This window comes from Mustela erminea, chromosome 19, assembly GCF_009829155.1.
Source record: "Mustela erminea isolate mMusErm1 chromosome 19, mMusErm1.Pri, whole genome shotgun sequence".
NCBI classification, from domain to species: domain Eukaryota; kingdom Metazoa; phylum Chordata; class Mammalia; order Carnivora; family Mustelidae; genus Mustela; species Mustela erminea.
This window is the reverse complement of record NC_045632.1, coordinates 34,579,799-34,714,475: the sequence shown is the minus strand read 5'-3', so window position 1 is coordinate 34,714,475 and position 134,677 is coordinate 34,579,799. Positions and strand designations below refer to the sequence as shown.

Here is a 134,677-nt window from a genome sequence, read left to right as displayed (position 1 = left end):
GGGGGATGAGGTCCCTGGGTGGAGGGGCCTTGGCAGACCCCCTTTGGTCCTTGGTAAGGCAGGTCCAGGGCCTCTTCTGTAGGCTCAAGGGTGTGTGGGCACTGGGGACTGTGGGCCCCTTGACTTAGTAGGGCCAGGGTAGGCATCTTAGGTATGAGAAGCCTGGGTAACAGGTTGAGAGGGGTGAGCAGGGAAGGACTCAAAACTCCACATGACTCATGGCCAGTAGACCACCTTACCCTTCTGTCCCCTGGGCCGGGGGGCTGCCCAATCTCTCCCAAGGCAGAGATTTGGGTGGGTGGAGACCACTCAGGCCCCACCAGTCCCCAAAGCCAGCTCAGGCTGAGGAGGGCCCAGGATGGGAAAGAGCCTCAGAAACATTTTAGCCACTTTCCAGCTAGGCCTTCTGACCCTCTGCTTCCCTGGCTGTGGCCAAGGCAGAGGTGTTGTTGGGTGGGGCGGGGCAGGGCAGGGCCGAGGAGGGTGTGGGGGTGGTGCCGGCGGGCGGAAAGGCTCACTCCCTGTCCAGAGCAGAACTATTTGTGGAAAGCTCTAACCCCTGCCCTGAGGGACCACTGCTCCGGGTCAGCAAAGTAGAAACAAATACTCAATTAGTGTGCAAAACAAAAACAAAAACAAAAAACCCAGCAAAAGCTGGGCATAAATAAACATCGGGGTAGGACTGGGGCAGGGCTGGGGCAGGGCTGGCAGGGAGTTTGGAGGGCCTGGCGAGGCCCCCACCCAGGGGCTGAGGGAGCCCTGGAAGGTTCTGGCTTGGTGCACCCCCACCCAGCCGTAGGAGAAGCCTGGGCCCCGCCAGCCACGGCCCCCTTAGCACCGTGCGCAGCAGGAGGGCGGCGCTGCGGCTCAGACCCACTCCTGCAGGGAGCGCTTGCAATAGAGGAGAACGCGCGGCGCGCCCTTGCGCTGCATCTGCACCAGCGCGTACGTGAGCCCCAGGACGCACAGCAGCAGCAGCATGGGCGGCACCAGCACCAGCACCATGTTCACCGTCCGCGTGACCTCCTCCATCTGTACCACCACGCGGCTGCCCCCGTCCGCGTCGGACCCATCCCCGAAGTCCCCCGCGCCGCCGGCCTCGCCCCCCTCCTCCTCCTCCTCGCCCTCCTCGCCGTCCCCGCCCGCCCCGGGCTCTGCACCCCCGTCGGGGTTGAAGGGCGGACGAGCCACGTCGGGCCATCGGGGTCCCGGCTCCACGTGCTCTTGGCAGCCCATGAAGTCCCGCAGGATGGATTTGGGGTAGCCTGGCTCCATCCGCAGGCGCTCGTTGTCGAACTTCCAGTACTTGGTGCCCTTGTAGAAGTATGTGTAGGCTGCGGGGCGGGGAAGCAGGGATGAGCCATGTCAGGCTGCACCCCCCCTCACCAGCCCCAGGCCCTCAAAGAAGACCAGGACATGCTGGAGGCACCCTGGTTTTAAAGTACCCTCCTTCTCACCTGCCAGCCTGAGCATTTTCAAATCTGCCCCCTCCCAACATAGAGGAGCCAGGCCGGGGTGGGGGGGCTCAGAGAGGGGCAGGTTTGGGTCAAGGGCCCCACTGTGCTTCCCCTGCTTCCTGACTGGGCTGACGCTGACCCAGGTGGTACCTGGAAGGGTCTTGCAGCCCGCTGGGTCACCTGGGCTACAGTCAGCGGGCCCTGCCATACTGTCCCAGGACTAGCTTCATCCCATACCAGAGAGGCCAGTGTCTTGCTCAAGGCCACATAGCCAGCCTGCAGCCTTGGGCTGGAACAGAGCCCAGCGCTGCCTTGGACAAGCTCTGCAGCCTTGGGCACTTTGCCCACATCCCATCAGCCCCAGGAAGGGTCAGTTCTGAATGAGGGGTGAGTCCATACTCTGCTGGACACAATGAGCTTGGAGTGGCTGCACAGTGATGCCATCATACACAAATGCCACGTGCCTGGCCTAAGCACTGGCTTTCCGGCAGAGCCAGCAGGGTCTCCCCTGAGCCCAAGAACCCGGAACCAGGAAACCAAGACTAATGGTTTTTCTCAAGATCGCCAGAGACCCCACTGGAGAAATAAAAGCCGCAGTTCCCTCCCTGTTGCTCAGTTACAGTGACAGAGGTCAGGCTTCCTTTCCAGGCGGGAAAGTGCGCACCCTGGGAGGACCCTAGCCTTCCATCGCCCTGAGCCAAGCTCACTCCCCCACACACCCTTCAAGCTCCCTGTGGGCTGCCCAGGCCTAGCTGGACTCTGCAAGGAGCAAGGCCATTCCGAGTGCCAGTTCTGGACACAGGCAGACCTGCGTGGGACTCGATTCTCCAACTCCCTTGCGGAGGGACTTGGGGCCCTTAAACTCTATGGTTTAGTTTGACTGTAAAAAGGGGTTGGGGACAATGCAGGAAGGGTCAGGAGAGTTACGCTCTGGAAGCCCCTGGCCTGGGGCCTGCCACAGCAGTGTCCCCCATACCAGCCATCGTGATGCTGGTGAGTCCTGGGTGTGGTGAGTGTTAGGCAGGCTGCAGGGGGTGGGCCCCGGTACCTGCATCGTTGCTCAGGAAGGCCCCTTTGGGGGAAGTAGGGATCCCTTGCCAGACACTGATGGGCTTGGGGTAGCCGGGGTCTCCACGCTGCGTCTCCTCATTGAAGCGCCAGTACCTGGGACCAAAAGCACCAGGCTGTGGGTTCTCTCTGGGTGGGGGGGTTGGACTGGAGCCTTCTCCCTTTAGGGAAGGGGGTGCTCACCTGTCCTCCTGGAAGAAGAAGGTGTGACCTGTGGGTTCCCACCAGATGGCCGTGTCGATGCGGTCATAGGGGATGCCCAGGCCATAGCTGGTCAGTGGCTGAGGGTAGCCGGGCTCCAGGTTTGCTTCTCGGAAGAGCCAGTAGCGGTCACCTGAGGGAGGGGGAGGTGGATGAGGACAGGCGGGGGCTGGGGGCCATGCGTGGGGAGGGGACATGGGGCGTGCTATTCTGGGCCCACAAATCCATTCACATCCACAGCCACACTCACCGCACACACACGACACATGCATGTACACACATACACCACACAATCATACACACCACCCTTTTACACAGGATAGGCACTGACCCCTATACACACCCAAGATAACACACAATGCAACTCACTTGCGTGTACATGCACTTGGAACTCATGGGCACATGCGACATACTTACACAGGTACAGATCACTCACATTTGTGCACATACCTGTCACACTATAAATGGCCTGCATTCCCGTGTGAACATCCATCCCACCCCCATAAACAGTTCTTGTACAGAGAGAGGAAAGAGGGGGAGCCCTGTCTGGCCTCTCAGGGGCTTTTAGCGGGGGCTCAGGCTGGCAGGGGGGCTGGGGACATGGCTCATTCATCGGGGGTACTGCCCTGGAGGCCCTCCCCAGGGCAGCAGGCCCCAAAGGAAGGGTTGGCAGTAGGGAGCTCCATTGACCCTGCCGGCAGACCCCAGAAATCCTGCCCTGGGCTCGGGGGATCTGTTCTTATGAGGAGGGGCTGCTGGAGGCACAAGAGGCAAGGGAGGAGGCAACCGATGCGGAGCCCCCATGCTGCAGAGGATGGGCAGCTCGCCTCCAGTTGGAGCAGCTTCTGGCCCCCAGGGCCTCGGGTGTCTCCTGGTTTCCATCTACCTTCCCCCACCCCTCCCTTGGCCTTGATGCGTCTCCCGCACAGTGGACAAAAGGATGACATGTGCAACGTAGCCCTTTGCTCGCCTCCTCCCTCGGGCCCCTTGGGTTGGAGGCCAGGCCAGGGCAGGAAGGGTGCCCAGGGCTCCCACTACCAATACCTACCTTTAAAGAAGACAAAACGTCCATCTTGGCGCTCGTAGGCAGCACTGATGTCACTGGGCAGGCCACGCCAGAAGTGCCCGATGGGCATGGGATAGTTGTCCAAGACACGGTTGTGCCGAACCCGCCAGAACCAGCGGCCCTGGGGAGGGCGTGTGTGTGAGTGGGTAGAGCAAGCCTCATCCTGGGAGAGGCCTCCCCTTGATCCACCCCTTCCCAGTCAGGGAGATCTGGAAGGGTAGCTCAGAAGACCAGGGCAGCCCTGGCAAGGGAGCCCTGGGTGGGGCACAGGCCCCTGCACGTCTGTGTCACCCTGGCCAAGCCCCTTGTCCCTCAGGCTGGTGTCTTCTTGGTCTAGGGTCTGATGGCTCCCCATAGGCTACTCAGTGAAGGAGGGGTGGGGGTGTCTGGGCAGCCAGGTGAGGAAAGGCTCCTGGAATGGGATGTAGGGCTTGCCCTCCTGCTCTGAGATGGGGCCAAGGGGCTAGGGAGGCATGGGCAGGGGCCAGACCTTGAATACGAACATCTCCCCACGCAGCATGGCTACTGTGTCAAAGTCCCCGTCGCAGATGTTGGGGCCATACTGGTCAGGCCGTTCCGTGGCTCGGGGCTGGGCTGGGGGGCCTGGCTTTGGGGGCCGCTCCGGCTTCCCACCTGGGGGTGGTGGCTGGGGGGGTCTGGGGGGCCGATGATCTGGCCGGCCTGGTCGCCGGGGAGTCACAGTGGGCAGAGGCCGGGTGGGCTGTGGCTGGCCATCCGGGGTGCCTGCAGAGCAGGGTGGGGGGAGTGGGAAGTCAGCAGGTAGCCCCAGAACCCAGCCTGAATGCCAGGTTCTCCTACTTAGAACCAGGGGACCTGGGGCCCCCAGCCCAGAGGGACATTTGCCTTGGTGGTAGACTTAGTCAGGTGCAAGTCCCCGTCTCTTCACAGCAGACTCCTCCCCCACACCAGCCATCCCATTCAGGACCTCCATCCTCCTCCATACAGCCCCCTCCTCGGCCTCCCCACACTGGACATGGGTCACTGTGTCCCTGAGGCTGCCTGAGTCCACGTTCGCCTGTGGACATTCCCCTCAGGGTACTAGCCTGCTTCAGTGGACCAGGAAGTAGGGGACACATGCAGAGGCAAGAACATGGCTCTGTGACCTCTGCCAAGGGCCCATCTCATTGCCAGTTTGCCAGGATGTCTGTAAAGGAGTGTCTGTCACCTGCCCAGCAGGGCCAACACTGCCAGCCCTAAAAAGGGGCTCAGTGGGGCACTGAGCATAGGCTCTGACCCACAGAACTGGTCCTCAGGAGACCTTACCACTGGAGACCTTCTCGGGCGAGGCCTGGGTGGAGGGGGTGTCACCTGCCTCAAAGCCAAAGCCACTGGGCAGTGAAAAGCCAACAACACTGCCTGGAGAACCTGGGACAGGCTGGGACTGGGAGCGAATGGGGAAGAATGGGGTCTGGGACCGCAGTGGCATGCCCAGTCTAATAAGAATACCACTGACCCTGAAGAGGAAAGAGGGGTCAATGAGGGGCTTTGGGGATCCCAGCCTGGAGTCACCATGAGGGCCCTGTGTGAGGGCCAGGCCCTGGAGCTGCCCAGCCCTGGGTGTGATTTCTAGCCCCATTGGTTACTCCCTGAGTGATGTGGACAAGTCACTAATGCTCTCTGGGCCTGTTTCCTCCTCTACAAAACAGGGTTACTGGTGGTACCTATGCCTTGTTGGGCGGGGAGTTGAAAACTGGTGTGCAAAGCCTCCGGGCCATACCCATGCTGTCCACTCACCGTAGAGCTGCTGGATGCCCCGGAGGTCGTCCTCGGGCAGCTGGAAGCTGTCGGTGTCCATCCACTGGTAGAAGGGCGCCATGATGGCACTGGGGTTGCTAGAGTGCTCCAACCCCAGGGCATGGCCCAGCTCATGCACTGCCACCAGGAAGAGGCTGTTCCCTGCAGTGGGGATAGGCAGCACAGTCAGCTCTGTGGCTATCAGAGAGCTGGCCCTTCTGCCAATCTTAGGAGAGGCTGAGCTGCTCTGACTGCTGGGGCTCAAGCTTCCCCACCTGGGAAATGGGTATGAGGATCCCTTCACTTCCCTACCATCCCTTAGAGATCGCGGGACAACTGACTGAGATGGAGGGTCAGTGCTCCAGAGAAATGCCCGGGGAAGGGAAGCTCTCCCCTCCCAACCCTGTAGCTGCTAAACGGGCTTAGAGGGCAATGCTCAGCGCCGCCTCTGCCTCCCCTGCCCTGCCCTGGCCAGGTGTCCTTACCATGCAGGTCAGTGCTAGAGAAGGTCCAAGGCTCATCTGCATCGAAATGGGTATCTCCGCCCAGACCAGGGCCAGGGAAATAGGCGTGGGCCAGAAAGCCCCCTGTGCCGTCAAATGGTGAGCTGTCGCCGTGGAAACCGGAGGCAAAGAGTACCATGATGTCAGCCTCCTTCTGCCGCCGCAGCCGGATGTCCTCGTAGGGCACCTCCTGGAAGACCAGGGGCGTGGCCTGCTCCCACACGCGGAAGGCCCTTCGCACTGCCTCCAGTGAGTGGTACCATCCCAGCTTCTCTGTGTAGTTCTGGATGCTGCAGGTGGGCCGGGAAACAAGGGAGTGAACTCAGGGCCTACTGGATTCCACTGTCCACTGCTAGCACCCACTGGGTGCATGGTCCCAAGAGACACACCTAAGAGCTCAGCTGGTTTACCAACAGTGCCTGTCAATACCAACCATTAGTCTATCTGATGTGAATCTGAAAAAGAGAACTTATACATCAAACCTGGGAGTTCATGAAGATATCACTAAGTAAGGTTGTACAGTGCCCAATTAGCTTAAATAAAACCATGAAGCAAATAAGAGAATGAGTGCTCTGTAGCTAAGAGAAAGAACTAGACAGTTTGGAGACAAATGGCTGAGGTTTAAAAAACATTAGCCAAGCGGTTCTGATTATTGGACTGCAGGCTCAGGCTGTCCTGAGTTCCAGACTGGGCTCTGACATGACCTACATGACCTTGGGCAGGCCACTCCGTCTTTCTGTATTTCAGTTCTGCATCTGTAAAATGGGAAAGGGAGAGTCGTGCTCTTATCCTGGGGAGCTGGGAGGATGATAAGAATGAGCTGATGGAGAAGGCGGCCCCTGAGTCTGCACGTGATAAAGGCAGGAGGAGGCCTGGTATCACCCACATAAATCAGATTAAGCTTCTGTGTGCTGGACAGATCTCCATTAAAAGCTGGTCGCTCTGGGGGCCTGGGGGAGATAGAGCTGCGGATGGGTTGTGGCTGGACTGAAACACGAAGAGGAGTCCTTGGGGACTGCCTCGTGGCTCAGGGCTCAGAGGGGGCTTCTCGCCAAAGAAGGGTGTGCAGACCAGGGTTTTTGTAGGGGACTTGCTGCTGCCCACTTGGCAGATGCCTAGATTCCAAGCCCCATGTGCCAGGCACCGCAGAGGCCCCCAGCTCTGCAGCCAGCTCCCCGCTGCTGGGGGGTGGGGTGCAGAGCCGGGAGGGAAGGAGGACGGAGCGGAAGCAGCTCCAAGGGTCCTGACCTTCGCAGGGGGAAGACTGTCTAGGAAATGCGGCTGATCTTGTCAGCGTGGGAGCAGATCCGACCGTCTATGCTGGGCACCCTGGGGTGGGCTTCTGGGAAAGGAAGCCTTCCAGACAAGCCCACTATGAAGCCTGAGGCCTCAGCCAGCGTGGGGAGAGGAGCGAGCAGTCTCCGGCCGGTGCTGTGGGAGGGCTGAGCCGCGGTGCCTACCTGAAGGTCAGGTGGTGGTTGTTCCACTTCCTCCCCGTGAGGGCATAGCGTTTCCGCCGCCGTCGCAGGTTGGCTTTCACGCGCACCCCGAACTGGTCTGGCACCCCACAGCGGGGTCTCTTCATCCACCTGCATCACGGGTACAGAGGGGTAAGCCCGGAGCCTTCCTCCCTGTGCCTGCCTGTTTGGGCTCTGCCTCTTCCAGGCAGTCCACCTTCTTCTACCACCCTTTGCCTTTGGCCTCCAGCTGCCTCTGTATGGGTGCGGTGGGGTATTTCTCTGCACTTCAATTTCCTCATCAGAAAACCAGGCAGGTTGACCTCAGACTGGAAGACCGAGTGCCCAGTGGGGACTCCACAAAGGTGATCCCCTTCACACCGGTATCACCCAGAAATGGGAGAGTTACCCGAGGCCCCGCGTCCGTGATACATTATGCTCCGTGCATGTTCAAGAATGTGACTTTGGGTCCTGTCACCTTTGTCAGGTTCAGCGCAGTGCCTAGCAAGGATGTCCCAGCCAGGGCCCCCGGGCCGCCCCTCCCCATCCCCGTGCCTGTGGCAGGCATCACTAATCCCATGCTCCTTGTTGCCCAGCCCGAGTCGCCTCAGCTTTCTGGACACAGAGCTTCAGGCAGGCATGCCCAGGCAATCAGAATGAGCAGGGAAGACCAGACCAATCGCCATTTCTTATCTAGGCCACTGGGTTCTGGAAACTCCACCTGCCAAACCCCTGCCAGAGCAGGCCAGGAGGAGGGCCTGGCGGAGGCACTCACGCCTTGGTTTCTTCGTCGAGCACGCCCGTGACGGGAATCCCATAGAAGCGCTGCATCTCAGCCAGGGCGGAGGCCAGCATCTGGGCGGAGCGCATGGTGGACATGTGACGGCTCGGCTGGGGCAGGTAGCCATAGAGTCTCAGCCAGTTCTGCAAAGAAGAGGCCACCCCTGGGTCAGCATGTCTAGCATTGCTACCTCTAAACACAGCCTGCATCCCACGACCGCCCACCGTGGCCGCCACCCCCTCCTGCTGCAGTGACCGTGTGAGCCTCTGGACTGCTCTCTCCATTCCCACCTCCTACAGTCTGTTCTCTCGCAAGAGCAGAACAAAAGGCCTTTACAGTCAGGTCTGGTCAATCTTCCGCTTCTGCTTAGAATCCTTCAAAGACTTTCCAGCTTAGAGGAAAAGCCAGTTCTAACAGGAGCTGCCAGGCCCTTCTTACCTGCCCTGCCTCAGCCCTCAGCCCTCACTCCTCCCACCCGCCCCCAAGATGGTCACATTCCTGCCTCAGGGCCTTCGCACGTGCTGTTCTTGCTGCCCAAACGCTCTCTCTCAGACATCTGTATGGCTCCCACCCTATTTTCCTCAGTCTCTGCTTTCACCTCACTTTGTTCCAGGGGTATTCTCTGACAACACAATGTTAAAAAAAAGACCCCCCCCATCTGCATCCCCTGGATCCCCTCTTCTCCTCCCCTGTACTTGTCTAACACATTATATATTCCACTTCCGGTGTTTATTGTTGGTCTTTCCCTGTTAGGATGGAAACCGCGTCTATGACGACAGTTCACAGTAGCTGTCCTTATCATTGTACTGGCCGCTCCAGGGCAGCACCCCCTACCACTCCTGGCAGACCACCGGGGACCCTGAGGAGTTCAGAACCTCTTGAAGTCGCACCAAGTAGGAAAACTGGCCCCTTGGTGCTGCTCCCCTGGAGATCGTAAGCCTCCCAGAAGAGCAGATGGATTTGGGCAGCCCACCAGGGCCCAGCAGGGTGAGACAGGAGACCCAAAGTTCAGTCCCTGCTTTGCCACAAACACTTTGTTTTCACCGGGACTGAGTTTTCTCAAGTAACAATGGGGCAGCCCTGGGAAAAGCAGCTGGCACACAACAGGGGTGCCCATCCCCTTCCACAGCCTTCTAGCATGTCTTCTCCTCCATCTATCCATCTGTCCATCCATCCACGCACCACCCCCACCTCCTGCCAAGTGTTTCTGTGATGCCCGCTCTGTGCCAGACACCGCCAGCTGGAGGCTGTGGAGGACCGAGAGAGAGTGTACTGACCTCCAGGGGCTTCCAGGCTCCCGAGGAGACCAGGTGTTCCCACAGAGGGAGGGAATCACGCCTGCAAGTCTGTGAGCAGACATGCCCGTCACAGTCACAACTGGAGGATGGAATCCCCGAGGAGCCAAGCTGAACTGTGCTAAGAATTCATCCTGGCTGTGAGAACATGGTGACCACCACACGAGGCTGCTGGTGAACACAGAGGCCAGGGACTGCTGTGGGCTTTGGCCCCGTGGAAGTGTCCTTCATACCTTTGCTGGCCCGCCCTGGGTCTCTGGGGGCTGCCAGGGTGAGGGCACCTGCGGCCTGCTCTCTGTGAGGCTCTGGAAGGTTAAGGCTGCACATCGAAGTCTCAGAAGGCAGGCTTGATGGCCAGATATGGTGGTTGCTGTGGACCGACAGCCCTGTGTCAGCTGGCCAGGGCCACACCCATGTCTGTCTGCCACCAGCATCGAATCTAACTCCTGTAGGACTTGCTCCCTCAGTGCCACCTGCCATCCCCCCCGACATGACTGGGTGGTTCCCACAGCCGGCTCCGTGGTGCGCAGGTGGCCGCACTGGATGGAGTGGCTGCTGAACCAAAGAGGGTGGCATGGACTGATGCCCAGCCCCAGCTTCCAGGCCTCCCAGGCCCTAGGAAATGGCTACTGAACAAGGAGGCAGGGACACGGAGCTGGGAAATAACCATCAGCTCCAGTGACAGAGTGGGGGACAGATTCTGGCCAAGACACCTCTGAGGTGTGGCTGCATGCCTCCCGTACTTTAGGCTGTCATCAGACTAATTTTTTTTTTTTAAAGACCGCCACATTTTTATTTATTTCCAGGTGCATAAAGAGGCTACAAGTTAGTGCTGTTAAAAAAAAAAAAAATCAAACTCATCAAGTAAGTGCTGCATTTAATGAAAACCGCATCAGATAGAAGAGGAGGCAGAAGCCGACCGCAGAGCCCCAGGCATTCGGGGGGAGTGTCTGTCCCAGAGCAGCTCCCCTGCCCTGGGGCAGTGAGGAGCTGGAGGCGCCTGTAGGGCTCAGCTGGCTGGCTGGCTGACCCCAGGAGCTGGCCTCCAAGAAGCACTGGGGAGAAGGAACTTGCAGAGGTAAGAATCCCACTTCCAGGGTGGGCCTGACCAGGACCTGCCTCATCACCCAGATTTCTGGAAGGGTTCGCTGGGGGTCTACACTCCTGCATGGCAAAGTGCCGGGTAGGAAAAGGGGCTCAGTAAGTGCATTATTAATGATGGAGGCCTGTCGGGGTGTCCTTGGAACAGCAGCCTTTTGCCTCTCCCAAGAGGCACTCAGGCCCTCAGAAGGGCCTAAGTGCCAGGCAGCCTCAGGTAAGGGCAGAGCAGCAGTGGGAAGCAGGCGTGCCCGAGGCACCCCCCCCGCCCCCAGTGACCCACCTCCCCCTTCTGGCCAAGGTCTCCTTCCCTGTTCTTCCCAAGCACAGGAAACCTCTCCTGAGGCTCTAAGTGTATGGAAGGGGCAGGGTGGGAAGCCCACAGCCCGTAATGGGCAGTTTCCCCAAGACGCTGGGGCAGACCCGGAAGGCCGGGCGGTGATGCCAGGCCAGCTCTGGCAATGAGAGGAGAGGGAGAGGCGGAGCTGCCTGCTGATGGAGGAGGGCGCCTGTACATTGCCCATTTGCATAAGGTAAAAATATCTCAGGGAGCGCAATCACGGGCCACCAAGGGGCTGATTAGTGGTGTCTGCAGTGACAGGGGGAGGGCAGGCAGGGGAGGCTCAGACTGGGGCCCTGGGGAGAGGAAGGGAGGGGAGCTGGGCCCGTCTGCAGGGAAGAGCTCCAGAGCCCAGCCCTGCCGGTGGGGCCCTTCACTCCTGGAGGCAGCTCAGGGGCCGACAGGAAGGTCCCGTGGGTGCCTGTGGACCCTCGTCCCCACAGACAACTACCCTTAGGGTCTCAGGGAGGCCAAGAACCTCTATCTCATAATCAGCCCACAGTCTCCTGGTGACCAATGCCCTTGGCCATGACCAGGATGAGAAGCCAGGTCGGGGAGCAATGGCACGTGAGGGCAGGGGGCAGATATGCAGCCTGGGCCCCGAGCAGCCGAGCCCCAGAGAACAGGGCGCAAAAGCTGCTGGAGCCTGCCTGACTCTGGCAGACTTGTGCGCGGGGCTGACTGCCAAGTGCCCATCAGTCTGCACCACTGGTAGGGCTGTGCGGGCTCTTCCCATCCCAGGGAGGGTTTTTCTCTCTACCCTCCTGCCGGAACCAAGGGTGACAAACCTAGGAGGTGAGGACGTGGGGGGAAAAGAGCACGGGATTGGGGCGCACAGGCTTGTGACAGGGGCTGTGCCTGCACCCCTGAAGCCCCAGCTTGCTGACGTGCTCTGCTGCCATGGACCAAAAGGGAGTTGTGATTCCCAAAGTCAGGACCAACCACCCAGTCTCGAACTTGGGGAGGAACTGTGTTCAAGCCCCTGCTGTTCTTACTGGTGACTGTAAACTCTGTCCTTTACAAAAGTAGCCTCCTTTTCGGGGTGCCTGGGTGGCTCAGTGGGTTAAAGCCTCTGCCTTCGGCTCAGGTCACGATCCCAGGATCCTGGGATCGAGCCCTGCATCGGGCTCTCTGCTCAGCGGGGAGCCTGCTTCCCTTCCTCTCTCTCTGCCTGCCTCTCTGCCTACTTGTGTCTACTACTACTGTCTGTCCAATGAATAAATAAAATCTTAAAAAAAAAAAAAAAAGTAGCCTCCTTTTCCTCCTCGTTACCTAGAGTCTCACAGGTGGGGAAACTGCGGCACAGCCCAGTCAGGAAGCAGCAAAGTAGGGGGAGCTGCTCTATGAGAGCCACTGTCCGTGGGAGGCAGGGAAGGTTCTGAAGAGATCTCCAGGGACCATGCAGAGAGACCCCACCTACCCGAGTTCTTCTAGCCATTTCTTTCCTGGGCTGCCATCCCATAAATATGTGTAGATATGGGGCCCCTGGTGGCTCAGTAGGTCAAGTGGCTGCCTTCAGCTCAGGTCATGATCTCAGGGGCTCCTTGCTCACTGGGGAGTCTGTTTCCTCCCTCTCCCCACCCCATGCTTTCTCTCTTAAATAATAAAATCTTAAAAAAAAAAAAAAAAGTATGTAGGGGCACCTGGGTGGCTCAGTGGGTTAAAGCCTCTGTCTTCAGCTCAAGTCATGATCCCAGGGTCCTGGGATGGAGTCCTGCATTGGGCTCCCTACTCAGCAGGGAGCCTGCTTCCCTCCCTCCCCACCCCGCCTACTTGTGATCTCTGTCTGTCAAATAAACAAATAAAATCTTTAAAAAAAAAAAAAAAGTATGCAGAGCTGCTTCAGGTGAGTGGCTAGCCCCGGTAAGGAAACATGGGGCCATCAGGAGTCTGAGGGCAGATTCCTGGCCCCCTTGCCCCTAGGAGAGGCCATAAGCATAGTGGCAGGCTGAGAACCTGCCATGGGCTGGGGAGTTGACTCTAGTCATCCCATTCAATGTTCACAAGGACCCCATTCCCACTGTACAGCTAATGAGGTTCAGAGAGGGCGATGGCCCACCCAGGGTCACACAGCTGTCTGGCTAGAACTGGAACCCACAAGCAGTATTACTGGCCCGGGGCCGCTTGTGAAGCCGCAGGAGCCTCTGGCCCAGCAGCTAACCCTCCCCACACCCCACCTCTCCAGCTGGGTCTGGGCGCGGGGCCATGTCGGCAGGGCTGCCCCCCAGAACTGCTGAGACAATGCCAAGGCAGGTCTACGGGGAGGGTATGTCTGAGAAGGAGCCATGGATCAATATTGTGCATTAAGTGGGGGTGGTGGGAGGGGGAGCGGCACAGCGCCGCCGCCACAGGCAGCTCCCCCTCTCCCTGGGCCTCAGATTGCCTGGCCCCGCCCACGGCCTTATCGGACCCTGAGCGATAAGCTGGATCTCAGGGAGGCTCTGCTGCTGTCATCCCAGCTCTCTCTGCAATCCAAGCAGACCCTGCCAGCCTGGCATAAACGGCATCTTGTCAGGGCTGCCGGTGACGAACCGAACCTTCGGTGGTGTGAGCTCCTCATCGTGCTTGTTCCCCTTATTCCGTATCCGGGTCTGTGGGCTCCTGGGAGCAGGCCAAGACCTCGCCTGGCTCTGCACTCCCTGTCTGGGCAGGCACAGAGCCAGCTCAGAGAGAGATTTGTGGTCCTGGGCCGCCACGGTCCCAGCAGACGCCGGTCATGCACCCTGGGTGCCCCCCCTCTCCGGGGAAGCTGAGCCCAGAGCCCATGCACCAGCTAGATGACCCAACCCAGCCCTAGACTCGTCCAGCCTCAGTCTGGAGAAGACATCAGGGCCTTCGAATCCAGCTCCCTCGCTGAAGCTTCTATGGACCATGGTGGGGCCCAAGACCCTTCCAACCTGCACCCCTGCAGAGATGGGGTGCCCACTGCCCCCAGTGTAGCCCATTCTGACTTTGGGCATCAGTGACTATTGGAAAGCTGCTCCTCAGGCTGAGCGGAAATCTGCCTCCCGGGGACACCCACCCCTGGGTCCTGACTGCTTGTCCATGTAACAGGCCTTTGAGCGCTGGAGGGGGCTGATTTCACTTGAGTTCCTTCCTTGCAAAGAGGAGTCAATATTATCACTCCCTTCCCGCCACGCACGGATGATAGCACAGACGACACAGACGCAAGGCCAGTGAGGAGAGGGGGCACCAAGCCAGGCCCCCTGTCCTTGGTGGATCCTTTACCTTTTGGAGGCAGGATGGTCCATATTTCAGCAGTTCCAGAGGAACACACTTGCTTATTTGGGGCTCAAGCTGCCCTCCCCCACTACTTGAAAGATGCAGCTAGGGAAGGGACTATGGGTGCGCAGGAGAGTAGGAGGGTGAGGGATACCCAGCTAGGGAGCAGAAAGAAGGTGGTTGCCTGCATTCCTGTAGTCCTTAACCTGGAGGGAAGAACCGATGGGTCCTTTGGTCCTTCGGTCCTTCGGCCAGTGGGTGGGGTGAAAGTGTCTTGTTTGCTAGTGGTTTCCGGGGCTGGCTGAGAGCCAGGCCTTGGGGCCTCTAAGAGCCAAGTCAATCTGACAGCCGGATAGACAGATGAAGAGCTGGTGGCCAGAAACTCTCCTGTAGGTGTTACTGGTGTCCATAGGGCTGCTTGTGGGGCAAAGCCTGGGTGGCTGGATAGGCGGGGGGATGGCCAAGGGCAGCTCTGGCCCCACCTCTACGACCTCCTTCCCACTTGGCTCCAGCCCCGCGGGGTCCCCCCAGGATGGCCCCTTGCAGCCTTTGCCCAGCACACAACAGCAGACGCCACCTGTGATCACTGTCACTGTTTGGCCACCATTTTGCAAGTGCTTCCTGTGTACCCAGTGCCATGCTCCTAAATGCTCCACATGAAGCTGAGCTCTCACCCCAGCCCCCAGGGTGGCCACCAGTCCTGGGAGGACAAGGTAGCTCTCAGGGCTAAGGGTCAGCCCTGGAAAGCTGCTCCACACCTGGCCTCCTGGTGTGGGCAGCTTGGCCATCAGGGCAGTAGGATGGGAAGCATCTCCACAGGCTGGGTGACGGCTGGCCCCTAGGTCTTCATCTGTCTGTCCAGCTGTCAGATTGACTTGTCTCTCTGAGTTTGCTCATTTCCTGCTGTTCCCATGAGGGGCATGGGATCTGGTAAGAGGCACCGTACTTTGTCTCTCTGATCCAAGCCCAGCTTGTATGCCTGTGCTCTTCTTGCTGGGGACACGGCAATCTGGGCTACCTCCCCAAAGGGCCCAGTCCACAGCCCCTGGTCTCCAGGAACCCCCTGGAACCGGTGTCCTTCTGGGGAGCAGCCTCACGGGAGCCCTGACTCGGGGGGATCCTCCTGCTAGAAGGCACCTATGGGTGCCATAGGCTCAGAGAGTTCTACCGCCTGCATGGCCCCAGGTCCTCACACTCATCTGTGGGGTCCTCCCAGGACCCTGTGTGGTGGAGGGCACTGGAGCAGACAGCCCCCAATCCCTCCCTGCTTCTGCGGCCGCAGAGACAACATCCCCAGGTCTGAAAGCAGAGCTGGTCATGGGGCTGGGCCCCATCCTGGTCAGCCAGCTATGCGAGCCACATCAGCCTTGGGATGATGCAGAAGATGCCAAATGTCCTAATCTGTCTGGGCTGCAGTGACAAAAATACCATGAACTGGGCAGCTGGTAACATGCACTGCTCACAGTTCTGGAGGCCCGCTGTCCAAGAGGAGGGCATCAGCACAACTGGGTTCTGGGGAGGGCTCTCTCCTGGGGTGTGGACTGGCCTACTTCTTGCTGTGCCCTCACATGGTAGAAGGGGCAAGGGAGCTTTCTCGGGCAGCTTTTTATAAGGGCACTAATCTCCTTCAAGAGGGCTCCATCCTCATGACCCGATTGCCTCTCAAAGGCCTCCCTCCTAAACCATCGCTTCGGGAGTCAGGTTTCAACCTATACACTTGGGGGAGGATGCCAACATTCCTTCTAGAGCACCAACTATAAACCGAGCTGGGGGGCCGTGGTGACCACAGCAACCCCCACAGCTGGCCTCAGGCAGAAGCCAAAATCCCAGCTGGGCAGAGGGGACGATGGCAGGGAGCATCTGGTCAAGGCACAAAGGGGCCAGAACTAAGTGCTGGCCAGGGCGCATCTCTCCCAGGGTTGCAGTGTTGCCATTCTGAGTTGGCCTCAGAGAGGACTGGCTGTGAGTGCTGGGGTTCTGGAGAAGGTCTCCTGTGGGGGATCTGGCTATGTTTCTAGTCTGTTTCTTCTGCTCCTTGGGCTGGGACAAAGGAAGGCATTTTTGTCCAGGGGTCAGAATAAGCAGGTCAGGCAGATACGCTGTTCAGACAAGCACGGGCTGGGCTGTTTTCTGCAGAGGCAGCAGACCAAATGGACCCTGGGGCGGCCCAAGCACTGGGACCCAGTAGAGGACTGAGGGTGAAGGAAGGGCCAAGTGGGACACCAGGTCCCCGGCCATGCCAATCAGCCCAGTTTTCTCAGGGTTTTGAAAGAGACTGTGGAAAGGAGTGGTCTGTGAGTAGTTAAGAGAAGAGACTGAAAAGTGGAGACAGAAGACGAAACTTCTGCAGGTTCCCGATGACAGGGCCTTCACATGAACCCCTTTATTTGAGGGAGGGACACAGGGAACCTCTGCACCTTCTCCACATCTAAGAAAGGGTACTAAAAGGAAAGCACCCATGGGGACCCCCAGGGGCCGGCATGGAAGTGTGAGCAGAGATTGGAACACAGGAAGCCTGGGGCTTCAGCTTGCCAGTCAGATCTGAAGGTCAAAATCAGAATTCGGGTTGGCCTGCACCCCTCTTTTTGCTCATTCTGCTCAGCCACCACCTAGGGGCAAGGAAGATGTACGGGAGTCTCAACCTCGGCACACCTGGGTGTGCCCACATTTAGCGGCGGTGGTACCACACCTGTGAACTCTGGCAGCTGAGTCACCTCCACGGGGCAGGGCTCAGAGCCTCGAGTTGTGCCTAAAAGGGGCGGGGAGGAGACCAGAGACTCTCCGGTGAACACAGAAGGCACATAAGCAGGCTAGACACTGCAGCCAGAAACAGAAACTCCTGGACCGGGAGCCGAGGGTGGGGGCTGGAGTCTGAGGGCAGGGAGACCAGGAGCTGTCGCTGGTACCTCAGTCTGGCAGGGCGTGGGTCTGATATCCCAGGGAGCCAGTGGGGCAGGGCAGAGTAGCTCAGTGGCAGCTCCCTCAAGGAAGATAGCCATCTCCAGGCTAGGGCCTGGCAGGTGGCAGCCAGCTCCTAGAGCACGCCGGGTTTCCTGATTCCTTAGTCTGGTGAAACTGCTGCAGTTTCTGTCTTGGGAGTCGGAGAGGGAAGGGAGAGGGGCTTCAGTTGGGTCTGGGTTCAGTTGTCAGGCTGCTCAGAGATGGTGCCAGCCATGGCCTGACCTAAAGTCTGGAGCTATGGGGGTTCTGGGGTAATGGCTAGCCCCAGAAGTCTCTGATGCTGGTCCTCAGCTAGCATGGGCCTGGGGACAGTTCTCCCATGGCCTCCTGGCAAATGGGCTGGTTGCTGAAGCGGTTTGACTTTTTAGGCCCAAATCTGGACAGACTCGACAGACTTCAAAGGACAGCCTGTACTCCAAAGCCAAGTGTAGTTGCTGGTACAGACCATCTATCTCTACCTTGGCTTCCAACATCAAACATCAAGGGTCCTTCTACCATCCAGAGTCTCTTCCAGCAGTGCCCCAACCCAGGTTTGCCCCCAGGAGACAGCCTACAGGCCAGTCATAGATGCCTAGCCAGAGCCACCACAGGCTTAGGGCTCTGGTCTGTGGGTACTCCGGGCTAACAGTGCAGGCCCAGGGCTATGGGTACTCCCACAGCTGGGAGAGAAGGGGTGTGATGGAGGAGCAGAAACAAAGGAAAGAGAGTAAAGCCCTTCCAGCCACAGCTCCTAGCCATCCAGGATGCCAATTCACAGGCACGGCCACCCAGTTCCTGTGAAGAGATGCCATTCTTTCTTTTTTTGATGATTTTATTTATTTGCGAGAGAATGAGAGAGACAGAGAACATGAGAGGAAGAAACAGACTCCCTGCTCAGCTAGGAGCCTGATGAGGACTCCATCCTGGGACTCCAGATCATCACCTGAGCCGAAGGCTGTTGCTGAACCAACTGAGTCACCTAGATGCCCCCAGAGATGCCATTCTGAAACAGACTGTAAACTCCTCAAGGGTGGTCTCTGACTTGGAATCCTTGGGTCCCCCACTCCAGAGTAGCTGGTGAGCCTAATAAGCACTCTCTACCCCGTACCTGGATGGGAGCCCCACCAGCAGGAACTCCCTATAAGCCCCTTCCTGACCGCCTGTGTGAAATGGGGGTGGGGGGTGGGCGCGCGGAGCTGGACAGGGCATGGGCTGGGCTCCCTCTACACCTCCAGCCAAGGCTGGGCTCCCCGCAGCTTTCCCTGGTCAGGCCAGGGAGGGAGGGCAAAGCAGGTGGGGAACTGGCTGGGAGGTGTAACTTGAGCCGGGAGGAATTCCCTGCCCTTCCTCCATGCTTTTATTAAAGTAGGGCGGGGAAGGGCAGGCTTCCATCGGAAAAATCTCCCAGGCTGCCGGGGGAGGTGGGGAAGCCGCCAGGGGGCTGGGAGGGAGCACCGGCCCGCTGCAAATAGAAGGCGCTCAGGCCCACAGCCCCGGCTGTGGGAGGCTCCAGGCCGGTCCAAGGGCACCGAGGCCAGAGCCTACCCGGGTCGGCACAGAGGTGTTTCTCCTCCCACCTCCGCACTCCTGCCTAGAGCACCCCTCTCCTATTTCCGGGCAGGGAGTCGGGTCTTAGAACTCTGGACAGCAGGGACCCAGCTTTTGCTGGGGCGACGGAGCTAGTGTCCTCACTGTCCGTGCTCCGGAGGACGGCACTGGGCGACCCTGTGGAGCCGACGTGTGGTGGTGGGGATTCTGGCTGGACCCCACTCTATGCCCAGGAGGCCGCGCCTGGTCACTCGCGGGACCGATCCGGAGACGGGGCTCGGGAGGGACGTCAGGCAGGCTCCAGAGAAAAGCACGTTCGGAGTCTGCCCTCTCCAACCCAGGCCTCGGCGTAGGGGCTCTAGTGGAAGGAAGCGCCAGGGGGAGACAGGGTCTCTCTTGGACCCACCTGGCCATGGGGCGGCTTCCACGCAAGAGCCCAAGGAAGTCTCCCAAGCGCCCCCGTAAGCCGGGACTACTGTCTCGGAGGTTCGCACCCCTTCCCCCATCCCGGCCCGCCGCACTCGTGGCTCGCTGTCACCCAGACCAGAGGCTACCGAGGCGGGAGCGCTGCCCGCTCCGCCCGTGGGCCCCCAGAGCCGCCCCCTCCCCACTCGCAGGGAACGTCACGGCGCGCCCGCAGGACTCTCGAGGAATCAGCCGCGCGGGGAGATTGAAGGAGGGGAGCGAGGGCTGGGGGCAGCAGAAGCGACTCCCGGGACCCGGGTTGGGGCGGATCAGTGCCCGGGCAGGGCCGAAGGGGTAGAGGGGGTGCGAGTCCTACACTCTCCAGGATTTGGGATGAGGTGCGCAGCAGCGGGCGAGCTGGGGAGGGGCAGCTAGCTTGGCCCCATTCTTCCCCGCCCCCCTGCTCTCGGACCCCGGCTCCTCTCCGCGCCCTCCACCCCTCGCCCCAGGCCGCGGGCGTGGTTCCCTCCCGCAAGCCCCCAGGCTCCCAGCCCGCTGCGGAGGGGCCGGGCGGGGGTCCTTACCTCGGCGTTGACTTCTGCGTCCTCCGCCGCCGCGCCGCGGCCCAGGAAGCCCAGAAGCACCAGGAGCAGTGGCAGCAGTCGCGGCCGCGCCGCCGCCTCCCGGCCGCCGAGGACACTGACCGCCCAGCCCGGCCGTCCGGGCGCGCTCCGGTCGCTGCCCATGCTCTCGGCGCCTCGCTTGGCCGGGGGCGCTGCACGCAGGGCTCGCCCGCTGGCCGGCGCCGGGGCCCCGCACGCGGATCAGAAACTTGCGACGCTCCCTGGCTCCCCGCCCGGCGGGCGCGCAGCAGACCTCTCGGTCCTTGTCCCCTCCGGAGACGCTTAGGTCCCCTCAGCAAATTCCCACGCCCGAGGAGAAGCCGGCAGGGCAGGTCCGGGCGCGAGGGGCCGGCCCGCGGGGGAGGTGGCCGGCCGGAGCCGCCAGCCGCGGGGTCCCGCAGCCTCGGCGCCCCGGGCCCGGCTCCCGAAAGCTAGCGCAACTCCTGAGCCTTTGTCTGGCTCAGCGCTCCGGCCGCCCGGTCCCGCGGCGCCCCCTGCGCGCCCAGCTCCCCTCTGTCCATGCCCGGGGCCGGGTGCTGCCCAGAGCGCGCGCCTCCCGCCCGGGGACTCTGCTCGCCCCGCGCCCACCCGGGCCCGGGTCCCCGCGCAGTCCCGGGAGGAGGCGCAGGGAGCCGGTCGGAGCAAGTGAGCGAGCCAGGGAGCCGGCGCCCGACGTCCCCGGCGAGTTCCGCGCAGCTCTGGGCGCTCCCAGCCCTCCTCCTCGCGCGCTGCTCTTAAAGGGCCAGTGCTCACTCCGTGCGCGGGCCCGGGCGGGGGCCGGGGGCGGTACCTCGGCGGGGGGGCTACTCGGTAGCAGGTGCCGGCGGTGGAGTCCGACCAGGCGGCCCTTTACTCTTTCCAGAAGGAGGGAATCCTTCCCAGCCCGCCTCTGTCACTCCCACGGTGCTTGTGGAGAACGGGTTTGGCGCACACACACACCCCCCGTCGCGCTTCCTAGCAACCCCCTAGAGAGAGGGAGGGAGGGAGGAGGAAGAAAGACTCTTCATTCTCCCACCTGGCGGGTGTGTAGGGATACTAAGGCAACGGAGGGCAGTAGGGGGTGGGGCGCAAGGGCAGAGGGACCCAAGTGTCCTGTGGGGGGGGCATAAAAATCTAGCGGCTTGTTGGCCCTTGGGGTCTTTTCAAAAGCCTCAGGATGCCACTGGTCCTTGAGTGACCCTCCTCGGTTGCGTTTGCAAGAGCACAGGTTTCAGAAGGAGGCAGTTGCACTTTTTGTCTCTTACCTGCCGCCTTTATGTCTTTATGTGGAATGTGGGGCAAAGGGCTGCTGAGGGTTGGGTATGCTTCTGCTGTCTCCACACTTTAGCTGTCCAAGCAGAGCATACTGCTTCATGCAAGTAAAACATGGCAGTTCCACAAGGTGATGGGCCAGTGGGCAAAACTTCTACAGAGCTGAGCTGAAAGTGCTAGGTTTAATCCAGGAGCAGGACATCTGTGTGGATGCAGAGGGCCTGGGGTGGCGAGAGGCCTCCATCCAAAGTCCACAGAGACTGTGAATTCAGACCAAGGGCAGTTCTGGCCGCACAGACTGGCCCCAGGGTCAGGAGGTGAAGACCCCAGGGTAGGGCAGGAGGGTGGAGACCTTCCCTCTCTTCTGCTACTTCCCAGTACTGGGAATGGAAATTTTCCCTACCTGAGGGTGAGTTTCTCTAGAGTAAGCCCTGGGGTGGCCCAGCCCACCTCACCTCCTGGAAATGGGCAAAGAGTCCGCTGAGCTTGGAAATGGCCTGTTGAGAGACCTGGCAGGTAAGGAAAAAGAGCACTGTGAAAGAAAACAGAAGTTAAACTGCCTATGATAGATTTTATTAAAAAAAAAAAAAAAACTATTGCAACAACAACAACAACAACGAAAAAGCTATTGCAGTAGGGGAAGACAGATTCCAGTATAGAACTGGACCCAATTCCAAATATGACCTGAACAGGGGGGGTTTATAGCCAATAAGCAAGTGGAGTGGGAGTTTGGAGGGGTGTTGGGGAAGTTTCTGGCTAAAGATCACCTGGTGTGTGGGGGGAGGTGTTGTAGGGATGCCTTGCGTGATAAGATCTCAGGCTGGGAAATTCTGAATAAACTGATTTAGCAGGATTCTTGCTAAACTGGATTCTAGAAGGAAGTAGACAGAAGGACCTCCTTGGGGAGAAGGTTTGGGGGATCCTGACTAAAGTTTGGTCAAGCAAAGAATCTTTGTCAGTCTCCCCCCTTGCTCAAGTGAAGAAAAGAAATTCTTCTTTCCTCTTATCAACGTAAGTCCATTTCTTAGGTGGTTGCCTTTTAATCATTTAGAACCTTGGTGACAGTAGATAATGGCTGTTCAATACGAGACACAAGACCTTTAATGAGAGGAATACCTTGAAGATAGGTAGATGAACACTGGAGACGGAATCAATATGTGTACCCAACTTCACAGACTTTCAGAGATCTACCAAGGAAGGACCTATTGTCCTTCCTTGGCGGTGTGAGTTAGAATGGCGGTGAAACATTTCTTCCTTCACCTCTTGAACCTTCCCGGTTATGGCAAAGATGTCCGGTAGACCACTGGGGTTGAAGATGCACTCCTTACTTCTTCTTTTTTTTTTTTTAAGATTTTATTTATTTATGTATTTGACAGGCAGAGATCAGAAGTAGGCAGAGAAGCAGGCAGAGAGAGAGAGAGAGGAGGAAGCAGGCTCCCCGCTGAACAGAGAGCCCGATGCAGGGCTCCATCCCAGGACCCTGGGATCATGACCTGAGCTGAAGGCAGAGGCTTTAACCCACTGAACCACCCAAGCGCCCCGCAGTCGTTACTTCTGACCGCTAGGCAAGTGCCTTTCTTCTGTAACCAGGGTCATATGGAGAATGGCTAGCTGGGTTTCTTGTAATTAACCAGTCACTGATTCAAGACCCACAGTGGTATTACCCAGGGACAAGGTGAATGGCTTCAGCAATGAATAGATGATTGATTGATTCTGTTGTGGAATCTAACTTTTTGAGCCAGGTGATAAATTCCTAGGGTTGGTACCTAAAAAGGTGGCAAACTTCCCCACCACCCCCGCAAAGTCAAGAGGTCCTGGATGGAACACAGGACCAGTTTTGTGGCTGTTTTTTCTACCTCACCTTCCCAGGAACAGAGGTCACCTATAGGAGGATCTGGGATGTCGTTCTTTTCTTTCTTTTTAATTTTTAATTTTTTTAAAGTTAAATTTTTTTTTTTAATTTTTAATTTTTTAATTAACATATAATGTATTATTAGCCCCAGCGGTACAGGTCTGAATCGCCAGGTTTACACACTTCACAGCACTCACCCTCCCCAATGTCCATAACCCCACCACCCTCTTCCTCCCCCTCTCTCCCCCCAACCCTGTTTGTTTTGTGAGATTAAGAGTCTCTTATGGTTTGTCTCCCTCCCATTCTCATCTTGTTTCATTTATTCTTTTCCTACCCCCCAAACCCACCACATTGCCTCTTAACTTCCTCATATCAGGGAGATCGTATGATAATTGTCTTTCTCTGATTGACTTATTTTGCTAAGCATAATACCCTTTAGTTCCATCCACATCTTCGCAAGTGGCAAGATTTAATTTCTTTTGGTGGCTGCATAGTATTCCATTGTGTGTGTATATATATATATATATGTATATATATATATATTCACCATATAGCACATCTTCTTTTTCCGTTTATCTGTTGATGGACATCTAGGTTCTTTCCATAGTTTGGCTGTTGTGGACATTGCTGCTATAAACATTCGGGTGCACATGCCCCTTCGGATCACTACATTTGTATCTTTAGGGTAAATACCCAGTAGTACAATTTCTGGGTCATAGGGTAGCTCTATTTTCAACTTTTTGAAGAACCTCCATGCTGTTTTCCAGAGTGGTTGCACCAGCTTGCATTCCCACCAACAGTGTAGGAGGGTTCCCCTTTCTCTGCATCCTCGCCAGCATCTGTCATTTCCTGACTTGTTAATTTTAGCCATTCTGACTGGTGTGAGGTGGTATCTCATTGTGGTTTTTATTTGATACCTCTTGTTCTTATAGTGAGGGCAAGGTGACCCTGAGGGAGGGCATGGTTGTTTTAGAGAGAATTTATGAATGCAAGAAGATTACAGGAAATAGAGTAAGATAAAGAGATTTGGGGGGGGGCCTGGGTGACTCAGTGGGTTACGCCTCTGCCTTCGGCTCAGGTCATGATCTCAGGGTCCTGGGATCGATCGAACCCCACATCGGGCTTTCTGCTCAGCAGGAACCCTGCTTCCCCCTCTCTCTCTGCCTGCCTCTCTGCCTACTTGTGATCTATCTCTGTCAAATAAATAAATAAAACCTTAAAAAAAGGGGGGGGAATTCTTTAAAAAAAAGAGAGAGATTTGGTAAGTTTGATAGGTAGCAGGGTCCAGTTGACAAGGAACAGCCAAGAAGCATGGGTTCCCCAAAGTCAGAACCATCGGGAATTAGCCAGGGGTCATAGAAATAACCATCTGGTGGCTGAGGATAACCAGAGAATGCTAATCTTGAGGCGAGGGGGAAAGCTGTGTCTGGAGGTGATTTCTGTGTGGTTGGGCTGGGTCTGAGAAAGGAGCTAGGAGGTGCCGTGGGGACATTTCCATTCCCATGAGGGATCTCCAGGGAACCCTGTAGTGGCCTGGGGCTTTTATGCCGGATTTAGTGCTGGTTAGGGAAGTGTAATGATAAATGTTCATTCTCAGAAGAGGGCCTGTGGTAAAATCACAAAGGAAAAGACAAGCCCCTTGTGAGGGTGGACTGGAATGGGTGCGGGGTTTTCTCGCGGTGCTAATTAATCACCTGGGTTAAAACAGTGGAGGGCACGCTGCTTCCCTTTCTTGCTGTACCTTTAGGGTTTTTCCAGGCTTAAGTTTCTGGCCGTGGAGGCCAGGGGCAACCGCTTGGTGCAAGTAAAAGCGGAAGAGTCTGAAAGACTGTTCGTGTACTATACCCTGCATTTTGTCCTTTCCCGTGTGAGCCGTGTCAAATAAACCACACAAGGTGACTCAAGAGATGAACTTGGGGACTGTGGAGCAGCCATCTTGGTGTTTCCAAAGTCCATTGGAGTGGCTTAAATACACAGCTTTCCCCATCCAGTTCTTTCTAAGTCTGAAGCTACCATTTGGGCCGTGTGGATTTCTTTCACAATTGCCTGAGGAGCCGTCCTAAAATAGTGCTCTCTCAAGGAAAGTGAATAATCCCACCGGGGGTCTAGGCCTTGAAAGCAGGATGCAAGGGCACAGTCCCAAGGCTTGCAACCTGCTTGGATTTTTGGGGTGGGCAGGGAGCAGCCTGCTGATGCAGCGTACTTATCAGTCCATCTGTTTCTTTAGGTCGCGTCTGAATTTTTCGTGCCGTGTCCCTTGGTTTTTTACCATAGTCATCTACTGGGATAATACAGGTGCCTCTAGAAGTTCTGCTATTTGGAGTCTATTTTTAACTGGAGGACTGGCCGCTGTAGAGAATCCTCTCTGTTTTACGTACCCAAGTCACGTTCTACCCCAAAGGCATAGCAGCTATCAGTATATATGTTAACCTTTATTCCTTCTGCTCTTAATGCAAGCCCAAGTAAAAGCAATTAACTCAGCAATGGGGGCTGATTTGACATTTGACAGGGCTCAGTATTCTAGAGGTTTACATTGATCAGTGATGGCATTTCCAGCCTGGAAATCTCCATTCTCCTTAAGGAGGTAGGAGCCATTGAAATGAAGAGTAAGGTCAGCGTGTGTGGGGGAGGGGACTTCTGAGGAATCTAGCCTAGGACATGATCATGGTCTAGTGTTAAGGACACAGTCGTGGGGCATCCCATTAGTGGCTGAGGGAAGTAAGGTGGCAGGGTTTGGACAGTGATGTAAGGCGATGTGAGAAGGAGAGAGTAAGATTTCATGAGCGATAAGTCAGGAGGCAGAAAAGTACTATGTGCTTCCATCAAGCAGCAGGGTCTGTGCCGCAGAAGGAACATGTATGTTGAGCAGATGACCTAATGCTAAATCAAAGGCCGCTGGGACAAGTTTGGTGGTTCTAGCCCTTAAGGTTCTCAAAAACATCTTTGGATAGGCGCCCCCAGACTCCCGGGTGTGGGGCTGCCTCCTCAGTTTCGGCACTAAGGGGGTGAGGTGATGGGAGAGAATGTAGGTTTAGCTACATCCTGCAGATCCTCCAAGATCCCAAATGCCTATCGGTGGTTATCTTCTTTCGGGGAGAGGAAAATGTCAAATATGGGAGCCTTGGTCTGTGAAGACAGTTTTACGTACAGCCAGAGTACCATGACCCAGATATCAGACTCACGGGGGCTTAGCTGAATTTTGTCCCTGGGCCCTTGGTGGCCCTTTCTTGCTAAAGCCTTAGGAAGGTAGTTGGTGTCCACGAGAGGCTGTCATGACTGTCAGAACACAGAAGGAGGTCATCTACATATTGGATTAAAGCAGAGTCTCCTGGGAATTTTAAGTCCCTCAAGCTGGCATTTATAGGGTGTGCGGGGAGTGCATTGTAGGAGCCTGCTGATGGCTCTCCCAGGGGAGGAGAACACGTACCGGGACTCCTTAGGAAGGGGAATTCTACACAAGATGGAACACACATCGGGGGCTGGGAAGTCCTTGGGGGGTTGGAAGAAGTGGCAGAGGGAATAGCATTAGGATTAGGCGCCAAGGCCAATCTGGATTTAACAATTTGATTGACAGCTTCTCAGATCTGGGGCTGATGCTTTTGCCCACTTGGTATTTTTGATGGCCAAAATGGGAGTATTGCATGGATTAGAAGTGAGGATTAGAAATTTTTTTGTCTAATAAGCCTTGAATTATCGGGTGGGGCCCCTGCAGAGCTTCTGGCTTTAAATGATCCTGAGGAATCCTGGGGAGGGACATGGAGATCTAGGTCTATCTTGAGGGGTTCTGTATCTATTTATATCCATAAAGAAGAGGGAATCCTGTCCCATAGTTGATTTAAATATTCGGTGAGGAAGGTGTTAGGTAAAGGGGGCAGAGGACCCCAAGGAAGTCAGACAGAGCCCTAGGGTTGGTAGACATGGAGGGGAGGAGTCAGGGGACCTATGAAGGAGACTTTCTAGGGCATAATGAACTTTTCCATCTTACTCATAAGAAGATGCCTTCCAAACAGGCTTCCGGGTTGGCAGAACTGGCAAGGAAGTGGTACTGAGCTTCAGGAGGTTCCATGGAAATATTAAGGGGTGGAGACAGAGGCAGGCAGATAAGAGGTAAATTATGAAAACTCCCCGTGGGTAAAGTTCGGTGACTCGAGGAAGCAGGGCAGGAAACAAGCTGTGGCTAAGGGTAGAACACATTGCCCCAGAGTCAGTGAGAACCGTGATGGGGTGCCTTTGAATGCGTAGGGTTATTTCCCCTTGTGAGTTTTGTGGCCGTTGAGGGCACTGGACATTTACTTCTTAGGGGAAGAGTTAAGAATTTGCTGGTGAGGACAGGACTCGGGTTTTTTCCGCCTTCTTGAGGCCTGGCATTCCCAGGCCCAACATCCTTCTTTCTTACAATTTCAGCAAGTGTCTCGATCGATGGAAGATGGTGATTTTGGAATTTGCCATAGACGAAAATCTCAGGTCCTCCTAGCTGTTTTAATTGCAGTGTCGTCAGCCAGCATTCTGTATTCCCAGTGGTTCTGAAATACCATCTTCCCAACGCTGGGCTAATGGCTGGTGCTTACACATGTCTGCATTTTGCCAGAAATATTATTTCTCTGGAATGTGTCAGGGACCTCTGGTCTGAGACCATTTCCAAATGGAAATGTGGCCAGAGCTGCGGCTCTTTGCCAATTCCAGCCCAGAGAGTTTCTGTCTATTGTCTTTAATTGATGGTGATTGTTAGGCACATTTCATCTTTGTTTATAATTTTGAATACATGATCAATCTATTTTGGTGAGAGAGACCTAAAGAATGGCTTCTGTCTTTCTTTTTCTTCCCTCATTTTCTTCTTCTTCTTCTTTTTTTTTAAGATTTTATTTATTTATTTGACAGAGAGAGGTCACAAGGAGGCAGAGAGGCAGGCAGAGAGAGAGGAGGAAGCAGGCTCCCTGCTGAGCAGAGAGCCCGATGCAGGGCTCGATCCCAGGACCCTGAGATCATGACCTGAGCCGAAGGCAGCGGCTTAACCCACTGAGTCACCCAGGTGCCCCTCTTCCCTCATTTTCTAATGGGAGTTAGAGGTAGTCTGATACCCTTGATGACCTTCAGGTATGGTGCTCCTTTGACCTTTCCAAACCAAAAGGAGGCACCCCAAGGCCAAACCATAGGTGGAGAAGTTGATCTAAATCAGGGAGTCTGGAGAGCATGCCCCAGAACAAACCTAAAGTAGCCAATAAACCTTTTCCATTTCTTTCAGGAGTCAGGAAAGTCCTCGACGGTGCCATGTTAATTCTGACCGAGACCAAGGTTTGAATGGCGTCTCTTCTGTCAACCACGGCATAAGAATGGGTAGGGGTCACACCCTGGGCTTCATCTGCAAGAGATGGGGGTCTGGTGCACCTTCAGGGTGCAGGAAGTGGAGGCGCCGGGCGTGTGTTGGTGAAGGACATTTTGGGAGAGAGGGATGGGTATGAGGAAAACTGCGAGGCCGCGAAGGGTTCGGGAGGGTTTACTGAATCAGAACAGATTCTCTGAAGACATTGTTTAAGTACTTCTATAGTTTGAATGAGGTTTGAATCATTTAGTTACTTTTTGGCTTCTTCAGACCAAGTGAACAAAGCAGAGCATTGTGCATCAGAGAATTTTGTTTCTCTTGCCTTAAGGCTCCCCTTAGGTGGACTCCAAAGAGGCCCCCATAGGGCCCACTGTGAAGAGAGTTTCTGGTGAAGTTTTGCTAATGAGAAAGAAAGTGGACAGCATTTGGCTCTAGAAGGATGGAGTCAGCAGGAGTTTTGAGGAGAGCTTTCAGTCGGTTGAAAAGCTCCCTGACCTTTACTCTTAGGAACAGAAGTACCTGGGACTCTAACCCAGCCTCTGTTCCTTACAGAGATGGGCCTCCTTGAATCAAAAAAACCTAGGACTCATCTGGCCTCTGTTGACCCAGGATCTAACGCAGCTTCTTACAAACAGCTGCTTGCTTGGGACTCTGACCCAGCTTCTAGAGAATATTCAGAATCCTAAGAATCCAAATCCTCTCCGTGTTTCAGGGGACATTTATTCAAAGCAATGGGCTCCGGAGTCAGATTCATCATAGGATACCCAAGCCAGCAAACAGAGTGGAGACAAAGGGTCTAGGTGCACACCATGAAGCCTGGTTGTCACGTCTCTGAGTCTGATGCTGGTTCTGGTTCACATCTGGGTCACGGCATCAAAAACCGTTAAGGAGAAGAAACAGAGTCAGAGAGAAGTTAAAGCAGTGAGGAATAGATTTTACGGGAAAAAACTCTCAAAATAGGGAAAGAGACTCCAGGGAAGACCTGGGCTCAATTCCCAACACAACCAGAACAAGGGGAGTTTATAGGCAAGGGGCTGGGTTGGGGGTGGGGGGTGGGAGGCATTGGTGGATGGGAAATCACTACAAGGAGCCAGTGAGTCTGGGGTGGGCTCTGGCTGAGGCAGGCGGGATCACCTGGGGATAGTGGGGATGGGGGGCATGATTGGATTATCAGGGATGGGGATTTCTCCCTAAACTGATTTAGCTGGTTTCTTGCCAAACTGAATTCTATAGCAGCAAGTACACAGAGGGGCCTTATTTCTTCAGGGAAAAGGTTGGGACAATTTTATCCATTTCCACTACCTTTTCTGTGGGACCCCTCATTTGAGAAATGGATTTCTAAATGTTTTTAAAGATGAAAGTATAGTTGACAACGAGGTGTTCTATTACCTTCTGGTGTACCACACGACGATCGAACAATTCTATAACTGCACTGTGCTCACCGTCATCAGTGGGGTGGCCTTCTAAATTTTTTACTCTGAAATGTATGGTAGGTGTCAGAAATGGACAGCAGACTTGTCTTGGTTTAATGGAATGCATTGCAATCTTTCACGATATTTATTGCCAATTGGTCAATTTACAAAGAAGGATTTGAGGGGCGCCTGGCTGGCTTAGTCGGTAGAGCTTGGGACTCAGGGTTGATAGTTCAAGCTCCACACTATAGGGATTACTTAAAAAAAAAAAAAATCTTGAAAAAATAAAATAAATAAATAAATAAATAAATAAATAAATAAGTTTGAGTTTAGGAGGTTTTCAGTTAAGAGAGGGACCCAGGAACAATGAGTAATGCTCTTACAGGCCTGTGGTCAGCTTGGTAATTATTTTCTCTCCGTTGGAGGTTCCTCTCCTGGGGTAAATCCTACTTAAAGAGGAGGCATCCCTTGTGACCCGACCTTGAAGCCCCCAGTGTTTGGGTTCTGGCCCCTGCAGGCTCCAAGGTGGGTTTGAACACCTGTCTGTCATGGGGGCCTGTGGCTCTGCAGGGTCTGACCAGTACCCAAGACCTGAGGGGACTGGCCTTCTGTTACCCAGCGTTAAACCTTCCCCACATTTCGATAATACCATTTCATCTAGAGCCTCCCGCCACCCCGCCCCTCTTGTTTTCTTGGAGCCTTTTGGGATCAAAGCGCCCAGCTTCACTGTGAGCCCCTGAGGGGTAGTGAGGGGTTGAGCAAACAGGTGGGGATTAGAAGCCAGGCCTGGGGTGGGGGCGGGGGTCTGCCTCAGCACTCATTTACTGGGCGATCTGGAGCAAGTTGTTTCCCCTCTTTGGGTTTGTCTCTTCACTGGTAGAAGGAGGGTTCTGGTTCAGGTGGTGGCCGAGGTCCCTGTAAAAGCCACATGCTGTGGGTCAGAACCAGGCCCTGGACCCCCCACCCCCATCCTTGGCTGCCACCCCCGCCCCCCACTTGGCCTCTCAGGCTCCCGGTACCAAGACAAGGCATAAACAAACAAGCCGAGGTAATTTCTCTCTTCCTTGGAAACAAAGCTGGGGTGGTCTGGAGAGGCCTGCGGGAGAGAGCCAAGAGTGCCAGGTGGAAAGGGGCCAAGGAGGCCTCGAAGATCACTTCCCTGCCCTGCAGGGAACATCTGAGGACACCCAGGCCAGATGTGTTGATTTTGCGCTCTCTTTGGTGTGAGAGAATCCCCATCAGGAGCATCTCCCTCTTCCGAGTCAAGCCTGCCAAGGGGTGGACCCCAGGCTGCGCTGGTCTCATCGTCTGCCTTCGGATCACATCTCCTCTTATGGAAGAGCCCCAGCTGCTTCTGCACTGTCAGCCGAGCGCTGGGGAGCCGGCGGCTGGGCTCCGCGGCACACTCAGTGTTTGGGCTCCTGCCAAGCCCTGCCGCCCAGCCTCCTGCGGCCAGCCTGGCCCCCTCCCCCCTCAGGGACTCTCTGGCTTCCTTCCTCCATCGCCACCTGCCAATCCCTACTGAAGAGCCCCTTCTCGATCTTGGCCCATTTCTTCAAGTTGCTGCACTGTAATTCCATCCGGGCCACATCCTCCCCTGGGACTGGCGCAGCCAGCCCTCCTGGGTTTGTTCATGGTGGGGCTGCCCTCCTGGGGAGAGCCAGTGGTCCTGATGAGGAAAATCGGGTGGTCTGGGCCTACAGAGCCGCCTAGGTGGAGGCTGGCTTCGACGCTGAGGTTAGAACCTGCCGGAAATCAGAAATCAGGATGTTGCTTGTACTTCCCCAGTGTTAGAAGTGCAGAGCTGGGGATGGGGATTCTTCTCCAGGTGCTCTGGCTGCCCCCTGGCTGTAAGCACCTGACACAGAGCTGGTGGCCCTGTAAGTGTCCACTGCACAGGATACTTGCTGTGTTCCTTGCAGGCCGGGAAGGAGGCTGGGCTTCCTCTCCCTTTCCAGCGTGACCTCAAAATCCATACGAACCGACTGCCCAGTTGGAGTTGAATCAGCAGATCAGTGCAGTGGAGTTGGGGAATCAGGCACAGAAAGTGAGTTCCCACATCTTTGGGCTGGGATTGGAAGCTTGCCTCAGAGAGCCCAGAGATGCTGGAGGCAGTGAGAGCTGGCGTGGCAGGTCCCCTTTCCCCAGGCCTGGGGTGAGGAGGGGAGAGCAGGCCTGATGGGGAGCCCCGGGGCAGGATTGAGGTCAGAGCAGAACAGAGATAAGGGATTTCAGCTGTTCTTCTGCACAAGTGGAATACCCATTCCTCCCCAGTTTACTTTTTGGGGCGGGTTACCAGGAGGACAGAGGAGATGGTTCTAGAAAGGGCTCTGAACGTGTTGTAGCAGCGTCAGGTCTGAATGCCTGTGCTTACACTGATGAGGAGTTGGAGTTCCCCCTCACCCGGCACAGGCCCTGCCCTGGGCCACATGTGGTCTGTGCCACTTGTCTGGGGTGCAGGCCTGGCAGGCCGGGTGACCCCCACTATCAATTTACTGAGACATCATCAGTGCCTCCTCTCACGGCCACTCCAGAGCCATAATGGGGACTCCCAAGAGTACCCCTGACACTGAGTGGCATGCTGGAGAAGGTGCAGGCAGAGGACAGTCATCTTGTCACCTAGCTGAACAATAAACAGAAGCAGTCCCAAACAAAACCCAAAATTGAAACTGGAATTTTTACTGGAACATAATTGAAAACAATAACATAAAAATATCTCTCATCACCAGAGATACAGACGACAATTGGAGAGGACTGGTCTTTTGCTCTGGTGAAAGCCTGATGGAAAATAAAAGGCCCGGACAACCCATGGCCTTTCCTTGGAGCCCCCCTCAGAGTGCCCATGGCAGGCGGCTGGAGGCAGTGGAGAGAGAACTGGGGGAAGGCCTTGCCCCTCCACCTCTTTGGGAAAGCTGAGGAGAAGCCAGAGGCCACAGAGCGTTGGAGGGCTGGCTTAGAGCCGCCATAGCCAGGCCAAAATGAAACATCTGCTTTTGGTTCCCCAGGCACCTGGCTGGGGGCGAGTGGGAGGTAGCAGGTGGGGGGGAGGGTGGGGGAGAAAACTGAGGCAGAAGCACAAATCAGCGCTCTGCACCTTGGCCCTGAGATGGTCTCCGCTGGCTCCAGAGGGGGAGACCAAAAATAAATAAAAACGACGGACTTCAGGGAAGGAGGGTGATGGACCCATGAAGACACGGTGTGTCCAGCGCGAGTAGAGAAGAGCCAGGGGAACCCTGATGGAGGCCAATGGCCTCCAGATGCAAACAGCCGATGGGGGGAGGGTGTGGGGGGGAGGGTGTGGGGTAGGGGCTGTTTGTAGGAGGCGCTACAGTGGGGTTGCGGGCTGAGTCTGGATGGGCTCACCATGACCCTGACTTTCTTTTGTGCCCGGCAAGTCTACAGGCCACAGATCTAGAACTAGGAAGCCCAGGCTGCCCTCTACTGGTGATTCCTGATAATGACCACACATAGCAGGGCTGAACAGCACCCAAACCAGCTGGGAGTAAACAAGCCCCCAGGAACCACCAGCAGTGCCTGCGCTCCAGTCCAGGCCTCCCTCTGGGAGGCTGGGAGCCTCCCCAAGTCTTGGAGCAGGCTTCTCCATCTCTGCCTGGCCTGCAGAGGGGCCTGGGATGAGGGTCTCTCGTGCTCACTTCAAAGGCATGGAGAAGAACTTGTTCCCAGACTTGCAGCGGACCTGCTCGGCATGCGCACGCAGCACCATCTCGGGGTCTTCAAACTCATCCACAATGTTCTTCCACCGGAAGATGAGAAAGGACAGTCGCATTAGGGGAATCAGGGACCCAGAGGGCACTGTGAACAAGATCAGCCTACTAAAATCCTTCAGGGGTTAGGCACTGCGGAGGGAGGCTGAGGGACGGACGCACAGACTCCGTGCTTAGGAGTCTTGTCTCATCAGCTCTCAGTCTGGGGAGGTGGGTCCTATCATCCCAATTTTGCAGAGGAGGAAGTGGACGCTCAGAACCTGATAAAGCTGGAAGGGGGATGGGGTCTGCTGGAGCCTGAAACCAGGGCTCTTTACCCCATGGCCTGACTAGGCTAAGAGCAGAAGTGGCTCTATCCTCCAGCACACACTTTGTCTGGCTTGCAGTATGTTAAAAAAAAAAAAAATTCACATTAGTGCCAACATTTGAAAATGAGAGATTGCATATAAAAGTCTGGATTTCTGGTCTCCCCTGAAAAACAGAAGAGCCAGCGACATGGTCCACATTCCTGCATGGCAGGATCCCCCACTCTCCTCTCCCTACGGTGGAGGAGTCCCAGCTCCTCCGAGGGCCCTGATGGGAAGAACTGTCTCATCTACTTAGCAGAACAGGAGGGTTACCAGGGTGGGTGCGCCTCACGCCTGGCACCATTCACTCATTTCCAACACCTACCGGTCCCTGCTGGACACCTGAGCCTTAGACCTCTGGGCAAGGGGCTAGGACTTCAGGAGAGGCCTACAACATTCTCTCAGATCAGTGGTGGAGGGCAGTGCTTCTCAAATTTTAACGTGCATGCAAGTCCCTAGAGATCTTGTTAAAATGCAATTCCGATGTCTTAGGTCTGCGTTTAGGTCTGCACTGGGGCCAGAGTCTGGATGGCTAATAGGCTCCAGGGGGCTGCATCCAAGGGACTGCCGTCTGCGTAGCAAGGTGAGGTGATAGGGGTCTCCTTGCCCAGATTCTGGTTTGCACACATAATCCTCAGGGCCTGTCGCCAACCCTCCCACTCCCCAACACATGGCCTGTCACTCCTGGCACTGGGCGCCCTCTGTGCTCCCGCACTGCGAACACACCTGTAGTTCCCGCAGGCACCGTCCTTCCAGGGGGAGACGCGTGTCCCCCACACACCAGGCCAGACTGACGTGGAATGAAGGGTCCTGTGGAGGAACAGCAGGGAGGCAGGAGGTCGTCTGGATGCCTTGGCAGGTGCAGACGTGACAGGAGGTCTGTGACCGTTGTCACGGTATCCTTGCCGGAGCCCTGGCCTGCTCCATGAGGGTCTAGACCCTTAGTGCTGACCAGTGTTGTTCCCAAGCACCCTCCGCAACTGAAAGAGCTCTGGGTTGGCCCCAGCTGTGGACTGAATTGTGTCCATGACCTCTCCCCTCCCTACCCACCAGATGCCTATGTTGAAGCCTCAACTTCCAATATAATGGTATTTGGAGATGGGGCCACTGGGAGACAATTAGGTTCAGAGGAGCTTTTCAAAGGGGGGCCGTCGTGATGGGATTTGTGCCTGTATGAGAGAGGGCAGGACGCTGGCTTCCTCTTTTTCTACCATGTGAGGACACAGCGAGAAGACTGCTATCTGCAAGTCAGAAAGGGAGTTCGCACCAGAAGTGGACCATGATGGCACCTTGATTTTTGACTTCTAGGCCCCAGAACTGTGAGAAAAGAAATTTCTGCTGTTTAAAGCACTCCATGTAGGGTATGTTGTTACGATGGGCTCAGCTGACTAAGACAGTCCTGCTTCCAGAGGCTTTCCCTTAACGGTCATTAAATCTGGGACGTGGACGAGAATACAGGCTCCAACTCTATTTTCTGATCTAGAACATTTCAATAGATGACATACTTTCTAAGATGAAGTGAACAAAAACCAAAATGTCTAAAATTATGAGTAATAATCTCCACTGAAATTCATACTCCTATGCCTCAGCAAGGTTTTAAAAAGAATACATCAAGCAAAACCAAGGGCCCTTTAAGGACCTGATACTCAGTTTGGAGTCAAATACCCCTGGAGGGCATGGGGCGGGTGAGGTGCTGAAAGGCGGGAGAAGCCACCACTCTTCTTGGTGTGTCAATTTCACTAAAAAAAAAAATCTGGGAAAACTACTATTTCTGAAAAAAGAAACATGAACATGGATCCATATGGAGCAGAATGGGTAAATCTTGTGCACACTGAAGATGAAACAAAAGATTTCTATGAAGCGTCGGACTTCTGACGGGCTGCACCTGAGTGCGCCCCTGGCTCCTCTACTCGCCTGTGTCCTCTGAAGTCTGGCATTTGGGACGCTTCAGGGGGGCAAGTTCTGGAGGGCTCTTCAGTTTGCTTCTAACAAGGGCTCCTTTGAGGATGGTTTGTTTCCACTTTTAGGCGGGCCAGTGGAGAGGAAGAGCCTGTTTATTACCTGGTAGAAAGTGGTGAGGTCAAATTCCTCCATGACTCTATCTACCTCCGAGACCAGGTCCAAGAACTGGGGGTGCCCGGAGGTGACCTCAAGTCCGACAAAGGTCCTAGGGGAGGGCAGAAGTGGAGATAACGTGGGCATGAGATGCAACCCCTGAGAACACAAACCATCCCCACTGAGGGCAGGGGAGGCGACAGGAAGTAGTCAGGTCAGAGCTGGGGGTTCTCCCTTCTCCCCTTTTGGGTGCCTCGCTTGCCCGCGCTCTGAGCTGGTTCTTTCCTCTGTCCCTAAACCTTCCTTCCCCAGTTCTAACCACAAATCTCTCCTCATTCCTGGGGGCTCATGACCCTCGAGGAACTCCTTCATCTGCCCCTGCCACGTGTCTACAACCCCTCACATCACTCCTGAGTCTGGACCGTTTCTCAGGGATGAGGCTCCTGGGCACGGGCTCCCCTCCCCTCAGCTCTCAGACATGCTCCCTCATCTTTAAAAACCCTGCCATGAGCCCACATCTTTAGCCAGACACCCTCCTGGTCTCAGTGAAACTTATTAGATGACTTGCCTACTGTCACTCTCTCTAATCCCTCACCTCCTAGTTTCAACCCACTCCACCACTTCTGAAACATGCTGGGCTCATTGGTGCCTCACGACTGCCCAGTGATGGACGTATCAAGGGCAGGCGTGTGACGGCACGGAAATGAGAGGTTATGGAGATGATGGTATGAGCTAAACATTCAACTGGGGACGGAGCTGGGCAGAAGCCCATGTTTTTTTCCAGTGGCAGGCTTTTGTTCACTTTACCAAGATGTTTTTCTCTACCTCTGCCCCCCTCCCCTCCACATTCCTCTGGTTATTTTTCTTAATGAAAGGTTCAGATTTGGGAACAGCTGCTTTTGTAGTCATAGAGTTGGTTAAAACACAAACAAAGAGGGTGCCTGGGTGGCTCAGTCGTTAAGCATCTGCCTTCAGCTTAGGTCATGATCCCAGGGTCCTGGGATCGAGGCTCACATTGGGCTCCCTGTTTGACAGGAAGCCTGCTTCTCCCTCTCCCACTCCTTCAGCTTCTGTTCCCTCTCTTGCTTTATCTCTCTCTCTCTTTCAAATAAATAAATAAAATCTTTAAAAGAAAAAAACACAAACAAAGAAAAAACTGGGACAGAAAAGGCCAGAAGCAAAGCGCCCTTTGAATCTTTACTTCGAAGAATTTGTAGAAGGAACTGGGGGCAGACGGGGAGACCCACCTGGTTTTCTCTTGATTGGTATAAATCTTTACCCGGTTGGCAGTAAAGAAGAATCTGGAATTTAGAAGAGGAAAGACCATGTTTCAGGAAGAATAATAAGAAAAAAAAATCTGAAAAGATTATATTAAAAAAAAGGACTTTGAAAATACCATTAACTCACTGCACCCTTCATTTTGTTATCCTATTATACAGGTGGTATAACTGAACCCTAAAATACTAGAGCTGGACAAGGCCTTATGTCATCACCCAGCTGAAGTGACACATAACTTCATTCAGATGCTGGCGAAAGTTTTATTAATAGCAGTTCATCCCAATGAACAATGAGACTATTTCAGTTTTACTGCTGGGAACTGAGAAAGTCTTATTCATCAAAGAGGAGATAAGAGACGAACATTTCCCATGTGCCAGGGGCATGAGCTGAGGGAATCCTCATGCAACTCCGTGACGCGGGCGCTGTAACTCTGCCCATTCCACAGACACGGAAACTGCGGTCAGGTAAAGTTGAATTTGGTAAGCCATAATCTTAACCTCAGTCTGTCTGATTCCAAAGCCCTTGCTGTCACCTATGATGCTTTAATGAGGGGAAGTGGGTCTCAGTTGGTGTGCAAATGGGGCAGAAACACCTGCCCGCCCACATACCCACCCACCCCTCAGCTCTGTTACACAGGGCCCATTGGGTTCAGTCAGTAAGTCCTTTCATTCTGGCTGGTTCCTGCTGTATTCTCTGAGACACTAGATCTTAGGGGGGCCCCCTGTGGACCAACCTGGCAAATCCCACTATAGGAAATGATCACTGATGGCCTCCAGGCCAAGGTTCCATGTGACAGAACACAACCACCCGCATGCCAGGCAGAATCTCACAACCTGTCCGGGGCTCAGACTCAGTGAACTTTTGGCCTCCCCATCAGCCTTCAGCTTCCTAATGCATCTCTTCTGGGGAAAATGGAAGGGGCGACAGAAACAGCAGGAGCTTGGTCAAGCATCAGGTTTACCCAGAGCTCAGCAAGGGACTTGACAAACATCCTGAAGTGGACGCTGGAGGTTTGTGCCCAACTGTGAGGGTTAATGTTATGTGTCAACTTGACTGCCCGGAAGGATGCCCAAAGGGCTGGTAAAACATGGAATCTGGGTGTGTCTGTGAGGATGTTTCTGGAAAAGATTACCATGTGAATTTGTGAAAGGAATAAAGCAAATGGCCCTCCCCAGTGTGGGAGGGCATCGCTCAATCCATTGAGGGCCTGGACAGAACAAAAAGGCAGAGGAAAACTGGCGCTCCGACGCTCTCTGAGTGGCGACATTCATCTCCTGCCCTTGGACACTGGACATTGACTTTCCCGGTTGTTAGGCTTTTAGGCTCTATTAGGACTTATACCATCAGTCATCTCCTACCCCCAGTGCTTCCCCCACCCCCACGCCTGATTCTCAGGCATTTGGACTCAAGGCTGAATGATACCACTGGCTTTCCTGGTTCCCCAGCTTGCAGATGGCAGACTATAGGATTTCTCGACTTTCCTAACTGCGTGAGCCAATTCCTATAATAAATCTCTCTGTATCTCTATCTCTGTCTCTATCTCTATCCTATTGGTTCTGTTTCTCTAGAGAGCCCCAACACAGGTTTCGGTACCAAGATTGGTTCTAAACCAGGATTTTAAGGTTGAGTTTTCTGAATTGGTTCTGAGGCTTCTGGAATTGGGTCTCTAATCTGATTTGATTCAAAGACACTACTGACTATTTCTAGTAGTAAATCGAGCGCTGGTAGTCCACGTGGGAACCGATTATAGAGACGTGTACGATATCTGCACTGCATCATCCCAGGCAACCATCTATTAGAAGGAGCTAAATGACTGTATGATACTTTCTAACAGTTTGGGGGAAACTACGGAATATAATGACATGACATTGGTTGTTTGCTCCTAATGTGGCCAAAGTGCTAAAAGAAAAAGGTGAGCTTGGGGATTTCTGCACTCAGGCAGCATCAAGGACCTAGGAACCTCTAGGTGTGCCCTGCTAGGGAGACCCTCCTGTCCCATAGCCTCAGGGCTGTAACTGCAGAAAAAAAAAAAATCAAAGGTGGAACCGAGTGCTGTGATTGGCTGAATTACACCAGTGGAACTCCCAGCTGTGCTTACTGCTACCGTTTAAGTGAGGGCACTGCCTGGGAAAGAAGGGGGATTCTTGGAAGGGGCACGCGTGGGAAGCACTGAGCCCCTAAATTCTTACGAGCTTTCCTTCCCAGTGGAAGTGGCCCCCGACAACAGTGGTTTGGGCTTTGCCACCTCCATCTGTGGGGACTCAGCCGGCACTGAGGGTTACCCTGCAGGAGGACGGTGAGGCTCCTCCGGACCCACTCCCGCTACCCCTTTGTTTCTATTTTTTTTTTTTTAAAGCTTTTTTATTTTATTTTAATTTTTTCTTTTTTTAATATTTTATTTATTTATTCGACACAGAGAGAGAGAAAGAACACCGGAGCAGAGGGAAGAGTCAGGGAGGAGGGAAGGAGAGAGAGGGAGAGGGAGAAGTAGACTCCCAGCTGAGCAGTAAGTGCGACTTGGGGCTCAATCCCAGGACCCTGGGATCATGACCCGGACTTAAGGCAGACCCTTAATCGAGCCACCCAGGTGCCCCTTCCACCCCCTACTTTGCTTCTAGACCTATAACTAAAGTCCTGGCAGTCCCCTAAAGGTGAGGTACAAAGTGGGACTTGTGAGATGTACCATACTTCCAAAGTACTACCCGAGTATTCTGATCTACATGAGCAGAAATCCAGGAACGTGTGTGGTTATTAAAGGTGTGGGATAATGGTACAAGCCTCACAGAGTTGGCTTAGGCCGATTTCCTGATGCGGGCTCATGAAGCAGAAATCTGGCCTGAATGCCACAGCTCGGGGGATGGGAAAGGATCTCACAGTTTGCTGGGTTAGTTGCCTGAAACGTGGACAAGGGGTGGCTCCAGTGAGGGAGCTGGAGACACCCAAGCTGAGAGGTGGGTGTAGTTACCATGGAAGGCAGCAGAGCCTCGGGCAGGCCTAGGGTACTGGCTAATTGTCAGGGCGCTCCGAGAAGTGAGCTAGACAGGAAGCCTGCGAAATTCTTACTTCATCTGTATAAGCAGAAACAGTGCAGGCCGAGTGAACAAAGTCTAATCCGATCATAAAAGGGAAGTCACGGATCCTCAATTTCCAAACTTGAGCCAGTTTATGGACCCAAGACCCCTTGAATGAAGGGAAGGGCCGGTCCCTTTGAGGAAGGACCCTGGTATACTACTAAAATTTTATAGTTCATTTTTTCCCTAGCCTTCTCAAAAGGGACCTATGGCCTTTTGCCAGGGTAATTGTGCATTAGAGAAAAGGAAATAATCAGGCTTTCTGGGAACTACCAGATAAGGCCGTGAACTAATTCCAGGAGACCAAAACATCACTGTGGCTCTCTAGTCAGAGTGGGGGCTCATGGAGGCCAAGTGACCTATGGAATTTCAGCTCAGGCCTGTCTTGGTGGGCCCCCAAACCCAGCCTATGGTTATTTCTCCAGTTCTGAAAGCATAATTGGAATATACACTCAGCGGCTGGCAGAATCCCCACATCTGTTCCCTGACCTGTGGAGTGAAGGTGATTATGGTAGGGGAGCCACCTGAAGCTACCAGAACTGCCTCGACCTAGGAAAGTAGTGAATCAGAAGCAATACTCCATCCCTGGAGGGTTCGCAGAGATCAGTGTCACCACCAAGGACTTGAAAGACACGGGGGAGGGGATTCCCACATCTCCACTCCACTCTCCTCTCTGGCCCGTGCAGAAGCCAGACGATCTCAAAGAATGACAGTGGGTTAGAATAAGCTTAACCAAGTCCATGACATTGATGATGACACTGTTGATTGGGCCTAATGAGTGGCAAGTAGCCACTTTTCCAGATTTCACAGAATCCTGGCTAAGACGCCAACCAACCCCTCTTGTCCCAGGAAACTTGCATCGGAAGGCAGTTCTCCCATTTTTTGCTGGTGGAGGAGTCTCTACCCCACTACCCCGGAGGTACACACCTGCCCCAGGCCTGGCCACTCAGAACACAGCATTCCCTCAGTTGCATTAACAGAATCAAAGGTGCACTGCCCACTCTTGGCCAGAGGCTCAGTCAGACAAACTTGAAGAGGCCACCTAGCTTGGCTTTCTCCAGGACACAGGGGTGGAAACACCCTGTGCTGGCAAGGAGAGCCAGCCCGGTGACCTAGGTGCTGTTCTCTGGTCCCACAGGCAGCAAGAGGATAAGCGACATCTGGGCTCCCCAGGGACCAGTAATTCTAGCAATGGCCTGTGGGCAAAGTTTCCAGAGGCCCCAGTAAGGGACTTGTCCAGGTGAAGGACCACTGCGTGCAGAGGAGCCCAGCATCATGGCTTCCTGCCACAGGTTTTGTTCTCACATGGTCCTCACGGCCCAGATGCATGCAGTGTGGTGATAAAGTCCTTTTTGCCAAAGTCATGTGGCCCCAGACCCAGCTGACATTCGACCTCTACCCAGGGAACAGAGCGGAAAGCAGGTAACTGAAACAGCCTCACGTAGAAGGGGACAGCGTTCTGCTAGCTGAACTCACGTATGGAGAGCCTGTTAGCCAAGTCAGACCCATCAAAGTTGTTCCTGACTTTTGCTGAAGCTCTTAAGAAAGAGGGCTGGCTTTCCAGACCGGTAGACTGGCAGCCCCAAGCTGCCAGAGGCCTCTTTGCCTTTGTGAGGAGGAAGCCCACACAGAGAGGGGCAGAGCTAAGAGATGGTGACAGTCAGGTGCCGTCTTCTGGTCACCCCAGTGCACTCACACATGAAGCCAGCGTGACTTCTGAACTTTTTAGTTATACCAGCCTATGAACTCCCCCTCAGTTTAAGCCACTTTGGGCTGGATTTCTGGTATCTGTGACCAGTACGTCCTGACTAACAGACATATTGCTCCATCAGTTTCGTAGTGATGATCAAAAAACGGGGCTGGGAGAAGGGGGTACTGAATGAGGTGGAGAGAGAAGTTTTAGTCCCAGTTCTCTGGCTGACTGAACTGGAACGAATCCCTTCCTCCGCCGGCCCTCAGAAAGGGCTGAAGCAAACGGGCAGTTCCCTACCTGGGTGAAGTTCGTCTACGGAATTCCTGGGTCTGAGGCCTCCACACTGGGAGTGTGGGGCTTACGCTAGAAGACTTCAGTTTTTCTCCTACACAACTCCACATCCAAGCTTTTGAGTAACACCTTTTCTGAAGCAGGGGCTCTGCAAAGAAAACCACCAACTGGATGGCTTCTTGGGCTCCTTCTGGAACCAACACTCAGAGGATCCCTCTCTCCTCCTGCTCATTCAACAAACATCCATTTGATGCCTACAGTCAGCAAAGCATCTGGAGCAGAAAGGTGGGGAATTCAGAAAGAAGGGGTGCTCCTGGGCCTGCGGGAGCTTGGCTCCCCAGGGGACAAGGACCAGATAGGCATGAAATGAGCACAAGGGTATAAGCTGCCCCAGTATGAGATGATCCCAGGGACTGGGGAACTCTGGGGGAGATGCCAAATTGGAGAGCCTCTGGGAAGGAGCAGGGCTTTGATATGGCTAAGTACAGGAGGAAAGGCACTCCTGTAGGAAGAAGAAATATGCATAGCTGAGGAAAGAAAAGTTTGAGGCTAGCCAACCAAGCCAGAGGCGGGGTCCAGGTCCCATCCTTCCCCAAGCACTACGCCAAGGCCCGCATGACCTCATTTTACTCTCATAGGTCCCCTTGGAGGCGGCCACCACCGCTCCCATGACCTGCCCACAGGTAAGGATTCGAGGCTTCCAGAGCTTCTGTGGCCTGTCCAAAGTCACCCAAGGTGGGGTATATGGTAGGCTGCTCCAGATGTTCAGTGTTCAACCTTCAGGTCTGGTCTGCTGGCTAGGGTAGTACGCCCCACACCTACAACCACACAGTAGCTTAGGACAGGAAGAGGAGCTGAGGGGAGGAGAAGCAGAGGAGGAAGCACCAGGCACTCACCGCTGGAAGGAGGCCAGGCGGTCCTTCAGAGCCTGCACAAAGGGGATGATCCAATGATGCCGCAGCACCACGCTCTGGGACAAGCTGACGTGGAATGCCTCCATCCGGACCAGCCGGGGGACACATGTCTGGGCGTGGGCCAGCAACATGTCCAGCAGATCCAGGAAGTCCTCCCTCGTTTCATCTGGAGGCAAGAGTGGATAGGGCGGGCCATTCTCTTAGCCAGGGCCGTGTGGCTGAAGGAAGAATCCCAGAAGGCAGAGAAAGGCCTTCGTTACTCTGGACTTTTGGGGACAATTACTTTGAGAGCAGCCTAGCTCTATGTAGTTTAATAGGATTTTTGTGGTTATAGAAGTAACATACATATGCTCACTGTAAAGAGTTCAAGTACGAGAAGGAAATATGCAAAGGAGAAAGCAGGGCCTCCTGAAATCCTATCACCTAAAGCAGCGGTCTCCAAATTGTTTTGATCACCTGGGCCATTAGGAAACAAACTCACAAGCATCCCTGCAACAAACGTGTATTTATTTATGTTGCAAATGTGCATGTTACAAAATTATGTCCACTGTAAAATGTACACTCTCGAGAATGGAAATATTTATTTATTTATTTAAAGTTTATTTCTTTTTTGGTTATCTCCATACCCAACGTGGGGCTTGAACTCACGGCCCCGACATCAAGTCGTATGCTCTTCTGACTGAGCGAGCCAGGTGCCCCCAAAACAGAAACTTTAAAAAGATGAGATAAAAAGAGATATATAAAGAAGTTCTAATACTTTTCTTCCAGATGGGTCATCCTGACCTCTCCCCAGGGGGCATACACCCCACTTTCAAGACTACTACCCTAGAGATCAAGACTGCCGGAGTTGGATGCCTTTCTTCCCAGCCTCTGCTCAGTGCTTATCCTAGTGTACACATTTTATTTGTTAAAAAGATGAGAGTGTACCATTCAAACTGTTCTTCCACTGGCTTTCTTCATGTAACACTACAGGGTGGACAGTCTTCCTTTCAGTGCAGCGGGCAAGCTCATGGTCACTGGTCCACAGTAATCCATAATCACAAACAACACTTCCTTTATCAGTCCCTATTAGATGTTGAATCTCCTGATAAATATTTAGAATGCTCCTAATTTTTCACAACGACCACCACTGAATGTTCACATATTCTTCTTCTTTTTTAACCAAATGTGGGCCTGGAGCTGCATGGGTAACTGCTTGCGCCCCGTATGTTAGTCAATTTATCCCAATGCCCTGGTGAGCAGGCAGTGTAGAGACTCATTCTTCTGTGGATGGGGAAATGGAGGTTCTAAGAGTTGACCTAATTAACACAAAATACTAAGGGCCACCACCTACTCTGTGTATTGTGTTAAGAGCCTGACATAAATAGGGCGCCTGGGTGACTCAGTTGTTAAGCGGCTGCCTTCGGCTCAGGTCATGATCCCAGGGTCCGGGGATCGAGGCCCAAATAGGGCTCCCTCCTCAATGGGAAGCCTGCTTCTCCCTCTCCTGCTCCCCCCGCTTATGTTCTCCCTCTGTGTCTCTGTCAAATGAATAAATAAAATCTTAAAAAAAAAAAAAAAAAAGAGCCTGACATAAACGATCTGATTTAATCTTCACAAAAGTCCTAGGAGATACAGATTTCTATAATACCCATTTTAGAGATAAAGACACTGAGGCTCTGGGAAGTCCAGTAACTTACTAAAGGGTGGCATTATGTGCCTGCCCTTCACTCATGGAGGCTGGTGGGGGCGGGAGGGGAGACCTGCCCAGCATACCCAGGAAACTGAGGCCTGGGTATGCTGTGCCCAGCATACCCTCTTAGGAATAAACTGCCAGCTACAGCCATACTCCGGGATGGCCTTGACACTCTGCCCTAGACTCTCCCTTGGTCACCGCCTCATGAGTGGGAAAACATTATACCCAGAATTAATTAAAAAAAAAAAAATTTAGGCAATGAATTCGAAACTGAAAACAAATTTACAGAAAAACTCCCCAATTTTCTCTGCTAAGTCCATCTCTTTCCTACCATCCATGTCAGAGGTTTCTGGCTTGTTCCTCCTGGTTGGGGCCAGCTTCCTCCCATCAAGAGGTACCTGTCAGAGGTGCCTGGGTGGCTCAGTGGGTTAAAGCCTCTGCCTTCAGCTCAGGTCATGATCCCAGGATCCTGTGATCAAGCCCCGAATCGCAGCAGGCTCTCTGCTCACCAGGGACCCTGCTTCCCGGGGCAACCCCCCCCCCCCCCACCTACTTGCGATCTCTGTCGGTCAAATAAATAAATAAAATCTTTAAATTAAAAAAAAAAAAGAAAGAGGCACCTGTCAGTCTCAGCCTCTCGCCCTTTAGACGTTACTCACATGGCACATAGACGTGGGTAGCCCAGTTGCCCCGCTCATGGGGGAAGGTGCGCACCCGGCCTCCATGTTTTTCCTGGTCGTCCTTGGGTTCTCCCTCAGTGTCTAGGAACATGTGCAGCACACTGTCGGGTACTGGCAACCTCTGGCTGGGGAGAGGGCTCTGGGAACTGCAAGAGAGAAAAAGGAAATGAGCACACTTAGCCTCCTGACATTCTCTACCTCTGTAGCTACAACAACAGTCATAACCCCTTATTCAGGGTGACTGTGTGCATCCATTTCCCACCAGGTGCTGCAGGCAGCTTCTAGATAACCACAAAACTCCTTCCCCAGTACTGTCTCACTGGGGTCTCCCAACAGCCCTGGGAGGCTGACTTTAGCTGGGGGCCTGGTTTCCACGGGAGACTACTGGGCTGCAGGCAGCACAGTGTGGTTCACATTCCCTAGGGTAGACAAGCCTGAACTGGAGTAGCGCTTCCTAGCTTTGGGGTCTTGGGGCAAGTCATGTGCATTGTGTAGGCCTCAGTTTCCTCATCTGTAAAGTGTATCCCGACCTGATAGAGCTATTGTGAGATCAACAGAGATGCGGCTGCTTGAAAGGCACTCTTAAAAGCACCAGGCGTGGCACTTGAGAACAGAAGCTCCACGAAGTCAGACTTCGACCGTTTCGTTCACTGCGGAGCGTCCCAGCCCGAGCCTGGAGCAGAGCGGGTGCTCCAAGAGTATTTACCGGAAGAATGAAAACACTCTCCAAATGTGGAAACAGACCTAGGATGACGCTGTGGGTGCGCGCCAGGAGATCCCGGCGGCACCAGGAGATCCCAGCGGCCAGCGCTGGAGGCTGGACCCGAGCCCACGTTTCCTGCCTCCTCACCTTGGCCTAGCCAGGTGGGGGCACTCTGGGGCTGTGTCCTGGGCTGTCCTCCGGACCCTCCTTCCCGCTGTGCCCCTCTTCTTTCCCTGGCGAGCCGCCCCGCATCATTGCCCCTTTTCCCCCAGGACGCTCGGGTCTCGTCGAGGTGTCGCGCGAACCAGCGCCCTCCCCAGAAAGATCCTCTCGCTCCTTACCGCCGGCAGCCTCCAGCTGCGGGTCGCGCCAGGGCCCCGGCCGCGGCCTCGGCCTCATCTTCATCCTCCGAGCCGCTGCTGCTGTAGCCCACCAGGGGCGCCGCACTCATGGGGCCTTCAGCACAACAGGCCTTATCCGCGAGCTATCGCACCCGGAATTCCGCTGCGCCGGAAGTGCCCTCCCGGGGGCGGAGCCAGGGGAAGCACCGCCTCGGGGCGGGGACTGGAGGGGCGGGGCCCCACACGACTCCGGCGGGACTCTACCACTCGGACCACGCCGCTTGCCAGCTCGCAGCGCCTTGACGGCTACCTGGAGCTTCCCGGAACCCCACACCTAGCCTCTGTGTGCCCATTTCACAGATCGCTCTGGGCCCTGAACTCTCTGTTCGCTCCTCTGTCAGCAGCCATCCGCGACCAGACTTCCTTGCCGCGGACGGTCGCTGGATCAGCGGTCAGCGCCCTAGACCCAGCGGAGATCACTGCCCTCGAGGCCCAGACGGGATCAGAGGTCCGGGACACCCCTCCTCAAGCCGGTCCAGGGTCCGAGCTTCGGGGGCCCGTCTCCTAAGAGCAAGCTGAGCAGTCAGAGGCGGGTCAGTTCCAGAAGATCGGAGGGTCTAGGAGACCCCTCCTCTCAAGAGCCGGCGTCGGGCCGCGGGTCGGGCGCGCCTCCTCCCCTAAGGCCGAGCAGGTTGGTGGGAAGCGGGGCGCCCTCCCTGGGTCAGCTGAGGCGTGCAGGCCAGGCAACTGGAGAGCCACCCCGCACGCCCCACTGTCCGACCCGGCCCGGCCGCGGGGTCCCCGGCAGGGGGCGGCCTCGCTCCGTGCCGCCCGCTCCTCCTGCAGCCGCCGCCGCCCCGGCTGCCGCTCCTCCCCCGGCCCCGCCTCCCTGGCCCCCGCGCCGCCCGCCTGTCCGCCGGTCTCTGCAAGGCCGTCGGTCTGTCCGCCCGCCCTCCCGGCGCTCCTCCGCCCTGGCCCCGCTATTCCGGCCACGCACGTCGCTTCCTCGGTTCCGGCCGCCGCTAGCCCGTTCCCCGCCCCCAGGCCGGCCGCCGCCGCTACTCGAGGCCGGGGATTGGCAGTGCGCGTAGGCCGCGCCGCCGCCGCTGGAGCCGGAATAAAGGGGCGGCCGAGAGAGCAGCCGGTCGCCACTCGCCCCGCGCCTGACCCCGCGGGCGGCCTGGAGCAGGTGAGCGGCGGGGCGCTCGGGGCTGCGTCTGGGGGCCACTCCCGCGCCCGCCGCACCCCTTCCCCAGCCGGCCCGCCTGCCACCACCACCTCCCCCTCTCCACCTCCGGCCCGACCCGGCGGCCTCCTGAGCTCTGGGGCGGCCCAGGCCAGCCAGGGCGCGTAGCTCCTAACCGGGCCCAACCTGCGGCCCTGGGGCCTTCTTCGGGCCCAGTCGCCTGCGGGGCTGGTTCCTCTGGCCCGTAGCGGCCTGGCCATTCCTGGTGAGGGCTGACAGGAGGCAGCCCAGCTGGGCCGGCTGGCATTGCCGGCGGGGAGGTGATCGCCTTTCATTCGGTTTCCCAGGGAGGAGGAAGGGCTGGCGTGGGGCGCAGGTGGGGGCCTCCCTTTGCCTCCCTTATCCTAGTCTCTCCTCTTTGCGGCACGATCAGAAAGGCCTCCGGGCTGCACCCCTGGAAAGGGCAGGGGTGGGCAGCTGCACTGGGGGCCCGGGATCCGGAACCCTGGTTCTGGCAGCCATTCATGCGGGAGGGGGGAAAAACATCATCTGGGTTGGCACATCCGGACCTAGACTGAGCTCAGGGTAGCCCCTCTTCCCTCTTTCCTGGGGAGGCTTCCTACCTTCTTGCTCATGCAACCTGCTGCGTCCACCCTGAGTGGGGCTCCTTTCCTTCTTTCCTTCCTGGAAGATGCTGTGGGTGACAGTTTTTGGTCTGACTCTTGGGTTTCTTGGGCAGAACAGTTAGAGGCAGGGCTGGCCTGTGAAGGCATCCCCCTTTTCCTCTTTTTTCCTTCAGGAGAAAACTTAGAAACTTTTCGATGTTTGAGGCAGAGAAGCTGGAAACCTGAAAGTCGGTTGCATGTAATTCTAAAAGTTCCTCCCTCTCGCTGTCATTACCTTCTGCTGCCACAAAGTGGTGAGTTAGAGATTTGCCTGGGATGGGTGGTCTTTACCTTCCATTGATTACCCAAAATGTTAGAGACTTGGAGCCAGGGAAGGCAGTTGTCTCTGGAAAGGTTGTTTTTTTCCAGGTTGTCCTGGGAAGAGGAGAAATGCTCTGTGTTTAGCATGCTTCTTTCCACATTGCCAAGGGAAACTTCTGATTGATTGCCTACTTTTTCCTGCAGGCCTGGCAACTGTGATTTGGAGGATTTAGGAGTTTGGGGTGCTCTGGGAGCTAACTAGAGCAGGGATGTTCTGCTGTGGAGACCTCCAGGCTGGGTGGGTCTATGGACCAATCATTGTTACATTGGCTCAGGTCTCCGCAAGGCCATCCTAACAGTTGTTGGACAAAGAATAGGCACGTGGTCAGTGGTCAGGATGGAGGGCCTGGGGGATAGTTGAGAGGGATGTGGGTCAGCCCCTCACAAAATAAGTTTTTTTTTTTTTTTAAGTTTTTTATCTATTTGACACAGAGAGAGAGAGGCAGTGAGAGGGAATGCAAGCAGGGAGAGGGGGAGAGGGAAAAAGCAGGCCTCCTGCTGAACAGGGAGCCTGATGTGGGGCTCTATCCCAGGACCCTGGGATCACGACCTGAGCCACCTGGGCACCCCACAAAATAAGTTTTTTGAGATGGTCCTCAGTTCCTCTAGTTGTTTTAGATATTGGCTGCCTGAGGCCATTTGCCATTGGGGCTTCGGGTCTAGAAGGCCTGGTTCTCCGTCCCAGCTGGCTATTACCCTGAGCAGGGAAGTCCTGGGTTATGATTCAGGGCAGCCAGGGGAAAGGAGTTGGAAGGCCTCAGGGTGTCCTCCACCAGTGCCTCTCTGCTTTTATCTAATAACATATTGGGCTTCCAAGTAAGAATTTTATTTGCAAAAAAAGTTAAGTTGCTGAAATTGGTTTGGACGTCGTGGCCCTCCCTCTTCCTTTGGAGCATGAGCAGAATTTATGACTTCTTGGTATTAGGGGCAGATCATCCCAGACCCTTATCTGTGAGACAGCTGACCAAAGAGGGCTGGCTGGAGGCTGGGGAGGCAGGAAGATCTCTTTGCTGGAGGGGCTGAGCCCTCAGCAAACTTCTTTGGTCCTGTGTGAAGAGAGTGGGTCTTCCAGCCCCGAACTCTGCCCTCTTCCCTGATGTGTCCACAGTGTTGGCAAGTGCGGGCAGAATGGGGAGAGGGGTCCAGGGACCAGCTGTGTATCTCTCCGTGAAGCTCACGGTTTTTCTTTTCCCTCCAGAACCAGTCATCAGGGAAGGCAGAGCCCCTCCGGCCTCGAGGGCACCCTGCTTCGGAGAGCCACGCTAGCCTGTAGGCAGAGCCTTGTGGTCCGCCTAGGTATTAACCTTGGGCTGTCTGACCAGTCCCTCTTCTGTGCCTTGTCTGAGGTTTTGGTCCATACCTGATCCTGGGCAGCTTCTCCCTGGGCTGGATCGCCTTAAGCGGGAAACTGAAGCCATTACTCTCCAAACCCTGTTTCATCTTCCCAAGCATGTCGGAGAGCTGGCAGCAGCCCCCGCAGACGCAGCCGCAGCAGCCGCAGCCACCACAGCCTCAGCACCACGCAGAGCCCCCACCGGCCCTGGCTGAGCACACCCTGCCCCCGGGCTCGGCTGAGAACCCCCTGGGCTGTGCGGTCTACGGCATCCTCCTGCAGCCAGATCCAGGCCTCCAGCCCCCGCAGCACGCGCCCCTGCAGGCGGCCAGCGAGCCGGGCCCCAAGTGCGGCGTGTGTGGCCACGACCTGGCGCACCTGTCCAGCCCGCACGAGCACCAGTGTCTGGCGGGCCACGACCGCTCCTTCCAGTGCACGCAGTGTCTCAAGATCTTCCACCAGGCCACGGACCTGCTGGAACACCAGTGCGTGCAGGCCGAACAGAAGCCTTTCGTCTGTGGTGTCTGCAAGATGGGATTCTCACTGCTCACGTCACTGGCGCAGCACCACAGCGCGCACAGCGGCACGAGCGGCCTGGTGAAGTGTTCTATCTGCGAGAAGACCTACAAGCCGGCGGAGGCAGCAGAACCCGCGGCCGCCGCCGCCGCCGCCACCCCCCTACCCCCAGCCCCCGCGCCGCCGCCGCCACCGCCGCCGCCCGCCGTGGCCCCTGGCGAGCAGGCCGACAAGCCCTACAGCTGCCCCATCTGCCAGAAGCCCTTCAAGCACCTGTCGGAGCTGTCGCGGCACGAGCGCATCCACACAGGCGAGAAGCCGTACAAGTGCACGCTGTGTGACAAGAGCTTCAGCCAGTCGTCGCACCTGGTACACCACAAGCGCACGCACAGCTCGGAGCGGCCGTACAAGTGCGCCGTGTGCGAGAAGACCTTCAAGCACCGCTCGCATCTGGTGCGCCACATGTACGCGCACTCGGGCGAGCACCACTTGTTTCGCTGCAACGTGTGTGAGCTGCACTTTAAGGAGTCCTCGGAGCTGCTGCAGCACCCGTGCACGCCGAGCGGGGAGCGGCCGTTCCGCTGCGGCGAGTGCCAGAAGGCCTTCAAGCGGCCGTCGGACCTGCGGCAGCACGAGCGCACACACAGCGCAGAGCGGCCCTTCAAGTGTGACCTGTGCCCCATGGGCTTCAAGCAGCAGTACGCGCTCATGCGCCACCGGCGCACGCACAAGGCCGAGGAGCCGTTCAAGTGTGGCCTGTGCGAGAAGGGCTTTGGGCAGCCCAGCCACCTGCTCTACCACCAGCATGTGCACACCCTTGAGACCCTCTTCAAGTGCCCCGTGTGCCAGAAGGGCTTCGACCAGTCGGCCGAGCTGCTGCGGCACAAGTGCCTGCCGGGCGCGGCCGAGCGGCCCTTTAAGTGCCCGGTGTGTAGCAAGGCCTACAAGCGCGCGTCCGCCCTGCAGAAGCACCAGCTGGCGCACTGCTCGGCCGCCGAGAAGCCGCTGCGCTGCACCCTGTGCGAGCGCCGCTTCTTCTCGTCCTCTGAGTTCGTGCAGCACCGCTGCGACCCGGCCCGCGAGAAGCCGCTCAAGTGCCCGGACTGCGAGAAGCGCTTCAAGTACGCGTCCGACCTGCAGCGGCACCGGCGGGTGCACACGGGTGAGAAGCCCTACAAGTGCCCCAACTGTGACAAGGCCTTCAAGCAGCGCGAGCATCTCAACAAGCACCAGGGGGTGCACGCCCGCGAGCAGCAGTTCAAGTGCGTGTGGTGTGGCGAGCGTTTCCTGGACGTGGCCCTGCTGCAGGAGCACAGCGCCCAGCACAGTGCTGCCGCAGCGGCTGCAGAGGGCGCCTACCAGGTGGCTGCCTGCCTGCCCTGAGTGCCGCCCAAATGCGCGCCTCCGAGCGCCCCCAACGGCCCCTGCCCCGCACTCTACCCGCCGTGCCCTCCGCTGGAGGGTATGGGCAGAGGCTGGGTGGGGGTGCCCAGCACTCCTGGTACCGGCCTGGAGGTAGGGTGTGGGGAGCCAGATTGCTGTGGCTGGCCCTGATCCCACAAACCTCTTTCCCATTACAGGATTCCCTTACTTGAGAGCCATCAGCCTCCCTTATCTCTGGGGGCCTGGAACCAGGCTGGAAGTCAAGTGGACTGTCTCAATCCACCCCAGGGAGGGATTGGTGCCAGCCCCACCTCCCCAAACTTTTCAGCCTAATTAGAAACCAGATGGGGTAGGAAAGAGGATGGTCGTGGTCAGGCGTGGGAGAAGGGCTAGATCCTGTTTGTGGGCTGGATGTAGGGCAGCTGTCCTCCAAGTCCTGTTTGAGGGAGCACGCGGCTTTGTGATATAGTCCTGGGGACCAGGAAGGGCGGATGGTGAGCCTGAGCCGCAGGCCTCTTCATCTGCTCCAGCTAGGGACCGGTGTGGCCTCCCAGGGGAGGGCTGCACATCTGTGAGTGGGGTGGGCCTGGAAAGAATCAGCCCCTCCAGAAGGAAGGAGGCAGAGAAGTTGTCTTGTGACACACTCGGCCAGGGACAGTGCTGTCCACAGGGAGAGGAGGAAAGGCAGCTTTCGTACTGAGGGCTGCTCCTGCTATACAGAAAACGCCCCTCCTACCTTTGCAGCATGGTACCACGCTCTGGGGAGTGTGTTCTTGGCCTGACAGAACTACTGATGTGGAAGAAGGGGACTGTTAGACCACCTTGGTGCCTGGGAGGAAGCAGGGCCAAGTCCATGATCTTACCAGTGGACGGAAACAAGTGCCCTCCCCCTTGAATGTGTGAACCAAAGTGTCAAGGGCGGCCCCAAACAGCTTGCCCCAGCTCTGCTTCTGGGCTAAGACCAGGCCTGGGCACCCAGGGTGGGGGAAGTGCTCTCCTAGTGACTCCACAGTGCTCTCCTAGCCCCTGGGAATCCTCCCCATCAGTCTGGCTCCTGGCCTGGACCCCGGTGGTCTTTCGCTGCCAAGCCAAGGTGCCCTGGACATTATCCTCTGACTTCCAAGGCCAGAGATTCTCTCTGGGGTCCTCCGGGGGTCCCTGTAGGTCTCTGCCTGCCCACGAGGGCTCATGGAGTTAGGGGTGCCCAGAGTAATAGGGAGCAGGCCAAGGAAGGGGTTGTTAAGGGAGCCAGTAGGTGCCTGGAGTTGACTGAGATTGCTGGCCGGCAGGGGTGGGGGCCTTCGGGAAGCCCAAAGGACCTTTATTATCAAAATGATTCTTCTGAACCCAGCTGTGCCCCTGCCCCGCCCTCTTCCAGCCCTCCCTGGGCGTGGGTCTTGAAAGACTTTAATCAGTGCTCACACCAAGGGCCCAGAGGAGCAGGGAGGCGCGCCTTGTCTCGTTCTCACCTTGAGAAGGCTGAACAGCCCACATCCGCCTCCTCTCTGGGCCTGGGCTCCCTTCCTGTGCCTGCAGAGAGGGGCTGGTCCTTCCCCTCGGTGCTGGCTCTCAGTCACAATGCCTCAAAAGACATGGAACCCAGGCCGACAACAGGCCCAACTGCTAATTTTTCCCTTTCCTTTTGCTTTCTAAAAGCAGTTGTTATACTGTTCATAACATTGTATAGTTTAATTTCATGTCATTTTGGATCTTCTATAAAAATGTGAAAATTTGGATTTTTAAACAGAATGACTCCATTTTAGATAGCCCCTTTTGATGTTAATATATAGTGAGTCCAATGTATGCTTTAGAAGTAAAGACATTGACCATCACAGACCAAAGCACTGCTCATTCTGGTCATTCTTCCCCTGGGGAGTGATGGGGCATGGAGAGAGAGACAGAGGGGTACAGGAGCGGGCGGCCTCCCGCCCTGCTGGAGGTCTAACTGCGCCCCGGTGGAGGGAGCCAGGCTGGGAGGGATGGGCAGCTTGTGGATGGGGAGAAGCCGGGAGCCTGGCATGGCAAAGCCTGAATGGTGGCTCTGCCCCTGCGGGAAACCAGGGCTTGCTCAGTGCCGTGGTGGCCTCAGCCAGGAGCCCTGACCCAGAGGACTTCCTGCCCTTGCCCCACTCTCCCGTGGCCGTCCATCTGCGTGTCCAGCTAGCCGCCTCCCTTCTCCGCCTTCCAACCCGCCCTTCTTCCGTCCCCTGCCCAGACCCCCAGTGGGCCAGCTGTGACTCAGGCTCCTTCCATTTCTCAAAGGCAGGGGTAGAGATGGCGGGAGAAACAGCCTACCCAGGCCAGGGGAGGGTGGTCAGCCCCTTACTCTGGAGGTGAGGGTAGGGAGGGTAGTAAGTCAAGAGGATGAGGAGCTGCCCATGCCATGGGGGCCTTCAAAACTGGGTGCAGAAGGCTAGTGGAAAGGCCAAGGCAGTCCCTAGAGGTGACACACCCCGCACTCCTCTACTCCCTCTGTGCGTGCCCATGCTTGGGAGGACCTCCCTTGAGGAGCCATGCGGTCCCTTCCTGCAGGTGTCCACTTGTCAGCCGGAGGACACCCAGCGCCCCTTGTGCCCAGCCAGGCTTCAATCCTGCCTTCCTTGCTAGCCGCGTGACCTTAGACAAAACCCACCTACCTTGAAGAGACTTCTGGAAAGCACCAGCATGTGCTTTATAGCTTCAGGTTGCCCTTCCTGAATGGACGATGGTCTTCTTTGTGTGCCTGGGGCAGGAGGACCCTGGTGGGGCGGGGCCGAGCTCACCAGGAGCCAACAGTGACTTTCTCCTGCTCTGTCTCCATCCCCTCTTCTTCAAAGCTCCCACCTGGCCCTCAGCCCTGCACTCCAGTCTGCGCCCAAACCAGGGCAGTGAATGGGGCCTGGGAGCCCGGGTGATCAGGTTCAAGTCCTAGCCTTTTGATAAAAAGCGACCCCAGGCACCTGCTATCTGCCCCTCTTGGGGCCTCAGTTCCCCATCTGAAGCAGATGTCTTCACCCTGATCTCTGAGGGTCCTTAGAGACCTGACACTCTGATTCTGGGAAGGTGACAGGATGAACCTGTGTCTCCTTTTCCTCTCCCTCCCTCTCCTGGCCTCCAGCCTTACGTCTTCCTGTCTCCACCTGACTTCAGCTGTAGGCCGCAGGAGTGGTGTGGACCGGCTTGAGCAAGTGTTCGCTGCAGCTGATCACCGCCCACCCACAGGCCCAGGAGCCCCCACAATGTCCTGCGTCCCACGGTGGATGTGAGTCTCCCTCTTGTAGAGCCGAGCATTTTCATGAGGGGACTTCAGACACTGTGATGCAGGGTGTAAACTAATACCACCTCCTTTGGTCTCTGGGGCATCATGCACTTTGCCCCGACCACTGACAGCATAGGGAAAAGGTGGGACCCTGGGGTGAGCTTTGACATCAGGACGACTGCCGATGGGGCGGAGCAAGAGGGAGAGGTGGACAGAGACCTCCCACTTGGGAGTTTGCAGCTCTAGGGTGAGGGCACAGTGAAATGGCTTATGTGGAGGGTAGGGCATAGGGTGGCCACTCAGGAGAGCAGAACAGTTGGAAGTCAGAGGCCAGAGGGGCTGCCCTAACTCTTCCCTCCAAAGTCGGGGTCTCCTAACCCCTAGCCTGACACCCCATTCATAACTCCTGTCCCTCCACCTGCTGGTCAGAGCCTCCTACCATCTCCAGGAGATGGGCTGGGCAGACCTGAGTAGCCCCTTCTGGCTGACCAAAGCCATGCATTGGTGATGGAGGAGGCCTGGAATTGTGGGGGCTGGCCTGGTAGGGAACAGACAGGGGATGGGTCAGCCCTGGGCTCTGAACCTCCCAGGCCTGGGGCTCTGGTTCCAACCCACTCTTTGCAGCCCAGGAAGCCGGGCACAATGGCTGGCTGTGGTGCTGGGGCCCAGTGCTGGCTCCGGGTCCGACCAGGGGGTAGGAAAGCTCCTCACCAGCTGGCAGAGGGGGTGGCCAGCCCTCTGGTGGGCCCTCGACTCCTTGAGGGGTTAAAGCCACCAGGCTCTATCTCCCCATCTGCGCAGAGGCCTCCTCAGACGCCTTAGTGAAGTTTTCTGTGCGTCTCCAGTCCTCCATCCTGACCTCCCACCTTCCTGCCTCATTTCCCTCCTCCAGAGCAGGCCTCAGACAGGCCCATGGGCTGTTCCAGTCTTGGACGTTGGCCCGGGGCCTCCTAGGCTGTGCCTGGCTGGGCTGTGATAAGTCCACATCCCATCCTCAAAGGTGGAGTGGGGGTGTTCCTTTGTTCCTTGAAGGTCATGCCTCCAGGAAAAGCCGTGGCCCTATTGATTGTCACAAATCTACAAAGATTCTAGGCCCCGGAAGCCCAGTTCTCCTCGGGGTCCTGAGAAGGAGGTCAACAGGAGGGGTGGGAATAGGGGGCGCCCGCGGGGTCTCCCTCTTCCCTGTGTGTGCCTCCTCAACCTAGGTCTGCGTTCCTGCCTTTGTTCATCCCTGAGCTGCTGCTGCAGGGGCACACAGCTAAGACTTCAGAGGAGAGAGGTTTGAGGATTTCACGTATCAAAAGGTAGGGTCAGAAATGTCAAAGCTTCAGATTTTTAGCACAAAAGATTAAGCGTGAGCCCTCCCGGACCCTCCCCTCACCCCTGATCCATCCCCATTGCCAGCCCCAGGCCCTGGGTGAGGATGTGTTTTGTGTGTTACTTTGTCATGAACACAACTATTACTTTGTAGTAGTTGTTTCATTTAGCCCAGATCTGTGCGTGGTTCCTAGGTGGCCCCAGGCCCCATTCTTGAGCCTCCCTGTTCACTCAGAGAGATAAAAGAAGCCTCCAAGTGCAGTATTTCCTTAGAGCCAACTGTGGGCCAGAGGCTAGGAGTTGTTCTATTGTGTCGGGGAAGACTGGCGGCGAGAAGGGAGCACTTGAGAGAGGCCTGCCTTCCGAGAAATGGTGGGACTTGCGTAGGAAGAGATGGGGAAGGATTTCCGGTGGGAGGAAGGTTTTGAACAAAGGTGAGGAGGCAGGCAAGAGTCTGGGTGTTTAGAACAGCAAGGAGGCTGGTGGGGAGTTTGGTGTAGGGTAATGCATTGAGCCCCAGGGCCAGGGACGTGGATTGGAGGCCTGGCCAGGAAAACCTGTGGGTGAGGCTGTGGAGGCTGGACTGTCCCCAAGGTAGTGGCCATAAGAAGTCTTTCTAAGGTGTTCTATTTATGATGAGTAAGGAGTCCCCTGAGGTTGAAGGGACTTCGAGGCCAGGAGACAGTGACCCAGACTAGGTGGGAGTGGGGCTTCTTCCCATCTCTTGGCCTCTGGGTGGGATTATCAGATGTCCCTGCCTCCAGGAAGCCCCCTTGGGTTTTTCCCCCACTCTTGGCTTGTATTTCTCTCATAGCGGGAAGGCAGTGGAATGTGGTGGCTGCAAGCTCAAGGGTCAGGTAGGCAGGCTTTGGTTCCCAGCTCTGCCAATCACCAGCAGTGTGACCTCGGGCCAGGCACTTAACCTCCCTGAGTCCATTTCATCACCCATAAACTGGGTCTAAAATTACCCACCTCATGGTGTCTGCAAAGTGTTTAATACATTGTCTTGCGGTTAAAAAATAGAAAGTGTTAGGGTGCCTGGCTGCCTCAGCCAGAAGAGCATGTGACTCTTGATCTTGGTTGGGGTCCTGAGTTCGAGCCCTGTGTTGGGCATAGAGATTAATTAAAAATAAATAAATTAATTTTAAAAAGTATATCCTGAGTCAGGCTTGTTAATGCTCAACTACTCCGCATTTCCTTTATTCTTGGGCACTCATTTTTAGGTCTGTGGAATCAGGATTAAGTGTACAATTGGTGAGCAAGAACCTAATTCCATTGCTGGTGTGGGTTACCATTTACGGTGTCTTGGACCTGAGGAACATGGTCTAGGTGTGCCCACATTCTCACCTTCTGCTTTCCAGTTCAAATCAACTGGGCCTGCCTTCTTCCTCCTGGACTGGAAACATCTCCCAGGCAGGGATGGCATCTGGTCTGTGTCCTTCCTGCACCCAGCATGGGTCCGGGTAAGTCTCAAATGTCTGCAGGGCCAAACTCCCAGAGGGCCTTGCCCATTCATTTAGCATCAAGGAGGCAGGGCCAGGAAAAACCCCGCAGGCACCTGCTTCCATCTGGTACACTGAGGCATGCTCTCCGGCTGTCCCCAGTCCCACAAAGGCCAGGACTCTGGCATCCCTGCTGTGATGGGGGTCTTGGGAAAATCTATTTCTTCTCTGAACTGTCATGTTGGAGGAGGCACTCAGGTTTGTAGAATGGGGCAGTGACATCCTCAAGAGGTTCTGCCAGGGGCTTCCCAAGGTTCAGGCCAGGGGGACTCCTCGCTGGGCTTGGAGGGAAGAGTTTCTTTCCTCATGAAATGGCAGGAGGAGGATGAGTACCTTCTCGAAAGGCCCCCAGGGAGGAAGGGGCTCTGTTGTTTACCACTCCCCGTGCTCCTGCTCCTCCCCATGCTCCCACTCTGTTGTCAGCAAATCCCGCACTTGAGAACAGAGGGACAGATGCCATGGTCCCTCACCTCAGTATGAGGAGAGTAACCATCACCTCCATCCTGAAAAGAAATTAAAATCAGCCTAGAGTCTGTAGGGCAGGCTCTGTCCACGTTATCAGACAATAATGACCCAGCTCATCTCCTTGTTTCTTACCCAAGTTGAACAAAAGACCGCCCATTCTGGGAAATGATTTATTCCACGATATCGAGCGCAGACTGTATGGAACACTGGGTCAAGTGTTGGGACTTGCTTTGAGTCCTGAGTTCTGGATGTGGCTGAAGGGAACTCCTTCCTGATCTGGGCCTCGGTTTTCCTATCTGGGGTACAGGATAGCATTCCTTCTGGTCAATTTTCAGAGTAGTTGTGCGGGATGAGGCGTGGAGGAGAGAATGAGTCACATGGCAATGTGTTCTGACCAGTGTAACATAGGGTCCAGAAATAAGAGGCTGGTATTATTCTTTAAATTCCTTCCACCTGAGACCCAGCTTGCATGTAGTAGGTGCTCAGTAATTTTTAGTGGAAGAAGATGGGGAAAATGTAAGGGTTCCTAACCTTTGTGGGCACTGACTCTCCCAAGAGTCAGATGAAAGCAAGGAGCCTCTCCATGGGAAAATGTATATGTGGGGGGACATGCAGTTTTGCTTGTGATTTCAGAAGGTTCAAGGATCCCTGAGGCCCCAGATTCTAGCAGCAGGGGTCTTTTCAAATAGTCTCAGAGTTTGGTAGCTATTTATCCAGATTGGGATTTGTCCTTGCAAACTGCCCACAAGTGGGATATGAGTGGGGTATCTGGAAGGTCTGCGAGCTATGCATTGGTTCTGGCTCTCCCTAGCCACGCCAGAAACATGCTTCCTTAGCTTTTGAGTGGGGCTATTTCGTATCTGGCCCAGGACAGCCCATGACTCTCCCCAGGATGTCATGCCTTCCTTTCTGTAGTTTGGTGGACAGATCTGAGGGCTAGTCCTGAAGCTATATGGATAGAGTAGGTGACTCTCGCTCCACACCTGGAGGCTGCCTCTAGCCCCCCAGAGCCTGCTGGGCCCAGGGAAGCCCCCAGAGTGTACAGGTATGGTGAAAGCTTCTGAGAGCAGTATCTAAAATCCCCGTTCAAACCTCCTTTTGTAAAAAACAAAAACCAAAAACCAAAAAAAACCTCTTTTTGTCTCTTTGGGGCCCAAGTTCAAAGTCTGAGGTGGAGGGGGCTCAGTAGTGGGGCTGCAATCAGGGAACAGGGGCACAGGAAAAACCCAATTCCCAGGCAGCCTTGGGGTTTAGACCCCCCAACTCTTTACTTGTGGTCATAAGATATTTTTCTCCAGCCCCCTACCAGTCCCCCAGGAATTGGCAGGGCAGGTAAAAGTAAGACAGCGTCTCCTGAGGTTCTGAGCCCTCTCCCGGTCCCTGCAATGCATGTGCGCTCACACACACACACACACACACACACACACGCCTGGTTTATTACTATTGGGTTTATTTCCACTCAGGCTGAACATTAAGGTAGGTGGTGGTACCACAAAACACCCTGTGTCCAGCTGGAGAACCTGAGTGGCACAGCCCAGCAGCCTGGGGCTCGGCTTCCTTTTCACAGATTAATGCCAGGGGGTCAGGTAGTTGACACGACTGTGGAGAGAAACAGAGTGAGGCAGAGACCTCCAGGGTGACCTGGGGAAAACCAAGCGATCCTTCTGTAGGCCTGCCCCACAAACCCATCTTGCTATCCTCAAGGCTTTGAAAACACAACTTCTATCCTGTCTATGGCTCCGGAGCCTTCAATGGCTCCCTAGTTCCTTTTGTTTATATATTTTCAGAGACTCTGCTTGACTTTCAAGCCACCCCCTCTTTCAGTTCATTTCGTCTTTGTTTCTCGTTGATTCCCCAGTCCTGCACTGTTTTACTCATTTTTCAAGCATTTAGTGCACCTACCCTGGCAGGCATTATATGATAGGAAAATATCAGGAAGAATTCCCCTGTGTGTGCACAGGGCAGGTGAGAGAAGGCAAGCCTTTCCTTGATAATTATATTACAGTAAGTTCTGGACTATCAGATAGGGATGCAGCTGTGGTGACCAGCCTGAGGAGGTTTGAGCTGGAGGGGAGAGGCAGAGGGTCAGGGAAGAAGACTTCAAGGAGGATGGAACATCTAGGCTGGGCTTTCAAGGGTGAGGAGGAATTTTCCAGGCAGAGAGGGAAGGATTGCCTAGGCCCTGAAACAGCACCAGTAAAGGTGTGGCTTGGTTGTGCTGGTGATTTCAGGGGACACCCTGGAGTGTGGTACTGCTGCTGTGGAGGGAAGGGGGATATGGCCAAATGATGCTTGAATACCACGCACCTTGCACCTTCCCACTGAAATATGAGCCTCAGCCCTTCCTACCTATCTGCATCCCTCATCCCGGAAGGCAGACTCTCTGTTCTCTCCATCGGCCCCTGCTCTCCTCCCTGGTGAACTTTCCTCCTTTTGGCCTAGTCTGAGCCAAATCGGGTGGGACACACACTCTGCTCCCCACCCCACCCCCATCTTCCAGTAGGGTGCACTTTCGCCTGGGGTGGATCTCTCTGGAGGGAAGCAGCTCCGCCCCCTGGATGTCACTCAGGAGGTACCAATCCCTTGGTGTCAGGCGGGGTGGAGAGGGGTCTGAGAGTCGCCTGAGCCCAGAGTGGCCGGGTGTGGAGCAGGAGCAGGGTCATTCCCCTACCTGTAGATTGAACCAAAGCGTCGGAAAGCATTCCTGTGAAAAAGGGATGAGGAAGGTGAGCCCGAGGTGGGGAAGGTCGACTCTCTCGGGAACCTCACTCCCATCTCAGGAGGTGCCATCCCACCAGAAGGATGACATTCCATCCTGGTCCCACCTAAGGCCTCCCCTGGGAAAGGTGAGGCTGTCAGGGACTGGAGAACAGGACCCTCTGTTAGATTAAACATCTATTCATTCTGAAACGTCAATTTCCTTGTGATGTACTGGAGCCTGGCCGTTCTCCCGGGACTCACACTTTCTTTCCTCTTTCTTTCTTTCTTTCTCTCTTTCTTTCTTTCTTTCTTTCTTTCCTTCCTTCCTTCTTTCTTTCTTTTTTCTTTTATTAAAGAGTTTGTTTATTGACAGAGAGAGATCACAAGTAGACAGAGAGGCAGGCAGAGAGAGAGGGGGAAGCAGGCTCCCTGCTGAGCAGAAAGCTCGATAGAGGGCTCTATCCCAGAACACTGAGATCATGACCTGAGCGGAAGGTAGAGGCTTAATCCAAGGAGCCACCTAGGCGCCCCGGACTCACACTTTCAAGAGTCACTGAAGGTGCTCCGAGGAAAGCGACCAAGACCCCATCCTCCCTCTTCCAGGTATGGGGCCCCGGAGGCCTGTGGCGTCACTTACAAGGAGTCGAAAGGCAGGGGCTTCTGTCCATAGCGGTCCAGGCTGGGGTTCTGGTTGAGACAGTACTGGTCCGGGCCAGAGGAATGGGCGGTCCGTGAGCCGAGGGGAACACTGACCCCTTCCCCGGACCCCCACAGCGCTCTCTGCCAGAGATCTTGTCCCTGGGGACTGGGAAACCCTGCTCTGGACGTCCTTTCCCCCACCTCACCCCACCCCCACCCCGTGTTAGTCAATTCTCCCGGACCGCCTGGTCCCCAGGGACGGGTCAGCGCGCAGCCCTCCTTACCCGCCAATTCTGGGTCACCTCCGGCTTCAAGTACCGCACAGCATATCCACTGAAACTCTCAACTGTGGAGAGACCACCCTTCTCCAGCCCCCAGCCCTCCCCGAACAAGCCCCGCCCTTGCTCTTACCTGAGCCCCGCCCCTGGATCCAACACGCCCACATCTGTCGGGCGAGCCAGTCCTGCCTCTAGATCCGGCTCCCTGAGTCCCAGAGCCCGCCGCGAGCTCAGCCTCCTCCCTATTGGCTCCCTCTGGCCGGGATCTGGCCCCTGCCCCGTCCCCAAGAAGAGCCCCACCTCTTTTTCCCTTAGCCCATTCGGTCCAGCCCGCTCTAAGTGCCCCAGAAGCTTCTCAGCTTCCCCACCGTCTTTGCCTCAGTCCGTCCGATGTCCCCTGCCCGCACTTTGTGCTACGGTCCCTCCGCGCCCGTAGACTGACCCCTCTTGCTCGGGCAGGGCAGCTTGAACTCGCCGGCCGAGGATACGAAGCGGGACCAGTCCTCAATGGCGTGCGTGAAGCAGGGCCAGTCGACCTGCTTGATGCCTGGCACGATGGGTACCAGCTTTCCCTCACGGCACCTGTTGTGGAGCCTCTGGCCGGTCGCCGTGACGTCCTGCCAGCATGATGGGAGTCAGGACCGCAGTGGTATTTGCAGAAGCCTAGGGTTCCGACCCAGACCATCCCATAGCAGGGGTCTGACAACTTGACTCCTCCGACCCAGGTTCCTGCCGAGAGCCTGAAGCCCCTTATAGGACATTGGAAGGGGCCCAAGCAGGCAGTGAAGAACCCCAGGTACTTGGGGCTGGGCACAGGCAGGACCTTCACACCCTCTCCCCTGAGCCAACCCAGGGCCAGATGTAAAGGACACTCACCAAGCATTGCAGGGGTTTGTTGGGGACACCCAAAAGTGTGAAGTAGGCATTGTCAAAGTCATCTGAAGAAGAGAGAGAGAGGGAGAAGAGGTGTCTCCCCCACTCAGGAGACCTTTGGCCCACACCGCTTTAAAAGTTCCTGGAAATATGTGACAACTTAAAAAAGAACCCAAGATAAAATAGATTTTTTTACTTTTACAGCAGGATAAACTCTAAGTAGATCAAAGATTTCAATGTAAGAAAAATGAAACCATAAAAGTACTAGAGGGACTCATGTAAGTTCCTTTGTAACCTTGGGGTGATGAAGGCCATACCAGCTCATTCACAGTCTGGTAGCCGAAAAGGGAAGATTGATGACTTTGACTACATAAAAACAAACTTCTGCTTGGCCAAACCGAAAGGAGTCAAAGGGTAAATGGGAAAAAAATATTTCCACTTATTTTAGATGAGGTGCAATTTCCTTAAAGAGATCCTAGAAATCAAGACGAGAAAAGGAGAACAAGCAAGCCATATGCATAGGTAATTCACACACAAACACAAGGAATGCAGATGGTTCCTAAAACATATCAAAAGACACTCAGCCACGTTCACAATAAGATGAATGCATATTCAAACTACATTAAGATGCCAATAGTTGCCTATCAGATTGGAAACTGTCCAAAAGTGAGTGCGGTTATTGGAAGCAGGGCTGCTGCTGTAACGTTGCCAGAGGGGGTATAAACTGATTCCAGCCTATGGAAAGCAATTGGCATTATCTATCAGAAGTATAAATACACATACCTTCGAACTCTCCAGTCCTACTTCTGGGAATTTATCCAATATGACAGGTGTACAACCAGGAAATAGGTGGGCAAAAGATCTACCCATTTCAGCATTATTGGCAGCAGAGAATGACAGAGCAGCTCAAGGGTCTGTCATTAGAAAGGACCCATTAAATATACTCTGATACATCCTCACTAGGAAGCTACTTAAAAGAGAGGAAATTCTCCATACGAAACCTCCAAGGTTCACAAAGGTATATGCTGTATGCTACCTTTTGCTTTATCACCTAAAACAGGTGATTGGAGGCAGAGAAGAATATATTCAGGTCACCACCGTGACCAAGTCATCACACTTCACATCACAATAGCAGGATAATAACATTATGAATCTCCCGCTCAAGTATTAGAGCACACGTGGCATGCATCCCCCGTGCAAGATTCTGGCCAGCAACACGTTACCTGGCTAACAAAGCCTCTACATCTAGTTTCTAGTTTGCAGAAAACAATTAAGGTAAACCACGTTGTAAGGAAATGATCACTCAGATTCACAACATGGGACTGTCCACAATGTAACTATTTTGAACTCTAAAAAGCTGATAATAGGGGAAAATGGAAAGTGGGAGGACTATTTCAGACTAAAACAAGACACATAGCAACCAGCTGGGATGCACAATCCTAGACTGCAGTCTGGTTCCGGAAGGATCTTAAAACTATGAGACATCTTTACAGATCACTTGGGACATTTCTTTTTTTTTTTTTTAAGTTTTTTATTTATTTGACAGAGAGATAGAGAGAACACAAGTAAGCACAGCAGCAGGCAGAGGGAGAGAGAGAAGCAGGCTCACCGTTGAGCAGGGAGCCGGATGTGGGGCTCGATCCCACGATCATGGAATCATGACCTGAGCCAAAGGCGGAGGCTTAACTACTGAGCCACCCAGGCACCCCATGGGACATTTCAATATGGACGGAAGAGTAGGTGTTATGGAACTATTGTTCACTTTCCTAGATGTGATTGTGGTATTGTATCATACAGGAGGTTCTTGTTCCTGGGAACTGCTTGCTATAGTGTGTGTGAGCGTGTGAGTGTGTGTGTGTGTTAGAGAGAGAATAATCAGGTACGGTAATGGATTAGCTGAAGCGGTTAGAAGGCATGGGTGTCCATAGTATATCCTTTCAACTCTTCTTTATGTTTGAATATCTTCATAACAAAAAGTTGGGGAGTAAAGAATGTTATGTTTGTATTTGGATTAGTAAACAGTGGAAGGATACGTTGGAAACTGGCAGGTTACCTGTAAGTCAGCGGAGGGTGGGGAGATGTTAAGTTATACATTGGTATAGCATTTTGAATTTTGAACTGGTGACTCTACTGCTTTTATTACATAAGGCATATGCCTGCAGTAAAATACATATCTAAATCAAGAGCTTTCTCTAAAGATCTAGATTCCTGGCTTCCGAGAGAACCCAGGAAATTGGAAGAAGTGTGCTGAACCTTCCCACACTGTAGTTAGCTGGGGCCCCATGGCTGGAGGCTCCCCCTTAGAGGGCCAGGCGTGGGGGCTCCACTTCACCGGTCATCCCTCCCTCCTCACTGCTTCCCCACCCACCTCCAGCATTTCCCATGTAGGCCCTTTAGGGCTCTGTGTGAGACCTCTGGAGATCTCCATGCCATCCCTGACACCTTCACCCGACTTGTCACCCAAGCTGGAACCTGGGTCTCGTTCCATACTTCCCACTCTTGCCCCTCACCCACACCGATACCAAATCCTGTTCCTTGCTCTCCTAAATACCTTCCCAAACCGTCTCTAGTGGCCAAAACACAAGTTACTCCTTCCTGAAGACGGTGGTCCCTCCCAGTGTCATACCCCCCAGCTCCCATTCACCTCTGGTCCCTCTGAGCCATCCTCCATCCCCTCTACCGCCCCAGGACGCATAGACCTCTTTTCTGCTTCAAGTCTTCAGAGGGTCCCCTTTGCCTCCAAAGCTCCCTGATCTTAGTAGCAGTGTCCTTGTCCCCAGCCCCAGCTCCTGCTGCTGCCCCAGCCCTGTCCTTCAGCCCAGCCAAACCCCTTGAGTTCCCCCAACACCTGGGGCAGTTGTTCCCCTCCAGCCCCCTGTGCATGCTGACCCCTCTGTTTCCCTCCCTCTGGGGCAGCATCAGGCACAAGGTAAGAACTTAATACCTGTGCTGAAATGAAGGTGTATGCATTCATTCACTCATTCATTCATTCATTCACAGATACCCCCCGCTTCCACATCCGAGCTTTTCAATGGATGAAGGGCTCTTCCTTGGGTGCATTCAGCCTTTTCAGCCCAAAGGTTCTCCTGTCCACACTCTCAAGTGTGAGGAGGGTCTTTCTCTTCCTTTTCCTCATGGAGAGCAGAGGGGGCAGAAGCTGTCACTTTACGATCACTCCTACTACCCCGACAGCTGACTTCTGCACACTTCTCTCTCCGTGAGTAACCACCGATACCGATACCTTAATCTTGAGCACATACTCTGGCCTCCCCACGACTCTAAGTGCTTCTCTTAGCTTGTCATTTATTTATATAAATTCAATTAATTAACATAGAGTGTATTATTAGTTCCTGAGGTAGAGCTTGGTGACTCGTTGGTTGTAGGTACCACCCAGTGTGCGTCCCATCCGTGCCCTCCTTCATGCCCGTCACCCAGTGACCCCATCCCTCTACCCTTTTCTCCTCCAGCCCCCCTCAGTTTGTCTCCTCTGACTAATGGTCTCTTACAGTTTGTTTCCCTCTCTGATTTTATCTCATTTTCTTTTTCCCTCCCTTTCCTGATTCTCCCAGCTGGCTTTAAGCTCACCATAATAAGAGGGAGGCCCTGTTATCCCATTTTCCTGATCAGGAAGCAGAGGCTGAGTCCTGGGCAGTAGGCCGGGCCCCTCCAGCTCTCCTGGAATCCCCCCCCCCCACCGCCCCCCACCCCTTGCCCAGCCCCAGGCCCAGGGAGCGCCAGATGGCCAGCGGCAGCCAGGTGGCCCGACCTCTGCGGCAGTAGGTGGAGCACCGACAGTGCTCATCGGAAAGGCAGGCTTTGACCGAGTCCATGTCCATGCGGCGCAGGCTGGGCAGGGCGGGGTGGTAGAGCTGCTGCTTCACGCCGGCCAGCGCATTGCGCTGCCGCTCCACCGGCAGCAGGATGGCGGGGGCCGCGTACACGTGCGTGGAGCCGTCGTCCCAGGGCACCAGGTCGATGATGCGGGCCATGGCTGGGGAGCAGAGACACCCCGTCCCAGCACTCTTCTATGGACTGACACGACCTTGGCCGCTGCCAATTTCTCCACTCGCCCAACACTCCTCCCCAGAGCTGGGGGCTCCCCCTGAGGAGTCAGGGACATTCAGACTCACCTCCCCGCCCTCCAGCACACACACGTGATGAGCTAAGGGCTCTGACAGGTCAGGACAGGGTGTGCAGGGCCGGGAACGGCCTAAAAGCAGACGCATGGGAGTCTATTCTTAAATCGTGATCGGGAAGCAGCCCCGGCAAGTGGGTTCAGAATTTAGCTCCGTTTGCCTCTGGGTAGCTAATTATGGACTTCTGGCCTTAGCAAAGTATCTGGCATTTACTCAAAATTCTACAGGGAGACATAGGGTAGTTTTAAATAAGGGGCGAAGCATGAGAGATATGAAGTAGGAAAGCATTCCTGGTTGCTCCGCGCCTCCCTTTAAAGAGTGGCTATTCCCACGGCTTGTCCGTCATTGAAACTTGAGTGAGATTTGTGGAGTCGGCTTGCTTTCTGCCTGACCCAGTTGGTGTGGGACGTGGAGGTGAGTGGTAGGTGAGCAGGAGAAGCCGGGACCTTGGATGGTGGAGGAGCAGGGAGAGGCCAAGGGGACTGGCCCTAGGGAAGCTGTCTCAGGGGGTGGACCTTCCCAGGGAGGCCAGGGAAGTGGGGCAGGGAGAAGAAGGGGGAAAGGACTCCTTGCACCTGGACCCCCAACTGCAGCTACCTGGTCTGCAGGCGCACAGGCCTGTGAGGCTTTCCTGCTCTCCTGACCACTCAGTGAGGAGAAGAGGCAGGGAGATGGGCTGGCCCCGGTGCCTTATGCAGCAAGAGAATAAAGGAACATTCTGCAGAAAGACAACGCCCATTGCCGCCTGATTGTGAGGGCGCCCACTGCTCGGCAACGCTGGAGAGGAGCCAGCTACCTGGGGTGTTGCTCACTGGCTCCCGCTTTCAGATTTCCTGAAGGTTGCCCGTCTCCCAGGCCTTAGAACAAATCAGGCATGTTGAGAAATGTCAGATGGAAAAAGGAACCCCCCCAGAGGTGGCCCTGCCAGGGCGAGCCAGGGCCTGCTGTGTGATCCTCGGCTAATCGCTGTCTCTCTCTGGGCCCCAAAGTTCTACATTGGGTGAGACCCTAGGGCCTGCCATGTTAGGCGAACAAAAGAAGAGGGCACTGCCCTGCCTCCCTTCCCCCAGCCCTCGGGTCTCCAGGGGGTGGCGATTAGCAGTGCCCAGTAGCCAGGGTCAGCATAAAGGGATCAGGGAGAGTGGTGGCCTCAGCAGGGGTAGGGATTAGCAGGTGATATTCTAGCCCTGCCCCCCTGCGGGCCTGCAGCCTCCCTCCCTTCTTTCCAGGAAAGAGAGGTCACAAGTGGCTAAGCCCAGCACCCAAAAGCCCCGGTGCCTGCCCACCACCCTGGTACCAGCCATCGGCAGCGGGCCCCTAGGTGGGGAGACCTGGGGAGAGTCTAATGCCTTTGCCTGTATTCGAGTATGTTCCACAGACCCCTGCCCAGGTGTGGAGATTGCTGGGTCCTGGCAGATGCCTCCTGGAAGGGTCATGTGGGGTCTGGCTCCCTCATGGCTCCACCTTCAGGACTCCCCCGCTTCCCAAGCCGCAAGCAGCATCCCCGAGCCCCACCCCTTAGAGAAAACTCTCCCACAATCGCCTCTACGCACCACCCCACCCCTGATTGGTTGTTAATTTTTTTTAAGTTATAAAATACAACGAAATGCAGCAAGTGCGTAAATATATAACGTAACTAATAATTTATGATGTGAGAGCCCACGATCTATTATTCAGGCCAAGACAACAGGTACTACTTTGCAAAAACTTTGCAGCTTCTTGAAACACGGCACATAAAATGACCACAGAATGTAGCAATTTTACACTTAGGAATCTTCCCAAGCATATGGAAAATACAGATGACCACAGAGAAACTGGCATGAAAGTATTCGCAGCAGCATGATTTCAGATAGCCGATGGGTGAGAACAGCCCAAGTGTCCGTTCCTACACTGTGGTATATCCCCACCAAGGAATATTCAGGAATTTAAAAGAAATGAAGTCCTAATACATGGTACCACATGGGTGATTCTCAAAAACATGCCAAATGAAAGAAATCAGACACAAAAACACTCCGTGTGTTGTATGAGCCATTTATAGAAAATGTCCAGAAGAGGCCCATTTGGGGGGACGGGAAGCAGATCGGTGGCTATTCAGATCTGTGGCTGAGGATGGGGGTGACTCCCATCCAGCATGAAGGGTCTCATCAGGGCGATGGCAAGGTTCTAAGTCTGGGTGGTGCAAATTGCCTCGCTCAGTCAATTTCTTACAAATGGGCGAATTTAATGGCATAGAAATTATACCTCGGTAAGTTGTTTAAAAAAACGGATTCCAGAGGCATCTGGGGGGCTCCGTCAGTTAAGCCTCTGCCTTTGGCTCAGGTCATGATCCTGGGGTCCTGGGATTGAACCCCACATCGGGCTCCCTGCTCGGCTGGGAGCCTGCTTCTCCCTCTCCCGCTCCCCCTGCTTGTGTTCCCTCTCTCGCTGTCTCTTTCTGTCAAATAAATAAATACAATCTTAAAAAAGAATAAAATATTGATGTCAGCTAAAGCAAGCAAGAAACAGGGAGGGCCCTGCCAGCCCCTAGAAGCTTCCTCAGCCCAACCTTCAGCAGAGGTAACCGCTCTCTGGCTATAAGACATCACTGCTTTTCCTGGTCGCTTTACATCTGTGTTCGCAGCCGTAGACAAGACAGGCTAATTTTGCCCCTTCTGAGCTTCATCGGTATGGCTCATCGGTGTCTTTTGAGTGTGGCTTCTTTCCCTCCATATTCGCACGTGCAGGTCTTCCCAGCGGGCGTATGGCCAAAGTTTGTTCATTTCCCTTACCCTAGAGCGCCTGCTCTCCCCAGGCACATCTGACTGCCCATTCCCTAGGGTCTCTGCTACCTCCAGGTTGCTCAGCCCTGGGAGGGGGGCACAGGCCAAGCCTCAGTCATGCAGGGCCCCGTGGGATAACTGCTCCCCTGGCACCTCACTCCCTCACACGGGGTCACAAAGCTGTTATTCTCCCGTCGACCACAGTGTGCCTTGGTCGAGGTGTGTGGTACACTGGGTCCCCTGACAACCTGTGGTGCCCCAACCAGGGCCACTTGGGGCTCTTTCCCTGGGGCCTGGATCCCTGCTAGCCCCTGGAGGGTTGCTGCTGGCTGCCTGGCTGTCCAGCTTCTGTCTTCCACCACCACCTCCCCACCTCTGTGGGGCACCTCCTAATCCTTTGCACACGGCCCACTGCTGCCTAATCCGCCCTGTGTCTGAGAGACCAGAGGCAAGTGGTGGGGAGAAGGCGATTCCTGGCTGGTGGTCGGCATCTGAGTGGGTAAGTTAGGATGGGGTCGCGGCTCGGAGGGACCTCTGGTGGGACCCCCATGCTCTCCTTCTAGCAAGGCATTTAGAATAAGGCAAGTCTGGGAACCTGGAGCTTCCTCAAGGCAGCTTGTGACATGCAGGTTCCAGGTCCCACAGAGGGTTGAGAGGAGCCTGGGAATCTTTGCTGTCACCAGCTTCCCAGAAGATTCTGAAAGGCTGGTGGTCCCAGTGCCATAGTTACCCTGGACTCTCAGCTCCCTTCCCACCTTTGCCTCCCTATCATTGTGGAATGGGCAGGGACGTGCAGGTATGTTCATGAGGGAGGAAATGACTGGATCTGGGGGAAGGAGAATAGCTGGGAGAGGGGAAGACTTCCCTGGTCATTTCCAGAAGTTCTGCCCGCTGGGAAAGGGTCTGCGGGACTGGCCTGCAGGGGTAGATGTGGGACATCTGGAGGCCAGCAGACCTGAGAGTGACTCAGCTTGGCTGCTCACCAGCTGTGTGGTGTTGGGCAAGTCTACCGATCCCTCTGTGCCTCTGTTTCCTTAGCTATAAAGTGGTAGCACTTACCTTCCTGAGGCTGCTGGCAGGCGGGAGAATAAGGTGAATGTGATCCGGGGTGGAGGACACTTCGTTCCGTTTGGGCTCACGGGGTTGCCTGGGGCTGTGGCATCCGTCATCCTAAACATACAATCTTGGGCTCTCCCCACCTGGGAAATCACTGTGTCGGCACCTCCACCCAGCAAGGGAATGGAAGGCCGGAGGGGTTCACGTCTGGCCCAGGTTCCCATTTTTGGATGTAGAGTCAGGCTTCTGATTTCCCACCTGGAGCTCTGCCCCTCACCACAGCCTCTCCCAAGAGAGCTGGGCCGCTGAGGCCGGAGCTGGGACAGAAGTCAGGGCTGTGAGTAGAAGGGCAGGGAGCATGGCTGGGGACAGTGGGGAGCTGGGCACTGGGGCAGGGATCCTGGGCCCTGCGCCTGTCCTTTTCAGCGTGGGGCTAGGGTCCCTGGCAGAGGAGGGACAGAGAAGCACTCTGTCATATGGGGCATCGCCTCAGAAGGGCCTTTTGAGGGTGGGAGTTCCCACATACGAACCTGTGTGGCGCTCACTGGGCCAGGCCAGCCCACAAGGATTTAGTCGTAAGGACAGAGCCCAACCACCCACCCCCCCCCCCCGCCCCGCTCCCCAGAAGGGAAAGGATGCCAGAGACTGGACCGAAATAAGGTAGGACAGTACATCTTGAAAAAGGGAATTTGTCACCTTAAACATTTTTACATCATGAAAAGAGGTTCACGTTTATGTTAAAATATTTTCCATTTGTACGCAATTCATAATATATTTTTAAAAATTTATATTGGGATCATGCTGAACATGATCCCAATTGGTGTTTTCGCTTGACCCTAAATATGAGTCTCAGTCAACATTTATTAAGCTCCCAGTGTATGCCCGTCACATTTGTATCTGTTTATTTTATCCTCACAATCCTCTCCACAGGATAGGTTCTGTAACATGCCCATTTGATAGACAAGCACACTGAGGCACAGAGAGTTTAATTAATTTGGTCATGACTGGAGTCCAAAGCATGTACATCTTTCCATATTAGTTCAAATAGAGCCACTTTTTTTAATGGCTCCATAATATTCCATTATTGGATGTATTGTAATTTATTTAATATGTGTCTCTCTTATAGATGAACATTCAGGTATTTTCCAATAACCAGGGTCCTACTCATGAATACTCGGATTTTTTTTTCATCTTTTCTTGTAACACTGTGGTGACCAACCTCTTTATACATGTGTTTTTGGCTTGAGTATTTTTCTTTTCTTTTTTTTTTTTTTTTTTGTTTGCTTGTTTGAGTATTTCTATCAGGTGAGTACCTGGAGGTATAATTTGTGGAAATGTTTTGGAAGATGAATGAAAGAAAGGAAATGTGTGACCCATAAGAGCGGTCCCAAGTGGTGGGAGCCATGGTGGGCACTGTGGGGGTGCTAAGGACCCAATCTCCTGCAGGTATCAGGATGTTGAGCTGGGTCCAGAGGGTGCTGCCTCAGCCCCCAGGAACCCTTCAGAAGACCAAGACAGAGGAAGAAGAGGGGACAGAACCAGAGCCAGAGGTGGAGCCGGAACCAGGGCCAGAGCCTGAAACAGCCCCGGGGGAGGCTGAGCAAGGGGCTGAATCCTCGGTGAGAAATGGAGGCTGAGCAAGGGCTGCTGGGCTCGCAGCTCAGGAGATCCCCACTGTGGGTCAGCCGCCCTGCAGGGACCTTCCATTGTGGGGGGAACTCGGGCGCATCCAAACTTGCCAGTTCTGCCTCCCATCCGTCAGGATCCTGATGACCACGAGTCCAGAAGTTCAGTGACAAAGATTTGACTTAGCTTCTAACTGATGCCAGGCCTGTGCGCTGTGCTGGGAGCCTGATGAGGAATAAGGCATCGCCCCCCAGGGGCTTAGTAGACAAGTACCAGCCAGGTCATTCTAACAGCAGACAGAGGTGATAAGGAAATGCCAGGGCGTCCAGCGCTGGGCTCAGCTCTCCCCTCCCAGGAGGGCCAAGCAAGTGTATCAGGCAGAACTACGGGAGCTCAGAAGAGGGAGAGAATCATCTCAAATTTGGAGAGTGGAAGCTGGTGGGGGCGTGCCTCCCAGACACGGTGGGCTGGGCCCAGTGTGACTGGAGATGAAGAGGGTGGAGTGTCCCTGGCAGAGGAAGGGTGAGTCCCGGGTAGTGCAGGGCATGTTCAGGAAACAGTGACTACCCTGGGATAGGGTTTGTGCACATAGTATTCCCATGTGCACGTGTGTACACACATGTGCGTGCCCTGTTTCCTTAATGGTGTACCTGCACATACATAAGCATTAGCAAACCGTGTGCACGCAAACGTGTACATATTTGTGTGCATGTGTGCACACAATACACATACATGTACACTCATGCGCATACATGCATCAGTGTTCCTGTAGTTCCATGTGCACTTGGGGCAGGCTGTAAGCGTGTAAGTGTGTGTATGCAAACGTTTCTGAGTCTGTGAATGTATTCCTGTGTTTGCACACATATCTGTGTATCTGTGCATGTATGTGTGTACAGACAGGTTTATATGTATCTGCATGTCTGTGCATGTACATATTTTGTACGTCTGTGCATGCCTGTTCACATATGCGTGTTCAGATGCAGAACTTTGTGTGTGCAGGTGTACACGTGTATGTATGTTCATCTATATGTGTTTGTGTTAATACACACATGAAAGGATGTGCTCATGAAGACATGTCTGTGTCAGTGCATGTGCGTGTATAAGCCCATGTCTATGTGACTGAGCACACATATATGTACTTGTGTATACACACAAATGTCTGTTTCTGTGTGTATATGGAAATGTCTGTGCATGCACATGAGCACACTTGTGTGTCTGTGTCTGATACTTGCAGATATCTGCACACGTGTACACCCGCATGCCTGCACACATATATATGAATAGGTTTGCACGTGCCTGTTTGTACACACCCGTGTGGTGAGGAATGCATGCACATGCGAGTGCAAATGCACGTGTGCAGACACATGCACGTGCAGGCAGATACACTTGGTTTTGTCTCTGTTCATGTGTGTCTACACCCTCTCTGTGTTACTGCCTGCATACACGCATGCGCTCTTACGCATGCCTCTGCACCTATGTGGAGATTTACGGGAGCTCATACATTTACACATCACGGTGAGCGCGCCCGTGTCAGCGTCTCTGCGTGCGCGCTCATGTTCGCCCGTACACATGAGTGCGTGCTTGCAGCCATAGGTGCGGCCGCCATGGAAGCGGGTGAGAGGCTTTGGCAGGTGCTGAACGCCCCCGGGAGGCTGGGGGGGTCGTGGAAGGTTTGGAGCGGAGGAGGAAGAGAGCTCTGGCCCTGGGCTAGATGTGAGGGATCCGCGCAGCTCCCCGCCTCAGTTTGTGCCAGTCCTCCTACCTGTTCGGCCGCTGGAGTGGGGCGGTTTCCTGAGGGATGTGGAAAGCCCCAGGGGGCTACCCTGATGGGGGGGGCTGTGAGGGCCCCACCTGGGGGTTTTGGAAAGGGAGTGTCCCAAGCTGAAGCTGCCAGGATTTATTGGGACGTTTGTGAGAACAGAGCGACTTGGCCCTGTGGGGTGAGGGGGTCCCTTGCGGGTGGGTCAGGGGCTGCCTCAGTCTGAACCAGGCTGGTCTCACTGAGGGCTTACATGGTCCTGTCTGAATCTTGCAGCCACCTGAGGAGCCTTTGGGGGTAGAGGAACTGGCTGTAGCTGACCCAGGCCCTGAGGGTGAGTGCTGGAACCCCGGGTGGGTGGGCGGGGCAGCTGGGAGGAGTGTGTTCCCCCTCTGGACCTTGCCCCATCCACTGGCTGGGGGGCCCATTTCACAGACTAAGCAACTGAGGCTCAGAGAAGTTGAGGGCTGGGCTGCTGGAACCTTATAGCCGAGCTGAGCTGGAAGCCTGGCCTTCTGATTCACCTGGGGCTCTCCCCTTCCCCCTGCCTCTGCCTTGACTTTGCTAGCAGGGTAGAAATGGACCACTCTGAAGCTCCAGATCTAACGTATGAGGGACTCTTTTCCAGACATCCAGGAGGCTGCCCCTACTTCGCCTACATCCCTCCAGGCCCAGGTCACCGTGGTTCCTGAAGTGAACAGGTACCATACTGCCCTTCCTTCTCCTTGGGGCCAGCGCCTCACCGCCCCCCCAAAACTAGGGAGCCACTTGTGGGTGGGGGCCAGCCTTGCTCTCAGGTCTCTAGTCATTCACAGGCAACTGCACAGAACATCCTGGAAGCTGGCTGAAGGGAGCCTCAGGCAGAGGGCAGGGAGCTCCCGGGCCAGGTAGACAGTGGGACCAAGAGAAACAGTGAGAAGGGGCCAGAATGTCCTCAGTGCTTGGGGGAAATGCATATCCAGTGCAGCCAGAGCTTCCCACTTTTCCTAACTGAGCCAGAAATCCAGACTTTTAGATGACATCTCCAAGTTGGCTGATTTTAGACCATTAGCGCTTCTCCAAATCAGCCTACCTGTGGGGGGCTAGCCTCAGGCAGTGAGTCTGTGACCCTCCTGTTGAGGCTACCCAGCCTCAGCCACAAGGAAGCACCCCACAGGAAGCCCTCAACCCTTCCAGAGCACAGGATGTGTGCCAGGTATAGGAGGGGACCCCTTGGAGCCAGGGTTAGGGGGAAAGCAGGATGACCGAACTTGGCTGCTTTGTACCCAGCATCTGATAGGGGTGGGCTCAGGATGGTCCTGGACATAACCTGGCCTTGCCAAGGTGCAGTGTCCCCTATTTTCCAAGCTGGACACAAGATTCGGGGAAGGTGGCATATCTGAAGTCTCAGAGTGGGGAGATAGGCGTTTGGGATTCAAACTGAGTTCTTTAAGACACGGTGGAGGGCCCCTTGGACCAGGGAGGGGCTGTGGGTCTGGCGGGTAGGTCTGTATCTCTGTCCCTCAGCAGTTCCAGCAGCTCTGTGCTGAGCTGGCTCAAGAAGGGCATGGAGAAGGTTGTCCCACAGCCGGTCCCCAGTGGCGGGCCCGCCCAGAGCGCTGCTGCTGGCCTAGAGAGTCCTGCTCAGGTACTTCTGGGACTGGGAGCTGAGGTGGGCAGGGTGGGAGGCCATTGCATCTGGGCTCTCTGTCCTCATCTGTCCATCTGTCCTGGCAGGCAGGAGCACAGACATCCGGGCAGTGTAACACTGGGGGTTCAGGTAAGGCCATGAGGCGGGATGGCTCTTCGGGGATGGGACTAGGGGAGCCTGGTGTGGGCCCTGCCCCTGCAGAAAGCCCACAGGTGGGGGACTCAGCAGAGTGGCCCCAGATTTGAGCCTGGGTTTGAGTGAGGCTGACCAGAGAAGGGGGTCTGATTGGGCCTCTTGCTGCTGACCACCTTCCTTTCTTCTGCAGATGGACTCGTGGAGGCCCCTGGGGCCCAGGACACCAGGTGAGTCCCCATCCCTGAGCACTGGTTTGGGAGCCCTTGAGCCTCATGTGTAACGTGTGAAGTGGGAGGAGCCGTGTGTGCAGAGCTGAGGGTCTTGGGTTCAGAAGCAGGGTCCACTACCACCTGAGTGTGTGATATTGGACTTGCCTCTCATCTCTTCTGGACCTCCCTTTTCTCATCCCTAAAATGGAGCCAAAGGGCCCTGTGTTCCCCTGTGTTTATTGTCCTGATTTCTGGAAGATCCCCAGGTGAGGGGCCCTGGGGAGGAGGCAAGGATGTGTTCTCATAGATGGGCTGGTGTACATGGATGTCATGTGGAGCCCAGGGGCAAGGCTGGGGCTGCTGTGGGGGACACAGAGGTACCCAGGTTGGCCTCACAGTTGGCAATAGCTTCAGACTTCTCAGACTTGACCAAGGTGGGCAGCTGGCTGTCTTGTCAAGGACAATGGCTGGCTAGGTGAGGGCTATGTCAAACAGGGGAGCCCACGGCCTTCTCTATGTGGGTCCCTACTCAGCTTCTCTTGCCTGTGCCTTGGAGGAGTTCAGGCCCAGTGTGGACAGACCCTCTAATTTTTCAAGAGAAGCTAGAAATTTTAGGTTTTTATGTAATCCTTAATTTTTAGCTGTTGCCAACTAATTGAAACTTTTTGGGGACCTTGTGGACCTCCCAAATAAGCCTGAAGCCTCCAGTTCGCAATCTCTGCTAGAAACCCAGAGTCATGCATTCATCCTTATTCACCCCATTCGTTCATTCATTCCTCCCCTTATTCATTTGTTAGACTGTTGGGTTCTTGAGGGCAGAGGCTTTTGTCTTGTCATGGTTGACCCCCCATCCCCCTGCACCCAGCACCGTGCCTGCCATAAAGAGGGGACTCAGCACAGAGGGGATGAATGAATGAATGTACTCCATTCATTTACTCTTTGTTCTAGTTCACAGGCTATTTCTTTTTGTCTCCTGGAAGCTGCCCAGCTCAGGGGTCCCCAGGGCTACTCTGCTGACTTACAAGACCAATAAAGCCATTTAGGATGAAGGCCCCTAGAGGGCTTGCCAGCTCTTTTTTGGGCCCAACCTGGGGGGATGCGTTCCCCTGGGAACAGGGAGCTTCGCTTCTTCCCAGATGGAAGGGCTGCCCCATATCTGATAGCCCCCTATCTGGGGCTGCCAGATAGATCTGGGACTCATTTGCCTCAGGACCAGCTATGTAATTTGTGGAGCCCAGTGCAAAATTAAAAGGCAGGATTCCTTTAAAAAATTAAGAGTTTGGGGCGCCTGGGTGGCTCAGTCGGATGAGTGTCAGACTCGGTTTTGGCTCAGGTCATGATCCCTGGGTGGTGGGATCAAGCCCTGTGTCAGGCTCTGCACTCGGAGGGGAGTCTGCTTGAGATGCTCTCTCCTGCCTCTGCCTCTTATGCTTGTGCACTCGCTCTCACTCTCTCTAAGATAAATAAATAAATAAATAAATATTTTAAAGAATTTAAGTTTAAGATTGAGTTTCAGGTGGTGACAATAGCATGAAACTCAAACCAGGCCCTTGTAAGTATCGGGCCCTGTGTGACTGCACTGCTACCGGACTGGTGGAGCCAGACTTATCTGGGCCAGGCACAGGGAATGGCCAACCCCCTCACCCCACCATGCTGCATTCAGGTTCCTAGGCAGCCCTTATTCCTTATTCCTCACCTGCTGCCCAGGTAGCCAGGGCTGGGCCTGTTGTTCCGGGCCTGGTCCAGGCACGGGTCAGAATTTGAGGCTGGTGGAAGTTCACCCCTTAACCTAGGCCCTTCCAGGGTATCTAGTAAAGGCTCTCCATTGTGCACAGTGGACCAGAGGTGAGGAAGGGCTGGTCGAAGCCTGGGACTCCAACAGACATTCAGGTAAGTGTGATTAGGCTGTTCCACTGACCTCTGGCCCATTTGCAGGTCTGGACCCTGGCTGCTCAGGTGGCTTGAGCAGAATCTGGAGAAAGTGCTTCCTCAGCCCCCCAAAACCTCCAAGGTAAGTCAGTGAAAAGGGGGAGCAGGCAGATGACCGCCTGGGAGGGTTTCTGGGGCCCCAGGAAGGACCCAGCAGGCTGTCTTCACCCCTGGGACACATAGAGGGGGTATTGTCCTCCCTGGAGGGTTCTGGATGGAAAGGAGTGACTGCAAAAAAGTAAGGGGGTTTCATAGGGAAGGATGGAGCCCCTTGCCCCTTGCCTAGGCACAGCTGGCCGGGGTGGGGGAAATGCACAGGGCTTGCTTTGTTCTACGCCCCCACTCCCTGTTTCTGCTCTAGGACTGGAGAGATGAGCCTGAAGATGCTGCCTTGGGCCCAGGTACAGGGAGGGGATCTGGGAAGGGCTACCCAGCATGGCACAGGCTGGGCTGGGGTGCTGCTGGGGCCTGAGGGATCCTGGGGGAGGATCTTAGCCATCACCCAGGCTCTCCAGGAGTGCGCTGCTGTGGGGGGCCTTGGAACCCCTCCCCAGTCCAGGCTGGGAAGCCAGTGGTGTGGGACGGTCTTTTGAGCTCTCAGACAAGTCCCTTGAGCTCTCTGAGTCTCTGTTCCATGTCCATTGGATGAGGGGGTAGTTGGAGTGGGCCTAAGGGACTCCCTACTCAGTCATGTTGGGGCCTTAAATCTGGCCCCCCAGTGCCCATGAGGGGTCACATAGAGCCCTGCCTTGTCCTCTTTAGATTCTTGCTCTCCCCACTGCGTAGAGAACCCAGAACCGACCTTGGAAACTGAGCCCATGCTGCAGGCTCCGGAGAGCCCTTGCATGCCCACGGCGGGCCCCCCGGAGCCCAAGGAGGGGCTGACCTCAGAGCCCCAGCCCAGCTCCCAGGCTTCCTCCCTGCTGTCCCCCAGCGACCCTGCCAGGTGAGCCCCCCAAATGCTGCACCTTTCCTGGGGAGCAGGACCAGTACGTTGCCCCAGACCACACCCAACACTTCACCAAACTAGTTTTTTAAATTAAACATATCCCCCGGGGGAAAATTTAAAGGGATTTCCAGCAGTCCTTCCCTGGGCAGCCCTGTCCACCACTGTCACCCAACACATTCTGCATGCACACACAAGCGGGGGTGGGGGGTGTCCCGTTCTCCTGTAGCTGAAAACGTACCAGACAACAGCAAAATCTCTAGACTGCTCCACAAGTTGTTTCTTTCATCGGAAAGTGTCTCTTAGAGGTGGTCTTGTGCACGTGGGCCTGCTTCGCTCTTTCAGCAGCTGCCGAGTGCCCCATCATATAGCTATACCAGCTTCGCTTTAGCCATTTGCCAGCCGTTTAGGTTTGTTTCCACTCTTGCTGCACTCAATGGCCTTGTACAAGCATCATTTGGCTCACGTGCAAGTCCATCTGTAGCTCAGTCCAAGGAACTGGAGCTGCTGAGCCTAAAGCTGTGTGCCTTAAAAATCGGGACAGGTGTGGCCAAATGCTCCCACCCTGGAGGCAGGGAAGAGGCCAGCTTGCACCTCCAGGACGGGTGGGAGGCTGCTGGGCTGCCTGCCAGGGTCTGAGCAGTCCCAGAGGCTGGCCTAGGGATGCCAGGGCGGAGGGCGACGGTCTTTGGGGCTGGACACCTGGGTTCTGATCTGCCTTCCCTTGGGCTTGCTCTCTGCCATGGTGGGGACCCGGCTCTGGTTTCAGTTTCTCCATGAGCCCTGCTGCTTAGACATGGCCTGTTCTCTCCCACATGCAGGTTGATGGCTTGGCTCCTGCACAGGCTGGAGAGGGCCTTGCCGCAGCCCACGCTCCAAGGGAAGGCTGGGGAGCAGGTCTGTGTGGGGCAGGTGGAGTGGGGCGGGCGGAGCGGGGCCTCGGTCGGGGTGGGAAGGGTCTTGGGAGCTCAGATGTATGGTCTGGGGGGCATAGAAGGAAGAAGGGAGCCTGTCGTGGGAGTGCAGCCCAGGCAATCTGCCCATCTGCTTGGCTCACATTTCTTCCACACACACTCTGGGGCAGCTTGGCCATAGGGCTGAGAAGTGCTGGCCCAGCCTTGCTAAGCAGGGGTCACAGTCAGTGGAGGGAGCAGAGGGGATGCGGGGTGCAGTGGAGGAGCCTCCCAGGAACATGAAGGAAGGCTTCCTGGTGGAGGTGGCTTGCAAGCGGAGACCTGAGGTGGAAGTAGGATGGGGGTGGGTAAAAGTGAAGAGGGGGAATGTAGGAAGAGCCCGCAGGCAAAGGATCAGCATATGCAAAGGGCCAGAGACAGGAGAGGCCTGGAATGTTCTGGAAAGAAGTGGGGCTTGCAGGAAACCAGAGGGCCCTCTGTGCATTTCTGAGAAGCTACATGGGTAGGTGGGGGAGCACTTCTTCCTTTCCTTCTCCAAGAACCTGGCACCTGGGGGTGTCTGGCTGGCCCAGTTGGTTTAGCAGCCAGCTCTTAATTTCAGCTAGGGTCCTGTTCTCAGAGTCATGGGGTTGAGCCACACTTCCAGCTCTGAGCTCAGCAGGGAGTCTGCTTCAGATTCTTTCTCTCCCTCTCCCCTCCTCCTCTTCTGTTCCCCCTGCTCATGCTTTCTCTCTTTCTAAATAAATAAATAAAATCTTTAAAAAATAATAAAAAAGAACCTGGCACCTGGCCCTTCTCCATTGGGGACAATTGTGTATCTTGAGAGCAGCACCTGAAACTGGGCGGTGGGAATCCTGAGCCCCAGTCCTGGCTGTGGCAGGAGGTGGATGAGAAGCCTCAGGAACCCCTTCCCTACAGGCCGAGCCCTCATGTGGCCTCTGTGGGGGGCAAAGACCCCATGTGGCCTCTGTGGGGGACAAAGGAGACACAACTTTGGAGGTTTCCAAAAGAAAAAAAAGGTCCTGGTAGTCAGAACACTGTGTCCATGAAGATGCCCTCACAGAGAGCAGGGGCCCCTGAGGATGGGGCTGGGGCAGGGGAAGGTGGGGTGCTGGTGGGGAGAGGCCTCTCCTGTAGACAGAGCTTTGAGACAGCTCCCCAGGGAAGGCTGGGAGGAGGTTTTCCCCACACAGAGAGGGGAATGTTATCAGGCATTTCAGGCAGGGGGCCCAGCCCTAGCAGAAGAGCTGGGTGGGGGTGGGGGGGACCAAGAGGTGATCCAGGGAGGGGAGAGCCTGGAGCAGGGAGCAAGCGCAGAGGCAGGAGGGGAGAAGAAGACAAGAGAGGAGCTGGGAGGAACTGGACCTTCTGTGGGTGTCCTGGTAGGGGATAAGGAAAACCCTCTTGCTTCTGTCTCTGCTGGGAGGGGTGTTGGGGGCAGGGAGGCTGCTGAGGAGACATGACATTTCCTCTCTTCTCCCCATGCAGGAGCCTGATGCCCCTGGGACATGTGACGTGCAGCCAAGTAAGTGACACCTTAGTGGGTCCTAATGGGCGTCCCTGGGAGGGTATCTTGGTCTGAGTGCGCAGTGGGCTGGTAGCTGGCCAGGCCTAGACTTGCTTTGGGGGTTCAGGGCCCCTGATCTGAAGCTGAGAGAGCCTTTGCCCTGCAGACCTTCCCTCAGGTCAGCCTGGCCCAGCGCCAGACTGTGGCTGGAGATTCCTCTGAGGGGCTGGGGAGAGACATGCTGGGGGACCTGGCTTGCCTTCCAGTTTCTATGCAGAGAAAACCGTTCTGAGGCCAAGTTGGATAGACCCCCTTCCTCTGGGAACACCCAGAGAGAGCCCCCCACTCTGCTTCCCTGGGCCAGTGGGTGGGGCTGAGCAGAGTCCCCGGGTGAGGGGAGAGGGGCAAGACATGGGGTTTCCCTGGGGAAGCTAGGTCCTGTAAACTCCAGCTCTCTTGAGCCAGGAGGGTTCCCCTCATCTATGGGTGGGGTGGGGAGCTGTGTGCTGCCCTTTATCCCAGACCTGCACCTGTATTGGGGGGACAGATGGAGGCCAGGAGGGGAAGGCTAGGATCCAAATTCTGTCCTTCATTTCATGGCCTCAGGAAGAGCATGTGGCCCATGGGGCCTGTATTTATTCATAAAGGTCACGGAGGGCCTGCCCTGTGCCAGGCCTGGGATATAGTCTAGAGGTGAGCAAAGCAGAATTCAGGACCTGTGGGTGGAGGCCATGCTCCACCCTGGACAGGGGCCCTTGGAGCATGGGCCGTGGGTGTCCTCTGGCTGTCTACCCCAGCTCCATTAGGCTGATGGTAGTCTTTACAAGCCTGCTGAGGGTGAGGAGGGCCCCCACAGCCTGGAGTACAGATGGGCCAGCGACTGCTGAGCTGGGGTCTGGCAGAGGGACCATAGGAAGAAATGGGATTTGTATGATGCTAAAGATGTTGTGAGGGGCAGGCATCAGTGCAGGGCTTGCCTGGTCTCATGGATATCCTGCAGAGAATAGTGAGCCCCATATGCTTGTTGAGGCGGGCAGAGGCCCAGGGATGTGCCTGAGGTCAGAGAGCCGGTTGTCATGGAGTGGTGACTAGCATCCACATGGCCTGGTAGTGGTTGTCGAGGCTAAAGGAACAGAAAACCTTGCCTGGAGCAGAGACCCCAGAAAGCTCTGAACATGGAGGCCCTGGCCCCTCTTCTCCCCCTCTCTGCTGCCCTGGAAGGAGGAAGGGCACTCAGCCAGCTGTGGACAGGGCCTCCCCGCGAGCCCGGAGTGTGTGGGGCGTGGGTGAGCGCAGGGGCCCCAGGGCCAGGAAGCGGGTATATGAGCTCCCTAGGGCTGCCCAAGCAGAGGACCATAAACTGGGGCCTTCAGATGGCAGAAATGTGTTCTCTGCCTGCCCAGGATCCCAAGGCCCAAATTCAGAGCGTCTGCCCTGGGGAGAAAGCATCCCGTGCCTCTCTCCTGGCTCCTGGTGGCTGCTGGCAATGCTCAGGGTCCTGTAGATTTCCTGCCTTTTCCTCTGTGTCTGTCCAGTCTCCTCTCCTTTCTCTTGGAAAGGCCCCAGTCAGGGATGTAAGGCCCACCTGAAATCTGGGCTGAGCTCATCTTGAGATCCTTAACTGATGATGTCTGCAAAGATCCTGTTTCTAAACGAGCTCACCTTAGGACTGAGTATATGTTTTCGGGAGGGACACTGTTGAACCCACACTATGGGGTGAGCCCAACAGGCTGGGGGATGCGTGTCCTCCCTGCCACTGGCTCTGCCCCTAGCCTCTCTGCCCATTCACTCACTCACGTCCCTGCTCGTTCATTCCCTCCGCCTGCCCACCCAGCCACCCACCCCTTCTGTCTTGTTTCAGGCGTAGCAGCAGCGGGGGGCCTCTGAAACAAGAGAGAAGGGATCCTGGGAGCGCGCGGATGGACAAGCAGATGGATGGATGGAAGGAAAGAAGGGTGCCCCGAAGACCTGCAGGGGAGGGGAAGAGGTGGCTGTCGACCCTGCACCCTGCTTGAACAGTGACGCGCCCCTGCCGCTCCCCACATTCCCAGGCAGGGCGAGGGCAGCCAGTCCCAGAGCCACCTCTCTGAGATTAAGGCCGGCCCCTTCCAGAGAAGCAAGGAGAAGGGCGGCCAAGGGCAGCTGGCTAGAAAGCAGGAGGACCTCCCACCAGAAGGCTGTGGGAAAGGCCGTGCAGGACTCTCTTTGAGGGGTCCCCTGCACAGCCTTCAGCGTGGGGCCGGGCACCCAGCTGGTGCCCCCATGGGACACAGTTTTTCCCAGAAGAGGATCCCCTTAGGTTTGCCTGTGTTCTCTCCCTCAAAGAGTTGGGGTCCCTGAGTGGACAGTGACACATGCCTTCACTGACATTAAAAAGCATACATTGGCACATCAAAGCTGTGACTGCATAATGTCCTTGCTTCAGGTGAACCTAATACGAGCGCTCAGGTTCAGAAGACGCGTGGGTTCGTGTGGCCTGTGGTATCGGGGGAGCGGGAAGGAGGAGTTTGCCGGGGATCCCGAGCCAGTTGCTTTGGGCCCCAACTGGTTCACAGAATCTGTCTGTGTTCGGGGCATGGAATGATTGTCAATATTAGAATTAGTTGCCAGCATCTAAAAGGGAGGTGGCGTTGCAGGGGAAAAGTCTGGCTTCTCAAAAATGGGGACTGTCTGGCTGTAATGGACCCGCACTGTGCTTGTGAGGACAGTCTGAGCAGCAGCTGCCTCCCAAAGACAGGGAACACGTTCCTCCTCACCCACATACACTGTCTCCCAGGCCTCGGTCTTGGAGACCCCTCACGTCCCAACCCTGCGGCAAGGGGAGGGCAATGCGGGAGAGGGAATAAAGTGAGCAAATGCCTGGAGGTGGGAGAGGGAGAGAGGTGGGTGCTTCTGTGAATCTTGAGTTCTTAGTTCGGAAGGTGAAACTAGAAAAGCTGGGGCCTGATTTTAGGGGACTAAACTGTAGGCAATGGGGAGCCATTGAAGGTGATTGAGCAGGGGAGTGACTTCACAAAGACTACTCTGAGGCTGAGCAAGCCCTGGAGGTTGAGGAAGCAAAGGCTCTTGAATTTTGGGCCACACCCGAAGCTTTGAGGACCCCGGCCTGCTGGAGAGGGTGAGCCAGGGCTCAGGCTTTGCCAGCAACTCAGGGTCTATTGGGGGCCTTGGCCTGGAATCCATGCCCCCACCCTCCCTGTTTGCTGGTCCTGGAAACAGGAGCTCCTTCCCCAGATGCACCTGAGGACTTCACTGCTGGACTCAGAACCCCATTCAGTTGCCCTGAGGGACATCTGAGCCTGGCAGGGATGATGCTGGCCAGGAGCTGGTATGCCAGTGAGGCACCCCAGGGGCAAAGTTTCAGCCCCAGATGGAACAGGACATTCCGTGGGAGCTTGAGCACCCACAGTGCTTCAGTGGCCCTATCTGTGACTCCGGGGTGGGGCCCTGGAAAAGCTAGGAGAGCTGTGAATTGGATGCCTACAGAGAGGGTCTCAGAACCCTGGCTCTGGGTCAGTGTGGCAGAGTACCCTGTGCCTGGCCCGCCTGCCCAGTGCCTTGGTCATGGTCCTCTTCTCGGAGCCACAGAGTCTTTGGCTATAATATGGGGACAGTATAGGGCATGGCTCACAGGCCTGGCACAGCCGTGGAAGGAGGAAAAGCTTGTAAAATGCTTACTCACTAAAGAGCACCTGAAAAGAAAGGGTTGAAAAAGAAAGCAAGGCTGTCAACAAAGATCACACCGACTCTTCAAAACACCAAATATGGGCTCATCCAGTGCCTGTTATGGAGAGGCCCCCATGCCAGGGAGACACTCCCGGGGCATGTTTATCTCCTGGGATAGCACCCCAGGGAATCGGGAGTCAGGAGACCTGGCAATGCCTCTGACATCCTGTGGGGCCTTGGCCAAGTCTCTCAGGCTCTCTGAGCTGGCTCTGTGGTTTATAAAATGGCGAGAGTACTGTTCTTCCCATGCAGATGGGCTGTGAAAGCTAATGAGCCCATGGGCCAGAGGTGGTCCTGTCCCCTGGGTGTCCCTGGCTGTGTCAGGTGGGGCCTTGCACCCCAAGTGGCTGCTCAGGGTAGAGATGCTGCCCCATGATGACAGTGTTTTAGAATGAATGATGTGTCCCACCACTGGACTTGGGCCATGCTTGGAAGACTCTCCCTGGTCAGACCCCAGGGGTGTTTGTAGGGCTGGAGGAGTCAGGACCGGCGTGGAAAAGGCTGGCTAGTTCAGGATGCATGGCTTCCTTGGAAGCCTTCCTGGAGGCTTCCTTGGAGGGCAGGATGATCCTTCCTCTGTGAGGCAGGATAATGTCGTACTTGGGAGCTAAAGGCAGAAGCAGAAGGGGCAGCTCTCAGAAAACAGACAGCCCTGCGCCAGGCACATGGGAAGCACCCTGTAAAGGAAGGTTTTAACATGGGTCTCAGTTTGCTCATCTGTAAAATGGGGAATAATATAAAAGAGGGAAAAATTGGGGAGTAACAATTATTCCCACCTCAAAAGTTTGGTGTGAGGACTCATTGAGTTAATCTGTGTGTATCACTACAGGCACATAGTAAGTGCTCAGTAAATGTAGCTGGTATTATATTATTTTTCTTCTACACTGTGAGCAATAATTTCCAGTCACAGGATAAGATGTGAGACCAACTTCCATTTAAAGTCACTGTTCATAATCTCATGCTTGGTTCAAGGGCCAGCCAAGACCTGGAGATTTTGGGAACACCTGGGATCCAGGCAATCTCCCCTCTTCCCCCCACCTTTTCTCTTGCTTGTTGGGCTTAGGTTCCTGATGAGACTACCGTATGCCCACTTCTGCCAGGCTCACAGCCCCACACCGTTTGCATTGTCAGAGACCTGGGTACATGGAGATTTAGTGAAAATGACCAATTCCAATCTGAAGATGGGACCTTCACTACCAGAAAGTCAATCCCCTTGGAAGCTGGAGCCTCTAGGCCCAGAAGGGAAAGACTTCTGGAAGCGGATGCTGAGGTTAGGAGCGTGAGTATGCTGTCACCAGTGGGCGGCATCTAGAGAACAGGCAGGGGGCAAGCTCTCTCTGCATCCTTCGGGACAGTCCAGGCCACCATGCACTTGCAGCCTGGAACTTTCATATCACCTGAGAGGCCATGGTTCTGCTTTTGCACAAACTTGCAAGAAGGAGGCCCACGGGGACACAGAGGCTAACTGTAATCGAAGCTCTATCTCAAGAGGAAAAGGAGGGGGAAGACGACTGGAAGGAGACAGTGTGAATGATCGCGAGCTTCAGCCTGGCACCTTAGCACTGATCTGGTTGCTGAGGTTCCCCGCATAATGATGCTGTTCCTGCTGCTTGCCTGAGAGCTGGCTCATGGTGGGTGATGGCCGAGGCCCCCCCATGTGACCCCGGGGACTCAGAGGCCCAAGCCCACTCTCCCCCACCCACCCTGTGTCCCCTGCAGTCTGCATCCTCCCTGGAGGCCAAGAGGAGCCCGATCTCGTCCTAGAAGAGGTTGACCCTCACTGGGAGGAGCACGAACATCAGGACGGCGGCACTGATCTGCAGGGCTCAGAGGTGGTTCCAGCTGATGAAGAGGAGAATGAAGCCTTGGAAGAGATGCCCAGGTGGGAGCCAGAAACAGCCCCAGAAAAAAGTGATCGTTTGGGAAGATAACAGGCATGTGGTAGGGAATCCCAAAGGTACCCAGGGGCTTACAGAACAGGAACTGAACCTGCTTCCACTCCTCGCTGCACCTTGCTCTGTTCGTTCTGGTCTTTCCACCTCCCATGCCCAGAAAGATCACCCACGGTTGTTTTTACAACTGCGTCATATTCCACTGTATGAATGTACTGTAATTGGACTCATCTGCCCACCACAGACATTTTTGATTCTGAAATTGTGTTATTATAAATAATTGTGCAACAAACACTCTGGCACAGGTGTCCTTACACAGGCACATGAGTAGGTGTCCAGGATAAATTTCTGGAAGGGGGGCTGTGGAGTCATGGGGCATGGGAACGTGTGACCGTGGTAATGATTGCCACTTGCCCTCCATAGGGACAGCATGATCTTTGTTCCCACCAGTGATCTTGGTGATAGCCTCTCGAGCTGGGAGGTCTCACTCAGGTCCTTGGGCCCATGGCCTACATTGTAAAGATGGGGAAACTGAGGCTCAGAGAGGCTCAGGGGCTGATCTAGGGATGACACTAGGACAGCAGGGGCTGGGTCAGGTCCCTCGTGTCATGAAGAGGCTGCTCAGGTGGGGTTCCTCAGGTCAAGTCTTGGTTGAGAAGTTCCGCTCGGGTCTCAGGGGTCGCAGGACATCCTCCTGAAAATGGAGACTGGAGGGAGATGGGGGGAGCTACAGGTGGCCTCACTTCCTACTTCTGACCTCAACTCAGGGAGCTGCCCCAGATTCAAGAGGAAAGAGAAGATGAGGAGGAGGATGGAGAGGAAGAGGAAGAAGAGGAGGAGGAGCCAGAGTAAGGCGCTTGTGTGTCCTTCGTCTTCTCCGCAAGGGTGACCCAGGGAGGGTTACAGTGTGGGTAGCGGGGCTTCTGGTCGGGGTGGGGGAGGGGCGCCTCTGTTCGTTCTGTGCTGTGTGCTGCTGGGCACTGACCAGAGACGCTGGGGAAGCGGGGGGTCTCCCACTGTGCTCACAATGACCCGGAATTCCCATGGCCCACCATTCACAGCCTCCCACACACCTATACCCACACCCACCACACACACACACACACACACACACACACACACACACACACTAGAACACAGCCTCCCTGGGGGTGGGGGATTTTGTCTGTTGTGCTCACTCCCACGTCCCGAGATCCTTGGTGCCAAATGACTGTTGGCTGATTGCATGGATGGAGGAGGGAAGGGGCCTATGCAAAGGGCTCAGAGCCCCTGTCATAGAACCAAAGCATTGGGCTGCGTCCCCCTCCACCCCGCCCACAATGGTCCCATGGGTGCCTCTGACCCCGCGAAGGCCGCCCTGGATTCTGTCCTCCTGGAATGTCCTCTGCTCTCACCCATAAAGATTACACCTGAACACACAGAGAAATCAGTCATAATAATGCTTCAAGATTGGCGATCAGAAACCACTTAAAGTTTAGTCATCAAACCTGCTGAGAGACTAGATCTTAATTATTCCAACAACTAAAAAGAAATGATCATTATATCACCCAGTAGAGGTGCTAATTGTCATCACGGTGGCAATCACATTATAATCTACAAACGCGTCAGATCAACGTGCTGCTCATCTAAAATTTATATCGTGTTCTGTGTCCAACGCATTTCAGTAATAATACAAAAAGACCACTAAGGTGGAGAAGATTTTTTCCCAGTGTGGGATGGACAGAAGGACAGATGGAAAGGGGACAGATGGGGAGATGGAGAGCCGACAGTTGGACGTGAGGGCGGGGTTGGGGGGTGAGAGGTTGGAGATGTGAAGTCAGGAGTCTGGCTGCATAGATGGAACTGGAAACCAGGGGGCTGGAGGAGATGCTGGGGGAGCCGGTGCGGAGAGAGGAGAGACCCAAAGGTACCAAAGAGGGGAGTGGGAGACGAGAAGAGCATAACCTGGGGGTTTCGAAGAGAGCTTCAAAAGCAGCCCACATGTCTGGGGACAGTGACAGTGCAGCTGGTGAACATGGGTGAGGGAGATGGTGCTTCGGAGGCAGGGAACCAGGTTGTGAAGGCCTTGGACTTGCTCTCCCAGAAACAATGGGGAGCCACTGAAGGTTTGTGAGCAGGGGAGTGGCGTGATCTGGCAGCTGCACTGTGGAGAGACTGAGGCAGGGAGAGCCGTGTGGAGGCTGTTACCATGGGGCAGTCCAGACTGATTTAACCTGTCCCTTGCATTATTCCCTGTCCCTGTCACTGGGCCCTCTGTGGTGTCCCCTGGCCCACACCCTTCCTCCCTGGCCTGAGACATGGGCTCTGCTCCTCCTGGCAGAGTGATCTGGGCAAGTTCACACCGCACAGAGCGTCTGCCTCTGCATCCGTGGAATGGAGACACACACAGCCCGGCAGAGTGGTGCCAGGGCCAGCTGTATAGCAGGCATATTAGGGCCTGGCCTGCAGTGGGCGCCCCATCAAATGTTGTTGATGTTCTAGTCCCCACTGAGGGTCCCTTCCAGTCCCAGGCAGGAAATCGTTACACTGTGAAACCAACACAGGACTTCTGGGCTGGAGGCCTGCTCAGTGGCTTCTGGTTTTAGTCCACCTGTCCCTAGTTCACATATAATTTTTTCATCCTTGGCTGGAGGCTACACACCTACTTGCTTGCCTCCAATGATAGGGAGCTCACAACTTCTTGAGGACTGTCCATCCCATTCTTATACACCTCTGACTTATGAAATTATTTCCTCCACAAAAATAAGTATGTTTCCCTATGGTTTCTGTGACACAGTCGATTTCTGCCCTCTGGGTCCCCTGGAGCCAGGCTGCTCTCCCTGACAGGTGACACCCGATCTCCTGGATGAAGACTTAGGTGCAGCCCAGCCTTGTTAGTACAGCCCCATCAGCCATCTGCTTTCCACCTCAGAGGCCAGCAAGTCAGTGTGCTCACCCACACGCACATGTAGCAAACACACATGTGTTCTCAGTGCACAGTATACATAGGCACACACGCATATCTGCACTCTATGTACACACAAATAACACACAAACCCATACACGCTGGGTTGTGTGCAGGTATGCACACAGTCACACCCACACATAGCCTGCACACACAACCCACACTTGCACACGCAGGCACACTGCTACACACTCGCACGTGGCCATCCTGTGCCCTGCACGCATGCTCGTGCACACAAGCACATGTATGTAGCTACCCCCAACTGCTCCAGACACGCACGTATCCACACAAATGTCTATCCAAAGTTTCCAACTCTGGGAACTTTTGGGCCCCGGGCCCCTAGGTTGGGACAAGGGCACCAGTTGGGAGAGTGAGCAATATCCGGGCCAGGGCCAGAGGGCGTGGGGCACGGGCGGAGGGACTGGGCTGTCCCTGGCTGAGGGAGGATGCTCTGGGCTGGCTTCATGGAGGCACAGGGGTTACTGATGACGTGCAACGGGCCCTGGTAACAGGCAGACGGTCGCTTAGCGACCTGGTTTCTGCCAGCAACAGCTCAGCTTTTCCTAGCAACCGCAGCCTTTTGGTCCCCACCTGGCCTCCCTGGGGGCATTTCTGCAGAGTTCCCGGCACATCCCCTCAATTTGATTAGAAGCAGGAAGGATCAGTGTCTCATCGGCGACCCGAGCCACACTGGCTCCAGAGCTGGCCTGGCAGGCTTGGGGCTGGGCCAGGGCTCTCCCAGTTGTCTCCCTGTGTGCCCCCGACCCGGGGCTTGGGATGTATGTCATCGCCCCCAGCTGACCTCCTGCATCATGGGCGTTCTTGTTGGCAAAGACGGCGAGACCCAAGTAGGTGGCTCCTTCTTCCTAAGGACTCCCCTTCTTTCTATCAGGGTTGGGGTGCCGGATTAAGAGTGTGCCGAGGACCCTTGCTTTGGGCTGTCACCTGCCAGGTGACTTGGGGGACAAGGAGCAGATAGTCAACTCTTGGCTACTCCCTGCACCTTTAACTCGGATGGCCGGCTGTGGGGGTCGTCCAGGAGTGCCCACCTCAGCCAGTCTTTCTGATCCTCCCCTGGGATTGGGGAGGTTTCTAGAATTGGGTTCTCTGTGGCTTCTGGGCCAGGCAAGAGGGGGCCTTGGGCACGTTGCTGACCAGGGGTAACATGACGTTGGGTACATAGCTCCACAGGCAGCCCCCCGGTGGTGCCGACAGGGCCATGGTAGGGCTTGTTAGATGTTTGTGCAAGATGTTTCCCAATCCACGTGGGCGATTCCTAATCCCGCAGATGCTGCCTCCTTTACTATTAGTAATAATAATGACGAGAACGATCATGACAACGGTGGCCATTTGTGCAATGCTTGGTATCCATGGCAGACTCTGGGCATTGATTATTCATCCTGCTTCACAGACGAAAGAACTGGGGCTCGGCCACGGTCTCCTCCACGTCCAGGGTGCGCTGCCAGCGAGCACAGAGCTGGGAGCAAAACCAGCACTTGATGTCGCATGAGAGGAGAGTTGCTTATCAGTGTTGAGAGATGGAGGATCAAGATTGACACCAGACACGGGAAGTCTTTTTTGACTTTTTCATGAGATTCTCACTGGCCCTTTTGATCTCCCTCAGAGGAGTCAGGCTGGACAGGCTGAGCAGTCCTGCCGATTTGACAGATGGGCAAACAGAGGCAGCCCGAGGGCTTCCCGGTGTTGTGCTCAGGGCCGTTCAGGGATTTCCTGGCCTCATTCTAGAATGAGCAAGACCCCAGGCTGTGGATGTTCATGTCCTTGGCCTTCGTGCTTTGAGAACCGGGAAGGGCATGGTTCCCATCTCACGCCTAGGGGCCTTCAAGCACATTTTAATTTCTTTTAACGTCAGACCCGAAAATGAACTTTACAATGGAAGAGGTTATATATAGTATTGAATCTTATATAAATGCAGTCACAAAACACAATTTTTATTTTTAAGGACGAAGGGGCCCAAGAAGGCTAAACTGTTCAGGCAGAGTCATCATGTGCCCTTGCTTTTGAGACTTGAATCTTTTGAATAAAATCTGTTTCTTCCTGGGCAGGGTGGGGAGTATGACCCTGACAGCTGAGGCCCCTTACATGGAAAATAGCTACATGTCAATGAAGGGAAATGAAGAGAGCTGAGTGCCGGGATCCTCAGGACAGTTGCCTCACTCCTCTGTCCTGTGGGGCCATGTAGACCCTCAGAGGCAGGTAGCCAAGCATTGCGTACATGCCCATGTTTCATCCAGGCTTGCCTTGTGCCAGCCATGTGACTGTGGATGGACCATCTGTGCCTTCAATTGCTGAGCTGGAGTGGGACCAGTCATAGCCCCGGGCCCTCAGGGTGGTCTTGGTGAGGATGGGGGCCACTATGACCATGTGATCACTGACTGAGTCCCTCTCCCAGGCCTCTGGCTCCAAACTGACTGGGGCTGCCATTCTGTCCCCACCTCCTCACCCACCTTGGGAGGGCTGAAGGTTGGCGCTCTGGGTAGGAGATGGTGAATCTGGGTTTTCTGGATGGTGGACACAGGAGACCGCCCTCCATGAGCTGACAGAGGCCTGTGGGGCAGGGTGGGCCACCAGGAACCAGGATCCAGTTCTAATTATGGAAGTCCCATTGGCCCCTGGATCTGAGTCACCATTTTAACCGACAGGCCGCACACAGGCTTCGAAGGGCCCAATTTAACCTGTAGATGGGCTCTTTTGTTTATCTACATATTGCTAGGAGTCTATTAACTTGGATTAATTTCTAGCATCTAAAGTTTGGAGATTCTACCTTTAAAGGTGGAGTTCAGGCTCTTCTCAAAAATCAGATCTTCCAAGCCAAGTGAGGTTCCCGACTCAGATCTGTGTGGTGTCAGACAATCTGCTGTGTGACTTTGGCCAGCTCAGATCACCTCTCTGGGCCTCACTTTTCTTGTATTCCCCGCCCTACCTGCATCACCAGCGTCGCGTAGAGGCTCGCAGAGGGGAGATGCTGGGAGTACATTTTGAACACTGTTCAATACGGTTTGTTCCCACCCTGCAGAGGACAATCCCTCAAGCCATCCGCCATGCTTTTCTTTGCACATGCTGTTCCCCGTTCCTGGATACCCTTCCTCGCTTATTCCTCACTGTAAACTCATTGTCCCTGAGGTCCAGCCCAGAGGCCACCTCCTCTGGGCAGGCTTCCTTCCTAGGCACAGTGGGGGTCTGCCTGCCCCATTTGGGGAGCCTCATGAGGGTGAGGACCTATTCTTGGCCATCTTTGTGCACCAGCTCCCAACAGAGGGTCTGGCTCCCGTTAGGCAGGGCTCAGGAAATGTCTAACCCCCCTAACACTAGCCCTTTCCTCTTCCCCCTTGGGGTCACAGTGTCCTGCTGGATAGCTGTCTGGAGGCGCAGGCTGGTGAGGATCCAGGTGGAGTAGACGGCACCCAGCCCCAGAAGGCCTCGCGGCAGGTACAGAGCAGCACCAGGCCTGGTACCCAACTACTTCTGGGGCCTGGCTGGGCTTTGTCTACTTTGTTTACAGGGGGATTTTCAGCTGGTGAGATGCCCCCTGGAAAAAGGGGAGCAGGGTGGTGGGTACTGCAGAGCCTGGCTTATACCAGGGGTCAGGTGGGGTCAGGGAGGGCCTGGGGTGACATGGCCATGGGTGGGGAGCAGCCGGTCCCGTAGGCCAGTCCTCACATGTCTGTGTGACCCTGGACACATCACCTCTCCACTCTGGGCCCATAAAATGGGGCTGAAAACCCCTCCCCATAGAGTCCCACAGAGTCGTCCACTGTGAAGGGCAGTGCCCAGGTGGGGGGTGCTGTGGCCGCTGCTTAGTCCCCACATGCACAGAGCTGCATGGGAACACCCCCCACTCTGTGCCAAGTCCAGGTGCGGGGGCCCAGGGCTTCTGGGTGCCCTCCCCTCTACATGGTGGGGGCCATCTCCTGGGTGCTCCAGCAGCTGGAGGGGCAGGGCCTGACCAATCCGGCAGAGCAAGGAGTTGAATAGGGGCCCAGGTGACCTCTTGAAGACAGATCTCCCAACAGGATCCGGGCTGGCCTGGGGCGAGGAGGGGCCTTGACGGTCCAGCTTTTGTTTCCACTTTCCTGTCTGCAGGAGCTGCCCAAGGAAGAGGCCGTGACTGTCAGTCCAGAAGGTAGGGGTGTGCTGGGGGTGGGGGGCAGGGCACAGTGCTTTGATAGATGATACTTTCAGGCTGGGGGCAGCCTGGGGACAAGGGCACTCACCACCCCCATCTCTACTGTCCCTACACCCCTGCACCTGTCTCATCTCCAGGCAAAACCCATCCTCTGTGTCTTGGGGCCACATTATCAGAGCTTGGTGATGTATTTCAAAGGCCCCAGGGGAATTGCGGGAGGCTCTCGGGACGCCAGCAGGCCCGTGGAAACCCCACTCCCAGCCAGCCCTTTCTGCCCCCCACCTGCACTCGCTGGGAACGCAGCTCTCTAGGCTACCATCTAGAGAGGGTTTGGATGAAACGGAGCATCTCTGAGTGAAAATTGGGACCCAAGCTTGCAAAGGGCCCGTCCTGGACCCCGTGTCTTGATGAGCTTTTCCTTCCTGGGCAGATCCCCAGGCTGAACCCAGCACATGCACTTTGCTCTTATTTGCCACTCCCGCTCCTGAACCTGAGAACTCCAGTCTTGGTGTGGTAGAGTCTCGGGGAGCCACGCTGGGGAGCCCCAGACAGACGGACATGGAGCCCTGGCCTTGTGAGACTCCATGCTTCCCAAGCCACCCTGGGAGGCAGACAGACCATTTCACAGATGAGAAAACTAAGGTTCTGAGTGGGCAGGAAGTGGCTGAGCACTCAAGGCCACAGACCTGCACTTCACTCTGGGTTCCTCCCTCCGCCTGCTGTGGGACCTGGAGCCAGGCTGTATGACCTCTCTTAATTAGAGAAAGACAGGGCAATCGTAGTACCTGCCTCATAGGGCAGTTGGTCAGAGTGGCAGAGGGACGATGTGTCGAAGGTACCGAAGCTGTGTGGCACCGAGGCAAGAGGCCATAATGGTGACCAGCCAGCCAGCAACTGACACAGGACTGACACAGGACACAGGTGTCCTGACCCCAGGTGTCCCAAGTTTGCTCCCCATCCGATCTTTTTTTTTTTTTTTAAAGATTTTATTTATTTATTTATTTGACAGACAAAGATCACAAGTAGTCAGAGGAGGAAACAGACTCCCTGCTGAGCAGAGAGTCCGATGTAGGGCTCAATCCCAGGACCCCGGAATCATGACCTGAGCTGAAGGCAGAGGCTTTAACCCACTGAGCCACCCAGGTGCCCCCCCATCTGATCTTTGAAAAGCACCTTCTTCTTCTTTTTTTTTTTTTTTAAGATTTTATTCTTTTATTTGTCAGAAGGAGAGAGTGCACAAGCAGGGGGAGAGGCAGGCAGAGGGAGACGCAGACTCCCCACTGAGCAGGGAGCCCCATGCTAGACTTGATCCCAGATCATGACCTGAGCCGAAGGCAGACGCTTAACGACTGAGCACCCAGGCGTCCCTGATTCTAACTTTTTCTGTCTGAGGTGGGAAATGCTACATGTGGTTGGTTAACAGAGAAGCTCAACAAGGTGAGGGGGTCCGATGCTGTCCCTTGGAGCTGCCGAGCAGACCAGTCAGTGTGATTTGGCGACGCATTCAGTGTTCACTCCAGGGACACAAACAGTGTTCGGGCGTTAGGGGCAGCTGCTGCAAGCACAGACGGGCACCGGGCGGGTCCAAGTTGGTGCTGGTGGGGAGAAGGCCTCCCCACCTCCCCCAACCCTGTGTTCCTGGTTGCAGTCCCCAGGGTCCCACACCTGCCTGAGCCCCACTGGCCCCAGCACCATGACTCAGCCAGGCCAGGACGTGGAGCTGAGTCGCCTGGTACAGGACCAGCCGCCCGGCCAGGTGGCCCCAGGGCTTGCTCCTCCAACCCTGGCAGAGCACCTCCCCAATGTGCCCAGCTACCGCCCCTCAATCACCCGCATCCCTGTCCTCATCTCCCGGAGGACGGCCTTGTCCAACTCCAACTTCGCCAAGGAGACCAGAAATTCCGTCCGTCGCCTAGGTAGTGTGATCTCGTGTACCCAGCATGCTCGTACGTGTGCTGTGGGCTCCTGCATGGCTTGGGCTGTTCCCTGCATAGGTGCCATGGTCCAGGGGTGGGATTAGCAGCTGAACTAGAAAACCACCCCCTCTTCCTCTGTTGATCAATGCCTTTATCTTGCTTCATGGTGACTTAAGGGGTATTAGTCCACTTATCTCTGTACCTAAAAGCCCATAATTAGCAGTTAATTTCTTTGGGTTAAACATTGCATTCTGCAGATCATCATTTTTTATAGGTAGTCAATCACACCCTAGTTTAAATAAATTACTAAGATAGCTAGACTAGGAGATCTGGGTGGAGAAAGAGAATAAATTGAGGGCAATGAGGCAGAAGTGGAATGTGGGGACCTATTTCAGACAGGTGGCTGCAGGCCAACTAGGAGGGGAGGCATCTTCAGGGGCCAGTGAAGGAGGGTAAGTCTGGATCCTGGTAGCCCTTGGGCTCCCGCTGCTTGCTTTGGGATGACAAGAGGACTCAGGGACAGCAGGGTGCTTCTGGACTAACCCCTATCACTTTCTGCTTCAACTTAAGCCAGACCCACCCTCTTTCCCTTTTCATTTGTTTATTTTGGGGGGATAGTGTGCAAGGTTGCCTGTGAGGTCAGTAGACAGGCAGCATTGAACATTTCATGAGTAGAGATCCACTGCTGTCTTCTCTCCCTGGCTTGCAATAGGCACAGAATGAGGGCGATCAGCCCCACCACAAGGGTTGACGCCCCCCAGGCTGGGTCTTCTGGGCAAGCCCTAGATCTACTCACTCCTGAGTGTCCCCTAATTTCCACCTCCCCCACAGATCCCTTCTGAATTTTTGCTATATTCTGTACCAATTCTACTTTGATTGGCTTGCCATTTTTCTTTCAGTGGAATCATTTTTTAAATTTAATTAAGGTTATTCAATCAGGAACCTTTACTATTCTATTCCAGTGGGCAACCAGCATTGCTTGCCATAAGTAGAGGGCATGAATAGAAATAACCGCAAATGAACAGAAAACCAAGTCATGCGGACAATTTCAGCAAAGGGTGATGGCCTGCGCAAGGCTCCCAGGGGAGACCTGCCCCTCTTAGCCACAAAGGTGTTAAGGCTGAGGAACACGGGGCTGAGACTTTGTCTCTGTGCATTCAGGAGCTAGAGAGGACCGAAATGGGAGAAACGTTCTCATTCCACGTTTCCTTTGTCATGTCTGTGCCATCTGAAGTCACCATGTGTCCTCCCTGGTCCCTGGGAGCCTCCCCCCTTGGGGAAACAGTCCCACTGCGGGGTTAGGACCAAGGGCTGATGCAGCCATGGTGGTACGGCCCACGATGGTGTGAGATGCTGCGGGTACGGCATGGTAGCCCGTAGGAAGGGCGCTATCCTCGTGTCCAGGATGCTGCTTGGCCTGGAGCAAGCTTTTGTCCAAATGGAGACCTCTGCGTGAGCGGGTCACCAGCCTCAGGACAAAGGAAGAGGATAAATTTTAGAGCCGGGCTGCCTGGGTCAAAATCTTGGCTCTGCGGCCGGTTCCTTCACTGCTCTGTGCTTCAGTTTACCCACAAGATGGGGACGACAGTAACAGTGCTCTTCTAGAAGGGCCCAGAAAGGGGAAAGAATTAATCTATATAAAGCACTAAGAGTTTAGTGAAACGGATGGCAGGCACGGAGGAAGGGCTTTACAGTAGATATGACTCTTCTCTCAACCAATTTAATCATGCCGTGTTATTCTATTTTTCATAATGTGATTTTTGTTCTATAAACATGAAACACCGGGCTTAGGGGTTTTCCTCCATTCCTGGGGGCGACAGAGGTTGCAGAGTCTTGCTCAGGGTGAGGCAGGGTGGGGGAGGACCTGCCCCCTCCCAGGCTCCCCAGGATGGCATTATGGAGGCTCTTGGGGCTCTGCCGGGGGCAGTGTGGGGGCGCTGAGCATTTTGGACAGCCCCCCAACCCCGGCCCGGTCCGGGAAGCTGGTTGAGGTCCCTCGTGCCTCACGCTCTCTCCTGCTTTCCACAGCCTGGGGAAATCTCTTTTTAGTCTGGCAACACCTCTTCCTTAAACGTTTAGAAACTTCTCTATTTCTGCTCGTCCTCTTCCTCTGAGGGCTTAAGGCTTAGTAGAGCAAATGCCAAAAGGTCTTGCTCAGCTTCCCTCCTAAGCCACGTTCCACAAAGTGCTGGCTTTTCCCCATGGTGGCCATTTAAAAAGAAAGTCGAGTCTCCAAGGGCTTCAGAATGCTCCCTCTCCTCGTTCTGGGTACAATGGGCCTGGCTCTCAGCGAGTCGTCCCCCCCCAGGTAAGGCCAAGAGAGGGGGAGCCCCGTCTCGGCCCCTCAGCGTCCTCTGAGCTTTGCCTCAGGCAGGCCTGTCCCCACAGTCCCTGGGGTGGGTGATAAAGACTGAGGAGGGCCACCCCCAGACTTGCAAGGGAGGACCCTGTCCTGGGACGCGGGACCCAACACATGGGACCCAGTACCAGGCCTCTCAGAGGTCAGGAGAGGAGTTGGGCTGATGGATTTCAGGGGGTTCTGGCAAGTCCAGAAACAAGGAGGTACCAAAACACATTCCCAAACAAGGGTGACACATACTTCAAGGGTAGGCTGTTATCCTTGACTGCGAGGAACTGCCCAATGTCTCCATTCAAGGCTCTTCAAGAATGTGAGGCCGTGTGCCTTTGTGACCCCCACTTTGGGATGGGGAAACTGAGGCCCAGAGAGGGGAAGCACTGAGGCTGTGCCAGGCCAGGCCCTCAGACTTGGACTCTCTCAGCCTCCCCCTGCCCTCTCTGGGTGCTGCTCCTCCCACCCCCCCTTCCCCCGCCACTCCTGCTAAACCCCAGGTCCTTGAGCCTTCCCTAGGCCCTGGGAAACCAGAGCTTGGGAGACCTGGACTCCAGACGGCGCTCCAGAGCTTCTGTGGCCTCAAAGCTGTCATGGCTTCGTTTGCAGCTCCTGGGCTGGTGTCTGGGGTGGCCAAGGGCCTCGGAGGCCCCCGGGATCTGCATTCTTGCACCCCTGCATGGAGCTCTCCGGTGGGCCCCACTGGGAGGGGAGGCTCTTGGTGGCCCGTCCAAACATGCTTTCTGTGGCTTTATTCAGAACAGAGCAAAGCCCTTGGGACCTGGCTTCTCTCTCTGACTGTCCTCTCCTCCCTCTCTCCAAGTGCCGGCTACAAAGGAGCTCCCGGAAGTGCAGGTGGAAGATGCTGACGCGGCCCACCATCCCCTCATCGTGGAGAACCCACCCACACCCGAGCTGCCACCACCCTCTCCTGCCAAATCCGACACCCTCGCGGTCCCGGGATCTGCTGCAGGGTCCGAAAGGTCAGCTTTTATGCTTCTCTTGGGCTTCTCACAGCACCGTGCCCTCTGTCCATTTGGCAGAAGGAGAGACTGAGGCCAGAGTGGGGAAAGCAGCTGGCCCAAGGTCACTCAGTGAGTTGGTGTCAGAACTGGGATTATGGCCCCATTTCCTGGTGGGTCAGAACTGGACTATGGCCCCTAAACCTTGGTTTAGGACTCTATAAAGAGTTCTCCAAGGAAGTCCTGTCCCAAGTACTGTCAGCTGTAAGATAGAAGGTGGGTAACAAATGTGATAAGGCTTATTTCCACCCCCTTGTTTTACTTTAAAATAAGGGAATGCAGATACCAAAAAACCACTAGAAAAATAAGCATCCCTTGTCCCACTATACTACCTTGTCTATGGGGCTCATGGTTTTGTGTGGTTTTCACTGGAGGGGTGACTTGGATCACATTTCATTAGAGACCACATCTGACCTTCCTCCAGCTCTGTGTGTCAGAATGAACTTCACAAATCCCTTCTTGTTGGACACCGTCCATAGTGGAGCTCTGGACATCTTTTGCGCTTCTTTCTGTCCTTGGGCTCCTTTCTCAAAAGTGGGAATCTTGGTCAAGGTTGTGCACATTTTTATGCTTCTTGATAGAAATTTGTTGCACAATTGGAGTTGGTTTTGAACAGCCTGAGCCAGGAAAAAGAGAGTTCTTGTATATAGCTGTAGGCAAACTGTGAAGTGCAGTTCAATGCTTTGTGAATGACTGCATTTAAGCTGCAGGAGAGCTGCCAGTGCTTCTCCTGTGGTGGTTGCACTGGGAGATAGTTTCTTTTTCTTGATTCATCATTGCTCTCGTCCATGGGTCCTTGAGGACTCTCTCAGCCAAAGTAAAAAGCCTGCTGTAACAGAGATAGCTAGATGTGGCCAACTGTGGGCTCTCTGATTTTAATGTGAAGAAAAAGTAATAATCTCATCTAGCCTTGGAACACAACTCACTGTCCCATTAATTCTTTTGTTTCATTCATTGAACTATACAGAACACAGCAGAAACAAACAAACAAACAAACAAAAAGACAGAGCTAATATTGTTACAGACATCTGGCCTACCTCTCTCTGTTTTCTTTTTATAGGCTAGGTTGGGGGTGGATATCTGGGCACAGAGAGGGGAGTAGGCTCCTTTGGGGATAGAATCTAAGCCCTCTGCCTTAGGGCTGTTTATGGGATGGGCCTGTGAGCCTTCTCTTGTTCTTATTATTCACTCATTCACTCATTCATTCATTCATAAATATTTATTGAGCTTCTTTATGTGTCAGACTCTCTCTGGATGCTGGGGGATGCATCACGGAGAAGCCTGACAGGGGCCTACTGTCCCAGAGCTGATGTTCTGGTGGGACTGAGATAGACAATGAACAGGGAATTAAATAAACAGACAAGACTGTCCTAGAGAGCTCTAAGTTGAACCTGGCTTTGAGAAATCAGGGGAACCTCTACCTGAGTCTTTGCCTGAGCTTGACCCCAAGAGGGGAGAATTCTGATACCTGACTTGGGAAGCCTGTGGGACTGCCTATGGTCAGGGGTGGAATGAGCATTGTGGGCAACTGATAGGCACCAAAAAGCCATGGAAATCACAGACCCTGATGGAGGGGCACATGGGCTGGGCCCTGCCTTGTAGCTTAAAGCCTTGGTTTGAGGTGACTCCCATCTTACCACTTACTGATGTGAGGCTTGAGGCAAGCCAGTGAACACTCCTAGTCCTCTGTGTTCCTACTGTAAGCTGGAGATAGACACACCACCTGTTATAAGATTGCTGGAAGAATCCAACGAGCTAACTCGTGCAAGGTGCTCTGCGCAGGGCTGCACGCGAAGCAGGGCTGTGGAAGCCTGGCTGCTGGCGGAGTTCCACACTCTGGTATCTCGGGCAGCATGTGCCCTCCTGGCTCAGGAGAAGGCACCAGGCCAGGCGCAAGAGGACTGAGTTTGGGTCCCACCAAGGCAGATTCTGGCCTTGGTGTTCACGGTGGGGATTTCAACTAGAGTGTGAAGGTGAATCCGTGAGTGTTGCCATTTTTGGTGAGCTGGCAGAAGGCCATGGGATAGTTTCAGAGCCTCCTGGAATAAGGGCAAGGCAAGGCTGCACATCCCTCCATCTGTTCCCTCTAGAAGCCTCTGAGATCCTGAGTCAAGATGGTTGAGGATGGGCAGAGTGACAGGTAAATTCACACCCAGACACCGTCAGCTGGGACTCCGATGGCTCCAGATGCAGAGTCCTGTGGAAGACGTGGACTAAATGACAGGGGACCCCGGGGAGGATTTGCTCTTCTTTCTCAGACAGGGAGCCTGGAAGGGGTGTGCTAGGAGGGGAAAGCAGAACATTTTAGCTGAGGCCCCACTGAGTCCTGAGTATCTCACTGAGTTGAGTAGATCCAGTCCCATTTTACAGATGGGGAAACTGAGATGGTTCAGAGAGTTTAAGTCACTTGCCAAGGTCACACACTAGTGGGAAGCAGGACTGGGATGCAAAATCCAGTTTGCCTGATACCAGGTCAGTGTTGTTACTTTTACACTAGGACATTGAACAGATGTGGAGACTGAGGTTCAGAGGGCGACTGTGTTCCTTCCCTTTCTCTCTTTTTCTCCTTGAAGGCAAGTGAGGACCCTTTGGCGGCACCAACACCCCGGGCCCCGTTCCCCCCCTGCCCAGGGTTCAGCCCTGGGTGATCTGCAGGGGTCAGGATTGGCTCCCTTTTCCCTGTGGCTCCTGCCCTCGCTGAAGGCCCCTCCATGACTGTGTCCTTGCAGGAAGAGGCTGCCCTCCCAAGATGATGACGTTGAAGAGCTCAAGGCACTGCCACCAGCTGAATCACCCATGGTCGCCTGGTTGGACCCGTCCAGCCCACAGGGCACTGAGTGAGTGGGGCCCACCCGCAGGGTTTCAGAGGGTGGTTGGAAGTCTGGGTGGGGATGAGCAGACAAGGAGAGAGGGTTGGGTTGGTGGGGGAGAGTATGGATGTTTCTAGAACCTTCCACCATTTGCCAACAGCTTCTGAGCAGTAAGACAGAGCTGGGTCTCCTGTCCAGGCTGCTTCTGACTGGCCTAGCGGTTCTGTACAGTCTGTAAAATGCACAGAGGCTTTGTTGTAAAGGAGAGAGAAGCTCCTGGCCCCTCAGCCAAGGTTGGGTCCTGGCTCTAAACCCCTGAGAAGGTCAGCAGGGAGAGTGAGGACCACAAGGATCTCCAGGGGTCAGAACCCAGGGAGCTTGTTAAAAATACAGATTCTCGGGGCACCTGGGTGGCTCAGTGGGTTAAAGCCTCTGCCTTCGGCTCAGGTCATGATCTCAGGGTCCTGGGATCAGGCCCCACATTGGGATCTTTGCTCTGCAGGGAGCCTACTTCACCCCCACTTCTCTCTGCCTGCTTCTCTGCCTACTTGTGGTCTCTGTCTGTCAAATAAATAATAAAATAAAATCGTTAAAAAAAAAAAATACAGATTCCCAGCTCCCAGCCCAGACCCACTGGGTCAGAAGCTCAGACAGTGGGCCATGGGGGACTGACATCTTTATAAGCCTTCAGCTGATTCTGATTATAAACTGGTCTGTGGGACAGTGTTTAGAGGCCACAGTGACGGCACTGGGACCTGGGGTCTGTGACATCTAACTACTCCAGGGGCTGGGCCAACAGAAGATGTCTTCTGGAAGAGTCTGGGATGCCTGACTGATGGTGAATCCCCCTGCCCCAGGCTCTGGCCTGGGACCCCCATCCTATTCCCAGCCTCAGCTCCTAGAGAGGCCACAGGAGGCACTGGGCTTTCCTGCCAGCCTTCCCCCCGCCGCCCATAATTTTACGGAGTATGTTTTAGAGAGCTGTGGAAAGTTCAGAAAAGTTAAAAGAGAAAGAAAAAAAATCCAAACCTCACCCATAGTTCACTGGTCCATGTGAGTATACAGTGCAATTCCATCTTATGCAGTAGGGTAAGGACAGGGTCAGAGTTTAGTACCAGAAAACAGGGCAGGAATCAGTTATAGTAATAAAAATTACCCTTGAAGCCTCTTAAGGAGTTCAGCGTGGGGACCCATACATTAGCGAGGTAGGTTCAGCTGCTATAACAATTAGACCCCACAGATGCAGTGGCTTAAGCAACACAATGTCTCATTTATCATAATCATGTCACCAGACACCTGTTTCAGGTCAGTGGTGGGTTTTCCTCCAGGCAGTCATTTAGGGACCCTGTTGGCTGCAGCTGTGCCACCTGTGTGTGGCTTCGGATCAGCCCTAGACGGAGAGAATGCCAGACAGGTGGCCCAGAGATGCACACAGCAAGTCCACTCACGTTCTTCTTGGGGGAGCCCGCCCGGCCACCCTCACGGGGAGTCTGCGTCCCAGCGACCACTCCTCACGGGCGGGAGTGGATGTGGGCAAGCAGTTTGCGTCTCTGCATACCCGTGTGCCCTTTTTTGTTGGGGTCCCCATGCTGCTGGTCCCCAGCTGCCTCGTCAGGTGAGCACCTGGGGACTAGGGGGCTTGATTGCCGGTGCCCCCATGTCAGAAAACAGATGGATGTGGAAACACTAGGATTGCACTCAGCTCAGCATGATGGTCAGAAGGACGCCACTCAGAGGACAGCTGATTTGCGGCCTGTCTCAGCCCACCCAGAGTGCTTGCCCCAGGCTGACCAGCGCCTGGGGCAGACTCACATTCATTCTCTCTGTGTCCATCTCTCTGTCCATCTGTCTCTCTTGCTGTGAGTACAGACAGTTTAAATTCCTAGAAGTTAAAAGGATATGGAATGGATCTGCACTGTTTTTTTCCATCAACTATTTCCTGAACCCAAAGCATAGCCCTGGCCCCTCTTTGATCTGTCCCAGACGCCAATCTCCTGGGAACCCCAAACTGGGGCTGACCGTCCTGACCCGAGTTCCAAGAGTTTCCCCCTAAATCACAAGTGGGATCAAAGTTTTCTCAGAACCGCCCATCGGAATCAGATCCTGTGTGGTACATTCTCTAAAAGCTGGGCACCCAGGTGCGAGCGTCAGACTGAATTTCCTCCTAGGAGCTATTAAAGTGGGTTTGATGTTTCTGGTGTCAGAAGGAAACTGGGGCAGCCTTTGCCTCCTTTGGGCTGGATGGGATACAAAGGCTGCTCGGCTGTTGCCCAGGGGCATGGGGGTCCCTTCCCATCCAGCCCGCTCAGCATCAGGTGTGTCCACAGTGGCCAGGATCGTGCAGCCTCGGCGGCCAGCCAGAACAGCGCCATCATCAACGACCGGCTCCAGGAGCTGGTGAAGCTTTTCAAGGAGAGGACAGAGAAGGTGAAGGAGAAGCTCATCGACCCTGACGTCACCTCCGATGAGGAGAGCCCGAAGCCCTGTAAGCCCAGAGCTGGGATGGTTCAACCTGCCAGAAATGGGTCCCCTAGAGCCCCTTGTAAGCTCATGGTGAGGGTACCCCCAAGGAAATGGTTGGGGTGCTCCCCACTGTCTGGATTTTTGGGTCCTGTATGTACAGCTTTAGCTATGGAACCAGGGGAGTGAATAAGGTCAAAGTTGTGACTGATGATCCAATCGGATTTGGCTCCCCCACCCCCCCACAGGGCAAGTACTTCCTCCTCGACCCTTCTGGCCCTTTCCCACTGGCAGGCAGGTGGTCCAGCCTGGGTGGGATCTCATGGCCTTATACACAGATGGTGTCCCCCACCCCCACTTTTCTTTTCAGTCTTATTTTTCGGAGGCCTCATTTGCAATAGTCTCATGGAGCTTCCTGAAAGTTTCATGCTTTCCAGATTCCAGGAGGAAATGAGAGAAGTGCTCTCTTGTCAGGGAGGTTTTCCAGGTCTTTCCAAAGGAGGACTGTACCTTCGAGCTCAGGGCGCTAACAACTGACCTAGCAGGGCCTGGATCCACAGTTCTAAAGCTAGAAACACAGTCATACTGAACCTACAGAAGTCAATGCCTAGGTCACCAACGCCATCACCTTCAATGCACAGGGAGGCTGTGGTCTCCTTCAGTATCTCATTTCAGAGATGAAGGTGTTCAGTTTTCTGCTCTGAAAAACTCAGAGCAAGGTTTCCCTGGTTTCTGGCTCTTGGGGGCGGTGTTCTGGGGGTACGAAACGCCCCTAGCCCTCCAAAGAGAACCAAGGGGGTCCAAACACAGATGCACAAACAGACTTCTGAAAATGCCTAACTTGCCCAGAAACACTTCATTCTGGGCCATCCCTGAGAAGCAGCTTCAGCCTGGCAGCTGGTAAGAGTATCCAGCCAGGTGCTGTGGACTTTGTTGTGGACAGCACCTGGGCTTCCACACACAGAGCTGACAGCATGGGATGGGGGGCAGCCAGGGTCTCTACGGCTCCAGGTCCAGAGTCTGTGGTGGTTGCCCTCTTTCTGGAGCCTCTCAGATGGTCCCCCATGTCCTCCTGCAGCCCCAGCCAAGAAAGCCCCCGAGCCGGCCCTGGAAGAGAAGGCGGCTGAGGCCGGGCAGACCGAGGAGGAGCACTATTGCGACATGCTCTGCTGCAAGTTCAAGCGCCGCCCCTGGAAGTCCTACCGGTTTCCGCAGAGCATCGACCCGCTGACCAGTGAGTCTGGGTGGGACCGGACCAGCCGCTGCTGCCACTGCGTGCTGTGTGAGGGCAGGGGACCCAGTGAGAGGAGCCAGGGGTGGGTGGGTGGGGGAGAGCGAGGGAGCTCTCTGAATAAGAACCTGAATAGGAACCTCCCATCCCTGAATGGGAACCTACCATCACCCTCACCTGACAGAGTAGGAAACCGAGGCACGACTGGTTGGTGGCAGACTAGGAGCCCTACCCTAACTCTTGCTCTAGTCTGCCTTCTACTCTGCTCTCGAGGGTCCCTTCCTGGAGCTGCTGCTCTGAGCAGAGAAGGGCAGAGATTCTTCTGACATCTAAAGTGAATTCCCCTCACTTCGCTTTTATGTAGCCCATGTTCTCTTCCTCGGCAATGACAACCCTTTCTATGGGCACAGCACTTTGCAGTTGATGAAGCTCCCAGCCTTTCTTAGCTGACCTCTCCTTGTGCCTTCCCTGGGGAGCAGGGCAGGTGCCAGAGAGGGACATTCCTGTGGTCACACAAGAAGTCCTGGGGGGACAGGACGCCAATCCTGGTGTCCACTGGGTCTCTAAAATGACCACATGACCCATGACTTCCATCCATGCACCCACCCACCTGTCTGTGCCCATCTTCCAGGCATTAGTGTTGTGTATTTATTAAAGCAGGAAATACATTTTTGGAAATATTTCAGTGAGAATGAGAGCGAACGTGTTTTCTAGTTAGCTGCCTATTATCTAATACACCCCATCCCCCCTGCTGAGTATTCTGGTTTATTAGGCCTGGCAGTGATTTATTTTTAAATCAGAGATAGTTTTACATACACACACAGGCGCACAGGCAGACACACACACACAGACACACAGGCACAGGCACATGCACACACGCAGGCACACAGGCACACGCACACACACACACAGGCACACAGGCACAGGCACAAGCACACACACAGGCACACAGGCACAGGCACACACACAGGCACACAGGCTCACGCACACACGTGCCTACCCCACTTACAGAAGTACCACATCTAGGAATAGACTTGTGGAAAGGATGCCCTCCCCTGATGCTCCTGCGAGGAGCCGTCCTCTGTCCGATGTTCTAGAACAGTCCCACCCCCTGGCTCCCCCACAGACCTGATGTACATCCTGTGGCTGTTCTTCGTGGTGCTGGCCTGGAACTGGAACTGCTGGCTGATTCCCGTGCGCTGGGCCTTCCCCTACCAGACGCCGGACAATGTCCACCTGTGGTTGCTGATGGACTATGTGTGTGACCTCATCTACCTCCTGGACATCACTGTGTTCCAGATACGCCTGCAGTTTGTCAGAGGGGGAGACATCATTGTGAGGCCCGGGCAGGGGGAGGGGTTGGTGTGGCCAGCGGGGACGGGGGTGGGGCAGGGGGCGGGGGGGGGGGGCGCAGCAGGGCCTTTGGGAGCCCGACCCGGGCTGCTGCTGTGATAGACGAGACGAAAGAACAAATCTCGGGGATGTGCACCCATGCTTGTTCAAATTACACACCCCAAACCCTGCTCATGGGTGAAGGGGCTCCTGGACCACCAGGTGGATCTAAAGATGGAAAGCGGGCCAGGGAACAACCTTCAGACCAACCTGGTTCAAATCCCAGCTCTACCACTGATAGCTCTACAGGCCCCCTCTGAGCCTCTGCTTTGTCATCCTAAAATGGGAGGACTCATTGTTCCCACCTCGTAGCGTTGCAGGGAGGGGGAATTGAGATGATGTCCACAGAGCTCTTCAGCATGGCGAGCAACATTTCCTGGGGGTCCTGCAAAGAACACACTGCCTGGATCAGTGTAAAACCATGTGCCCTGGTCAGGCCCCACTCCCTGGGGAGGAAACTGAGTCCTCATTTTGACTTGGCGAAGGCAGAGGGCCCAGTCCCTGTATCTCTGTGCAGGTCACTTCCCCAAATGTCACCCTGGCGGGGGACTGCTCCTCTGTGTGCAGGCGGGCACTTGTTGTGTCTCTAGAACAATTTAGAGGAAACAGAATTCCCTGGGCAGCCTCTTCCCCTGGCCTGATGAGAGCAGCAGCCGTTTCCTCGGAAAACCAGGTTACAAAGTGTTCGGTTAAGACCCATGTGCTAGAAGAACGACCCTAATATTGACTCCCCAGCTAGGAAGTTGGAATCTAGCTGGGTGACCTTGGACCACTTCCTGCTCTCCGGGAGGTCTGCCCTCCCCGCTTGCAGACCTGTGGACCCTAAGGCTTTCTCTCCCCAAAGCTCAGCTGCCCCCCTTAGGCTATTCCTCTGATAAGAAGGTGGAAACTCTGCCGGGACGTCCAGGAGGCTCCCCTGGGGTCAGGAATGAAGCTCCGTGGGCCATTTCACAGTCAGCATTCCATTTCTTTCAGACTGACAAGAAGGAGATGCGCAATAACTACCTGAAATCTCGTCGCTTTAAGGTGTGTGCCAAGGGTACAAGCTTCCGTACACCTTGAAGGGAGGTGTGGCTGGGGACTCTGGGTGCTTTGGGGCCAATGTGATGTGAATCCCACCAGAATCCCACTCCTAGGCACAGGGAGGTTTGTGGGTACAAGGCTCTCTGCCCCCTGGGTGCATTCCGACCTCACCCTTCCGCCCAAGGTAGAGACCCTATCATTCCCCCACCCCCCAACCTCCTGGGGCTGCCTGTTTTATACTCTGCGGTGTCCCACGGGGATTTCAGATGGACCTTCTCTGCCTCCTGCCTTTGGACTTGCTCTACCTGAAGTTTGGTGTGAATCCCCTCCTGCGCTTGCCCCGCTGTTTGAAGGTAGGCTTCCCGTCCAGGGCCTTCAGCTCTCCTGTGCTCTGCACTAGCATCATGATGTCCCGCCTGAGCAGCACTGGGGAGCGGGGCCGGAAGGGGTGTCAGGGTGGCCCCAGAGGGGATGGGAGATTCCCTGAAAGTGTTAGAGCTTCTTTACTGTGCTGTGTGTTAGGGATTTGTTCCAGGAGCTTAAGTACATAGTCTTCAACCCTACGAGTGTTGTTAGTACCAGCATTTTACCAGAGAGGTTAAATAACTTGCCCTAGGTCACACAGGTCAGAAGGAATAGAGTCGGATTGGAACGTAGGCAGTATGCCTCCACTGTCTGTGCCTTCAGTCATTACAGAAACACAAGAGAGGGACTTCTGCTTTATGATGGTCTGCATCTCAAAGATGGGGACACCGAGGCTTGAAAACCTTGGGTGACTTGCCCAAGGTCACAGAAGCCAGGAAGTACCCAGGATAGATTTGGATGTGCAGCCTATACCTGTCTCATTGTTCGTTGTTGCTCGGCGTCATGACAGTCGTCCCTCCTGCCACTGGGGCAGAGCCAGTGTCCCAGTGAAGGTGACACAGTGTAAAGGAGAGACCAGGCAGTGGTCCGTGTAGTGTGACCAGGTTGACAGCCAGTTGGAGCTCTTGGAATCCCCCAAGTGGGATTTCCTGGCAGACCAACTGGGGATCCATAAGCCGAGTTTTACACCCCCCACCCCGCCCATAGTGATGGGATTCATATCTGGTGTTTAGCATGACTCAGGACAAAACTTGGAGCCTCAGGGGAGAGAGAGCCAAGCCCACAGCCGCCTGCATCCCATGTAAACTCTGGAGGGACTTCAGGAGGACCCCTTGGAGGATGACCAGCTCATGGCTCGGGGAATTTCCCCCACGGTCATTCTCCAATGTCCACAACACGTGTGCCGTGTGGCCACTTTGAGTATGCTCTGGGATCGAATCCTGCCTCTGCCACTTAGCAGCTGTGTGCTTTGGGCAGCTGCCTCAATGTCACGAAGTGCCCGTGTCCTCTCTGTAAAGGGAGACTGGTACCACATACCTCACGTGTAAATTAGCAAGAAAGTCATGAATAGAAAGTGTGGCCGTCAAAGGTGCTCAGTAAAGAAGAGAAGCTACTATCACGCTTTTATTATAAAAACAAGCCTTTGAAGGAGCTAAGTAAGCGGCGGTAGGGATGCTGTTTCTTTATCAAATGGTTTCCTTCATAAGCAAATGTTGCAAACAGGGTTCTTAACCTGAGAAGTGTCACCCCTGAAAATGTCATGATAGGCTTGGGGAGGTTTCTGGGAGCCCCGCACACATATGCAAACTGTGAGAACAGGACTAGGCGTAGTTTCTAGGGGAAGACAGGTCACGGTTTCCCACGGATTGATAAAGGGAGTTTCTGGCCCCCACCCCTCAGAGGGCTCCAGACCTCTGATGTTGGACGCTCACTGTCCAGCCTCCTCTGGGGGGCGCTGCAGAAGGAGTCCTCTGTGCTGCGGACCAGGGGAGGCTAACACCGCACGCCACGGGTGGTGGGCCGTCCTGATGCTTTGCTCTTCCTCTCAGTACATGGCCTTCTTCGAGTTTAACAGCCGCCTGGAAGCCATCCTCAGCAAAGCCTATGTTTACAGGTGAGACACGCATGCACACACGCGCACGTGAGCACACACACAACACAGGCTGTTTGTGGCAACCAGAGCACTAGGCATTCTCTACTCATATTTCTTCCCCTTTTAAGCTCCTCTGGCCCCATGGGCCCCAGTGCTACCGGAAGCCAGGCCTCTTCCTGGCCCTTCTCTGAAGGGATGTTTGTTTTTCTAGAGAGCCAGGAATGTCCCATTTCCCCCAATTGTGAGGAGGGCACACAGAAGTTTGTGTGCACGGCTCACCTCTATTTCCATGGAGCCAGGCATCATTTTGATCTCAGCTCAGGGAACTGGGCCCCTCAATCCTGCTCGATCATAGTGGGTGTGATTGTAAGGACAGTGAGCCCTCTCTCAATGCTGGAGAGTGGGGCACAAGCCCAGCTGGGCCACGGGCAGGGGCAGAGCTTCTCTACGTCGCTCACGACGTGGTCCTTCTCTGCACATGTCTGTCCCTTCTCGCCCCCTCCAAAGCTATAGCTCCTTTGCTATAAAGGACTATAGTCCTTTGCTGTCCTTCACACCCCCAGAACACCCAGGCCCTGGCCTTGACAACTTGCCATTTACACGCCACCATCCCTAGCTGGCAAAGTCTCCAGCAAGCATGTGGTTGGCGCAGTCCATCCAGCCGAATGTCCGTCCGGCCAGGTGTCTGCCAGGTGTCCATCTGCCAGGTGTCCATCCTGCCAGGCAGTGGGGCCGGACCGTGACATTCCATCAGGGGCATGACCTAGGCACGTGTCGGGCGTGGGTAAAGGTGGGTTTGTTCCCTGCAGTCCCTACCCTTGGGGCGAGAGACCATGGCCACCTGCTCCGCCACTGTGTTCATGCGTGTCCTTCCTCTGCAGGGTGATCAGGACCACGGCTTACCTGCTCTATAGCCTACACGTGAACTCTTGTCTGTATTACTGGGCATCAGCCTATCAGGGCATCGGCTCCACTCACTGGGTTTACGATGGCGTGGGAAACGGGTGAGCCACAGTCTTCTTCCTGGGGCTATAATTCACTGAGGGTCCTGGAAAGAGGTCCCATTGCTGCCCTGTTGCTGAGGCTGTCGTAGTCCCAAGGAGCCACTGACATGAGGAAGTTTGAGGACCACATCTCTGTGTCCTCCCTGAGCTAACATTTCCTGAGCACCAGCCATGTGCCAGGCAGTGGGGGGCACAAACAGGAACAAGACTTGCTAGAAAGGCCCTTTCAGCCTCCTGAAGCCTAGGAGAGTTGGCAAATTTGCCTCCCATGTGCATCTACTCCTTTATCCCATGGACAAGGCCAAGTGGGAAGGAGGCCAGAGCACACCTCTCAATATAGCTCCCCAGGCATCGCTAGCCATGCAGGAGCTGGCAAACAAGGCGAACCCTACTTGCCAGTCCAGAGAGCTGCCGCACGTGTGGGACATGCTCATGTAGTGACGATGACAATGGTACTACTACAATCACAGCAGCAAGCACTTAGAGCAGAGAATGCTTATTCTGCACCAGCCCTGCTTTAAGTACTGCACACAGTAACTCACTTAGTCCTTCTAGTCATCACTCGAGATGGGCACTATTATGAGCTATCTTACAGAGGGGGTAGCAGATGGGAAGTCACTTTCCAAGGTCACATAGTTAGCTCATAATTTCCAGAGCTGGGATTTGAACCTGGGGCAGCGTGGTTGCATTCTCAGCCAGTGTACCATCTGCCTGGTGCTGGAGAGGCATGGGCGTGGGACCATCAATTCCAAAAAGTCATGTTTGATTTTGGCCTTGGTAGGTGGAAAGAAGGGGCAGAGAAACTCTGGGGGAGGGAGCAGCTGGAAGAGAGGTGCAGAGTTGCAAAATGGCGTCCTTGTCAAGGCTCTGGGAGCTATCTTGTGTGGTGGCGGGGACTAACCAATCTGGTGGCCACTGGCCACAGGGCGCCACCAAGTCCTCAAAAGTCACTATGACTGAGATGGAAAATACACACAGGTTCAGAAGACATGAAGAAACATGTCAACTGCCTTGTTGCTCACGCCTAAAATATTGGTTACATGTTGAAATGATATTAACGTTGATATTTTGGGTCACTAAAAAACATTATCGAAACTAATTTCACCTGTTTCTTTTGCTTTTGCAAAAATGTGACAACTGGAAGATTTTAAGTTACGTAGGTGGGTCACATCGTATTTTTACAGGATAGCATGGTTCTAGGTGATGGTGTGTTTTGTTTTGTTTTGTTTTGCTGTTCTTTGTTTCATATCTAGTTCTAGGTGATGGGGAGCCAGTGTGGGGTTCTTTTGTGCTGTTCTTTGTTTCATATCTATTTATCCTGATTATTGAAGAAGGATCAGGAACATTCCTCACTATATTTCTTTCTTCTAAGATGCAGTTCCTTCTAGGACACATTATTGAGTCAATGTAGCTTTTTGGAAAAAAAGAGAAATATTACAGTAAATGGACACGTAGTTTGTAAGATCCATCCCAACTTTAGAAATGTGAAAATGTGGAAAAGTATGTCACCCACAGAGATATAGAATAACAGGATATTGTGCATATTTGCCCATGATTAATTTTTTTTAAAACCACAATACTGATATCCTCCCCATAGAGAGAAGCCCGTGTTTATTTAATCATGCCCTCGTCCCCGGGCACTGGAGGGTCTCCAGTTCCTTAGTCTGACACGTGATGCTGCAGTGAACATCTTTGTATCTGAATCTTTGTCCTCTGGCCTGATTGTTTCCTCAGGATAAATTCCCAAAGGGGGATTGCTGGGCCAAGAATAAGAACATTTTTAAGATTAAAAAAAATTATCATTCTTATAATTAATACACTATTTTTTAAGAGCAGTTCCAGATTTCCAGAAGAGTTGGTAGGAAAGTCCAGGGAGTTCCCGCGGGCTGCCATATTTTTCAATGTCGGATGGATACGGAAGGATAGCCCGGCTCCTCTCTCCCCTCTTGCCTCCATACCTTGGAAGCAGGAAGATGACAGGACCCAGGGGGATCTCAGAAAGGTGACTCTGCTGGTGATGGCTGAGGAGAGGATGGACTCCAGGGACAGGGGTGAAGCCTAGGAACCAGTTAGAGACAAAGGTTTTGTGTGGTCTGGGGGAGGGAGGACAGTGCGGGAAGGGAGGCCGAAGTACCTGGGTCCAGGTCAGGGGTGTGAGCCTGGAGAGGCAGGGCACAGGCTTAAGGGACAGGAGTCCAGGGAAGAACAGAAGATGTTCATTAAAACTCACTCTGTGTCGGGGTGCCTGAGTGGCTCAGTGGGTTAAAGCCTCTGCCTTCGGCTCAGGTCATCCCAAAGTCCTGGGATCCAGCCCCACATCAGGCTCTCTGCTCAGCAGGGAGCCTGCTTCCCCCCACTCTCTCTGCCTGCCTCTCTGCTTACTTGTGATCTCTATCTGTCAAATAAATAAATAAAATTAAAAACAAAAAAACAAAAAAAACTCACTCTGTGACCTTGGCCAAGGCTCTTCCCCTTTCTGGGACTCAATTTCCCTTCTCCAGCCTGAGCATAGTAGTACATTCAGATTTCTTGTGAGGAATGATAAACTCATGTGTGTAACGTGTCCGGGTCATGCCTGGACAAGAGTTAGTGATGAGCTATGATCATTCTTTAACCCATTTTTTAAAAGATTGTATTTATTTATTTGAAGACAGAGATCACAAGTAGGCAGAAAGGCAGGCAGAGGGATAGGGGGATGGGGGGAAGCAGGCTCCCTGCTGAGCAGAGAGCCCGATGTGGGGCTCGATCCCAGGACCCTGGGATCATGACCCGAGCAGAAGGCAGAGGCTTTAACCCACTGAGTCACCCAGGCGCCCCAGCTATGATCATTCTTATGGGGAAACCAGCATACCAGGAGAGGGGCTGCTAAACCAGAATCCAGAGTTGTACGGGGGTCCCACCACCACCCTCCTGGAAACTGGAGCTTAATTTTGAGGACATGCGGGCTTCCCTAAGGAGAAGGTGGCTAGCTTTCCTTAGGTCCTCAAAGGGGTTTGTGCCCCAGAGGGCTGAGAACCCAAGTCCCAGGACTGGGCCTGGCATCCCCATCATGGGCCGGCCTGGGGTGGAAGGGAAAACAGGGAAGGGAGGACAGGGGAGAGCTGTCAGGGACTTCCTTCCGCCAACCTTGGAAGGCGCACGCTGTCTTGGCAGTCCTACTCTTCTCCAGATGAAATCCGACAGGGAAGCCCCAGTATCTGCAAAAAAGCACAGAGTGAAGGATCCCTCCTGAAGTCCAATATCACGGGTAATAATCATTTTCAAAATAGTGACCATTTGTTGAGAGTCTGCTCTGGCCCAGAGGCTTGAGGACCCAAGTTCTCACATATCTGCCTGGCTTGGAGCAGGCAGGGGTCCTCACAGACCCAGTAGCATTGAAGACAAGAAGACTTCAGGGAGGCCCCTAAGACCTGCCCTGCCAACAGAAGATTCCTTAGTCAGAAAGAGTTTGGGGGGTGGTCCAGGAGCACCCGCTAAGCTCAGTCCCTGCTTACGGCTGCTTTGCACGCCCTCTGGTGGCCATGGACAATATGACGGGGGCTTCATGGGGGAGCCGCATGTTGTCCGGAAATTTCTATGCACCAGGTGGTGAATGAGGTGCAGGTTGGTGCAGCCCCCAGCCCAGGCCTCCCAGCTAGTGGTCAGAGGAAGAGCCCCCCCCTCCAACATAACTCGCCAACAAGCTCTGGGCTTCCCCCTCCCAGTATTCTTTGCACGATTTCTTGCTTGTCTGCACTAGATTGTAAGCTTCTTGAGGACACTGGTGAGTCTGTTGTTCCCTAACCGCAGGCATGTGGCAGGTACCAGTGACAGAGAAGGCTGAGAGCCCGTCATGTCCCAGGCATCTTTTTCTACCTCATTTTGTCCTCACGATCACTCTGTGGTGCTACTGCCATGTCCACTGTAGGAGAAAGAAGTCGAAGCTTGCTGAGATTAGTAATTTGTCCTCATTAGGCAGCTAGGAAGTGGCAGAGCTGGGTTTGAGCCCAGGCAGTCCCGTCCAGAGCCCATGTTCTAACTATGACTCTGCAGTACTAGCTGGTGAATGGAGTCTGGGGGAGGACCCGCTTGGGGTCATCCCCAGACTGGGTGATTTGCCAGTGGATGATGGTCTTGATTTTGGAGCTGAGCAGGGACCTCAAAAATGTGGGTATATCAGGACACTGGGGTCAGGGCAGGCTCTGGACACCACCTGTGTGCCCAGGTAGGAAGATAGGAAGGCACAGGAAAGCCAGCTGGGATTATCTTGTCCTTGAGCCCTGCTGACCTCACCCATTGCTGACCCCTGGGACAGCCAAGCCTGAAGGTGTGAACAGATGTATGAGGGACTCTTACTCCGCTGTGATAATGAGATAAGCTTAGGGCATTTCCCATGCCCATCCCTCCCTTCCCGGGTTCGTGCGCCCACGGAGAGGCGTTACCAACTGTGAATGACTGCTCACAGAGGCAGATGACAGCCTGAATTCTAATCCCAGCTCTGGACCTGGCCTACTGGTGACCATGAATGTTTCCTTTGCCTTCTGGGGCCTCAGTTTCCCCATCTGGAAAAGAGATGGGCAGGGGAGAGGGTCAGAAAACGTGGTCCTTGAGATATCTTCCAAGTTAGACATTGCTTTCGGTTTTCGGGAACCAACATGCCAGAATGGCAAAGCAAAGGTAGTGGAAATTGAAATAATATCAAGGGAGTCCAGGCATCAGAAGTCAGAAGATCCTGGTCTACCCTGCTGCCAAGTCTTTCTAGAAGTCTCCTGGAGCCTTAGTTTCCCCATATGTAAACAGAGGAGACAACATGCCTCTGTATCTGTGCACGTGCTCTGCACACCGCGTGCCCTGTGGCTGTTAGGCTCTTTTCCTCATGCGTAGAAATAAAGGGTTTTCTTTTCTGCATACTGCACATCCATCAGAGCCAAGCCACCCAGACTCAGCAAAAGGGGGCCTTTGCTGACCAGGTCCCCTTCCTCTTCTCTCTCTAGTTACATTCGCTGTTACTACTGGGCTGTGAAGACCCTCATCACCATTGGTGGGCTGCCTGACCCCAAAACGCTCTTTGAAATCGTCTTCCAGGGCCTGAACTATTTCACGGGTGTCTTCGCTTTCTCTGTGATGATCGGACAGGTAGCTGGCTTGCCACCCGCCTGCCTGCAGGGCCCCTCTCCCTCCCACTGCTGTCAGAAATGTCACCAGCTGTGGTCATTTCTTTTGGACTAAGTCCAGGAGAGACCGCAGGACTGGACTCAGGAGCCTAGAGCTCTAGGACCTGCTGGGTGAAGGGGACGGGGTGGAGGTCTAGGTCCCACTCTTCTCTACGCTGGCTTCTGCTGGAAAGGTCAGTCCCTTTGGGATATCTTTGGAGAGCTAGGCTGAAAGGCTTTCTGCAAAGGCTGGGGATTTGGGTTGCTCCCCTGGAGAGAAACCCCTGGGGGTGTCTAATGTGCAGGGGTGCATCTCCTATTCTAATCATTGCCTGAAGCCACAGTCCCATGGCCTCAGAATCTAGTCCTGTCACAAGGAGTAGTACACCAGGTTCACATTTCCTCCAGTGAGGTCGAAGTGGCCTCTGGCACCGAGGGTCCAGGTCAGACCACAATTAGCCTGGCCCAGCGAGGCATTTCCTCGTAGCAGGTGCTGTTCTCGGCAGCCTCACCCCGCCCTTCCCATGTCCACACTGGAAGCAGAATTTCTCCCATCGGCAGCCTCCTCTGTGTGCAGACATGGGTCCCCTCTCTCCTGGGCCCCTTCCTCATGCACCCCCAGTCCGAGTAGATACACAGGCTCACAACTCATGGTCCCAAAGCCCCACTCTGCCCCTTGACGCTTCCTCCTTGCGCCTAGATGAGAGACGTGGTGGGGGCCGCCACCGCCGGGCAGACCTACTACCGCAGCTGCATGGACAGCACTGTGAAGTACATGAACTTCTACAAGATCCCCAGGTCCGTGCAGAACAGGGTCAAGACCTGGTACGAGTACACCTGGCAGTCCCAAGGCATGCTGGGTAAGACAGGTGCCCCAGCTACCACCAGCTATCCCCTGCCCCCTCCTCCCTGACCACCCCCTTCCTCCTACCAGCTATCCCCTGGTCCTGCCTCTAACCCGTGTCCCTGAGGTCCTGAGCACTGGGGGACCCAGGGAAGCCCATGAGGTGCCCCAAGCTGGGCCATCAGGAGACCCCTGAAGACTTGAGGGCCTTGTCTTCTGGATGTCCTGCTTGCCCTCCCTTCTCTTCCCCTGCCTTGAAATGCATCCCTCTCAGAGATGGAAGTACAGCCGAAATCAGGACAGAAGGAAGATCCCCTCTCTTCTCTTTCTATAGACATACATACACACACACATATATATTTAAAGATTTCATTTACTTATTTTTTTAAAGATTTTATTTATTTGTCAGAGAGAGAGGGAGAGCGAGCGAGCACAGGCAGACAGAATGGCAGGCAGAGGCAGAGGTAGAGGGAGAAGCAGGCTTCCCGCCGAGCAAGGAGCCCGATGCGGGACTCGATCCCAGGACACCGGGATCATGACCTGAGCCGAAGGCAGCCGCTTAACCAACTGAGCCACCCAGGCATCCCTTATTTACTTATTTGAGAGTGAGAGAGAGATCGATCATGAGCAGGGAGGAAGGGTAGAGGAGAAGCAGACACCCCACTGAGCAGGGAGCCCAATGTGGGACTCGATCTCAGGACCCTGGGATCATGACCTGAGCTGAAGACAGACACTTAACCGACTGAGCCACCCATGTACCCCTACACATACACTTTTTGTAAGCTCGATGTTATGCTTTGCTTCTGAAATTCTTCAGCTGCAGCAATGCATATAACTCCCCACTGTTTCTCCTTTTTTGGCAATGATGGGGTGTACTCAGTAATTCCTGGGAAGTGGGGGAATCTGACCTGTGCACTGTTTTCAGGTGTAGTACCGTTTTCCTGAGTTGGAAATGGAACGCTTAATGAAATGTGAATATGCTACTTCTGTGTTAATTAAGTCACAATTTTTCCCCCAGTCTCTCTCTCTCTCTCTTTTTATCTTTGGGAACTAGTAATTTTGTTTTCAGAGCTTAGACATCATTCTGGAAGCTACTGATGAGCTGGTGGGCCACTGGCACTGTGTCTTAGGGTCCCTCAACACACTCAGCTTATTCAAGGGCCCCCTGCTTCCATGGGCTTTCCTCTGGCCTCGAAGAAGCCACACTTGAGCTCCAAGGTCTGAGCCGAGGGTGGACAGCGAGCAGTCGAGGCAGTGTTAGTGTCCCTGGCTGGTGTGCTCACTCTGTACAAGGCATGGTTCCCTCCATCGTGTCATTCCATTCCAGGGACAGCCCTGTGACATCTAAATCATTGCCCCCTTCTCCAGGGGCACATATGAAGGACCAGAGCGGATTTCCAGCTGCCCAGGTCATGCAGATCTGCACTTGAACCCATGAATGATTGTGGTGCAGTGGGGCATCAGGATTAGGTCAAGTTAGTTCATTTCCGGTCCCTAGTACAGGCATTCATTCCAGTGTGCCAGGCTCTCTGCTGGGCACTCAGCCCTCATCATGGGCAAAGCAGACTGGGACAGGCCCTGGAGCCCCATGGCCCCAGGTGTGAGACAGACTCCATTCTCCAGCACCCCCCACAGCCCCTTCCTGGCGGTTTCTGTTACAGTTTCTGTAAACTGGGCACGGTGGTAGCGGGCACCTGTTGGGTTGTTGGGAGGATTTAATACAACCATCTTTGTAAAGCACTTTGTAAAAACTGTGTTCAATTTACTCTAGCTCTTGCTAACGTCCTCAGAGCATGAGAAGCGCAGACTAGCAGGAGTAAACCGTTGCAATAGGGGTGTGGTCAGCACGTCCACACAGAGACTGCTGAACCTAATAGCTGGTGTGAGGATCTTGAGGGAAGGCTTCCTGGAGGAGGTGATATTTAGTAAGGGGTTCTAAAGAAGCAGTAGAAGTTAACGAAGGAAGTACATGGTGGTGTTCCCCGAAGAGGGAAAAAAGCCCAGAGAGGGACTCTTCCAATACAGTGTGGCTCTGGGTGGCAGAGGAATGGTGTGGCCCCGTGTGTGCATGTGTGGGGGCGGGGGGGGGGGGAGAGCGGGATGTGCCTCTGATTGTTGCCAGCATCTTCTTTGCAGATGAGTCAGAACTGATGGTGCAGCTTCCAGACAAGATGCGTTTGGACCTTGCCATTGACGTGAACTATAACATAGTCAGCAAAGTGGCTCTCTTCCAGGTAGTGCCCAGCCAGCACCCCTGTCCCCGGGGTTCTGGGGAGCCCTAAGACCCTACCCTCCTCTAAACAGGCATTCTTTCCCCCTCCTCTTGGGGACAGGGCTGTGACCGGCAGCTGATCTTTGACATGCTGAAGAGGCTCCGTTCTGTCGTCTACCTGCCCAACGACTACGTGTGCAAGAAGGTGGGTGGCCCCAGACGGCTGCAAGGCCAGCTGAGGTTCCCAGCGCACCCGCCGGCCCTGAGCTGGGCTGAAGGGGGTGCCTCTGGAGGCCAGGAGGGTCTGCAAGCCCAGGGAGAGCTGCGCCCAGGCCTCCCGGCTTATTCGGCCCCGAGGAGCCTTTGTCTGGCCCCAGGCGGGCACTGAGCTCCAGTGCGCCTCAGACCTTGTTCTCTTGGCACAGGACCAGGGGAGCCAGGACGAGGAACCCCACTTTCCAGAAAAGGAAAGTGAGGAGCCTCACGAGAGGTAGGGCCCTGACTGTGCCGATGGAACAGCTACCAGGGTCTTGGTCTTCCTATCAGGAAAACGGAGTGGAGGGGGGCCTGGGTTAGGTCACAGGCTGCAAACCGAGGGCCTTCTCATAGGAGCAGCCCATACAGTGTTTTGTGGTTTTTTAGGTGTTCTTTTTTTCCTAATCTTAAAAACAAAACCCAATGTTGACTTTGTCCCCAACCTTTACAAATTTGAAGGTTTCACATCAAAATCCAGATGTCTAGCTAAAAACAGAGCCCCATTTTCCCAAATAGCAAGAGTCACCTGGGTGGAGAAGGGGTTGCCCCCAATGAGGATGGCACCCTCCCTCCCGATGCCACAGGCCCCACCTTTCCCTGCTGCCCCATACCAGGCTCTCTTCACTCCTTCATCCGCCCATCTGATCCTGGAAAATATTTGCACTTGAACCTAGGGATACCCAGTGTCAAGGCCCTTTCTGCTCCCATTCCCCACTCAAGGTGAGACCAGTGCCCTCTGGGGAGTGAGTGGTTAGGATGAAAGGGCACGAACTTGGAATTCAGTCCCCTTGTTAGAGGGCTGTAAAGGCTGGGTGTGTGTACAGAGGTGAAAATAATGCCCACGCAACCCCTGTGCAACTCAGAAAACTTCAGCCCAAGAAGGCCCCCATCTCCAAGTTGTATGCTGTATAGCAGTGAAGTTTCTGGAAGCAGAGAGCCTGGAGAAATGGGGAAATAGTGCTACAGATGGTTGAAAACTTAAAGCTGCAGCCCCAGAAGCCAAGATGGGATTGAGAACAATAGAGTGATTTGTCTGACACAGGCTCCTTCCTAGCTGTGCCTCCTTGGGGCAGTGGCTTACCCTCTCTGAGACTCTTCTTATGGGTGAAGTAGGGATGTTGCTGGTATTCCCTCCCGGGGTGGGGGTGGGGGTTGTGAAGGTTGAATCAGCTGTACCTACAGAGCTAGGTGCCATTGCTGCTGTAGCTATCTTTGGGGGTAATGTAGAACTTGCTGGCAAATGAGGAAGGCTGAACAAGGTGGAGGGGGTTGGCAGAGGGACCTTGAAGTGAACACTTGATAAGCAAGTGTGAATGGTGCCCCCTGCTGTCCAGCTTTGCTATGTGATGATCTCGCTGAGTCACCCCTGGGACACCATGCACCCCCCCCACCCCCGCCGCCCACCCCAGGGCTGAGGGGGAGCTCTGTAGACCCTTCAGCCCCGTGTCAGATTGGACACAGAAACAGGGACATGAAGCTTTCTTCCTGTTTGTTAAGGCTCCCATGCCTGTTCACACACATTGTTCAATGAATCCAAAGTGTCATCAATTGACCTATCCTTGCTGTCTCTCCTCTTAAACATGTCAGGTGTGATGGACAGGGAGAGGGGCATTGTGAGGGCATGAGGATTAGAAGGTGCATGGCAGACTGGGTATTTTTTCTTTCTTTCTTTTTTTTTAATTTTAAGAGATTTTATTTATTTGAGATAGAAAGAGCAAGAGAGCATGAGCAGGGGGCAGAGGGAAAGGGAGAAGCATACTCCTTGCTGAGTAGGGAGTGCGATGTGTAGCCCCATCCCGGGACCCTGGGATCGAGACCTGAGCTGAAGGCAGACGCTTAACCGACTGAGCCACCCAGGCGCCCAGCCTGCGTATTTCTGATTGCAGTCCAAAGCAAGCCATTCAAGCAGGCATGATTCCATTCATTTGCTCTAACTTGGGATTAAGACCATTGCCTTAGTCTGCTACTGCTGTTCTGACGAAGGACCAGAGACTGGGCAGCTTAAGCAACAGAAACGCCTTGTGTCTCAGTTCTGGAGGCTGGAAGTCCAACACCAAGGTGTCAGTGGGATTGGCTCCTTCTTAGGGCTGTGAGGGAGGGATCTGTTCCTCTCTCCTTGGCATATAGATGGCTGTCCTCTCCCTGTGTAACTTTACATCGTCATCTCGGTATGCCTGTCTTTGTGTCCAAATATCCCCTTAAGAGGGACACCAGTCACATTGGATTAGGGGCCCACTCACCTCCAGTATGACCTCATCTCAACTTAACGAATGAAATCTGCAATGACCCTATCTCCAAAGAAGGTCGCATTCTGAGCATCTGGGGGTGAGGACTTCACCATATGGATTTGGGAGGGAGACCATTCAACCCACAGCACCCACGAGGTCTGAAAGCAGACTAGGCCCCAATCCCCACTTTCCCAGGCCCTAGCTTTGCAACCTCGGGCAAAGGGTTCCTACCCCAGAGCTGTGGAGGACTAAGCCGGCCCAGCACTTAGAGCAATGCCTCGCACAGAAAAATGTTGCACGAGAGCTGGACTTCGTGACTGATATCGTTATCACTGCTGTTTCACCTAGCAAATGCTTACCAAGCTCCTAAGGTGACACGTCCTAGGCACAGGTATCAACGTATTGTATGAACCACGGCTAATTTTTTCCATGTCTCCGGCCCTCCATTGGCATGTATAATTGGGAATTTGTAGAATACCATTACACTCGCACCTTCTCGCTAACCTAGCACTTTCCTCTCCATCACACCACTAACTCCCCCACAGAATCTCATCAGGCAGGCCAGGGGTGGCCACTCTTCCCAATCCACAGATGGGGAGACTGAGGCCCCAGAGAGGAAGTGAGTGGCCTTGCTTCACACACCATGTCAGTGGTGAGCTGGACGCCACCCCAGGTTCCTCTGCTCTGTGCCAGCGGCCTCCGGGCCCAGCCCTGCCAGTCTTCTGGTCACTTCTGATGATGGCAGAGGGGCTCAGCACTTCTCTGTTTCAGGGGGAGATTGGTCGAGAGATGTACATCATCCAGGCGGGACAGGTGCAGGTCCTGGGTGGCCCTGATGGGAAAGCCGTGCTGGTGACACTGAAGGCTGGATCCGTGTTTGGAGAAATAAGGTCAGGGGGGGAGCTGGGGTAAGATGGGCAGACCTGGGCAAGCTGTGGTGGTGGTAGCCAAGGGGGGAACCTCTTCCTCAGGGACCCTTTGGCGGGTCTGAGGAAGCCGTGCGTGGATGCTGACATATTGGGGTGGGCCCCAGCTCTTGGGTGTGTGGGGCCACCCTGTGCTCTGGGCAATGGGAGGAAAGGGACATTTTAGCAGGATCTCAACCCCAGCCTGCCACGTCTCACCTCCTCCCTTCTCTACCCCAGCTTGCTGGCTGTTGGGGGCGGGAATCGGCGCACGGCCAATGTGGTTGCCCATGGGTTTACCAACCTCTTCATTCTGGACAAGAAGGACCTGAATGAAATTTTGGTGCATTACCCTGAGTCTCAGAAGTTACTCCGGAAGAAAGCCAGGTACATTTTTTTATTTAAAAAAAAAATCCACATATATGTCAGTGCACATTTCTTGAGGACTAAACCTTTATCTTACCTACCATAGTACCTTATCCCAATCAGGAAATTCAGAATTGAAATGATGCTACTACCCCATCCCCAATCCATCTTCAGATTTGGCCAATTGTCCCAATCATGCCTTTTATGGCCTTTTCTGTCTTCTTTTCTGTTCCTGGATCCAGTGTGGGTTTCCCCAGTTTCATCACATAGCCTCATATCTTCAGTCTCCTTGGATCTGAGATGGCCCCTCAGCCTTTTTCCGTCTTTGGTGATTTGGACTTCTTTGAAGAGGACAGGCCGATTATTTTGCAGGATGTCCCTTCACTTAGCGTTAGCTGATGTTCTGATATTTTCTCATGATTATCTTCAGGTTTTGCATGGAGGAAGGAATGTCTGAGAAGTGATGTTGTGGGGCACCTGGCTGGTTTCCTTGGTAGGGCATGCAACTCTTGATCTCAAGGTTGTGAGTTCAAGCCCCACGTTGGGCATGGAGCCTACTTAAAAAAAAAAAAAAAAAAAAAAAAAATTGATGTTGCATTCCTCTTAGTGTGGCGTATCGAGAGGCACCAGCTGCTGGTTTCTCCCAGTATTGATGATTTTCCCTTTGATTCCTTGGTAAGGTTTCTGCACTCTAGAGTTAACAACGTTTTTCTCTTTGTAATTAATAAGTATTTAGTGGGGAGTCAGTCTGAAGCTATCTAGACCTCCTGTTTCCCATCAAGTAAGCCTTCATTCGCTATATTCAGCATCCAATGAGAGCTCCTTGCTAAATCAGCGATTGCTATCATGGTTGCAGAATGGTGATTTTTCTGATTCCGTCATGCCTTCCACGTTTATTAGGAGCCTTCTACTGTGGGGAAGAGCTTCCTCTTCTTTCCCATTTCTTCATTCATTTATCTATGTCAACATAGATTTGTTTTGTTCTGTAAATATCCTGTTACAATCACTGTTTTGGTGCTCAGATTGTTCCAGATTTGGCCAGGAGGTCCCTCTTCAGCCTGGCCCTTGTGACTCCTTATTATGTCTCCAAAATATTTCAGCTCTTCCTTGCTTACAAGCACAGTGAGATGCTCCAGGCTCATCTTGTGACTTTCTCTGCCACATCCCTGGAAATGGCCATTTCTCCAAGGAGCCTTGATTCCTTGCACGTGGGAATGGTTTTTAGAAACCACCATCTGTGTGCTATGTGTGCTCATGGCTTCTAGGCTCCCAAGTGGACAGAGCTGGGAAACACACCCACATGCCCACCGGTATATATACAATTGCAAATCTACATATAGACATGTATCTAAGTTTGTGTATATATCAACATGCATTTGTCCGTCTGAATCTCTCTCTGTATCCATCTAACAATTTTGGTCCAACACCACAGAGTCTTTCTAATCTTCTCCTTTTCCATATTTTGTAAATTCCTTCCCCATCACTGAGAAATTTGACTCTCTTTACCCTTAACACGTTCACTCATTTATTCAGTCCTATAATACAGACAAAGAAATTTCAGAATTGCTATCCCAGAGCCCTGGGGAGATGGGGAAGCCTTCCCAGAAGAATTTAATATTTGGGGCTGTTCTTCTTGTCGTTAGCCTAAGTACCTATGAGTTAAGTGTTATGTTCAGAGTTATTTGGATTCGTTTTCTTTTGCCTCCCTTAAGGACGGTTGTTCATTTGAAATCTACCCAGGCTCATGTGTTTCGGTTTGCACTCTCTTCTTTTATGATTCCTCCTGCCCTGATCCTTGTTGATTTATTTTTGTTTTGAATATGTCAAGCATTAGCAGGGTACCACAAGTCACAATGCAACAAAATGGTGTGCCTGGAGAAGTCCCAGCTCCCCCGACTTGCTGTGCCTAGCCCTATAGGAGCCCAATCTCATTAGTTTCTGCTGCTTCCTTAGTGTGCTTCCTTTTGCAAAAATAGGCAGATGGGAGAATATTTTATTTTCCCCTTCTTACACAAAATGTAGCATACTATAGATTTTCTTTTAAACTTTGCTTTTTTTCACATGACAACCGATCCTGGAAAACATTCTCTCTCAGTCCATAGACCCATCAGTTTCCTCATTCCTCTGACAGTTGCAGAGCATTCCTATGAATGGGAAGTTAGAGTTCCAATATTTTGCAATTATAAACAGCATCACAGTGAATAACCTTGTGCCTCTGTATTTTGTACTATTGAAGACTGGGTAACTTTTTATTATTTATTTATTTTAAAAAAATATTTTATTTATTTATTAGACAGAGATCACAAGTAGGCATAGAGGCAAGCAGAGAGAGAGAGATGAGGAAGCAGGCTCCCCGTGGAACAGAGAGTCCAATACAGGGCTTGATCTCAGGACCCTGAGATCATGACCTGAGCCAAAGGCAGAGGTTTAGCCCACTGAGCCACCAAGGTGCCCCTAGAGTGGGTAACTTTTTAGGGAAGCGGGTTTTTGCTTTCAGATCCTTAAGATCAGGCTTTAAGCTGAGTGACAGAGGTAACATGGATGTGCTAGAAAAATCTACAACAGGCTTGGGAAGGTGATGGGGCTCATGTCCTATCCATGAGAGGTACTGGCCATGTGGCCTTGGAAAAGTTGCTTAACCTCTCTGGTCTCAGTTTTCTGCAATTCTGTAAAATAAGCGTATGTTAACCCCTTACTTTGTTTTTGGGAAAATTAAATAAAATAGTGTGTGTGCAAATGTCTCCACCAGGGTACCTGACATGTGGGAGAGCTCAGTGAACGTTCATAATAATAATTGCTCCTCTTTATCCATCAAATTCTCTCTGTAATTTTCCCATTGGATGAGGCCTTTTATTTATTTTTTAAAGATTATTTATTTATTTATTTGATAGACAGCGATCACAAGTAGGTAGAGAGAGAGAGGAAGAAGCAGGCTCCCTGCCGAGCAGAGAGCCCAATGCGGGGCCAGATCCCAGGACTTTGGGATCATGACCCGAGCCGAAGGCAGAGGCTTTAACCCACTGAGCCACCCAGGCACCCTAGATGATGCCTTTTAAAACTACATATCTAGTTTTTCCTCCATTGCCTTTTACCCCATATTCCTATTTTCTATCTCATGCTATGAAATGACACAAAAAATAAACTACACAGAGGGAGGTCATGATAAAGGGCACAAACTTACCAACATCCACTCATAGCTCATAATCATTTACTGAGCACATAGTTCTGGGCCCTGGGGACACAGCAGGGACCAAATAAAGTTGCCTTTCTAGTAGGGGAGGCCGACCATAGCGAAATGAATGATTCTGTGATGTGTCAGCTATAAGGAAACAGAAAGCCACACCAAGGAGACAGTGGTGAGGAAGGGATTTCCTTGAGATAGGTTGCTCAGGAAAAGCCATTCTGAGGAAGTGGAATCTCAGTGGAGACCAGCACAGAATGGAAGAGTGAGCGGGACTGCTTGCAGGGAAGAGCATTCCAGCCAGAGGGAACAGCCGCTGGAAAGGCCCTGCAGAGGAGCAGCCTCGGTGTGTGTGGGCAGACCAGCCAGAAAATAAGCATAGCTTGGTGCGGGGTGGGAGCAGTCAAGGGGATGAGAGTGGGTAGGTCTTGGAGGTGAAGCCCTGCAATGGCTTTGGGTCTTGGTCTGAGGGAGATGGCAGCCTTGTAGGGTTTTACACAGCCTGGTGGCTTGATGTGACTTAGGTTTTCACAGGACCCCTTTGGCAAGCCCAGGTAAGAGGATGCCATGTCGAGGTTAGAGCATAATATACACAGGATGCTGGGGTGGGGGGGTCCCCTGAGGAAGGAAGCTGCCCCATAACTCAACTTACCAGTTTGCTCTTAAGGAAGCTATGGGGCCCTTCCAAAGGCTGGTCTGTCCGACCTTCTCCCACCAAATCTGCCCACTTCCCCTGACTCTCCCCGAGGAGCAGGGAAGCACAGTCAACCCTCATTACTCAACATATTTGCGATTCTGTATCTGCAATTCACCTACTCACTGAAATGTGTTCGGAACCCCCAAATCAGCGCTCATGGGCAGCCCCAGTCATTCGCGGATGTGTGTAGAGAGACCAGTGAGAGATTTGAGTTGTTCTAAGTGCACGTTTCCAGCAGAAGCTGACCAAGGGGATGCTCTGCTTTATTGTTTCAACCCAGAAGCGTCTGAACACTGGTCAACAAGTCTTTCCATGGGCCGTTCAGCACCGCAGTGTCCATAGTTCTGTGATTGTCGTTGTCGATGTGGCCCTGAAGTGTGGTGCTGAGGTGCGTTCCTTATGGCAGGGAGGCTGGGATGTCCCGGATGGAGAAGGCACGCGGGTTAGATAAGCTTCGCTCAGGCATGGCTCACAAAGCTGTGGGGCATGAGTTCGATGTTAATAAAACTGCAGGTTCAATCAGATGTCATTAAACAGGAACACAAACAAGTATTGATCAGTTGCCGAAGTGTTGTCGTGAGAGGCTCACCAGAAACCCAACGCTGTATTTCCATTGGAAGCGATGGTTTCGGTGTTCAGTAATGCAGCACTGAACGACCTCAGATACTGAGAATTCTACCGTTTCTGTCTGAGAGTGTGCACTGTCCCCGTGGCCCCCGCCTGCCCTTCCTACCCCCGCAAGAGGAGCAAGGCCATGAAAGCCAGGTTTGCAGCTGCCACCCACTTCTTTGGCTAGGGTACGTGAGGGCTCGGCCAGTCAGCTAGGACCCCGCAGAGGCTGCTGACCCGTGTGTGGAGAGCCTGCCACCCTGCCCTGCGCTGGAGAAGGTGCGGAGAGAGGAGGAGCCATCCGGTCCTGCCGCACAGAGGCCCTGGGACCAGCTCTGTGGCCTGATTCATCAGAGAGCCGGGCTCCCTGGATAGGCAGGCTTCAGGACAGAGGCAAGGGGTGGTGAGAAAGCTCTGCCCATCAAAGAAAAGACGTGGTCTGAGAACCCCAGGGCCTGGGATGTCTGAGCTGGTGAGAGCCATGTGTGGGATTCTGTCTCAGCTGTCTCAGACGGGGAGGGTTCAACTCTCTGGCTTGGCTGCTCCAAGAGATGGGGCAAAAAGCTTTCATGCATGCCACTTTCTCCAGGGGTGAATGTGCGATCCTGCTTATAGGAAAACACGTCATCTAAAAGTGAGGAGAAATTTTCCTGACTCTGGAAATGTCCCAGAAGCCAGTGCAATGTTTCAAAAGAGAGACGGCCATTAGCCCTCAGCAAAGGTCCCACAGAGAGTTCTTTTGTGTCATCTCTGAACCACGCTGAGCCTTCCCACAGACGGTCGTGCTGTGAATTATGGACTGAATAACACAGGTGACGGTGCCAGGCATGAAGAGGCCTCGGATGAATTCTCTGAATTCTCGTGTTTGTGTTCTCCTGGGGGAGCCCCAGCCAGAAAACGCCAGTCTTGGCCAATTAATATCAATACGTGCAATTTAAATCCATTGCCTCTGATTAGATAAGCAGCCAGCAACGGCCTCATTTTTAAACAAACAAGTTTGCTGGAGCCCTGATGAATGAATTTGCCAATTAGGAGTCTAGGCCTGCTAGATTGCAGACGAAATCCATTTGTTCTTGAGCCAAATCGTGCATCATGTAATGTGAACAATTCCCTATCAAAGGCTGGGGCTCTCTGTTCCATGGAAGAGTCTATCCTCATTTACAGAGCAGGGTGGCATACTGCCTTTAGATCTGAGGTTGTTTTTTGTTTTTTTAAGATTTTATTCATTTATGTGACAGAGGGAGAGATCATGAGTAGGCAGAGAGGCAGGCAGAGAGAGGGAAAAGCAGGCTCCCTGCTGAGCAGAGAGCCTCATGTGGGGCTCGATCCCAGGACCCCCGAGATCATGACCTGAGCCGAAGGCAGAGGCTTAACCCACTGAGCCACTCAGGTGCCCCTAGATCTGAGTTTTAATTCTGCCCCTGCCACTTCCTACCTGTGTAACCTTGGGAAAATTAACTTACCCCTTCTGGTCTTCCATATCTATTTGAAATGAGGGAGAAAAATAGGGGCCTTCCTAAGAGGATTTTGTGGGATTTAAATGACAAAGTGTGTATTGATTATCCGTATCACACGTTTAGTAGCTTAAAATCATATATATACGTATTACTGCAGAGCTTCTGTGAGTCACAAGTCTGGGACGGCTTTGGTGGGTCTGTTCCAAGGCCATCATCAAGGTGCTGGCCAGAGCTGAGTCTCATCTCAAGTCTCCCTGGGGAAAGGACCTGCTTCCAAGGTCACCTGAATTCTGTTCCCTGTGGTTGTAGGACTGGAGGCCTCTGTTCCCAGCTAATTGTTGGCTGGTGGCTGTCCTTGGTTCTTGCCACGAGGGCCTCAGACATGACCCCTGGCTGCAGCAAAGTCGGGAAGGGAGAGTGTCCTTGCAAGACAGTGATCACCTTCCTCTGTGACATGTTCACAAAGGGGATGTCTCATCACCTTTGCTGTATTCTACTGGTCAAAAGCAAATCGCCCATTCCCCTCGCCCTCGATGGGAGGGCATCACACAGAGACATAGACACCAGGATGGGGCACCCCCGGGGGCCACCAGAACACCTGTAAAGGACCAGGCCCAGGGCCTGACACTCATTAAGTGTTGACAGAGGTGACAGCGAAGATGGTGACATGACAAAAAAGCCAAAGGAAGAGAGGAAAAGCTTTGGTCTTTTTTCATCTGGGTACCCTGTTTCTGAGTTCATCTGTTATAACATTATTCAGTATTTCCTGTGTGGCCTCACAAAAGTGACTCAACCCCTCTGAGCCTCCGATACCTCCTCCATAACGTCCAGACCGTAAGACCCATGTCATTCCGGTCGTTCCAATCATTCACTGATACGTGCATCAAGCAGTTAGCACTGGGCTTGCTCACAGACTCAGCGAGGACAACCCACCCCTCCCCTGCCCCCCAGAGCTACACCAGACAGCCCTCCACAGACACACCTTTCTCCTCTCCGGGGGCAAGCTTGTGACCGGGCTAACACTGCTCTCTTTCAGGCGCATGCTGAGAAACAACAACAAGCCCAAGGAGCCCAAGAGCGTGCTCATCCTGCCACCCCGGGCAGGCACCCCCAAGCTCTTCAACGCCGCCCTCGCCGCAGCAGGAAAGTTGGGCAAGGGGGCCAAAGGCGGCAAGCTTGCCCACCTGAGGGCCCGGCTCAAAGAGCTGGCTGCGTTGGAGGCCGCGGCGAGGCAGCAACAGCTGCTGGAACAGGTACCGTGGTGGGGAAGCAGCCAGCATCTCAACTTGGTGCCAGAGCATGGACCATACCTTTCATTGTGGGGAATGTCCGTCCCTCCCGCCCCCTCGCCCCGCCCCCACCGGCTTCCTATCGGTAGAGATGCCTTAGGAGGCAAGTGACAGAAATGCAGGTCACTGTGCCAGCTCACATTAGCTTAAGGGAACAGGGAAATGATTGGGTCAAGGAGCGGAAAAGCTCAGGCAAGGCTGGATCCCAAAATCTCTGACATTGCCAGTGGGACTCGCTTTGCCTTCCCGTCATTGCTGCTTCCCTCGAGGCTTCAGATCGCAAGAGCACTATGATGGTTGGTGTCCTGGTTTAGCAGCTCCCACGGAAAGCCCCTCTTGCCCCGTGATTCCAGCGAAAGTCCCAGGGCTCACTGTCATTGGATAGAATCGGGTCACGTGTCAATTCCTGAGCCACTCGCGTGGTGCCCTAGGGGAGTCCAGGCTCCTGTGCCCACCCCGGGTTGAGGGGGGCCATGCCCCCGAGGGGAGTCCTGGTGCTGTTGCAGAGGTGGGAGCAGTAGGTGTGGGCAGGGAAGGTCTCTCCCCAGATGGCAGTGATGTTCTCATATTTAATATTTGTGTCGGTGACAATTTAAGAGGTTTGCAGAGAAAAAACCCTGCCGACAGGCACAATGCCGACTTGTCCCCGCCCTTGGAAATCTGAAGGGAATTTTAAAATTAGTTCTGGGACTCTTTTCTGTGACTAATGCCAAAAATGCCAATTAGAATGATTGCACTAATTATGACTATTCACGACTGTCCTTTAGGGAGGCTGTTGGGAAGGGGGGCGGTGGGTAGGCAGGAGCTCAGTGGCAGGGAGGGTGCGGCAGTCTACACGACAGAATTCAAAGGAGCCCAGGGGACTCAGTCTCAACTGAGGCTCCGTTCAGAGTCCAGGGGACCCATCTGGAGATCATTTGACATCTAGAGTCTGGGAGGTGACATCAAATCTATGCAGGGTTCCAAGATATTCTCAAGATGCAGTCACCCTTGGCCCCTGATGGAGGACACACAATATTGTCTGGCTCACCAAGTGCCAGGGTCAAGGTCGAGACAGCAAGCTGGGGTCTTTAGTGCTGGCTGCTGCGTGGGAATGAGTGGACATGAACTCCAAGACTGTTCTTAGTATGGTGAAAGGCTTTATCCAGGCTTGTTGCTCCGGAGTATTTATTAGCTTTTCACCCAGGCGGCTTGGAGAGGTGCATTAAATTTGCATGAGAATTCTAATAAAAGGCAGTTTTAGAACAATCAGGGCAGAATGGCAGAGGAGCTCTGAAATAATAATCCAAAGACATGGGTCTGATTCCCAAGTCTGTCACCGCCAGCACAGTGCCCTGAGGAAGCTCCTCATGCTCCCTGAGACCAGATCACCTATGGTTGCCACAGGGATGAAGCAGGATAGCTCAGAGAGCTTTTGAAAAGCCTTTTGAACATGATGAACCACCTGACAACCTGCCCATGATTCTTCTGGTTCCATTCATAGCAGGAAGCTTCTGGAAGTCCCGTAACAGGCACCATCCCACCCTGGAAGGGCGTTGTCAGAGTTTAGGGTGAGCAGGAGAAGGCGGAACAGGTGCACCCAAACATGCAGGAACAAGGAAGCAGAGGGAGGGACATGTGTCCCCAGAGCTGCCTTGGGTTCTACTAGGAGTGGGGTTCCCCGCCCTACTTCCCTTCCTTCATCACTCTGTGGTTTGAGTAAACCTCAAGGGGGTTTTCTTCTTCAGGAGCATGCTGACTACTCTCATTTTAAATTCACTACCACTATCTCAAGTAGGTGTTGGATAGCTGGGGACCATTCAGGTCTCCTCCTCTGTGGGCCTCTCCCTTCCATTTATGTCCACGTAGAGGTGGGTCACACAGGGCAGGGCAGGTAATGGGTATCCACGAAGGCTTGGATTTTTACCCATACCCAGACTATGGCCAGTGTCCCCAGGAACCCTGAAGGCTGGAGGCTGGAAGTACCCGCCAAGTCTCCAAACATGGGGGTTCAGCCCAGCCAAATGCCAGTGGTAGCCTGCCCATTCTCCTGTGGCATGGGGGTGGGGTGGGGGTCTCCACCTTTGAGACCTTCCAGAAAGGGCGTCATCTCAGCCTTTATCTTGTTTGCTTAGAAATGTTCTCCTTAACCCAGGAGCATCCAGCTCTGGTAACCAGGGTGGACAGGGCAGCCAGGGGGACTGGGCTTAGCTTTGCAAAATCCTCCCTGGCTCCCCCTCTTGGTCACAGCCTCTCTTTCCTCCATAGCTCAGGAGCGGGCTTGAACCTGCAACTTCACTCTGGCTTCTAGCCCTGCCAATCAACAGAGACCAAAAATATCCACTAAATCCAACCGGGACTTTTAATCCCTAAGTCTCCCCATAATATATTCTGTTTCTACCAAATAATCCTGATGCCGCTCCGACCCCCCACTTCCCATCCGTTAGATTGCACCCCTGAGCGCTCCGCCATCCTCCTCCTGGGGGCTCTGAGAAGGGGAACGGGAAGGTGTTCAAGACCTTTCCAAGAACTCTCAGCCGTTCTGCTCCTCACCAATCGCCCTTTCCGTATTTCAGGCCAAGAGCTCGCAAGACGCTGCGGGAGAGGCGGCCCCGGCGGCCCCGGAGCAGCCAGCACCGCCGCAGCCGGAGGCCCCGGAGCAACCAGAGCCCCCAGCCCCGCGCTCTCCGCCACCCGCCTCCCCTGGGAAGCCCGAGGAAGGCGGGGAGTCGGAGGCCGCGCCCTCAGAGCCCTCCGTGCGGATCCGCGTGAGCCCGGGCCCGGATCCCGATGAGGAGACCCTGTCGGTGGAGATCCCGGAGGAGAAGAAGGAGGGCGAGTGAGGCGGCCCCCAGCGCGCCGCTCCCGGCCCGGCAGGTGCAGGCGCGCCCTCCCCGCGCCCCAGGCGGGTCCCCAGCCCCCACGCCCGGCTCGCGCAGGCCCAGCTTCCCCGGGCACATAGAGGCTGTCGTACCTGCCCCGGCCTCGGCTTCTGCCACGGCTCATCTTGAAGTCAACAAATGTAGTGTTCGTGTCCCTAAGTTCCCTCACCTGAGAACCTTGCCTCTCCCAACTATGGTTTTTAAGAACAAAATTCTTTTCCTATTTTAAAAGTTGATAGAGCAGAGAAGGGGGCTTCAGCACCTGGGAAGCTCCGTTGGCGGCTTCAGGCTTATTATGGAATGTTGGAATCTCATCTCCCACATTTCAAGGATAGAAAACCTGTGGGCAGATGGGGCGTCTGGCTTGCTCAGCCCCATGGGGCATCTGAGTCTTGATTTCAGGGTCCTGAGTGCGAGTCCCACGTTGGGTGTAGAGATGACTTTAAAAACCTTGTCAGCAGAAAGGGCAGTTATGATATTCTTTGGACTAAATGGGAATCCTGGCTCCCCTGACCTGACGATCCATCCTGGGCAGTCACGTTAGGGACCTTGTGCTCATTCGGGAGGTTAGTGCAGATCTTCCCCAGGCTGTGTTCAGTTCCCAGTTCGATGCCAGTTTCTCAGAACAGATCAAATGCAAGTGGGCTTACCGGCTGGGAGCGATTCGGAGAACCTGCCAGTCTGCGGGGATCATGCTTGCTTGCTTTTGACACCCTTGCTCTAACGGTGGTGGCAGCAACTTCCATTAATCCTAGGAGACAGAAATCAACAGCTCACATCATTGACATTCCTGAACCTTCTCCAGATAAGACCTGTTGTTCTGTTTCATTTTAAAGGTTTATTTATTTATCTATCAGAGAGAGAAAGCAAGCACAAGCAGGGAGGAGTGGCAGGTAGAGGGAGAAGCAGGCTCCCCGCTGAACAGGGAGCCCAGTGAGGGACTTGATCCCAAGACCGTGGGATCATGACCTGAGCCGAAGGCAGACTCTTAACCAACTGAGTCAGCCAGGCATCCCCAAGTCCTGTTGTTTTAATGATTCAAGATAAAAGGGGGGTGGGTGGGGTGGGGAGGAATCAGTCAGTCACCGAATATTGGAAGGATTTTATTTGCATACCTAATGGCTCTTAGGGGAGTGGGTGATTAACAACAAAAGCTAGTATTGGGCTATTTGTTTCCACCGGCAACAATGAACACAAAAGGCCCGGAATTCCAATAGATACTGCCCACTTTATGTAAAATCACAGGACCTTGCTCCCTGCAACAGGGGCCATCGAGGGCTTGCAAATGTGTGTGTTTGTCCGTCAGACTAAATGCAGGACATTCATCTCCCCTGTGAAAAAATGACACAATATGGGAGTTGCCAGGCTGCTCTAAGCA

The 134,677-nt window shown here is 54.3% G+C and overlaps 5 protein-coding genes across 15 annotated transcripts; 2 read left to right on the top strand and 3 right to left on the bottom strand.

The window, feature by feature from the left end:
* Positions 1 to 263: 263 nt before the first annotated feature.
* Positions 264 to 19,882, bottom strand: MMP15 (matrix metallopeptidase 15). The gene is made up of 10 exons (XM_032324579.1): positions 19,721 to 19,882; positions 8,283 to 8,431; positions 7,511 to 7,639; positions 6,033 to 6,340; positions 5,548 to 5,709; positions 4,283 to 4,536; positions 3,775 to 3,913; positions 2,709 to 2,859; positions 2,506 to 2,621; positions 264 to 1,334 (listed from the first exon to the last, which is right to left on the bottom strand). The coding sequence occupies exons 1-10, from the start codon at positions 19,880 to 19,882 to the stop codon at positions 868 to 870; spliced, it is 2,037 nt and encodes a 678-aa protein (XP_032180470.1). The 3' UTR covers positions 264 to 867.
* Positions 19,883 to 29,724: 9,842 nt separating this feature from the next.
* On the bottom strand, positions 29,725 to 46,559 carry USB1 (U6 snRNA biogenesis phosphodiesterase 1). 6 transcript variants are annotated; one of them, XM_032324240.1, is made up of 7 exons: positions 46,368 to 46,559; positions 45,303 to 45,469; positions 42,951 to 43,134; positions 36,969 to 37,022; positions 35,728 to 35,833; positions 34,393 to 34,476; positions 29,725 to 33,375 (listed from the first exon to the last, which is right to left on the bottom strand). In XM_032324240.1, the coding sequence occupies exons 1-7, from the start codon at positions 46,475 to 46,477 to the stop codon at positions 33,244 to 33,246; spliced, it is 837 nt and encodes a 278-aa protein (XP_032180131.1). In that variant the 5' UTR covers positions 46,478 to 46,559; the 3' UTR covers positions 29,725 to 33,243. The 6 variants fall into 6 exon arrangements, 5 of the variants coding, with proteins under 5 accessions (XP_032180131.1, XP_032180132.1, XP_032180133.1 ...); XM_032324241.1 differs by having other exon boundaries at positions 29,725 to 33,348; XM_032324243.1 differs by having other exon boundaries at positions 33,267 to 33,588.
* A 37-nt stretch (positions 46,560 to 46,596) lies between these two features.
* On the top strand, positions 46,597 to 53,512 carry ZNF319 (zinc finger protein 319). 6 transcript variants are annotated; one of them, XM_032324237.1, is made up of 4 exons: positions 47,469 to 47,556; positions 48,353 to 48,472; positions 49,738 to 49,835; positions 49,989 to 53,512. In XM_032324237.1, exon 4 carries the CDS (start codon positions 49,990 to 49,992, stop codon positions 51,769 to 51,771), a length of 1,782 nt encoding a protein of 593 aa, XP_032180128.1. In that variant the 5' UTR covers positions 47,469 to 47,556; positions 48,353 to 48,472; positions 49,738 to 49,835; position 49,989; the 3' UTR covers positions 51,772 to 53,512. The 6 variants fall into 6 exon arrangements, with proteins under 6 accessions (XP_032180126.1, XP_032180129.1, XP_032180125.1 ...); XM_032324236.1 differs by adding an exon at positions 48,684 to 48,777 and having other exon boundaries at positions 49,738 to 53,512; XM_032324235.1 differs by lacking the exon at positions 47,469 to 47,556 and adding an exon at positions 46,597 to 46,875 and having other exon boundaries at positions 49,738 to 53,512.
* Positions 53,513 to 59,727: 6,215 nt separating this feature from the next.
* On the bottom strand, positions 59,728 to 67,621 carry TEPP (testis, prostate and placenta expressed). The gene is made up of 8 exons (XM_032325419.1): positions 67,517 to 67,621; positions 66,550 to 66,774; positions 62,787 to 62,848; positions 62,353 to 62,527; positions 61,917 to 61,978; positions 61,631 to 61,695; positions 60,965 to 60,997; positions 59,728 to 59,892 (listed from the first exon to the last, which is right to left on the bottom strand). Exons 2-8 carry the CDS (start codon positions 66,770 to 66,772, stop codon positions 59,862 to 59,864), a joined length of 651 nt encoding a protein of 216 aa, XP_032181310.1. The 5' UTR covers positions 66,773 to 66,774; positions 67,517 to 67,621; the 3' UTR covers positions 59,728 to 59,861.
* A 2,495-nt stretch (positions 67,622 to 70,116) lies between these two features.
* Positions 70,117 to 134,183, top strand: CNGB1 (cyclic nucleotide gated channel subunit beta 1). Its single transcript, XM_032326300.1, has 33 exons — positions 70,117 to 70,177; positions 72,181 to 72,353; positions 74,396 to 74,453; positions 74,748 to 74,820; positions 75,626 to 75,746; positions 75,836 to 75,878; positions 76,075 to 76,111; positions 78,029 to 78,104; positions 78,384 to 78,423; positions 78,785 to 78,968; positions 79,790 to 79,865; positions 81,371 to 81,407; positions 86,835 to 86,997; positions 87,775 to 87,855; positions 93,314 to 93,401; positions 94,056 to 94,095; positions 99,188 to 99,347; positions 102,116 to 102,223; positions 104,524 to 104,681; positions 105,735 to 105,890; positions 107,014 to 107,222; positions 108,255 to 108,305; positions 108,569 to 108,655; positions 110,216 to 110,280; positions 111,141 to 111,263; positions 116,237 to 116,378; positions 117,096 to 117,255; positions 119,376 to 119,473; positions 119,573 to 119,656; positions 122,706 to 122,824; positions 123,080 to 123,226; positions 130,186 to 130,402; positions 132,994 to 134,183. Exons 2-33 carry the CDS (start codon positions 72,189 to 72,191, stop codon positions 133,258 to 133,260), a joined length of 3,633 nt encoding a protein of 1,210 aa, XP_032182191.1. The 5' UTR covers positions 70,117 to 70,177; positions 72,181 to 72,188; the 3' UTR covers positions 133,261 to 134,183.
* Positions 134,184 to 134,677: the final 494 nt, after the last annotated feature.

Coding starts and splice junctions, on each gene's coding strand:
- MMP15 (XM_032324579.1), bottom strand. CDS start 19,882: ATGGGCAGCGACCGGAGCGCGCCCGGACGGCCGGGCTGGGCGGTCAGT. Junction 5,710..6,032: donor CTCTAGCACTGACCTGCATG/GTAAGGACACCT, acceptor TCCCCACTGCAG/GGAACAGCCTCTTCCTGGTG. Junction 1,335..2,505: donor CTTCCTGAGCAACGATGCAG/GTACCGGGGCCC, acceptor CCCGCCCCGCAG/CCTACACATACTTCTACAAG.
- USB1 (XM_032324240.1), bottom strand. CDS start 46,477: ATGAGTGCGGCGCCCCTGGTGGGCTACAGCAGCAGCGGCTCGGAGGAT. Junction 45,470..46,367: donor GCAGCTGGAGGCTGCCGGCG/GTAAGGAGCGAG, acceptor TCTCTCTTGCAG/TTCCCAGAGCCCTCTCCCCA. Junction 43,135..45,302: donor TACCCACGTCTATGTGCCAT/GTGAGTAACGTC, acceptor TCTTGCCTCCAG/ATGAAACGAGGGAGGACTTC.
- ZNF319 (XM_032324235.1), top strand. CDS start 49,990: ATGTCGGAGAGCTGGCAGCAGCCCCCGCAGACGCAGCCGCAGCAGCCG.
- TEPP (XM_032325419.1), bottom strand. CDS start 66,772: ATGGCCCGCATCATCGACCTGGTGCCCTGGGACGACGGCTCCACGCAC. Junction 60,998..61,630: donor CCCCTGCCTTTCGACTCCTT/GTAAGTGACGCC, acceptor CCTTTTTCACAG/GAATGCTTTCCGACGCTTTG. Junction 59,893..60,964: donor CGCTTTGGTTCAATCTACAG/GTAGGGGAATGA, acceptor TTCTCTCCACAG/TCGTGTCAACTACCTGACCC.
- CNGB1 (XM_032326300.1), top strand. CDS start 72,189: ATGTTGAGCTGGGTCCAGAGGGTGCTGCCTCAGCCCCCAGGAACCCTT. Junction 75,879..76,074: donor GTGTAACACTGGGGGTTCAG/GTAAGGCCATGA, acceptor TTTCTTCTGCAG/ATGGACTCGTGGAGGCCCCT. Junction 117,256..119,375: donor GCAGTCCCAAGGCATGCTGG/GTAAGACAGGTG, acceptor TCTTCTTTGCAG/ATGAGTCAGAACTGATGGTG.